The sequence below is a fragment of the Eulemur rufifrons genome, chromosome 14 (genome assembly GCF_041146395.1).
Source record: "Eulemur rufifrons isolate Redbay chromosome 14, OSU_ERuf_1, whole genome shotgun sequence".
In the NCBI taxonomy this organism is placed as follows: Eukaryota; Metazoa; Chordata; class Mammalia; order Primates; family Lemuridae; genus Eulemur; species Eulemur rufifrons.
The window spans coordinates 1,279,853-1,412,822 of record NC_090996.1 but is presented as its reverse complement, the minus strand read 5'-3'; the positions used below and the strand labels follow the sequence as shown (position 1 = coordinate 1,412,822).

The following is a 132,970-nucleotide window of genomic DNA, read 5'->3' as shown; positions in this document are numbered from 1 at the left end:
TGTGCGCAGCAGCCCCCGCACCCACCTGTGATGGGTGGTTTCTTATACTGGGCACTTTTCAGGTGTTCCTCTACCAGCTTGGGTGTGACACAGATCACATGCTGGCCTTTCCAGTACTTGACCATGTTGAGGGACTGTAGAGTACTGATGATGTCATTCTGGGTGATACTGGTCATCTGGCTGTAAAAAGATTTAGGCAGATGCTGGAGAGAATTCCCTTGTAGGGTCTGGCTGGGACAGCAAAAGGGGACAAGGAGACAAGATCATGGCCATCTAAGGACAGCCCTTTCCTTGAGGGTTCCAGGATGCCTCCCTCTCAAGGTCTTTGATGGACAGCTTGCTCTGGACATGGACGGGGAGGAGGGCCCTCACCTAAGGTCCTTGATGGACAGCGTGCCCCGGAAGTCTCGCAGGATCTCCAGCAGGACCCACGACCAATAGCTGCGGTAGCTGAGCTTGCCCAGGTCAGACAGCGGCTTCTCTGGGGAGCCTACTGTGCTCTCTAGCTTGGAGAGCTCATAACCTGGCAGTGGTAGAAAGAGGCTCTCAGGACCCAGCCCACCCTGGTACCCCTGCCACCACAGGTGTCCCCTTCCCAGACAGGCCGGGAGCCACTCACTGAAAGCAATGAGAAACTTTCCGTAGCCACGGCGCTGGTAGGGGGGCAGGGTGAGGATGCAGGCCACGTTGTTTCCGTCTGGGGACTCCTTCTCCTATGGGGGGTGGCTGCTCAGGACCTCTGGGGAGGCTCAGCCCCTATTCCAGTACCCTCCCTACCCTCCCCAACCTGAGCTTCTGACCCAGCACCTTAGAAAAGTAGCCGACAATGTGGGCCCCTTGCCTGTCCACCTCAGTCAAAATGTAAAAGACGAAGGGCTCCACGTCAAAGTACAAGGTCTTGTGGTCCAGGAAGAGCTTGGCCAGCAGACACAGGTTCTGACAGTAAATCTGAGGGGCAAAGGAGGTGGGAACAGGCTCAGGGAGCAAGTACAGCCCCTGCAACTCCCGCACCCGGCCCGGGCATGAGCTGCGACCCTGCTCTGTGTGAGTACCAGGCTCTGAAGAGCAGCCAGTGCCAGGCCAGTAGGAAGAGGGCTCCTCACCAGGCCAGTCGTATTTAGGACGGGAAGAAGTCCATTTCCGATAGGCAGGGAAACGGAAAATCAGAGAGCCTGTAGCACCCTGGGAGGTAACGGCAGAGCAGGACTGGTCATGGCGACCACTGCTGGGTGCTAAATACGAGCCAGATGCTGTCCCAGATCATCTGTTCAATCTTCACAGACACTGACTCGTAAGTTTCAGCCCAGGAACCGGAGGCTCTGAGGAGCTAAGTGGCCCCAGGCCCCAAGGCTGGTGAGTGCCAGGCAGGAATTCTAACTGGTACATGAGTTCTGTCTTCTTCAAAGCTGTGTCCCCCAGCACCTGGCACAAGGTGACACACGAAGCTGAGTGCTTGGTAAAGGTCTGTCCGCCGGCTTGGCCACACTCCTCTGCTGGGCCTCACCAGTCTCCCGGCTGCAGACACAGAGACCCACCCAGACCAGCACCAGGAGACAATGAAACCCTGAGTTTGGCTTCATGACAGATTAAGGGGCTCTCTGGTTTCTGACACCCTTTGACATCCACTCTTTCATTTGACCTGGCAATCGTGTCAGCCCAGCACTGGCAGTTCTGTTTCACTCAGGAGGAAACTGAAGCTCTGGGAGAGGAAGCGCTTGCCTGAGGCCGCCAGCTGACAGAGGGTAGAGGCTAGGAAACAGCCCACATCTCCAGCAGGAGCCCTTTCTGCAGCTCCCCCTGCCCACGCTCAGGAAGGCAGAGCAGCAGGCAAGGGCTGGGCTGAGTGAGTGTTCACCAAGTGCAAGGCTAACTGAGCACCCCCAGCAGGTCACCAATAATAACAAAGGCCCATGTTTACTCAGCGCCTACTAGATGCCAGCTAAGTACCTGGCATTTGCGATCTCATTTGCTCCACTAACAACCCGATTAGGTAAATATTATGACTCCTGTCATATGGACAAGGAAACAGGAATGAACAACATTAAGTAATTTGTCTGTGGTCAGCGGGGAAGTGACAGGGCAACTGGAAGCCAGGAGCCACTGTCAGGCCTGCCCTTGTCTTACATGATATTGCCCTTCCACAGAGGGACACTTGCTGAGACCTTCCCGGACTGACCAAGCAAAGGTCAAGTTCTCCACAGTGGCAAAGCAGGCCCCAAAGGCCCCACCCTGCCTCACTGAAGTCATTCTGCCAGGAACAAGGAACTCAGCCCTCCTAAGCCACAGAGCTCTCCGCAGGAAATCTCACACAAAGCAGTCCCCTCCCAGGCAAAAACAAACACCTTTCCTTGAAACCGAAGGAGAAAGCTCTTTTAAGAGCAGCCTCAGGCAAGACAATCTCCACTGTGGGTTCCAGAACTACCCAAGTTTGAACTGACCCCATCAGAAGAAAAGTTCTCAGGGACAGAATGGAAACTGGCCTGGGGCTGACACCGCAGAGCAATGGGCTTACCATGTACTGACCACAGGCCAAGTGCCAGGCTCCGCAAGACCTCACAGGCCTTTTCCTCACAGAGGCTCACCCTAAGGCTGGCCTTACCCTTCCAGGAGGTACCCAGCACTCCCCCACCCCTGCCCACAGCCCTCTGGCCACCAGCTCACCTTGTGGTCTTTGCCATCCACTTCGTACACAGAGATGTTGCTCTTGCGATAAATCTCCTTCCCAGGGGGCTGCCGCCACTGACACTGGCCCTGGGGGGTGTAGTGTGGGGGGACAGAGGATTGAGACCCAGAGGTTCTCTGCCTGGTGCCTCCCCACCCCACCATGGTGTGGCTTAAAGCAAGTCTCTGCCTCTGTTTCCCTTACTCAACATTTCAACCTACACTGAGTAATCTCCCAGCAATCTTAGGAGAGAGATCCTATTTTGCCACGGTACAGAGAGGCTGAGCAACTTGCTCAATTATCACACAGCAAGATGGTTTCAGGTCTACGTCGGCCTAGCCCTAGAAGACATTCCTCCACGACAATGGCTTTCCTGAACAGCGTATGTCTGCCTCAGATTACACGCTTTGGGAAACAGCCCACTGTGGTAGAGAGGAGAGCACTCCATTCCCGGCAGCCCCCGTGTGCCAATTCTTCCCATCTGTCCACGCCTTCAGGTCCCACTGCTCAGGGGCTCTGTTTGCTTCCTCTCTTGCACTGAGGAGCCTGGCACTGGGGTGGCCTGGGCAAACATGTGATAAAGGGCAAGGGACCTGAGGAGGTGGTAAGGGCAGAGATTACTGTCCCTATTCCAGAGAAGAGGAAACTGAGGTCTGGAGAGCGGCAGCAAGTTGGCCAAGGTCACCCTGCCAGCAATGACAAAGCCAGGCCTGGAATCCAGGTCTCTCGACCCTTGGACAGCTCTTCCTTGCACTCAGCTCCTCTGGACCTGTCTCTCTTCCCTGGTGCTGCTGGCTCCACTGCCCTCAGCCTTGACGCCTGCCTCTCCCACCAGGCCCAGCCCACTCACCAAATGGAAGCGGTAGCTCTTCTCATATTTCATGTACTTGAGACAGTACTCGCAGAGCCAGAGCTTGGGCTGTTTCCCGTAGTCTTCAGGGAACGGTGAGAAGTACCAGGCATCAATTTCGTAGTTCCCGATGTGGATTTTGTCCACATACTTCACTTTGGTGATCTGCAGGTAGCGGGGAGTGGGGACAGCGCACGGTTGAGTGCGGGGAAAGAAGGAAGGAAGGGGGAGGGAGCACCTCCAGTCAGACCCCTGACCCTGCTTACCGCCTCATGTTCCTTCTCCAAGGCAGCTGTTGTGGGATCCATCTCCGCATAAGTCTGGGAAAGATGTGGACAGGGGTGAATAGAAGTGATCAGGCCATCCGTCCCCTGTCCCAGAACCCACAATGCTTCCCTGCTGTCTCCCAGACCTCATCCCCTGAATGACAATAACCACATAAATAGCTAACTTCTTTTACTTGCTTCTGAAGCTGGCTGATCCAAGCTCCTCTCCCAGCTGCCCACCCATCCGTATACCCCAGACATCCTGATGCCCAAATCTGGACCTTTTGCCAGATGAACAGGGCTAGGATCAGGTTCCAGTCCTTGGATTGATAAAAGCTTCAGCTGTACAATGGGGCAAGCCAGCTCTCCCAAAGTTGTTGTGAGACTCAGATGAAATAATGGATCTTGTCTTCCAGGCCCATTAACTCCCCAATGTACCTGGGTATTTCCTGAACACCAGACCCAGGTAGCTACCTGCCCATGGGACTGCTCCCAGAGGTCCCTCCCACAGGAACATCAGACTCTAGATGACCAGAACATCTCAACGTTCCTCCCTACAAACCTCTGTTCCTCCTCCTGGGTACCCCATCTCACTAGGAACATCACCCTTGGTCTAACTGCCCAAGATCCATAGCTGGGCCTGCCCTTAAGACTCCTCCCTCTCTCTCAGCCTGGCATTCAATCAGTGGCCAAGTCCTAATACAGTGGATGGCAACTCTACTTTCTTAACATCTCTGGAATTGGTCCTTCTCTGGAATTCTCCTCTCTCACTCCAAATAGTCACTGCCCCAGTCAGGTCTGGACAATTGACTTGGCCTCCTTAGATTCCCTGCCTCCAGGCTCGGCCTCCTCAAATTCACTCTGCTATCAACATCCCTTTTTTCCTGGCCTTTATGGCTTTGTACAAATAGTTCCTTCCACCTTGAGAATGCCCTTCCTTCTCTTACTGCCACCAGAAAATGTTTACTCAGCCTGGCACAGAGCACGAGTCAGGTGAGTCCACGACAGAGCACGGCTTTGTGAGCTATCATGTGTCTTTATTTTTGCTGTGCTCTTTCCTGTTCTTCAAGGCCCAACACTCTTCCCAGACCCTCCAGGAGGCCTATCTAGATTCTTCCTGTTCAGAAACACTCCTTCCTTCCCAAGTCAGGAGACAAGTGGTCAACAATTCCAACTATTCCCACCTGGTTTCCCCTATTTTCCAAGTCCGTAGAAAGCTGAGTCTAAAAGTCACGTCACACTCACAGCACATCCTGTTCCTAGGCCAGACTCTGTGGGAGGAACCAGGTACGGCCTGACAAGAGGAGGGACTCAAGGCCTGTGACCTACACCAGAGTAGACTGTGGCCTTGCCCTGTAGCTGAGAAGGGAGAAGCAGCCAGGCTTTGGCCTAGAACCCTGCTCCACAAAGCACTTTGCCTATGTGGCCTCATTTAACCCTTTCAGTAACCCTTACATAGAGTGTTCTTATTTCAATTTTACAGAATAGTGAATAACAAGGAGAGGTGAGGTCACTTGCCCTTGGGGAGCAGTGAGCTGCTGTTTATTTCAAGTGCCATGCACTCCACAGACATTATTTCATTTAGTCCTCACAATTAGTCTCTTAAACAAGAGTGCTCATCATCCCCATTGTACAAAAGAGGAAACTGAGGCACAAAGAGATGAAGTCACTTGCCCGAGGTCACATAACTGGTACTCAGCAGGGTTAGGCATGGGCCCCTGGTCTGTCCAATTCCGAGCCTAACTACTGCAAAGACAAGGGAAGAAAAGATTTTCCTCCTAACATAACTCATCAAAACATACTTTCTGGCTCTCACAAAATACAATCCTCTTCTGCAAATGCATTAAAGAACTACAAAAACACTACTTCTCTTCAATGTAACAATTTATTTAGAATTGAATATTAGACTCTGAAGAAATTTGCTGCTTGTTAACTGGCTAATTGTTTTATTATCTATTCTTTGATTTTATCACCAGTGGCCATTATCATCCACCCTGCTGACTGCCAGCTTAGAGTTCCCTCTTTGTTCAGTGCAAACTAGTCAGGGAACTAATAGAATCTTAGACTTGTGTTGTCCAATAGAGCAGCTACTTGTCACAGCTATTTACATTTAAATTAATTACAATTTAAAAATTTTTAGGCCGGGCGTGGTGGCTCACGCCTGTAATCCTAGCACTCTGGGAGGCCGAGGTGGGCGGATCGTTTGAGCTCAGGAGTTCGAGACCAGCCTGAGCAAGAGCGAGACCCCCACCTCTACTAAAAATAGAAAGAAATTATATGGACAGCTAAAAATATATATAGAAAAAAAAAAATTAGCCAGGCATGGTGGCACATGCCTGTAGTCCCAGCTACTCGGGAGGCTGAGACAGGAGGATCGCTTGAGCTCAGGAGTTTGAGGTTGCTGTGAGCTAGGCTGACGCCACGGCACTCACTCTAGCCTGGGCAACAGAGTGAGACTCTGTCTCAAAAAAAAAAAAAAAAAAAAAAAAAAAAAATTTTTAATTCTTAGTCACACTGAACACATTCCAAGTGCTCAACAGCCACCTGTGCTTAGTAGCTACGGTGCTGGATGGAACATCTACAGAACATTTCCATTATTACAGGAAGTTCAAGTGGACAGTGCTGCCTTAGAGCCTGAGTGGTTTTTCTAGTTTAGGGTATTTCAAATTTTTTTGATCATACCCACAGTACGAATTGCAGTTGGCACTGTAAACCAGTTGACATGTTTGTGTATGTACATACACGTATTTGTATGTGAAACAAAAGCTTCTCAAAACAATACTTACCCTTAATAAAGTGCAATGCACTCCAATATTTTCTATCTTATTCTATTTCTTTCTTCCACTTTTAAAATTTAAAAGCTGGTCACACCCACTGAACGGATGAGCTCAGAAGAATGAACGCAAAGGTTGAAATAAACAAAAGCCTGAATGCCTTGAGACCTGGATAAACCCTATTCTGGTTTGCACTCCCTGTTTTATATAACCAAGAAGCTGAGACTCGGAGTGGGAGGAAAAGTAACCCCCCAGGGGCAGCCTAGTTTGGCTAAAAGCATGCAGGTTTTGGAGATAAATGGTCTGAGTTTCTAGGATGTGTAAAAATCATGGTTAAAATTATGTACAACTATTATATATCAATTTTTTTAAAAACTGGAAAACAAAAACAAAGCCAAAATCATAAAGGCTCAGGCCCTGAAGTAGGACAATCAGTTGGTAGATCTAACTCCCGACTCGGTTTCTAAACCTATCTGTACCTCCTCTGTACACCGAGCACAGTAACGCCTGCTGTGGAACGTCAGTGAGATCATGTATTAAAACACTTAACCTAATACTTTGGATCACAGGCAAATAAATGTTTGGCATCATTATTCTAATTCCAGCCCACCCTTTTACTAGCTGTGTGACCTTGGGTGTGTTACTTAACCTCCCTGAGCTTGCTTCCTCATCTACAAAAAGAAATAATTATTCCTGTGCCACTCAACTGTTAGGGAGCATTTGATGAGCTTATATATATGTACAGTACTTAGCACAGTGCTTGGCAATAGCAAGTGCCCAATATCTTTCAATCTCTTCCTTCCCCTTATACTTCAAGTCATTTTGTCAATTGATACAGCCAATAGGAGACAAAAGAGGCTACCAGTGCAGGAGGCCCGAGTTCCAGTCCCGGCTGTGCCATCTGCTCACTACGAGAATATCCAAGCCCTCACCCTCTCTGAGCCTTAGTTCTCTTACCTGTGAAAAGTAAATGAGAGGAAGTGGGTAAAGTCCCTGACACACTATGGGAACTTAAAAATTGGAGTTCCTGTGGTTTGGGCAGTGGGGCCCGAGAGGCCCAAGGGAGATGGCAGAGGCAGCTGGGCCTCCTGGGCCCTGGGGAAAGGAAGGGATGCGGACCTTCTGCACGTGGTTGATCTCATCATGCTTGCGTTTTTGGTTGCGTGTGATCTTGCGCTCAGGCTGCTCAGCCAGCTCGCTCAGGTACTTCTCTGAGTTCTTCTGCACAGCATCCTTCACTGTCTTGGTCAGCGCCAGTCGGTTCTTGTCTACCCACTCGTCCAGTCGCCGGTTAACTGTGAGGATGGGCCGTGAGGGTACTGCCCTGCCACCTCTCTCCCCCCAACCCAGGCCCAAATGCACCAAGCCACTCACAGCCCACATAGTGTACGTAGAACTCCTCTCGGCCCTCCTGGTCATTCACTCGAGACTGTATCACTTCAGCAGAATCTGTGAAGGCAAAAGGATCGGATCATCAGAAAGGAAGGTAAGGCTGGAATTATAGGAATCCTGCACACTGAGGAGCAGTTTCCAGATTCCAGGGCCACACCTAAGCTAACCTCACCTGTTCACATCTGTCACTCTACTCAATCACTGCCACAACCCTGTGAGGTAGACCAGGTTGGGGCTGTTATTCCTATTTTATGGCTGAGAAAAAACTGAGCCTTACCCAGGGTCACAGATTTAAAAAGTGGTAAGACCAAATATTTAGCTGAGTTTAGGTTTGGCTCCAAATTCAATGCTCATTTTACTACATACACTCAGTCATTCGTATGTTCAGAGGTCAGGAGAGCTAGCTCTGAATTAAGACAGCTTGAGTTTATATATAGTTCTAGCTCCCCACTTCCTAGCTATATGTAATTGATCAAGTTATTTTGACTTTCTGAGCCTCAGTCCCTTCCTGTGTAAAATAAGAATAGTGCCTATCTCAGAGAGTGAGTTAATGCCTCCAAAATTTTTAGCACGGTGCCTGACAATTAGTAGATCATTCAATAAATGAGTAAGGCAACCACTGCGTGTCTGGCCCTATGCAATGTTGTTGCTAAGTACAGAGGACAGCAATGAATCACAAGAAGTCTTGCCCTCCAGAAGTTCCCAGTATGATAGAGGAAGACACAGAAAATTACAACATAATGTTACAAAACCTATGGCTGAAGTATGAAAAAAATGTTGCAGAAACACACATAAGGGAACAAATCACTTTGCCTGAAGGGGCTCAAGAATGGCATCACAGAGGATATGAAGTTGAAAGGGTAAGTAAGAGCTAGCCAGGTGATCAAGGAGAAGGGAAGAAAACACATTTCCAGCAGAGGTCACAGGTAGTAAAAAAGGCACGTGGTCTTTACGGTGTTCGGTGGTCTGGCAATAGCCTTTGCTAAGGGGTGGCTAGGAACTAGAGTGGTCACAAAAATGAATACCATTCTAAGGAATCTGGGGTTTATTCTGAGGATGAGGGAAGGCAATGGAATGTAAAGGAAGGCGAAACTTGTGTTCTGGCAGGTCCTCTCTGCTGGTGGCCACAGGGGACCAATGGAAGAGGAAAGCGCAAAAGAGACAAGTTGGGAGGCAGGGTTACCAAGAAAATGAAATGAAGCCTAAGACTGGACAAGGAAGTGGAATGGGAGCTCTGTAAACGTTTAGAATTCGAGGATCGCCTGACTGGTGGGATGGTAGACGGGGCCTGGCATAACCAGAGGGCAATAGCCGCGCTTAACTCGGCAGGTCTACAGCGCCGGCAACTCCGCGTTCTTTCCTCAAGCCCCGCCCCCCATGGCTCCCAGCCCCCAGCTATGGACCTCGTGGAGAACCTGCCCACCCGGCCCCGCCCCCTGGCCTTGGGCCCCGCCCTCACGCCAGGTGCTGTCCGGCCGCCGGCACAGGTACGTTTCTCCGATCTCCACTGTGACTTCCGGCTCGCCGCGCGCCGGGGTTGGCGGAGAGACGCGGCCCGGGGACGGGGCGGTCCCCTCGACCGCCGCATTCTCCCCGGGCCCGGGCTCGCCCTCCCCCGCGACCCCTGTAGTCGCCGCCGCTACCGCCGCCGCAGACCCCTGGGCCGCCATCGCGGTGGTGGAAGTGACGCCGGAGTCTGGCGCCACGCAGCGCTTTCAGCTCCGGGTCAGCAGCGCGGGGGGCGGGAGCCTCGGGCTGGGGGTGGGGTGGGGTCTGTGACGTGGCGGGAGCTTATTGGCTTGTGCGGCCGTCTCCCAGCGCCGCCTCGACGGGGAGATTTACAGTGGCGAAGACCTGGAGTCCCTGGTTTTCCGTGTGGAAACGTGGCTGGACCCCGGGGTTGAAGACAGGAGACAGACTTTACTGATGTGGTGACTCTGCTCAATGTTTGTAAAGGCCCTGATGCCTGAGGAAGCCTAGATGTGCTTGTTTTCAGGGGCTCCGCCCCCACTTGAACGGGGCGCAGCCAGAGCGGCCTCCCTGGTTGCCTGACGTCAGGATTGTGAGCCTGGAACTAACACCCCCCCACCCCACCCCCGCGCTGCTCCCTCGCGCCAGTCTAACACCGGTCACCCCGGTTTCGAAGGCTGAAGAAACTGCTTCCCTTGTTCAGGGTTGGAAAAAGATACAGTTGGGGTGGGGAAAGAAGAACGGGTGTGTCCAGGGGCAGCCAGTAAATCATCTTCACAGAATAAAGACTTTCTAAGGGAAGCAGCAGGCCCCCAAAACCACACGTCTCCTGAACAGAAAATTAGCCAAAGGCAGTGGATACAGTGAAGAGCAACTTGACAGTGAGTGAGGAATCTTGAGTTCTGACCCTCCTCTGGGCAATATGTACAAGTTTGTGGCTTCTCTGAGAGCAAAGTTTAATATATAAATATCTCTGTATGTGGCTAAACCATATACAATTGGCCCTCCGTATCCACGGGTTCCACATTTGCAGATTTATCCAACCGGAGAATGAAAATACAATATTCTCTGGATGTAGAACCCACGGATACAAAGGGCTGGCTTTTCATATCCGCTGTTCTGCAGGGCCGACTGCAGGACCTGAGTATCTATGGAAGGCCGTGGAACCAAGACCCCACAGTTAATAAAAGGGACAACTGTATATCTATGTAAATGGCTAAGCCATGTATAACTATATCAACCATATAACTATATAAAGGTTAAACTATCTTATCTATATACAAATGTGTTGCAAAGTGTGAGACAGGGTAGGTACTCAATCTTGTTTGATTTATATTAATAATTTGGTTACTGGGCTTAGAAACAATTCTAAGAGAGGGTGGAATGCTCAGTGCCTGAGGATGGGGCTCAGAGGTTACAGGTCAAGAAGTACCTGAGAGTTAGGAATCCATGGGAGATGGCAGTGGGAAGTGCTGTAAATTTGGCTTTGAGGAATTGAAGGAGGTTGCAGGCGGGGGGAGAAGGGACAGACAGTGAATGCCAGGTGTCTGGCAACATAAGAAATAAAAGTCAAACAAAACAAAAATTAAAATTCTAATTCTAATGCCTTCTCCCATTCCAACCACCTTTATCTTCAAGACTGTTATTGCAGCTACCCAGGGTGCTGGTGCCTCACTTTTTTTTTTTTTTTTTTTTTGAGACAGTCTTGCTTTCTTGCCCAGGCTAGAGTGCCGTGGCGTCACCCTAGCTCACAGCAACCACAAACTCCTGGGCTCAAGTGATCTTCCTGCCTCAGCCGCCAGAGTAGCTGGGACTACAGGCATGTGCCACCATGCCCGGCTAATTTTTTCTATCCTTAGTAGAGATGGGGTCTCGCTCTTGCTCAGGTTGGTCTTGAACTTCTGAGCTCAAGCGATCCTCCTGCCTCCGCCTCCCAGACTGCTAGGATTACAGGTGTGAGCCACCCCACCTGGCCTGGTGCCTCACTTTTGATTTCACTTGACATCTTCAAATAATGATGAGGTCCTTTCTAGTTAAGGATTAGCCTAGGGCTTATATATCCCTGATCAGGGTCACCACATCAGCCTCCTCACTATTCTCCCTTTAATCCACTGGCCACCAAGGATGCTTCCAATGTGCAAATCTTCCAGTTCCTCCTAGCACGATGTAGGTGCTCCACCCAGATCTCCAGGATTTCTTTTTGTTGTTTCTGTGTGCCAGATTACCTTTGATGTGCTTTCAAAGGCCAGCCCCAGAGGCTCTTTGAAGAACTGCCTTCAGGCTAAAAGAGCTGTTTTGCCTTCCCGACACTTTACCAATGATTGTCACATGGAGGAATTAATCAGTGACTGTGGAGTTTACCTCTCTAGCCTCCAACTCTGAGGCATAATTGACTGGTTCTGGATTTCTGCCTGAGATCCTTCCTTGGGTTCCTCTTCTTCCTTTTCCTACGCCCTTCTGGGAGCATGTTGTTAACAAATCACATGGACACAAATCCTCTCAGAGTCTGCTTCTAGAGAATCCATCCTCAAGCATCCCTTCTTAGCTTAAAACCCATCGGTGGATCCCTACTGACTCAGGATAAAGCCCACCCTTCAAGGTCCTTACCCTCTGACTGCTGCCCACCTCTCCAGCCTCACTTCCCTGCCCTGCAGCCAGCAGGATTTTCAGCCTGCCAAGCCATTGTGGTTTCCCACCACCTGTCATTTGGCCTCTAGAAGGGGTGGGGAACCTGCAGCCTCAAGGCCACATGTGGCCCTCCAGATCCCCAAGTACGGCCCCTTGACCGAATCCAAACTTCACGGAACAAATGATTTGTTCCGTGAAATTTGGATTCAGTGAAAGGCCACATGCAAGAATCCAGAAGGCCACATGTGGCCCAAATGCGGAAGGTTCCACACCGATGACAGGCCTTTCTTCTTCCCTGGCAAGGTAGATAGGGTGTTCCCACCTAAGACTTTATCTGGAGTCCTGCTTCTCACAGGAAGTTCTGCTTCAAGTCTAACCTTGAGCCTACCTGCTATCTGGAGCCCTTTCCTTTCGCCCAAGTCCCTGGCCCTCCCTACCTGGACCCCACCTTTCTCTGTGGTGGGGCACCCAGTCCCTGCTGGGGCCTGCCAGGACACAACCTTACATGTTCTTTTCCTCGGCGGCAGCAGCAGATACAGTATTTTTAACCTTACTGAGGTGGCTCAGGGGGTTGCCCAGTCTGGTGACTTTTCCCTCTAGAAACTGTGACTGCCAGGAAGCCAAGCATCAGAACTGAGGCCTGCAGCTGGGTCAACTTGACCTTTGAATATTGTCTGGGACCCAGAAACATTTGTTAGATGAATGAAAGGCCTTTGCATAAGCTGCCAAAGTCACTCCTACTCCCACCAAATCAAACATACAAAAGACTTAGGACTAATTCTACTCCTGGTCTGCCAGGCTGTTGGGACAGTTAAGAGACTGGGACATGAACCATTTAAACCCAGGGACCAGGGACCTGAATGGGGACAGAAACAAAAGCTTATCTGCCCTCTCCACACACAGGGCCCAAGAGGGCATTCAAAATGTGAACTTTAATAACAAACAACAGGTCAAAGTGGGGGTTCCCCAGGAACGAGAATGGCAGAGCTGGTGCTGGAGGCCTCAGGGGTCCCCACTCCCTCCCCTCCAAGGCCTGGAGGCAAGGAGGCAATGGACCCTATTGAGGAGGAGCAGTGCCCAGCTCCATGTAAGTCCGTCTGGGGCCCTGAGACCCAAGGTGCAGCAGCGTGTGGAGCAGACTGTACCCTGCCTGACCCGGAAGGTCCTGGCAGGGAGTATGGCCCAGACTGGGCAGGCGAGCAGGCCAAGGGCCATGGGGTCAGATTCGGAAGCTTTCCTCCCGACCATCAATGTGGCGGAGCCGTAGGTAGACGTCTGTGCCAATGCCCTGCAGGGACTGCAGCTGCAGGGAGCCACCGAGGTACTCCGCGTAGGCCCGTGATGTGGGCAACCCGAAGCCAAAGCTGGGAGTGGGTAGAGGGACAGGACAGGGGGCTTCAGAGGCTTGAGTATCCTAGGGCTCCCCACCCCTCCATCCTGGCCAGGTGGGGCCTCACCCGTGCATGGGTCCTGACTGGCCACCACTGTGCATGTCCAGGTGGCCGAAGAGGGGGCTGATCCGGGGGTCCTGGGTGCTGGCTTCGGCTGTAGTGAAGTGGTAGTCCATGACCCGATCCAGGTCTTTGTGAGCAATTCCTCCACCTCGATCTGAAATCCTGGCAGGATGTCAACAACATGGGCTTGCTAAGCTTTGATCGGGGGCTCACTACCTTCCAGGCAGACAGTTCTAAGTCTGCCTTCCTGTCCCTTCCATTCAAAGGTAGAATGTGGTCCACCTAGACCCTTGGGCTTTGTTTGTATAAGCCACATTTCTCCATCTCCACCTCTGCCTTGGGGGGCAGGGAGACTATACCTTCTCACGGGATTTGATATTTATTCTTGGCCCAGATCTTAGACTGGTTACTTCTGTTTCCCAACTCCAGGCCCCTCAGGTGCTGGCAGAGGCAGGGCCCTGGGGCCTGCAAGTAGCCCCAGATCCATTAATACCCAGCTTCTGGCAATCTCAGAAAATCCTGTTTGACCAGGAACCTAGCCCCAGAGTGGGGCAGGTACTGGCTTAGGGGTCCTACAGGAAGTCAGAAACAGCACCAAGAACCCCCATCCACCCCAGTCCAACTCCCACTCTGGGCAAACCTGATGATGAGATCAATATCATTGTTGGCTATAGTGATGACCACATCTGGGACGTTGTAGGGAGTGTCTAGGTGACTTTCCATTGTGGCTCTGTGTGGAGAGAAAGACCAGTAGGTGGTGGCACACCAGTCCCTGTCTTCCCCCCACCCAGCATGTCCAGCCGGCCCACCTCATGGCATTCTTGAGCAGCTCAGGCAGGATGTAGTCCAGCGGCATCGGGATGAAAGGGAAGCGGGCAGCCACGTGGCCGTTGATGCGGACACGGGGGGCATTGCCGTACTTGTGCTCACACAGGCGTCTGCGGATAGGAGCGAGAGTTCAGACAGGTGCCCCTAGACCAGTGGTTCTCAATTGGAGGCGATTATGCCCCAATAAGGAACATTTGGCTATGTACAGAAGATATTTTTGCTGGTCACAACTAGAGGTATGATAGGCAACAAATGAATAGAAGCCAGAGATCTTGCTAAACATCCTAACATGCGTGGGACAGCACCCCCCCCCCCCCCCCCCCCCCCCCCCCCCCCCCGCTACAAAGAATTATCTGGCTCAACATGTCAGTAATGTCAAGGTTGAGAAACCCTGCCCCAGGCAAGGGCTCAGATTCAAGCTGTCCCTGCCCCTAGACATCTGCCCCCTTGGCCATTCTAGCCTCACCTGGCAAAGTCCACCCACTTTTCAATAATCTTCTTTGGTGAGAGACGAGTGCAGATGATGCCAACAAAGTCGGGCTGGCAGAAGAAAGAAGCTCAGGACTAGTAACACCTTCACCCCCACCTCAGCCACCAAATGCTTGCAACTTCTGAACTGCCCGAAGGCAGCAGCCCCAAAGCCTCTGCCCCCGGCCCTTGGCCCAGATCCCCAGCTCAGTCTCTCTGTCCCACTTACTATTCTCAAGTGGGTCTCAGGCCCCAAAGCCTACCTTGTCCTCATGCAACGCCAGATGATGGGTGGCCAACATGCGGATCCCAAGCCTGGAAGTCAGCGTCTTGTCCAAGAAGTATCGGACGAGCTTTTCATCCTGTAAAGAGTGGGGCTTCAGAACCCTGTCCCCCTTCCCAGCCCCCTCAACAAGCCTGGCCCCCTCCTCCGCTGACCGGACCTCTATGTGCTTTCGGCTCTCACGCAGACCCTCAGCTAAGAGGGTCACCACATCCTTGTGGTCATCCAGCAGCTGTCGCACCAGCTGGCAGTATTGGGCCTCTTCTGCCTGGTCCTTGATCTGCAAGTCACAGAGTCATGAGCACAGGTGGCCCAACACTAACCTCCTCAGCCCCTCACCCTGCTCTGGCCCAGCCCTCACCGGAGGGAAGTCTGTCAGCTTCTGGAAGGCACGGATGTACAGCTCATGCTGCAAGGAAGAGGAGTGGGAATTCATGGGGCTGCCACCAGCACTGGGTGAAAAACAGCCACCCTTGACTACCCGCCTAAACCAATTCATGTGGTTCAAAGCCCCACTGTGCCGTTTCCAGCCTCCACGAATACGCAGCCTTAGTCTCTGAAGGTTTAGGGCTGAATCCTATATGGCCCTGATACCTTTAGGCAAGCCAGACTCCACCACTGTGGGCCCCAGACTTCCCACTTGCCCCTTGGGAAGTGAGCACACTGATCTAAGGTCCTTTCTACCTTACCACATGCAGTATGGTAGGGTTGCAGCCAATGATGAAAGGAAGGCAGCGGAAGCCCTTGATTCGGTGAGCGATCCTTACCGGTAGCTCTTGCTGCAGGTACCGGGCACTTTTCTAGAAGAAAAGGAGGGAATGCAGGGCCGGGACCTGAGTGGCTGGCCCAAAGCTCCAGGAGCCAAGAGGAAAATAGAGGGCTGGAACCTTACCAGGAGGTGGCTCCCGTCCTGAGAGCGGCCGGAATAGAGCATCATGGTTGGAGTGAGGCGAACTGAGGGCTAGAGAGGCAGACGGGCCTTGAGCACTGGACCTCCAACACCCCACGGCAGCTCCACCCTTTCCCTGGATACCCACTCCAGCTCCTGACCCTGGGCTCGCTGCCCTAGCTGTATACCTTCTCCGCTGCCACATCGATGGCCGACTGGTTGTAAAAGGAGGTGACAGTCTTGGAGCGCTCCCGTGCCATCTCCACGTGGTGTGTATCAGTGGCTGATGTTGAGCGGGCCCGGAACGAGAGTGCAGGCCCCAGGAGGGGCCAGAGCGGAGGCCCGCCCCCCCGGGGGCCACTCCCCAGCACCGATGCCAGTATCATTGTCCTGCTCCTTTGTCGGACTGGGCGGCCTCTAGGGCTGAGAACTCAAGGGACGGAGATGACCCCAGAACGTGGAACGGGAGTGTGGGTGGGCAGGGGCTCTTCTCTGACTTCAGGGGCGAGGGCCCGTCCAGGATGCTGACAAGCTCAGCCCCCGGAGAGCAGCTCCCATCTACCGGGGCGGGAAGGGAGAGTTGTAAGGATCCAAATCCAGATGACCCGCACCACCTCTCCAGGTGGGCACCGGTATCCACAGACCTGGGCAATCTCTGCCCTCCCCTTCAACCACCTTCCCAAACACACACGGGCCAAGCCTGGACAACCTTGCTTTCTGGAGCCTCTATTCTTCAACCTGAGGCACTCTCTGGTGGCGTTGGGGAGGAGGAGGCCCTCGGACCCATACAGCCCGAAGACCTCGCCCCAGCTCCCTCTGGTCCTGGGCACCCTCGTTCAGGGGGCGGGGCTGACCCCTACCCAGGGCCTTCAGACCCAGGGCCCCGGGAGCCTGGCTAGCAAACGTACGACACACAGCACTGTGCCCCCCAGGGCTGGCTACATCGAAGTTGTGGCCCGAGTCTCCGAGTTCCCTCTGGGGAGGGCGGGGGTTACTTGGTTCGGCCCGGATCCCCGCATATGGTATGCCAGCCCCCGCCTGTGCGCGCTCCCAAGCAATGGTGTGGGCTGCGGACGTGCGCTGCGGAGCCTCCGCGGGCAGGGTTCGCGCGGGTTGCTCCACTTACCTCGGGGCCAGAGTCAGGTCCCGGGTCCGAGCAGAACGGCCCAAACAGCCGAGCGCCCGGGCTAACCGAGCCGCCTGCGCCCTCTGCCGTCGTGACGTCACGCGGGCTGCGGGCGCCCGGTGCCTCCTGGGAGTTGTAGTTTGGCACTGAGTACTCGCAACCCCGGCGCCCGTCCCTCCCAGCTATGACCCCCAGGTAAATAGCGCTGCTCCCTCCACAGGGCTCCCGAAGTCATCTGTAGTGTCTCCGGGCCTCTATCTCCTGCACTATATAACATGGGCTCCCTGGGAGCAAAACGTAGAGGGTGGGAAGACCCTTAGATGTAAAGCGCGCAGTTCATAGCCCTACCTGATTCTTTAAGATTCTGACCTTCTCCTTCCAGCCCTTGGTTCATTTATGGGAAACCAAACTGCTTGGTTTAAACCCCAGCTCAGCCCCTTAATACCTGGGGCAAGTTACTTAACGGTTCAGTGCTTTAATTTCTGTATTGGTAAAATGAGGATGCATCAATCGTGGAGTTGTGTGGATTACATGAATTTATATATGAAAAGTGCCTAGAACAGTGCCAGGCATAGAATTAGCACTATATAATTGTTAGGCATTATCATTATAATTATTCATTCATGCGTATGATGAATGGATATCACATTGACTGGGTGACTTTTCTGCCCCAGAAGAGTTTGGGTGGTCAGTCAAATAGACCTTTCCCTGTCCTGGACAGGAAGACAGTTTCAGTGTGATCAGCTATGATGAGGGCCTCACAGGGAGCATCAGATAGGGACTGGGACATTGGTACAGGTGCATGAGTAGGACTTGGCCAGGTGAGGGAGCCAGGGTGGGAAGGGTGTGACAGGATAGAGGACAGCCTGGATGATGGAATCTAGGAAGGCGAGGTGCTAAAAGGGATGGCCAGGCTGGGCGCAGTGCCTCACGACTGTAATCCTAGCACTCTGGGAGGCCGAGGCGGGTGGATCCTTCGAGCTCAGGAGTTTGAGACCAGCCTGAGCAAGAGCCAGATCCCGTCTCTACTAAAAATAGAAAGAAATTAGCTGAGCAACTAAAAATATATAGAAAAAATTAGCCGGGTATGGTGGCGCATGCCTGTAGTCCCAGCTACTCGGGAGGCTGAAGCAGGAGAATTGCTTGAGCCCAGAAGTTTGAGGTTGCTGTGAGCTAGGCTGACGCCACGTCACTCTAGCCCAGGCAACAGAGTGAGACTCTGTCTCAAAAAAAAAAAAAAAAAAAGGGATGGCCAGCAGCTCATTGGAGGGTAAGAAGTGTGCATTTGTCCTGAGGTAGTTGGGAACTACTAAAGGGTTTTAACTCATGGGCTCTGATCCTTAGAACCCTCTGGCTGTAGTGATTGGGAGGGTGGGGATAGGTGAGACCAAAGGCAGAGAGACCTGTGAGAAGATAATTATCCAGGTAAGAGGTGATGGGAGAGACACTTTTTCAGTGTGTGTGTTTGTACTGATTGGATTTTTCTTTACTGCAGCTATATATTTTCTAAATATTTAAAAAAAAATTTTAATTTTTTAATTAAAAAAAGTGTTAAATGAAGCAGGTGACATCTTTGGCGGCTGTCTTTAAACTTGGGGGTGGCACTGCTCACCATGGCTGGACCGTCTGAGGACCTGGGGGAAGAGACCATGGGAAAGGGGCTCCCTGAGTCTCTGGGCCTCCTCTTTGCTCCTCACCCCCATACCGTTCCCACCCCTTCTTTGCAACATCCTGGCAATATCGTGGAGCCCAGCCAAGGAGGCCACTTGCCCCTGAGGCAGGCACGGCTGGACCCGGTGGAAGAAGGGAGAGGGAAGGGTGCTCCTGGTGGGGAGGACAGCTTGCGCAAAGCAGCAAAGGACTCGGAGTGCGCGTGTGCGCCAGAACTGGGCGTTCACGTGGCCGCAGCCTGGACAGGAGCCGCGGGAAGAGGCAGCTGTGGCCGCCACAGAGGCGGGAGGCGTCTGGCGAACCGCTCACCCCAGGTGACCCTGCGCACTTGGCTAGCGCTCGGCCCAAACTCGCTGCTGCCCCCGGCGGCGGAGGCTGGACGCGCACCTCACGAGCCCCCTGTCGGAATACTGTGTATGTGGGTGGGGCACTCTACTAATGGCTTTGCATGCGTTAATTTAATCTTTGTAACAGCCCTCTGAGGTAGGTAATATTATTTTCTTCATTTTACGGATGCAAGAACTGAGGCCTAGAAAGACTAAAAGACGTGTTGCCTCTTTTTTCTCTCTGCCCTCACCCTCCATATTCACTCTGCTCCAGCCGCACGGGCCTCCCTGTTCACTGAACATACCAGCACATTCCACTTCACGGCCTCTCAGTGGCTGTTCCCTCTGGCCGGAACACCCTTCTGCTAGATATCCACATAGCTCATGTCCTCATCTCCTTCAAGCTTTTGCTCCAATGTCAACTGAATGAAGCCCATCTTGTCCATCCTATTTAAAATTGCAATTGCTTCCATTCTCCTCACTCTGCTTTTTATTTTATCCATAGCACTTATCACCGATGACATGCTATCCACGTATATTACATATTTACTATATTAATTGCTCATTTCCCCCTCCTTTTCTACAGCGTAAGACAAAGCATATTTATCTGCTTTACTAAGTTATCCCAAGCCCCTAAACACAATCCCTGGCAAATGACAGGTGCCCAATAAACATTTGTTAAATAAATCAAGGAAACACAGGGATTTATTCTAGGAGCTATTGAAATGGGATGCCATTGAAAGGCACAGTTTTTGTCATAGTTTTTGTCACTACATCTTTATTTTTTAATTTTTGATTATTTATTTTTAAGATAGAGTCTCGCTCTGTCGCCCAGGCTAGAGTGCCGTGGCGTCAGCCTAGCTTACAGCAACCTCAATCTCCTGGGCTCAAGCGATCCTCCTGCCTCAGCCTCCCAGAGTGCTAGGATTACAGGTGTGAGCCACCGCACCTGGCCTATGTCTTTATTTTTTAAAGGATAACTCTGGTTTCTGTGTGGAGAATGGATTCTGGGGTGGAGTACAACTATATTTGGGAGACCAGCAAGGAGGATACTGCAATTTTCTAGGTGAGATGTGATGGTAGCTTGGATCAGGGTAGCGGTGTGCATAGATTACGGGGAGTGAGAGTGAGAGAATAGTCCAAGAGGGGTGGCTTGGGTGGATGGAGAGGCTATCTCTAAAATGGGAGACCGCAGAGGAAAAGCAAGTTTGGGGAAGATAAATGCTTCAGTTGGGGTGTGTTGCATCTGATAGGTCTGTAAGATATCCAGATGATGACATCCAGGACGTGGTTCTACTATACGGCTTTAGAGCCCAAGAGAGAGATCTGGGCTTAGGTCAGAGCTTGGAAGTCATGACCTGTGGGTAGGAAGGGAAGACATGGGAGGAGCTAATGTTGCCTCATGTGGTGGCACATTGTGTTTTCCAGATATGGCTCATCCCACATGAACTTCTTACAATATGACTTTGACACTTGTTGCGTCAGGAAGTTAAGGGAGTCTCCGTTCCTTCCCCTTGGAGCTGTGCTTACAGTGGAAGGGATGCTATTTGACTGCTGAGGCTAGATCATAGAAGATGATGTAGCTTCCACCTGGCTTCCTCGCGCACATGTGCTGAAGCTTCAGGCTGCCACGTGTGCAGTCTGACTGCCCTGTATTAATTATCTATTGCTGTGTAACAAATTACCCCCAAAACATAGCATCTTAAAAAATAAACATATATTATCTCACACAGTTTCTTTGGGTCAGGAATATCGGAGCAGCTTGATGGGTGGTTTTGCCTCAGGGTCTCTCATGAGGTGCAGTCAAGACGTTGGCCAACACTACAGTCCCCTGAAGGCTTGACTGCTGCTGGAGAATCCACCTCCCAGGTGGATCTCTCACATGCCCAGCAAGCCAATGCCGGTTGTTGGCAAGAGGCGTTAGCTCCCCACTGAGTAGACCTCTCCCTAGGGCTACTTGAGTCCCTTTCTAACATGGCAGCTGGTTTCCTGTAGAATGAGTATCTAAGAGAGAGCAAGATGGAAGCCACAGTATCTTTATGATTTAGTCTCAAAAGTTATATACTTTTGTAATTATCTTATTGGGTCAGTTCAGCCCCATTCAGTGTGGGAAGAGACTACACAATGTTATAAATACCAGGAAGTGGAAATCACTGAGGACCATTTGGGAAGCTTAACGCCAAGGCTGCCATGCTGTGAGGAAGCCCAAACTAGTTCATGCAGAGAGACTACATGGATAGGTCCTGAGACTACATGCAGAGAGAGAGAGATGCTCGGTTATCATTCAGCTGCTTCAGCCTCTCATTGTTACAGATTTAACAATTGCAGTTAGTCACCATCTGATTGCAATTGCATGGGCCAGAAGTGCCCAGCCAAATTCTTCCCAAATTCCTAACCCATAAAAACTACATGAGGAAATAAAATGATTGTTACTGTTTTAAGCCATAATATATATATGTATATTTTTGAGGCAGGATCTTGCTCTGTCTGTAAGGTTTTAAGACCGGAGTCCACGGGAGGGGCGGCGCAGCCGAAAGTCAAAGCACCCTCCTGGGTTTTGGCACCAAATGTAAGGTTTTTGGAGTGACCGGCACCAGAGAAAGAAAGACGAGCAGAGTTGAAAGGGATAAGTAAAGCGGCTTTATTGGGGCGCTCCCGGGTGGGGGTAACAGGTCCCAAGAGAGGGGCCTGGGCGAGCCTCATGGTCCCACGAGTGGAACCAGAGAAGCCGCCCCGCCCAGAAGTCTGGGTGGGCTTATATACGTTTTTAGGGGATGGGAGTTTTTCTGGAGGAAAGATTTTGGCGGGAAGAGTGAGGAATTTCTTTGTTTCAGCTTTAGGGCAGGTATGGAGGAGCAGGAGGGGCTTCTTTTTCCATTAGGGAGGGGAGCGGTGCCCGCCACCAGCCTTACACGGTCGCCCACACTGGAGCACAGTGGTGAGATCATAGTGAAGCCATAATTTTGTGTTGATTTGAGCAACAATAAATCTTCAATGATTCCCACCTCCTGGTATCCATACCATTGTGAAGTCTCTTCCCATACTGAATAGGGCAGAATTGACGTAATAGGATAATGCAAAATGACAGTGTGTGACTTCTGAGGCTAAGTCATAAAGATATTGTGACTTCCTTTTTTTTTTTTTTTTTTTTTTTTTTGTGACAGGGTCCCTGTTGCCCAGGCTAGAGTGCCATGATATCATCATAGCTCACAGCAACCTGAAACTCCTGGGCTTAAGCGATCCTCCTGCCTCAGCCTCCAGAGTAGCTGGGACTACAGGTGTGTGCCACCATGCCCTGCTAATTTTTTCTACTTTTAGTAGAGATCGGGTCTCGCTCTTGTTCAGGCTGTGACTTCCATCTTGCTCCCTCTTAGATCACTTCTTCAAGAAGCCAGCAATAGTAATATGAACTCCCCAGGAGACTACAGACAGAGATGAGAAACAGCCCAAAATCCTAGTCTCCTGTATTAGTTTCCAATTGCTGCTGTAACATACTACCACAAATTTAGTGGCTTAAAACACCAGAATTTTTTTTTTTTTTGCCACACAGTTTATTACAGAAAAGAAAGAAACTATACAAAGTGAAAGTAAAGAAGGAAGCTACCCAAAGTGAAAATACGTTCCAGAGAGAGGAAGAGGTTAGGCTCCACAAGTGGAGAAAGAGAAAACACCACAAGTTTATCTTACAGTTCTGTAGCTCAGAAGTCTGACAGGGTCTCACTGGGCTAAAATCAAGATGTAGATGGTTCCCTTCTTTTCACTCTAGGGAAGAATCTATTTCTTTGTCCTTTCCTGCTCCTAGAGGCCACCTGCATTTATTAGCTCAGGACTCCATTCCTCCATCTTCAAAGCCAGCAACATTGTAGCTCTCTGCGTCTCTTCTGTGCTCACATCTCCCTGACTCTCTTCTGTCACCCTCTTTTACTTCTTAAGGGCCCTTGTGATTACATGGGACCTAATCCAATATGATCTCCCTGTTTTAAAATCAGCAGAACAAAGTTTATTCCTTTGGCAACCTTGATTCCTTTTGGCATGTAACCTAACATAGTCACAGGTTCCAGGGATTAGGACATTTGGAGACCATTATTCTGTCTACAGTACTCTCTGGAAGAAAACAGTAGAACTGAGTAGGAACAGCCAGAGAGAAGGGAGGGCCGACAAGAGAGTGAAATATCACAGAAGCCAGAGGAAGAGAGATTTCCCAGGAGGGAGTGCAAAACAGTGACTGATAGTGTTGGGAGGTCAAGTAAGATAAGATCTGAAAAATAACCATTGGATTTAGTATCCTGGTGATATACCAGCCACTAGGTGTCAGGGGAGTGCTGGGGGCAGGAGCTATTTTATGGTGTGGGCAGCAAGGAGTAAGTAAGGAAGCAGAGGCTGAGAGTGTAAAATCTTTCCAAAAACTTGACTGTGAAGGGGAAGATGGGATAATAGAGGAATGGTGGAGGGAGCTGATGAAGGAACTTTTTTTTTTTTTTTTGAAACAAGGTTTCCCTCTGTCACCCAGGCTGGAGTGTAGTGGCAGGATTATAGCTCACTGCAGCCTCGAACTCTGACGAGGGAACTCTTGGTGAAGGGAGATTTGTTGCTGCTTCTGAGATGGGAAAGAGAAATTTCAATGCAGATGGCAAGGATGGAGAGGATGAAGGTGTAGAGGAGACAGGTCATCAGCAGGTGGGATGTCTGTGAAGGAAAGCGCTCAGCTGGCCCACAGGAGGCCTGGACAGGAGGGATGGCTGTTGAGTCGATCCAGGCTCGGGTTTTGCCAGGCGGGCACCGCATGGTAGAAACGTTGGGATACTGTCCAGGGTGTGGCCAAGGCAACAGCGCTGGAATTTAAGGGAGAGGAGGAAGAGGAAGACCAGCTGGCAGGAAGCGCTGGTGAGGCAGGAGGGAATGGCTGAGCAACCCGGGAGGACAGGAGGTTTTAACCTCAATGGTGTGTGAAATAATTTCAGAGATGCTTGGTCCCTGAATGGATCGCAGTGTTCCCTGGACCCCGGATCCGCTGGTCTCTAGGTCTTGGATGTTCCAAGGCTTAGCACTGAGCTTAGCCTATATAGAGTAAGCGTGAAATACTGCCACCCACATTAATACCATTTTTAAAACTCTGGAGACTCCATTTCCCTTGCGGCCTTGCAGCCGCGGCGACTACAACTCCCGTCACGTCCGGCGGCCGTCTTGCCGGCGATCGCCCACCTTCCCTTGACGCTGTACCAGTCCCAGCGCTCCTCGTTGTTTTCCTGGCTCGCCATCGCGCCTGTTGAGTCCTGGGACGACCAATTGGACCACGGAGTAGGAGACCCGGCCGACCAATCGCCCCAGCCACGGGGGCGGGGGTGCCGTGGCCATATCCTGTCCCGCCCCTGCTCCGTGGCTGGGGCTCTCCTCGCTGGCGCCTCGGGCGGGACCTGCAGATATGGGCACCACCTGGGGGAGCCCCGGCTGGGTGCGGCTCGCGCTCTGCCTGGCAGGCTTAGTGCTCTCTCTCTACGCGCTGCACGTGAAGGCGGCGCGCGCCCGGGACCCAGATTACCGCGCGCTCTGCGACGTGGGCACAGCCATCAGCTGTTCGCGCGTCTTCTCCTCCAGGTGCGCGCGGGAATGAAAGGCACGGGGCCTCGGGGACCAGATGTGCTTGGAGGCCAGGTTGCTAGATGATTCTAGAGTCTGAAATTGGGGTGCCCGGGGCACGGACACTTGGGGGCCGGGCTGCTCCAGGGGGTGTTGCGTATGAGCTGGGCAACTCGGAGATACTGGTGTTGCAGATAGGCGTGCAGGGAAGGGGGACAGATAGTGCTGGGGACTGGGGTTATTCTAGGGAATCGCAGGTGCATCCGATGCCAATGAATAACGGTGATTGGAAAAAAGAGGGAGGTAGGGTAGCACGCAGGGACCCGTGGTGGTCTTAGGATGGCACCTGAGGGCTGGTGATGGCTGTGCCTGGGGACAAGGTGTCTGGGCTTGGCTGTGCTTGAAGGCCAGGAGTTATCGGGGATGGAATACAGAGGAGAGTGGGTGGCTAGGGAGCTGGAGATCTGTGCGTCTCTAGGACAAAGAGAATCTCCTCTGGGTTCCCAGGCTCTAGAAACTCCGTAAAATGGGGTCAACCCAGCCTTGCCATCTTTAAGAATTATAGAAGGCCTAGGATGAAAGAGGGGTCTATGGAGAAGCCATGGCCAGGCTGAGACTGAGGACTGGGGACATTAGGGGCAGTGACACGGAAAGCTGACGTGGCCAGAGGTGCTAGGCACCAGGTCATCGACCCTTGGACTCGCAGGAGAGGGGAATGGGACTAGGGGAAGGCCAGGTGGCCTCCTGGAAGTCACCTTTCCAGGATTGGGTCCAGGGCACTAGGTTGACACTCCTAACCTGGGTCCCCTACCACAACCACCCCCAGGTGGGGCCGGGGCTTCGGGCTGATAGAGCACATGCTGGGACAGGACAGCGTCCTCAATCAATCCAACAGCATATATGGTTGCCTCTTCTACACACTACAGCTGTTGTTAGGTAAGTGGCCCCACCCCTTCATGACAGGCCTCTTCCCCCTTGGCCAGCCTAGCCCCACCCCATGCAGTCTTGGTGGCCCAGACAGCTGCCAGCCAGCTAGTTGCTTATCACTGACCATCCTGGGGGTGAAGAGACTAACAGCTTTTCAGTTGGTTTAGATACTGTCAGAGGCTGAAGGGCCCTTACAGACACCCTAGGTTCCCAGTTTTGTGGAAAAGACTCAGAAATTCCTTTTGAAGAGAATCCAAGGAGGACCTGTCTTTCATCTCATGTAGAGCTGAACAGGAAAATTCCCCATTCGGTCCCAGGGATCACTGAACGGACAGGGGAACCAAGGTCTTGGAGGGGCCTGGCGAAGCCTCTTGTTTCAGAGACTCCTCAGCAGCTCCTGCTGTCGGGGTGGCACCGTGAAGTCAGAGCAGTATTTCAGAGGTGGCCAGTCCCCGAAGCCCATGCCTTACCCTTTTCTGCCCTGCAGGTTGCCTACGGGGACGCTGGGCCTCCATCCTGCTGGTGTTGAGTTCCTTGGTGTCTCTGGCTGGTTCTGTCTACCTGGCCTGGATCCTGTTCTTCGTGCTTTATGATTTCTGCTTCGTTTGCATCACCACCTATGCCATCAATGTGGGCCTGATGTTGCTAAGTTTCCGGAGGGTCCAAAAACCCCAGGACAAGGTTAAGGGGCACTGAGCCCTCACCCCAAGCCAGGCTGACCTTGTCTGCTTTGCTTTGGCATGCAAGCCTTGCCCAAGGGGGACATACCTGGGTCCCTAGAAGGCCTTCTAGATACACCCCCCCCACCCTCCCCATTGCCATACCCAAACACAAGACAATGGACCAAGTGTGCCACGCTCTCACTCTTTCTTCCACCCAGTGCCTCTAGTTCTGTCCTCAAGGGCTGGTTTCCAAAGCTGCTGCCATTGCTCAGGGAGGGAAGATTCTGAGCAATAAAATTTCTTAAATAAATTGGCCAAGTCTGAACCATCTGTCTGCCAGGGATCCTGGTGTTGGGCCTCCCCAAGTGTTTGCCTTCTCTGGAACTGGGAAGGATGTGAGTCAGAGGGAGAGTTAGAAGGCCTGCTGGGAAGGGTGGTTTACGGTTAGTCCCATCTCTGGTGTAGAGCCAGCAAGGCTCAACACCCATGAGCCCCTACCCCCAGGAAATAGGCCGGTAGCTTGTTCCTGCTGCCCACAGGAGCCAGGCCCCCTTCCTCTCCTGGGAGGTCAAGCTGCCCTTATGGTTCTGTACATGCTTGCTGGGAAGTTCTTCCTACAGTTTAACTTTAACCCTTCCAGCTGCTTTACCTGCCATCCCAAGCCAGCCTTGGCAGCTCTGGAGGACCAGGGCCAGGTTGTATTTTGTTTTTTTTTTCTTTTCCTAACATGTACTGAGCATTTGCCCACATGCCAAGCACTGTTTAAGAACCTGTGTCAGGCTGGGTTTGGTGGCTCACGCTGTAATCCTACTATTCTGGGAGGGTGAGGCAGGAAGATCGCTTGAGCTCAGGAGTTCAAGACCAGCCTGAGCAAGAGCAAAACCTCATCTCTACTAAAAATAGAAAGATTAGTCGGGCGTTGCGCACGCCTATAGTCCCAGCTACTGGGGAGGCTGAGGCAGGAGGATGGCTTGAGCCCAGAAGTTTGAGGTTTCAGTGAGCTATGATGACTCCACTACACTCCAGCCTGGCGAGAGAGTGAGACCCTATCTCCAAAAAGAAAAAAGAAAACGTGTGTTAACTCATTTAGTCCTTATAGCCATTATAAGGTAAGTATCTTGATGAGGAAACTCAGTTACAGAGAGGCTAAGCAAATTGCCCAAGATCACACAGCTGGGTGCCAGGGCTCAGGAAGCTCTCAGGATGTGAATCCACTTGGGCCCTCTGGCTCCAGCTACTATGCTCTAACCCTACCCACAGCTGCCTCGTGCTGGGGTCAGGGTTCGTGAACAGTCTGGGTTGGCCTGAGTTTGGAGTCAGGAAGAGAAGAAGGAAGCACCCTGAGTTTTCTTCCCACCTGACTGAAGGGCTTCCAACACCTGCAAGAAAGGTGGGCACCACGGTAACTGTTTCTCGGGAAGGCAGCAGGCCCAGAGAGGCCCTGGGGCTTGCCAAGGCTCCACCCCTCAATGCCCAGCCTTGCACACACTGCCTCTGGCACGGACACGAGGAGAAGGCAGGTGAAACCCACTTGGCCCTGGCCTGGGACAATGGCAGGGAGCCGAAATGAGTGGTGGGAACAGTTCCAGGATGATGGTTCCAGGCTGGGAGTGAGTTTGCTGTATGCCAGGCTGTCTCTAAGCATTTTTACATTCGCAGCAACTCTTTTTCCAGGCGAGGCACAGATAGGTTAACTCTCCAACGTCACTCAGTAAGTAGGGGAACTCTGGCTCCATGGCTGAAGCCCAGAGACAGGTAGAGCCCACTTCAGGGTCACGTAGCCACAGCCCCAGAGCTAGGAGCTGCTGGCTCCCTGCCAGCCCAGGAAGGCAATGACACCTGACTCCTGGCCAACTGGAGGTGGAGCAGAGGTGGAGCCAGGAGACCCAGGTGGCCTCTCAGAACCAGAGCACGGGCGGCCGAGTGCAGCAGCATGAAACCGAGCTGGGGACCAGGGCTGCTCATCCTGGGAGCGGTGGTCCTCACAGAGGGTAAGCCACCTGTGCGAGGGAGGAGAGAGTGCTATGACGAGGGTGTAGGGGCCACCCCCTGCCCCAGCAGCCCCGCAGCGGGGAGCCTGCCTGCGGGGCACCAGTCTGCCTGTGGCGACGAGGTATATGGGGCCACCTGTGTCAAAACGGGTGGGATTGTCTCGGGCTGGGTCACCGTTTGTGTGTGTGCAGGGACCATCCACAGCTGCCTGTGTGCGTCCCCTGGGCCCTGTCTGACTGCTTACAGAACAACCTCAGGCAAATTCTGGGGCCCCTGGCCTCAGTCTCCCTTTCTTTACCTCCGTCCTGTCTCGGCTGTCCTGGCCCAGATGTTTCACAGGTGTATTTGTGTGTGTCCGTGAAGGGGACAAGGCAGAGCAGGGACCTTTGGGAGGACCTCTGGCGGTTTCTGGGAAGGTGCGGGAATTTGAGTCCTTAGAACAGGGGTGAGGTCTCAATTTCTTGGGGCCCTCCCCGACTTAGACGTGACGCAGGCCTCTAATCCTTCCTTTTAGGCCTCCACGGCTTAGGCGACAATTAAGCTAATGCTCTGCACACACACAGGCTGTCCCCCTGACTCACGGCGGGGGCAGGAGTTGGGGACTCTAAAGCCTGGAGGAGGATTGGCCTGGGCCCAAGCTGAACCCCAAGCCCTGCTCCTCAGACCCAGGAGTGCTGAGCACAGCTGAGGGAGGAGAACTAATTACTGAGTGTATGCTGAATAGGTTCCAATAAAAGCTGTTTCTTGGCCTCACATAAATATTTTCATTCTGGGAGGGGCTGGTGAGGTAGCCATCGAGTCATGGTCAAAGACCCGGGGCCCACCCCACCACCTACCCCGTCCGTGGAGCCTGGGCCAGGCAGGTGAGCCTCCCCCGGCTCGCACTGTGTCTTTCTCTTCCCAGGTCTTCAAGCAGCTCAGCGTGGTAAGCTGTGGGGCCGTGGGCCCTGGGCCTTACTGGGTCTGGGGTGGGCCTGGGTGAGGTCAGGAGAGGGGTCTCTGCTGTCAGCGTGACCCCCTCCTCTCCACAGCCTGTGGGCAGCGTGGCCCTGGCCCCCCCGACCCTCAGGAGGGCGACACGGTACCTGGCGAGTGGCCCTGGCAGGCCAGCGTGAGGAGGCAGGGAGTCCACGTCTGCAGCGGCTCCCTGGTGGCAGACACCTGGGTCCTCACTGCCGCCCACTGCTTTGAGGAGTGAGTCGTGGTTGGGGACAGGCACGGTCTCTGGCTTTGGGGGTGGACGATTTGTCTCCAGGCCCCACAAGACTGGCCCTGTCCCTAGAATAACAATAAAGTACCGTCTATGGAGAATCATAGTATCAAGTTAATCTTAACAAAAACCTTTCACAGCAGAAGCTTCACAACTGAGAAAACTGAGATTGAGAGGAGGGAAGGACCCGTCTTCGCCCTGTGCTATCTCCCGTGGTGTCACTGTCCCCCCTTGCACTCAACAGCCCGGGCCTTGTCCTCCCCCTTCCAGGGCGGCCGCAACAGAACTGAACTCCTGGTCAGTCGTCCTGGGTTCCGTGCGGCGAGAGGAGCTGGGCCCAGGGGCTGAGGAGGTGGGAGTGGCGGCCCTGCAGCTGCCCAGGGCCTATAACCACTACAGCCAGGGCTCGGACCTGGCCCTGCTGCGGCTGGCCCAGCCCGCAACCCACACACCCCTCTGCCTGCCCCAGCCCGTCCATCGCTTCCCCTTTGGGACCTCTTGCTGGGCCACTGGTTGGGGCCAGGATACCAGTGACGGTAAGTGCTGTCCCAGACTGAAGCCCAGAGAAGCATTCTGCTTGCCCAAGGTCACACAGTGTCAGCTCCCAGCTGTCCCAGCTCCTTTGCCTCCCAGAGCCCAGACTCTGTCCCCAGCCCCTTCTCTCCTACCAGCTCCTGGGACCCTGCGGAATCTGCGCCTGCACCTAATCAGCCGCGCCACTTGTAACTGTCTCTACAACCGCCTGCACCAACGGCTGCTGGCCAGCCCGGCCCGGCCCGGGATGCTGTGTGGGGGTGCCCAGCCTGGGGTGCAGGGGCCCTGTCAGGTCTGACAGTTGGAAAGGGGAAGGGAGTAGGAGGGGAGGGGCCCAGCCTTGGGCTGGGGGCTCGACCCACAGCGAAGGGCGGAAGGGCTGCGTCAGAGGGTAGTCTGCGCGAGGCTGGGATTCAGGTGTCCGTCCCTGGCTCTGCTGCCCGGCTCCAGGGAGATTCCGGGGGCCCTGTGCTGTGCCGAGAGCCTGATGGACGCTGGGTTCAGGCTGGGATCATCAGCTTCGCATCAAGCTGTGCCCAGGAGGACACTCCCGTGCTGCTGACCGACATGGCTGCTCACAGCTCCTGGCTGCAGGCTCGAGCTCAGGGCGCAGCCTTCCTGGTCCAGAACCCAGAGACCCCGGAGACAAGTGATGAGGACAGCTGTGTAGGTATGAGCAGGCGGTGCTGGGAGTGGGACATGTGGGTGGAAGCCACAGTGAAATAAACATCAGTTCAGAATAGAGAAGTGCTACAGGGTGTCCACACGCTGCCAAGGGCTAATGAGGACGTGATTAAGGCCCCTTTCAGCCCCTGGGATGGGAACAGTCCCATTAGGGCTGAGAGACATAGATGCTTTGGAACTTCACCGGTTTGGAGTTAAGGTAAGAGCAATCTCTGAAACCTGACTGAAGGATCTGGGGGAAGCTGCAAGCTTCCAGGCAGGGACCCGGCGGCGAGACAGGGCAGGGCTCCCAATCAGAATTATGGCATTAAGTGACTGACATGCAAATCCAATGCAAAGTAAATTCTGAGACGGAAGTCATATCTTGATGGTAAGAGAAGCACTAATGAGCCAGGAATACTGGAGCCAGTCCCAGCCTGGAGGGCACAGACGGGTGGGGCCAGGGAGTTGTGAGCAGGACCATTCCATGAGGCTGGGATGGGGTCCCGTGAGACCATCTGGGTTAAAAGCTCAGGCTCTGGCTTTTTGAATCCCAAGCCTGCTCCTTGCCTGTGGTTACAGAGCTAGAAAGTCACTTAATCTCTCTGGAACTTTGGTCACCTTCAGTAATGAGGGTAAAAAATTTAAGGGTATTGGGAGGATTGAATAGAAAGTAGGAAGTGTTTACTTACCACAGGGCCTGGCACACGGTGAGCACTTAATAAGGAGTCAGATGATGTAATGCATCTGTTTCAGCCTGTGGCTCTTTGAGGAGAGAAGGTCCCCAAGCAGGGGCTCCTTCCCCGTGGCCCTGGGATGCCAGGCTGAAGCACCAGGGGAAGCTGGCCTGTGGCGGAGCCCTGGTGTCAGAGGAGGTGGTGCTGACTGCTGCCCACTGCTTCATCGGGTGAGCCATGTTTCCCTCTCCTTTGTGCCCCCTGCCCGATGGCAGCTTTGTCACCCAGTGCTGTCGATGCTGCCTCTACACAGGCGCCAGACGCCAGAGGAGTGGAGTGTGGGGTTGGGGACCAGACCAGAGGAGTGGGGCCTGAAGCAACTCATCCTACATGGCGCCTATACTCACCCAGAGGGGGGCTATGATGTGGCCCTCCTGCTACTGGCCCAGCCAGTGACACTGGGCCCCGATCTGCGGCCCCTCTGCCTGCCCTACGCTGACCACCACCTGCCTGATGGGGAACGCGGCTGGGTCCTAGGGCTGGCCCGCCAAGGAGCAGGTATGCAGGACCAGGGCCACTGGGACCTGTCCATCCAGCCTAAGGGCTGCTGGGGCAGTTGGGTCTTTTCCCTTGCCCGACAGGAATCGGCTCCCCCCAGACAGTGCCCGTAACCCTGCTGGGGCCTAGGGCCTGTAGCCGGCTACACACAGCTCCTGGGGGTGACGGTAGCCCCATTCTGCCTGGGATGGTGTGTTCCAGTGCAGTGGGCGAGCTGCCCCAATGTGAGGTGAGCTCCAGTCCCCCAAACCTTACCCAGCAGACCCCTGGCATCTCCTCACCCTCTAGTTCAAGAAGAGACCTTCTAAGCCAGGTGCGGTGGCTCCTGCCTGTAATACCAGTGACTTGGGGGTGGGGCTGAGGTGGGAAAATCACTTGAGTCCAGGAGTATGACTAGCTTGGGCAATATAGCAAGACCCCATTTCTAAGAAGTATTTTCTTTTAATTAGCTGGGCATGGAGGTGCACACCTGTAGTCCTAGCTACATGGTAGGATGAGGCAGGGGGATCACTTCAGCCCACAATTTCAAAATTGCAGTGAGCTATAATCATGCCACTGTACTCCAGCCTGGGCAACAGAGCAAGACCCCATCTCTAAAAAAACAGAAAGAGACAAAGACACCTTCTGCCAGGATTGGCCTCCAGCCCTGCCTCTCACCTGAAACCAGGCATCCTGCTAACTGGTCCCCAGACAGCCAGAGCTTCAGCCCTTAGTCCCCTCTGCTGCACCCCACAGCTGCCTAGGAGGAAGTGGGAAGTCACCCAGTGTCACTTGACCCTGACAGGGCCTGTCCGGGGCACCACTGGTACATGAGGTGAGGGGCACATGGTTCCTGGCTGGGCTACACAGCTTTGGAGATGCCTGCCAGGGCCCTGCCAGGCCCGCGGTCTTCACAGCACTCCCGGCCTATGCGGACTGGGTCGGCAGTCTGGACTGGCAGGTCTACTTCGCCGAGGAGCCAGAGCCCGAGGCCGAGGCTGGAAGCTGCCTGGCCAACATGAGTATGTGGCCCTGGGGTCTCCCTGCCAGACCTTTCCTCTCCAGACCCTTCTCTCAGTCTGGGGAAAGCACTGTTCTGGGTACCTCTGGCTGCCCTGGGTGGGGTTCCAATCCTGGTTTTTGTCACTGTGTGACTTGGAGCAGGCCTCTTACCTCTTTGAGCCTCAGCACTCTCTCCCATCTGTCATGGGGGCCAAGATGGATCCTACTCCTTCGAGGGAGGGAGGGAGCAAAGTTGAGGATGAAACCAACCCCACTGCTTCTTCCCCTCTCCCCAACAGGCCAACCAGCCAGGTGCTGACAGAGAACTCCGAGAACACAGCCAGGCAGTTCCTGCCTCGCCGCCCCTGTGCCTCCCCATCCCCGACCCATGCGTGGCTCCAGGCACAGGGGCAGACCCCAAAGCCCAGGTGGCTGTGGGAAGAAACCCGCCCAGAACCAGATGCCCCCACTCCCCACCCTGCAGGACAGGGATGCCGCCTGTGACGCTCCCACACCAGCCCTGCTGTTCCATGCAGGCATCCCAGCTCCCCCTGCCCTTCCTCCTCTCGGATACAATCACGCCAGGCACAAGTTTTGAAAATTTCTTTTTTTGGGGGGAGCAATTTTCCTTTTTTTAAAACTTAAATAAATTGTTACAAAATAGACTTTAAAAAATAAGTTACAAATTGTAGCAAAAGTCTCCCTGTCCACAGGCAACGTTCCCACCCATGGTGCTCTGAATCTGCCTCTCCCTGGTGTTGGAATCTGGCTGGTGAGGGTGGCCGAGCATCTTGGCAGAGGCCGGCACCAGGAAGAGCATGGTGACAAAGGCTGGGGGAAGAAGGTCCTTCAAGGACAGGGACACGAGGAATGCCCCACCCCCTTTGTGGGAAAGAAGCCAGAGTTGGGTCCTCTTCACACAAGGAGAGGAGAGGAGATGGGGATGCCCAAACTACTCCTGAGCGAAACGGGGAGACCAAGCCCCTCCCTGCCTGCACCCCCTCCCTAATATTCTGATCTTTGGAGACTTGAAGTTCAGAGGGAGAAGCTGAGGTCTGCAGGCCACTGGGGCGAAGGGTCCAGGAGAGGGGTCGTGGGGGTGGGTGGATGGGGCAAGGACAAGGCCCCTTTGCCCGCCGCTGGTGCCACTGGGGCTCCTGGGGAGAGAGAGAGGTGGTCACTGACTGAGGGGCAGACCCCGCCACCAGCCCTGTGGGCCACTCCCCCCTGCCCACGCGTGGCCCCAGAGGCCTGTTGGAGAACCTGGGAATCCTAGGACTCCCGGTTATTTTCCCAGCCGTGGCTACCTGGCTCCTCAATCATTTCCCTTGAGGTCACAAGAAATCTTTTATCATGAAAGCCATCCCTTAGCTCTCAGGGGACTCTCACCCACCATCCCCTCCTTCCCTGACAAGTGCTGGTCAAGGGCCCACCGACTCAGGTACACCCACCCCTGGGGGCTGCTAGATGGAATGGGTCCTCTCCAGAGGATGCAGAGAGAGCAAGCCCCGGGCTTGCGGAAGGCGCAGGGTGCCCCACTCCTCCACAGCCGCGGGAGGACCTGCAACAGGGCAGGGTGGAGGCCGCTCCGCAGATCCCTCTGATAGGAGATGTCAGATAGGGGCTAATGACTGTTGTTGCTCAGCTGGGCCTGGGCTTCAAAGAAACAATTATCTGTGACTCAGTCCTCCAGGTAAAGGTGCACAGCGGGGGTGAAGGCGGGAAGGGTGGTTTAGTTGGATCCAAAAAAAAAAACAAAACATGCAGCAGAGGGAGGAGAAGAAAGGGGTTGAATAAAGAGAAGGAGAAGAGACGTGCGTGGGCAATACTGACGGGAAAGGAACAGAGGTCTTGTTTTCAAGAGAGGAGGAGGGACAGAGACAAAATGTAGGCAGAGGGACAGGGAGTTGGGTGCCAACCAGTGACCCAGTTTCTGTGGCCCAGTCAGCATGAAGCCACAAAGGCCGTGCCCCATTCCCCATTCTCTGGCTCCCTGCCTGCCCTAGGAAAGAACAGAACCTAGACCAAGTCAAAGGCTCCATCTTTTTCTGGAAATCATTACTTTACTGGCTGAAGCAGAAGAGTTTCCAGATGTGGTAGCCAGATGGTACCCACCTACCTCCCCCCAAACAGCAAGACCATTCCTCTTTGGCTACAGCAAAGCTGAGGAGCCCTAACAGCTGCCCCTCCCGCTGACCACCCCCCACCCCGGCACTGCCCCAACCCACCATGCTGTCTGACCTGAGGTGCAGATCTCGGCTGCTGCAAAGGCGGCATCCTCACACTAGTTTTGTCACTCCATATGCAAGCCCCCGGCCGCCTCGAGATCCACGACTCTCTCCTCGCACTCCGTGCTCCCCCACCCACCTTGGGGCCTGATTTCACCCTCCACTGTGTGCCCACCTCCTTTTAGGACCCTTCAGTCCTTTGCCAGAGCCCGCTCATGCCCCCGTACCAGAGCTGGCCACTGTCCATTCTTCCTGGTGCTGCTGCTGGTGCTGCAGGAAGCTGATTCGGCGGCGGAAGTGGCGGGGACAGTGGGGGCAGGGGAAAGGCCCCTCCCGGGGTGCATGGACCCGCCCATGGCCCTCCAGCCGGGCGGCTGTCCGGAAGGCCTTGCCACAGATACTGCAGCGGTGGCGCTTGGGGTCCGTGTGGGTCCTGCCATGGTTCTTAAGAGAGAGCAGGTTGGGTAGAAGTTTGGGGCACAGGGAGCAGGGATACAGTCCCGTGGTGTGGGCCTTCTGGTGGTTCAGCAGGCTGCCAGCATGGCGGTAGGAACGCCCGCACTGGGCACAGCGGAAGGGCCGCTCCTTGTCTTCAGCCACTGTGGACTTTGCTCCTTGTCCTCCACTAGCTTTCTCAGCATTCTCTCCTGAGGGTCTGGGGGTTTCTGATGGGGGCTCCTGGGCTTTCCCTTGACCAGTGAGACTCATCTTGCCCTCCACAGTCCCAGCTTTGGGACCTCTGGCCTCCTCTGTCTGGGCTGGCACCTGACTGTGGTCCCCAGCATGAGTCTGCAGGTGGCTGGCCAGTTCATGGTGGGACTGAAAGGCCTTGCCACAGTCAGGGCAGGCAAAGGTCTGGGCATCTATGTGGTTGTGGCTAGGGCTCTTAGTGGCCACAGGATTCAAGAACTCCTTGGAGCAGGGCAGGCAATAGTGTCGGGCTGTCTTGTTGGTATTTTGGTGGTTCAAGGGGCTACCGGCCTGGCAATAGGTCTTGCCACACTGGCTGCAGGAAGAGGGGTGGCTCTCTGGCTGAAGCTGAGAGCTGTTGTCTCCATTGTCCCAGCTATCCATGTGACTCAGACTAGGTCCATTGGACTGGCTGTCACCAAGGTGGCAAGGACTCCGGGGGACACTGTCCTCTGACTCATCTGGCTTGGTCAGTACCTGACCCTGAGAAACGCAACCTCCTTCATGATTCACCAGTCCCCTGTCTCCTTGCCACCCATCTGCCTTCCCCATGCCCCAGGACAGTGGCTCTGTGGCTTCTGAATCTGCTGCCCTGACGGGGCTCTGACTGTGCTCCCCTGGCCTCACGGCTCTGTCCTCCAGCTGGGGTACTGACTCAACTCCACCTGATCGGCCCCCTAGAACCTGGTCATTGGCCAGGTTCCCCTCACTGCCCTCTGTGCCATTTGGGCCCCCTAGACCACTGGCCAGCTCCCGTTCTGTCTTCTCCTCATGCTCTCGCAGGTGCCGCTCTAAAGATCCCCGGCTAGGAAAGCCGTGGCCACAGAGGGCACAGCGCACAGCCGACCGCCGGGACCGTCCAGCCCGCCGCCGCCGGCTCTCCGAGTGTAGCCTTTGGTGGTCTTTCAGTGCCATTCGGTTGGAGTAGGTCTTGGGGCAGGTGGGGCAGCTGTACTGGCCTGTCTCATGGCTGCGCCGGTGGTTCAGGAGGCTGCCAGCGTGGCGGTAGGTCCGTCCGCACTGCCCACACCGAAAGGGCCGATCCTCCCGAGTCAGCTTTCGGGTACCCCCACGCCGTTCAATGTGCACCCGCTGGTGGCTGGCCAGCTGTTTCCGAAGGCGGAAGGCCTTCCCACACTCACTGCAGCGGAAACGGCGGGGATCTGCGTGAATGCGCCGGTGGTTCTTGAGGGACATGAGGTTTGAGAAGCCTTTGGAGCAGGCCTGGCAGCCGAAGTGGCCAGTCTGGTGGCTCTGCCGGTGGTTGATGAGGCTGCCAGCATGCTTGTAGGACCGGCCACACACCTCGCAGCTGAAGGGTCGCTCAGAGCTGGCCTCAGTCTGGCAGCCCTTCTCTGCGGTTTCTAGCCTCGGTTCTGTCTCCTCCCCTTTCACAGTGGTCTCCTCCCATGCCTCTTCTTTCACTCCTGCCACCTCCTCCAGGGGCTCCAATTTAAGTTCTTCCTGCAGCTTGTCTACTTCTGCCAGCCCTGGCCCCTCCTCTGCTACGTTCTGGGGCTCGCTGATGCCTCCTGCCTCTGCAATGGGCCCCACCTGGGGCTCTGAGCCTTTGCAGCGAGGGTGGTTCCGTAGGTGATTACGGTAGGCAGCCAGGTTGGGGTAGCAGCGGGAGCAGACGGGGCAGATGAATTCTCCAGTCTGGTGGATCTTACGGTGGTTCACCAGGCTGCCCCCATGGCGGTAAGTCTTGCCACACTGGTTGCAGCGGAAGGGGCGGGGCTGAGCCTCCAGCAAACTTTCACCACCCTGCACGCAGAGGCTGTCGACCACTGTGGCACCTACTCCCTCTTCAGACTTCGTGTCTCCATCCTCTCCAGAGACAGAGGTCACTGTGCCCTTCAAGACACCACCTGCAACCATCTCTGTGGCATCACCTGACGCTTCCAAGGGGCTGGGAGCCTTGTCTGTGCTAGTCCCAGAACTTTGACTCTGGTGGTGACGCTCCAGGCTCCCTAGGTCATCATAGGTCTGACCACAGCAGCCACAGATGTGCCCATAACCTGCTCCATCCAGCGCCTCCACCTCCCGCTGCAGCTGATTCAGCAGCTCTGCTTCCGAGAGCTGCAGTGGTGGGCTCTCGGTAGAGGCTGCCTCTGCTGCTCCTTCCTCTTCCCCCTCCTCCTCTGAGCCCTCAGTCATGCCAGAGGAGTTGTGAGCCTGGCGCCGGTGAAGCCTATAGCCCGCCCGCCCAGGGAAGATCATGCCACAGAGGCAGCAGAGGAAAGGCTGTGCTGAGGCTGCCTCCCCAGGCCCATGGTTCTGGAAGTGGCTGCGTAGGGCAGGCAGAGAGTCAAACTCCTTTGGGCAGAGGGAGCACTGATAGATGCCTGGTGGGTGGCAGGGCCTGTGGCTCAGCAGGCCAGTGGCATGGGGGAAAGAATGCCCACAGTCAGAACATGTGTGAGCATCCTCAGCCTGCCAGCCGGCAACAGCTTCCGCAGAGCGGGAAGAGGGATGGGGCTGGCCAGTGAGTGGTTTCTGGTCTTTGTCCACCCCAGTGAGGCCATCGCAGAAGCGAGTCCCGTTGCTTCCTTCATCGCCTGGAATATCCAAGTTGTCAAGGAAACAGGCCTCCTTCCTTTCCAGTCCTTCCTCAGTGCCTCCGTTCTTCTTATCACCCTGGAAACAGGACTCATCCCTCTCAAGCCCACACTGGTCCCCTTTAGATTCAGCCTGCAAACAGTCCCTACGACTTTCCCCTTCGGCCCCACAAGGACTTTCCCCTGAAGGGTCTCGGGGAGAGTCCAGACTCTCATCGTCTTCCAACTCGTGGGCCCAGTTCTTCCCCGACGGGAGTTTGCCTTCTCCCCCTGCACCAGCGCTGCCGGCCCGCTTCCAGTGCTGCTTGCTCCGCCGCCGACTGTGGCGTCGCAAATGGTTCTTCATGGCAGCCATGGTGTGGAAGTGCTTGGCACAGGCCCCACAACTGAAGTCCCCTGTCTGGTGGGTCTGCCTGTGGTTGATAAGGCTACCAGAGTGGCGATAGCTCTTTCCACAGTCTCGGCAGGCAAATGCCCGAGAAGGCAACACCTTGGTATCTGTCCTGCTATTTTCCCCTTCCTCATGGGTCAGCCCATGATGCTCAAGGCTCTCGGCGTCTTCAAATAGCATCCCACAGATGCTACATATCTGTGGTGCTCTCCTATCTGCTACTGGGGGGATGTGAGTGGTCTCCTCTTCATGTTTGCACACATGCTCCTGATCTGTGTGTGGGGCTGCCTCTGCTCCCACTGGGTCAGGTGGGAGTTCCACCTTGAGGTGGCTGGGAGGACCCTCAGTTCCTGGATCTGCACTTCGGCGAGCAGCTTTGCAATGTACCCGCACATGGTTGCGCAGGGCCATAAGGTTGGGGTACTTGCGGGGACAGAGTGAGCACTGGTACTCCCCTGTCCGATGGCTGTGGCGATGGTTCACCAGGCTCCCTCGGTGGCGGTAAGCCCGACCACACTCATTGCACTTATAGGGCCGATGGTCCAGCATGGCGGTGGGGACCTCTTTCTCTTTGTGGGCAGTGTCAGCCAGCAGCAGGGAAGCTGGTGGCACTGATGGCTGACCATCTTCCCCAACTCCTTGCCGGGGTCTGTGGTGAGCCCGCACGTGGTTTTTGAGGGCAGCCGCATTGAACAGCTGCTTAGCACAGATCGAACAGGGATAGACACCTGTCTGGTGGCTCTTTCGATGGTTGATGAGACTTCCAGCATGGCGGTAAGTACGCCCACAGTCCCCACAGCGGAAAGGCCGGTATTCCTCCAGGCCACTGTCCTCTAGCTCCCCAGAAGTGCTGAGTTCCCCGGAGCCATTCAGCACCTGTGTACTACGGAGTTGGTCTGGGCTGCTCTCTTCTCTGTGCCCATTGGCGGTGGGAATCCCTTTCTCTTCCCACGGTGGCTCCTGCTTTTCACCCTCATGGGAGTGCTGGTGTTCCAGCAACTCCCGGGGGAGCCGGAAAGCACGAGGGCAGTGGGGACAGTGGTAAGGCCGATATTGGGCATGGAGTCGTGAGTGGTTCTTCAGAGCCATGAGGTTAGAGAACTCCTTGAAGCAGATGGCGCAAGGGTAGACACCCAGGGTGTGGCTCTGGCGATGGTTGGTGAGGCTCCCAGCATGCTTGTAGGTCTTGCCACACTGACTGCACTTGTACCGCCGCTCGTCCTCAGCAGGAGGGGACTGAGTGGGCTCTTGGCCTCCTGTGAAGTTCACTACTGATTCAGCCAAATACTGTTCTAAATTGCTAAGAAGGCTGCTGGCTGGGGTGGGGAGAGGTGGGGCTCTGGCAGAGTTGGTGGCAGGCCCCCAGCCCTCTGCACCCTCCCCAGGATCTGGCTGGCTTTCCCAGCCTTCTCTTTGTCCAGTGGGTGGATCTTCCCAAGTACCCGAAGCTGCCCTGGGGTCAGGTCCAGACTCACAGTCAGGTGTCTCTTCAGTATGTTTTGTCTGGTTTTCCCAGCCTTCCCCAGGGCCAAGCCTCTGGCCCCAAGAGTCATTAGGCACCGTCTCACCCTGGAGGCATGGAGTGGCTTCTTTGTGGCGTGGGGGTCTGCGCCTGCGGCGGCCCTCAGGAGCATGAGTCCTCATGTGGCTCTTGAGAGCCATGGGATTGGTGAAGTCCTTGCCACAAGTGGTACAGGGGAAAAGGCCAGTCTCGTGGGTCCGGCGGTGGTTGACTAGGCTCCCTGGGTGACGGTAGCCCCGCCCACACTGTTGACAGCGGTAAGGCCGAGGGACGCTGTCAGCCTCCTCACTGTCCTGGTTGGGAGACGGATGGAGCAGTTCTCGGTGCCTTGACAGTTCCGGGAGGCTAGGAAAGTGGCGCTGACAGTCGGAGCAGCTGAGTGAGAGGGGCGTGTCCTCCATGGGGCAACGTGGCAGAAACCTGAAAGTTCAGGAGGTGCAGACAGGTGGCAGCAGCATCTTCTTCTGGTGTAGGGGCTAAGGCCTAGGAAGAGGGGGCAGTGGTCAAAAGGAAGACCCGAATTAACCTTGCCTCTTGGCTCTATGAGCAACAAGTTCATCTGAGGCTACTGGGAGGTTCCGCAAGCATCAATGTCCACGGGACCTGCTTTCTACTAGATCTAACCGGGAGGCACCATCATTTAAGGCCTCCCTGCGCATAAGCTCCCCCAAATGAGACCTACTTAGGCTTAAGCCATCTTTAGAAGTATAGCTAAGGAAACCAAGGGATGGAACCTACTTCTTTTTATTTTTAAAAAATTTTTAATGCCCGTCCTAGTTTGTCCTAAAAAACCTACTTCTGATCACAGATCATGTATTATCGTGTTCCTCAGACCAGTTCCAGAAAGTATTACTGTCCCTAACCCTGTGCTCTCTGTAATTCTGAAACAAAATTTCCTGTGACATCTTAAAAGGAAACCAGAACCTTTTTTAGACCTTTCAACAAGACAAGTCCAATCCTTCCTCCTTCACCCTTCAGCTAAAGAGAGTAGCCTAGAAGCACTGAAAAAGCAGATACTTTCTCCAGTTGACAACTGAGGACCTGAGAGGAGAGTTAGAGGTCCCCTTCAGGGAACGGGCTAGCTTGTTCCCCTGCCTGCCCTAGTCTTTTCAGCATCACAAGGCCTCCTTTCCAAAAGACTCTCTTGACCACTTCCTTTACCTACTTCCTCCGAACCCAAACTATCTTTCATCTTGGAAATCCCATCCCATTTCAAGGTGGACTTTCACTTCATTGCCTACCTTTTTTTCTCCCATGGCTTCTTAGCTTACCCTCATCACCCTTTCTCATTTTTTCTTCTGCCTCTTCTCTTAATACTGATGATGATGACAGGGACTCATGCTGAGTATTACCATGTGCAGGCACTGTGCTAAGTAAACTATATTCTTTGTGTCACTTGATCCTCACAGTACACTGCAATGCCTGTTACCGCAGTTTACACATAAGCAAACCCACTGAGGCAGTCTTCATTTCCAAGCCCTTGCTCTCCATAGCAGCCCCTCGTGCCACCGGCATCACCTTGTCCTTCTGCAACTCTTGACTCTTCATGCCCATGGGACCCCAACACAATTGCTATCCCCGACTCTAAACCTCCTCACTGAACCTACCCCTCCGAACTCGCATCTCACAAAGAGTCCCCGCCCATAATCAACCACCAATGAAGTCCTCCGACCTCACTTATCTCCTCTGCCAATTTCCTCTGAGGACCCCCTACCTCTCACCGGCTGCCCTTTCTGTTCCCGCCGCGGGCGCGTCCGTTGGGGACCCTGAACCAGAGCGCGCCTGCGCACTGGGACGCTTACCCTAACTGCAGCCGCGCGCCCCAAGGGGTGGCTGTGGGGGGGCTCTCGCGCTCCCACACCGGCACACTCTGCCAGGGTTCCCGGGAGGCGGGAGGGGAGGAAAAGACGGAAAGGCGAAGGGGAAGGAGGAAAGAGTTAGAGGGAAGAGGGCGCAGCTGGCACGAGCCAGGAGTCTACCCCCAGCTCCGCGGACACTACACTTCCTATTGTTACTAGGAAACAGGAAGTGTCCTTGGTGCAAAAGCTTCCCCGCGAAACTTCCGCCTTGGGAACACTTCCTGTCCCGCCTCCAAGCAGTCTTTCAACAGAGACACACTTCCGGCTCTGGGTTCTAGCTCGGCACGACTCTGGCTCCGCCCACGTAGGTCACAGAGGTGAGCTTTTATGCACTACCTTAGCCACACTTCCGGCAAGGGCTGCTAAAAATCATTTCGGTGCACATTGAATAAGCGCATAAGGAAGAAAGTATTCTGCAGCCCTGGCCACAGTATTTTGCTGACACTTTTCGGGGGACTCCCTGACTCTTCCCAAGACAGATGGGGGAAGCTTCATTAAATCCACTCCTCGCTATTAAAGGAAATGTTGTGGAATATAAGCGGATTTAGGTACCATGGAGCTTGAGCATGGCCTTGCTGTCCTCCCACCTTCTAGTTCTTGGAGACACTTCCGGTGGCCTGTCCCAGGCTAGGAATAGCCCGGTGTATACCATCAACCTGCCTGGCGTCTCCTCTCCTTAGCACCCCCAGAGACCTCTTGCAAGATATTTCTCCGCCACCATAGGTTGGAGGTTTCCCCGTAAATTTTTCCTTCCTCCCTAGCCGGGAAAGCTCCTTTCACTTCCGCTCGCCGGCCCGCCGGCCCCGCCTCCCTCCCACCCCCCCCCCCCCCCCCGCTGGGTCCTAGCGCCGGCCCCTCTCTAGCAGTGTCCCGGGCTCCGTCAGAGCGAGAAGCCGCCGCTGACACCACGGAGCCAGCCCAAGTCAGCTCAGGTAGGAAACGCCTGCAGGAAGCCGCGGGAGCCCCGGATGGCCCCCGCGCGGACGCGAGCCAAGTTAGCCTCAGTTTCTCTGTGGGCGCCTAGGGCAGACTGGGTTGGCCAGGCGCGAGCAGCGCGGGCGGGGCGGGTGGTGAGCCGCCCCAGGCGGGCTCCGGGCCCAGCAGGTCCTAGAACCCGCCGGTTGTCTCCGCTGGCCGGCTGCTGCGGACGCCTAGGCTCGGCCAGCGCGGCTGCAGACCTTGCGTGGTGCGGGCCCTAGGGTCCTAGAGCCCGCCATGTTGCGAGCTTTTGTCCCAGCTGCGCGGCCTGCCTAGCAAGGTCCCTGGCGCCTGTGGCCCCCCTCCCTGGCCGAGGCCCTGGCCACCCCTCCCGCGGTCCTAAAGAACGCCATCTTGCAAGCCTTTGTCCCACCTTCGGCCCTCCGTCCATTCATTGTTCATTCCCTCATTCTTCCTTCATTCCTTCTTGCTAGGTTTTCCGAGGCTACGTTTTCCGAGGGCTTATAACCAGACTAGTCAGCCTAGCGTCCTGCCCTGCAGGGGCTGCCTGCCTAACGGGGGTGCCGACATAACAGACGGTTGCAGGAAGAGAGGAGGAGTTGCAGGGAGCAAGGAGCGCAGGATTTCTGCAGCCGGCCCTTCATCAGCGTCTCTCGTAGGCCCTAACGCCCTTCAAACTCCCACATGCTTTAGGTGCCCCATTATACGGACGAGGTAACTGAGGCCCAGAGCGCCGTATGGCCCTTACCTCTACCGCCCATTAAGTACTCCTGAGGGCACTGGGGAAAGAGGGTATCTGAAGGATGTAAAAGAGTTTTCCCATGGGATGAGGCAATCAAGGGCTCCTAAGGAAGAGGAAATTGAATCACATATAGGGGTGGGAAGTGACTGGAGCTTGGATCGCTGTTGGGAGGGAGACACTGCTGCTCTAGCTGAGTCTGGAAAGTAGGTTGGGATCAGGTTGTGAACTGACCAGGTTGGAAGCCTAGGAGATAATTAGCACTCACCTCTGCACAGTTCTGTCAACCACCAGATTTGTCATGGCCTATGAGGCTTGTGTGGTGACTACTTGTTTAGAGATGGGGAGACTGAGATGACTTCTTTTTCACCTCATCCGTGCCCCAGGGTCCTACCCTAAGCTTTTTGGGAATTGAATCTCTGCATCCCTGGTGAGACAGCAGAACTTTATCCCCCTCTTAAGCCAATACTGAAGCAAAGACAGAGTTCCATCACAAGAGTGAGCCCACTGTAGGACATTGGAGCAACAGCTGGACCTTATGAACTTGGAAAAGCAGAAAATTTCAGTTAATAGTTATTGGCCAGGCATGGTAGCTCACACCTGTAATCCCAGCACTTTGGGAGGCTGAGTAGGAAGGATTGCTTGAGTCTGGGAGTTCAAGGCCAACCTGGGCAACATAGTGAGACCCCATCTCTGTAAAAAAGATGAAAAATTAGCCGGGAGTGGTGGTGCACACCTGTAGTCCCAACTACATGGGGAGGCTGAGGCAGGAGGATCACTTGAGGAACTCAGGAGTTTGAGGTTGCTGTGAACTATGGTCAGGCTATTGCATTCCAGCTTGGGCAACAGAGAGAGACCTTGTCTCTGAAAAAAAGATAGTTATTGATGGACATTCTCACAGACTCCTACCATGGGGAAGGCAGAGGCTATAGACCTGGGTTCCAGTTGCATCTGAGGTGATTCCTTCCATTTGTTTTGGGTCACCAAACAGGGTTTTGGGTGTGGAGGATGCAGATAGTCAAAGTTTCCTGGCTCTTTGCCAGAATGGACTCTGGTGCTGGAGACAAAGAATCAACTACCAAACCATAAGACGTGTAAGTGCTAGCAAAGCAGTAGTCAGGGAACAGAGTGCAGAAATTTGGGAGTCTGACCACCTGGCTTTGAATACTAGCTGTGACCATGACTAGATTCTTTGCGGTGTCACTTCTTATAAGAACACTAATCCTATTGGGCCAGGGCCTTACTCTTATTGCCTCATTCAATCTTAATTACTTGCATAAAGGCCTTATCTCCAAATATAGTCAGAGTCGGGATTAGGGTTTTAATGAATTTGGGGTGGGGGAAACACATTCAGTCCATAACAAAGTTCTAGGCAGCTATGAGATTAGCTGGAGTAGCTTGAGTAACATGCATAAAATGCTTAGAATGACACCTGCCCATGGCAAGCTTGCAAGGACTTTTATCCAGATGACACCGTGAAGGAAATTAAAGAGGAGGGGATAGAGAGTGATTGGCCGGGGTTAAAGATAGTATTAAGAGAGGCGGTCAAGGCTGGGCGTGGTGGCTCACGCTTATAATCCTAGCACTCTGGGAGGCCAAGGCGGGAGGATTGCTTGAGCTCAGGAGTTCAAGACCAGCCTGAGCAAGAGCGAGACCCTGTCTCTTCTAAAAAAGAAAAAAAAGAAAGAAATTAGCCAATCAACTAAAAATAGAAAAAATTAGCCGGCCATGGTGGCATGTGCCTGTAGCCCCAGCTACCAGGGAGGCTGAGGCAGGAGGATTGCTTGAGCCCAGGAGTTTGAGGTTGCTGTAAGCTAGGCTGACGCCACGGCACTCTAGCCCAGGCAAGATGGTAAGACTCTGTCTCAAAAAAAAAAAAAAAAAATAGAGGCGGTCAAGAAAACCCTCTTTGAGGAGGTGACAGGGAGCTGAGACACAGATAGAATCCAAGAGACAGCTACACAAAGATCCTAGGAGAATAGTTCTGCCAGAGGGAACCGCTAGTCCAAAGGCCCGGAAGCAGGAAAGAATTTGGCTGTTCAAGGAGAAAAAAGAGGGCCAGTGTGGGTGGAGACTAGTGAGCCACTGGGATAGGAGTGGGAGGTGAGGTAGGCAGGAGTTCAACGGTTCAGGGCCTTGCTGGCCATGGAAAAGATACTGGTCTTTCTCCTGGGAGCAGTGGGAAGTCTCATGATTTGGCTAATAAACCATGAGTGAATGAAGGCTGTAGAGAAAGGGTGTAGCCCAGGAGCCTGAAGACTTGCGTTTGAGTCCTATGTGTACTTGTGCAAGTTTTTTCCCTTGTGGGCCTTAATCTCAGCAACTGAAAAAGAGGTATAGTAAAAATTAAAAATGCCTCTCTCCTAGGAGCTTGTGAAGATCTAAGGATGTGTGTTTGGTTCCTAAGTGTTGGTTAGAATGATCCAGAGAGTGTGTTTAAAGTCCAGATTCCTGAGTCCTACCTAAAGCTCCCTGAATGATTATTCTGATGCAGGGAGTTCACAGAACTAAACATCACTTTAGGGAGTGGTGGGTGGAAGAGGCCTTATAAACGGTGAAGTGAGGAGTTAATGGTGGGATTTTTGACAGAGGCCTAGCCTACCTGGCCCTCTGTCCATGGAGCTGGGCATCTGCTGAGACCAACCTGGCACTCCCTTACCTTTTCCCTTGCGAAGTGCCTTAGGAGAAGGGATTTAACCCTCCAGCTACCTGGCATCTGGTTCACAGGTAGGAAGACTGAGGCCCAGAGCTGGGAAGGAGCAGTATAGAGGCCAGAGCTCAGAACTGGTGGGCCAAGCACTCTGAGAGGGAAACAGAGACACAAAGGGTGCTGGCTCTTGTCTCAAGGCAGTTCTGCAGGGATGAGAGAAGATACAACCTGAGCTCAGGGTTCTTGTCACTGTGGGACAGCAGACAAGTCTGAGAGGTCCCCAGACCACTGAACAAGGGCCCAACAACTGAAGGCAAGTTAAACACCTGGATTTAAGTGCCAGCTGCATGACTGGGTCACTATGTGACCATGGACAAGTCACTTAGCTCTTGGAACCTCAATTTATTCATCTGTAAAATGGGGACATAATCCTTATCTCGGGAAGATACAAGAGAATTAAATAAAGTAGCACACTCAGCAAAGTATCTGGCTCTGAGAAGACTGAATAATTAAGGGCAGTAATTATTCTTCTCTCATTTAATCCTCATCTAACTCTGTGAGGTAAGTACTATTATTACCTCCATTTTTTAGATGAGAAAACTGAGGTTCTAAGACATGTAGTAAATTGCACACGATCACATCAGGTGGGAAGTGATGGAAGCAAGATTCAAAGCCAGGCAGTTTGACTTCAGAGGCTGTGCACTTGACCACAATGCTATACCATTGTTCTGGACCTCAGTCCCCTTGTCTATGAAAAGGGAATAACAGAGCTTTTCTCATGGTGTTGCCATGAAGGGTAAATGAGTTAATACATGTAAAGAATTTAGGGTACTTGCCAAATAGGGATTTGGCAAGTGCTCATTAAATGTGAACTATCGTTTTTATTAAAGTGAAACTTTATCAGGCAAACTCTCCAGAGATGGTCTGAAAGGGAGCTAGTGAGTGCTTCATCCAGAGATAGGGAGGGAGCCCCTTGAAACTGTAGGAGGAATTCAACTCATCGGGAAGGTTAGAACTCAAGCCCTTTAACTCGCATTCAAGCCCCAGGATTTAGAGGGGAAAGTGAAATAACCAAGCTGAGGGTAGAATTGAATTGTGTGGCATTGGGGCCCAAACCCAAAGGGGAGATGCAGAAAGAGCTTCCTGGGGGAAGTAGGCCTTAAATGAAGGATTGGTAGGATTTGGAACAACCAGAAGGACCTGGGAACTTGCATGGTGTGATAGAAGCCATGGAAATTTCTTGAGCAGGGGAGAAGAAGCATCACATAGATGTTTTTTTGTTTTGTTTTTTTTCTGAGACAGAGTCTCACTCTGGTGCCCGGGCTAGAGTGCCGTGGTGTCAGCCTAGCTCACAGCAACCTCAAACTCCTGGGCTCAAGCAATCTTCCTGCCTCAGCCTCCCAAGTAGCTGGAACTACAGACATGCACCACCATGCCTGGCTAATTTTTGCTACATATTTTTAGTTGTCCAGCTAATTTCTTTCTATTTTTTCAGTAGAGACGGGGTCTCACTCTTGCTCAGGCTGGTCTTGAACTCCTGAGCTCAAACAATCTGCCCACCTCGGCCTCCCAGAGTGCTAGGATTACAGGCATGAGCCACCGCGCCCAGCCAGCATCACATAGTTCTTTAGAGCAGTGGTCCCCAACCTTTCTGGCACCAGGGACCAGTTTCATGAAAGAAAATTTTTCCACGGATGCAGGTAGGCGGAGGGGTGGGGAGGATGGTTTCAGGATGATTCAAGCACATTACATTTATTGTGCAGTCAAGCCTCTCTGCTAATGATAATCTGTATTTGCAGCCACTTCCCAGCGCTAGCATCACCGCCTCAGCTCCACCTCAGATCTTCAGGCATTAGATACTCATAAGGAGCGCGCACCCTAGATCCCTTACATGTGCAATTTACACATTTTACGGTAGGGTTCCCACTCCTATGAGAATCTGACCCCTCCCATCTGACAGGAGGCGGAGCTTATGCAGTGATGCCAGTGATGGGAGCAGCTGTAAATACAAACAAAGCTTCACTGGCTTGCCATCACTCACCTCCTGCTGTGCGGCCTGGTTCCTAACAGGCTACGGACTGGTACCGGTCTGCGGCCAAGGGTTGGGGACCACAGCTTTAGAGAGAAGACTCTGGCTGCATGGGGGAGTGCGGGGACTGGGGAGGGACAGTGTGTAGGACTGAGGCAGCAGAAGTGTGCTGACTGTAAGGGTACAGCCCTTTCCACTCATCCCAGGGGCTCCTGTGTCCTCCCTGGGTTAGCCAGGTAAGCTGCTTCTACGGCTTTCCTGGAGTAAGGGGCCTTGAGCCTCTATCTGTATTTCCCCCAGCACCCTCCTGGCTCAGCTCAGCTCCATCTTCCTCCTTAACCCCATCGTCATAACTTAGAAGCCACCAACCCCTGAGGTGTACAGATGAGGAGACAGGCCTGTGCACATGTACTGATTTCACTGAGGTTTCCTAGCAAGTTATCCACAGGGCTGGAAGTAGAACCTAGGCCTCCTAGCTTCTGTGCACACCTGGCTCCCCCAACTCCCCTAGCAGCAGCTGCCCCACACTCCTTAAGTGGATCTGCCATAATCCTCTTCTCTTCATCCCCCAGGGAGGATGAGCTGGTGTTAAGACTAATGCAGCCATTAATCCTATTTGCTCCCAGCCATGATCCCCAGGAACAGATGGGTGGAGGATGTCTGGGTTCTGGATCAGAAAGTAGGGACCCAGCTACAGCTGGGTTAGATCAGATACATTGATTATGACTCAGAAAGAGGCTTCTGGCTGCTAGCAGTGGCTCAGGCTGCCTTGACAGAGAGTGAGCTCCCGATTAGCAGAGTTATGGGAATAGGAGCCCAACAGGGATTCCAGAACACAGGGTGGACCAGGAGTCCTGTCTAGGGTGGAGTGCCTTACAGCTGTGTAAGGCCAGGATTCTGTGTAAGCAGTTGCTGTCTCAGAGCTCACCAACCAGAGAGGAAAAACAGAATGTACGTGCTGGGGACCTGTCACTTCCAGACAGTGCCAACTACCACATTTAGCCCATTGGCTCCACCCTCTTCTGGTCCCAAGTCTGTCTTCCCTGGGCACTTGTTGACTTTTTCAGGCCAGGCCCACATCTGGGTACCCTCTGCATCTGCAGACCCTTCGTCCTGGCACAGTCCTTGGACACTGAGCTGAAGAAGGAAGATGGTGAGACAGATGGAATCTGGGCCTTCTGGGAATGCCACAGGGTTTGGAAAAGTTCAGAGGTTGAGGGGGGAAGTCCAGGTGGACCTTTTGTGACCCTAGCCTCTTCTCTTAGTGCCTCTGAGGTCACCTGGTCCAACTCTTTGTCAAGGAGCAGATCAGAGAGCAAACGTGAATGCAGGTGTCAGCCGGGAATGCGTGGCAGGAAGGATGTGGGGGTTCTGTGGTTCAGGCTGAGCAGCCCTAAGTGGGAAATGCAGATATCATACCTTCTGGGGCCTTAAGAGAGTTTTCATGAGGAGAGAGGGAGGCCTTGAAGAGTTGCAAAGGGATATGGCTTTGGTCTAACTTTGCTTCGCTTGCAGAGAAGCCCCGCCCACCAAGGCCATGGAGGTGGAGGCTGCGGAGGCCCGGTCCCCAGCCCCCGGCTATAAGCGCTCCGGCCGCCGCTATAAGTGCCTGTCATGTACCAAGACATTTCCAAATGCGCCCAGGGCAGCGCGCCATGCTGCCACACACGGGCCTGCAGACTGCGCAGAGGAGGTGGCTGAGGTGAAGCCAAAGCCGGAGACAGAACCCAAGGCAGAGGAAGCCAGTGGGGACAAGGTGTCAGGTTCAGCCACTAAGCCTCGGCCCTACGCGTGCCCGCTGTGCCCCAAGGCCTACAAGACGGCACCCGAGCTGCGCAGCCACGGGCGCAGCCACACGGGTGAAAAGCCCTTCCCCTGTCCTGAGTGCGGCCGCCATTTCATGCAGCCGGTGTGCCTGCGCGTGCACTTGGCCTCACACGCTGGCGAGCTGCCCTTCCGCTGCTCGCACTGCCCCAAGGCCTACGGCGCGCTCTCCAAGCTCAAGATCCACCAGCGTGGCCACACAGGCGAGCGGCCCTATGCCTGCGCCGACTGCGGCAAGAGCTTCGCTGACCCCTCGGTGTTCCGCAAGCACCGGCGCACACACGCGGGCCTGCGGCCTTACAGCTGCGAGCGCTGCGGCAAGGCCTACGCTGAGCTCAAGGACCTGCGCAACCACGAGCGGTGAGGGCACCTTCCTGGCGCGGGGGCAACGGCGGCTGCTGTAACCAATGGGCATGGGGTTGAGTCTCAAGGAGCGGAATGGCCCACGGGAAGGGGTGGGGCCGCTGGGGCGGAGGCCTGGGCGTGCAGTTGAAGTTGGTGCCCTGGGTGGATGGGGCGGCGCAGACCGGCTTGGGATGGAGCTCTGAGGACCCGGTGCGGCCAGATCGGCCCAGGTTCCTGGCTTTGAGGTTGAATAGAGGGTCCTTGGTGAAGCCAGGAGATGTTCCCAGCCTGAAGGTTTCTTACTCTGGGGTGCAACCCTGTGGCTCTTAAGGGATTGGGCCTAGGCCCCAGGGATGTTCGGGGGACCCCTAAATTACATCCCAGGCAGGCAACGGGGGGCAGGTTATGGGTCTGTCACCTTCATGCCCGGTCTAACGCCCCCACAGGTCCCACACGGGTGAGCGGCCCTTCCTCTGCTCCGAGTGTGGGAAGAGCTTCTCCCGCTCGTCCTCACTCACGTGCCACCAGCGCATCCACGCGGCGCAGAAGCCCTATCGCTGCCCGGCCTGCGGCAAGGGCTTCACGCAGCTCAGCTCCTACCAGAGCCACGAGCGCACTCACTCCGGCGAGAAGCCCTTCCTGTGCCCGCGCTGCGGCCGCATGTTCTCCGACCCGTCGAGCTTCCGGCGCCATCAGCGGGCGCACGAGGGCGTGAAGCCCTACCGCTGCGAGAAGTGCGGCAAGGACTTCCGGCAGCCGGCAGACCTGGCCATGCACCGGCGCGTGCACACCGGCGACCGGCCGTTCAAGTGCCTCCAGTGTGACAAGACGTTTGTGGCGTCTTGGGACCTCAAGCGGCACGCGCTGGTGCACTCGGGCCAGCGGCCTTTCCGCTGCGAGGAGTGCGGGCGGGCCTTCGCCGAGCGTGCTAGTCTCACGAAGCACAGCCGGGTGCACTCGGGTGAGCGCCCCTTCCACTGCAACGCCTGTGGGAAATCCTTCGTGGTATCGTCAAGCCTGAGGAAGCACGAGCGGACCCATCGAAGCAGTGAGGCCGCAGGGGCTCCCCCACAACAGGAGCTGGTAGTGGGGTTGGCGCTGCCTGTGGGTGTGGCGGGCGAGGGCTCAGCCGCGGCAGCAGGGGCTGGGCTGGGGGAGACTCCCGCCGGGCTGCTGGGGCTGCCCCCGGAGTCTGGGGGTGTGATGGCTACACAGTGGCAAGTAGTGGGCATGACAGTGGAGCACGTGGAGTGCCAGGAGGCTGGTATCGGGGAGGCTGCTGGTGCCCTGGGAGGGACAGGCGAGGTGGGGGGCGAGGAGGTTGACGAGAAGCCCCCACAGTTTGTGTGCCGCGAGTGCAAGGAGACCTTCTCCACACTGACGCTGCTGCGGCGGCATGAGCGCTCCCACCCGGAGCTCCGGCCCTTTCCCTGCACCCAGTGCGGAAAGAGCTTCTCAGACCGCGCTGGGCTGCGCAAGCACAGCCGTACCCACAGCTCAGTGCGCCCCTACAGCTGCTCCCACTGTCCCAAGGCTTTCTTGAGTGCCAGCGACTTGCGCAAGCATGAACGCACCCACCCTGTGCCCATCGGGACCCCCACGCCCCTGGAGCCCCTCGTGGCTTTGCTAGGAATGCCTGAAGAGGGGCCGGCCTGAAGCCCATGGCCCCCAGTCCACCGCACTTCCAGGAGCCCAGCACCCAGGGGGCGCCTCCTGAGCCTGCTTTTGCCCCAGCTCACTCTTGAGACTCCAGATCCTCGGCCCCGGGCAACTAGCTCACTTGCTGCCCAGCTGAGAGCTGTGGACGGTGGACTCTGGCGGCAGCTGTGAGAGACGTGATGCTCTCTGAGCAGCGCTCATTAAAGCTTTCACTTTGGCACCAGCTTGTCTCTGTGTTCTGGCTGGCGGGGGTGGGCATCAGATAAGGCTCAGTGGAGACCCCTGCATGGGCATCTTAGAAACTGGAAGGGCCTTTGGATACATTGTTTTCCAAAGTATGTTTGGGGAGGTTTTGTGACAGAGGGTTCCATGGCCAGGTAAGGACAGGAAATTCCCTGTGCACTTCTTGGAGATTCTTGATCAAAAATGTGTTGCAGGTTTTTACAAGTCCTGCAACGTACAAATCTATTTAGCTTTGTTTAGCTCGTACTTATTTGACCATGGAAACCTTTTATTGAGTAGTTCTGCTTCTTTATTTTATTTTATTTTATTTTTTGACAGGGTCTTGCTGTGTTGCCCCACTAGAATGCAGTGGCCTCGTTAAGCTCACAGCAACCTCAAACTGCAGGGCTCAAGCAATCCTCCTGCCTCAGCCTCCTGAGTAGCTGGGACTACAGGCATGAACCACAATGCCCAGCTAACTTTTCTATTTTGTGTAGAGACAGGGGTCTTGCTTGCCCAGGCTGGTCTTGAACTCCTAACCTCAAGCAATCCTCCCACCTCAGCCTCCCAAAGTGTTAGGATTACAGGCGTGAGCCACCTGTACTACTTCTATCTTTTTATAGATAATGAGCTGAGGCTAAAATTAGTATCTCAGCCAGGCATGGTGGTGCAAACTGGGAGGAACACTTGAGCTCAAGATTTTGACGTTGCAGTGAGTTATGACCAGGCCACTGCACTCCAGCCTAGGCAACACTGAGACTCTGTCTTTAAAAAAAAAAAAACAGTAGTACCTTTCCTGTATGCTGCAATAACAAATTTGAAAATATACTTGCGGCCAGGCGTGGTGGCTCACGCCTGTAATCCTAGCGCTCTGGGAGGCTGAGGTGGGTGGATCACTGGAAGTCAGGAGTTCGATACCAGCCTGAGCAAGAGCGAGACCCCGTCTCCACTAAAAATAGAAAGGAATTAGCGGGCCAACTAAAAATATATAGAAAAAGTTAGCCAGGCATGGTGGCACGTGCCTGTAGTCCCAGCTACTCGGGAGGCTGAGGCAGTAAGATCACTTGAGCCCAGGACTTTGAGGTTGCTGTGAGCTAGCTGACGGCTCGGCACTGTAGTCCGGGCAACTGAGTGAGACTCCGTCTCAAAAAAAAAAAAAAAGAAAGAAAGAAAAGAAAATATACTTGGACAAAAAAGGATTCCCATTCACAACAAGACCCATACGAGTGAACCTCACAAGAAATGATCAAAACCTACATGAAGAAAATGTTACCTCTGGCCTGAAGGCTATGAGAATAAGACCCAAGTAAATGGAGACATATACCATGCACCTCAATGGAAAGGCTCATTTGTAAAAGATGTGGATTCTCCGCAGTTTAATCCTTAAATTCATTGTCTTCCCAAAGGATTATTTAATGAGCTTGGAAATTCAAAGTTTGTATGCAATACAATTTTTTTAAAACAGTAAAGGAGTTGTGTTTGACATACTAGATAATCAAACACCAAAGCACTGGGGGGAAAAATTTACTTACTGGCACAAGTGAATCAATTGGTGGGGTGAGAGAGAGGGGTCAAAAACAGCCCTGAATATTTCTATGAATTAAGCTTACGATAAAGGCAATTGTTGAAATTGGTGGAAAAAGGGTAAATAACTTTCGAGTTGTATCCATACTCTGGAAGCTTATACAACTTTTTAAGTAATTTTTCAAAGACCAAAAATGAGGCCCCACATTTAGTGTAAATTGGTACAGCCTCTTGAGAAGGTAATTTGATTATACTTATCAAAAAGTTAAATGCACATACCCTTTGACCCACAGTATACCTCAGAATCTATACCATAGATTTCTTTTTTCACTTTTGTAGCAAAATTGAAGCTAAAGGTTCAGTGCAGCAAACTTTGTGATAACATTTGGCGGAGTGGCTGGGCGTGGTGGCTCACACCTGTAATCCTAGCACTTTGGGAGGCCGAGGTGGGAGGATCTCGGGAGCCCAGGAGTTCAAGACCAGCTTGAGCAACATAGCAAGACACTGTCTCTACAAAAAATTTAAAAATTAGTTGGGCATGGTGGTGTGTGCCTGTAGTCCCAGCTACTCGGGAGCTTGGGGCAGGAGGATCGCTTGAGCCCAGGAATTTGAGATTGCTGTGATCTCTGGTGACACCACTGCACTCTTCACCTAGGCAACAGAGTGAGACCCAGTCTCAACAGCAACAACAAAAAACAAAACAAACAAACAACAAACAAAGCAACATTTAGGGGAATGCCCTGAATGTCCATTAGCAGAGGACTAATTAAATAAGGCTAGTCATTGTGAAATATCCTATGCAGCCATTTTTAAAAAGTGAGGCCTATCAGTCTATGTTGTTGAAAAATATCCAAAAAATACATCAAGTGAAAACAGTGCAAAGCTGTGTGGTTAGTATACTCTCCTTTGGGCCAAATTACACATAAGTGCTCAAATTCTCATAGAATATTTCTGAGATACTCAAGAACTGATTGTGGGTTATAAATTCCAGCCACTAGAACCTTCCCCACTTATAAGCTGAAACAAAGCCAAAGGCCACAGAACCTCCTTTTGTGTTCTGATCTCAAGACTTGGGGGCTACCAAGTTGGGAGCATCAGGGAGTGACCAGTGGGCAGCCCGTCTCCAGGCTCATGTGCCAGTCATGGGGGACATTGCAGTGGTCGTCATAGCCCAGGACTGGTACACCAGGTGGTCAGCACCAAGAGCGGAAATAGGCTTCCCCTTGATGGCAGGGGCCTCAGCGCTGTCATGCCCAGGCCCTCAGACACGAGCTTTAGAAGGGTTCTTCACTCCTTGACTCCTAGCAGAACAAGGGCCACATGGCAACAGCAGGGGCTAGGGGGTTGCGGCTGCAGACAGAGGGCATCAGTTTGGCCAAGGACACTTACTGCTCATCCCTCTCCCCAGAGCAGGACAAGCACTGACTCACTCCAGGCCAACCCCCAGGTTGGGACCAAAGTCTGATGTGGTCTAGGAAAGAAACAGACCAGACGGGAGGATTGGAAGTAGGGGGACTTTGGTTACTACTGACATGTACCGTGACCTTGAACAAGATTGTTTATTTTGGGAATGGGGGAGGCTCTTTTAAAAATGGGCACAAAAATACCATATATGCTAAGCAACAGATACCCCTGGGTCTCTACCTACAACTAAGGAAAAAGTAGGTCCCATGGATGTTCAGAAGGGATCCACAACCCTTTCTGGGACCAGAGAACCCATCCTTTGGTCTCCCTTCTCTGATACCTCAGGCATCCCATGCCCCACCCAGTTTTTGCCCCCTGAGGACCCATACAGTCTGACTTTTTAGAAAGTTATTTTAACAGTTTTATTAAGATATAGTTCACATACCATACAATTAACACATTTGAAATGTAAAATTGAGTGTTTTTTAGTATATTCACAGGGTATGCAACTATCACAATCTAATTCTAGAATATTTTCATCCCCCTAAAAGAAACTCCATACCCATTAGCTGTCACTCCCTAGTCCCCATCTGCCAAAACCCCCCAGCCCTAATCAGTCACTGATCTACTTTCTGTCTCTATAGATTTGCCTATTCTGGGCATTTCATGTAAATGGAATCATAAAACATTTGGTCTTTTGTGACTAGTTTCTTTCATTTAGCATTATGTTTTCAAGGTTCATTTACTGTGTAGCTTGTATCAGTACTTCCTTTCTTTTATTGTCAAATCATATTCCATTGTGTGGATATACCACATATTTATCCATTCATCAGTCGATGGACATCTGGGTTGTTTCCATTTCTTGGCTATTCTAAATAATGCTATGAACATTCATGGACAGATTTTTGTGTGGACATGTTTTCAGTTCTCTTGAGTATAAATGAAGGAGTAGAATTGCTGGGTCAAATGGTAACTCCATGTTTAACCATTTAAAGAACTGTCTGGCTCTTTTCCAAACTGCCTGCACCATTTTACATTCTCGTCAACAGGGTATGAGTGTTTCAGTTTCTCCATATCTTCACCAACACTTCTTATCTGTCTTTCTTATAGCCATCCTAGTGGGTGTGAAGTTTGTAGTTTTAGTTTGCATTTCCCTGATGGCAAATGATGTTGAGCATCTTTTCATGTGTGTATTGGCCACATTGTGGAGAAATGTCTATTCAAGTCCTTTACCCATTTTTAAATTGGGTTGTCTTTTTGCTGTTGACTGGTAAGAGTTCTTTATATATTCTACATATAAGTTCCTTATGATTTGCAAAAATTCTATCTCATTGTGTGGATTGTCTTTTCACTTTCTTGAGGGTGCTGTTTGAAGCACAAAAGTGTTTAATTTTGATTATGTCCAATTTATCTATTTTTTCTTTTGTTGCTTGTGCTTTGGGTGCCATATCTAAGAAACCATTTCCTAATCTAAGATTGTGAAGATTTATGTCTATGTTTTCATCTAAGAGTTTTATAGCTAAAAGTCTGATATTTATAAATTTTATAACTTAGTTATAAATTTATAAAAGCTTTATAAACTATAAACCTTTTATAGCTGAAAGCTCTTACATTTAGGCGTTGATCCATTTGGAGTTAATTTTTGTATATGGTTTGAGGTGGGGATCCAACTTCATTCTTTAGCATGTGGATACCCAGTTATCCCAGCAGCATTTGTTGAAAAGACTATTCTTTCTCCATTGAATTGTCCTGACACCCTTGTTGAAAATAAACTGACTGTAAACATGAGGGTTTATTTCTGGACTCTCAATTTTATTCCATGGATATATTTCTATTATGCCAGTACTACACTGTCTTTTTTTTTTTTTTTTTTTTTTTTTTTTGAGACAGAATCTAACTCTCTCACCCAAGTAGAGTGCACTGGTGTCATGATAGCTCACTGCAACCTCAAACTCCTGGGCTCAGTTGATCCTCATGCCTCAGCCTCTGAGTAGCTGGGAGTACAGACCTGCACCAGGATGCCCGGCTAATTTTTCTATTTTTAGTAGAGATGGGATCTCGCTTTTGCTCAGGCTGGTCTCGAACTCCTAACCTCAAGTTGTCCTCCCACCTCGCCCTCCCAGAGTGCCAGGATTATAGGCAGGAGCCACTGTACCCTGCCTGTACCACACTGTTCTAATTATTACTGTAGCTTTCTAGTAAGTTGTTTTGTTTTGTTTGTTTTTTTTGAGACAGAGTCTTGCTTAGTTGCCCGGGCTAGAGTGAGTGCCATGGCGTCAGCCTAGCTCACAGTAACCTCAAACTCCTGGGCTTAAGCGATCCTACTGCCTCAGCCTCCCGGGTAGCTGGGACTACAGGCATGCGCCACCATGCCCGGCTAATTTTTTCGTATATATATTTTATATATATACGATATATATATATAAAATATATATATATCGTATATATATATATGGCCAGATAATTTCTTTCTATTTTTAGTAGAGACGGGGGGTCTTGATCTTGCTCAGGCTGGTCTCGAACTCCTGACCTTGAGGGATCCACCCGCCTCGGCCTCCCAGAGTGCTAGGATTACAGGCGTGAGCCACCGCGCCCGGCCTGTAGTAAGTTTTAAAATCAGGACCCATAAGTCATTCCACTTGTTCTTCTATTTCAAGATTATTTTAGTTTTTCTGGATCCCTTGCATTTCCATATGGATTTTAGGATCAGCTTGTCAATTTTTGCCTCCCCCCTGCCAAAAAAGCTAGCTAGGATTTTGATGGAAATTGCATTGAATCAATTGATCAATTTGAATAGTGCCATCTTTATTATATTAAATTTTTTGACCTAGGGACATGGGATATTTTTTCATTTATTTAGATATTTAATTTCTTTCAAAAAAGTTTTATAGTTCTCAGTGTGTAAACTTTACACTTCTTTTGTTAAATTTATATCTAAGTATTTTACTCCTTTTGTTGCTATTATAAATGCATTGTTTTCTTTATTTCAGTTTGGATTTTTCATTGCTAGTGATGAGAAATACAATATATTTTAGTACATTATTCTTGTATTCTATGACTTTGCTGAACTTATTTATTAGCTCTAATAGTTTTATATGTATAAATTTCTGGGATTTTCTATATACAAGATCATATTATCTGTAAATAAGAGAGTTTAATTCTTCCTTTCCAATCTGGTTGCCTTTTATGTCTTTTTCTTATCTAATTTCCCAGGCTAGAACTTTCAGCACAATGTTAAGTAGAGGAGGTGGAAGCAGATATCCTCGTTTTGTTCCTGATCGCAGGGGGAAAGCAGTCAATCTTTCAGCATTAAGTATGACGCCAGCTGAGGGTTTTCCATAGATAGATACCCTTTGATAACTAGCAAGCTGAGGAAGTTTCCTTTTACTCCTAGTTTTTGAAGTTTTTGTTTGTTTGTTTTTGTTTTTGAAACAGAGTCTCCCTCTGTCACCCTGGGTAGAGTGCAGTGTCATCATAGCTCACAGCAACCTCAAACTCCTGAGCTCAAGCGATCCTCTTGCTCAGCCTCCCGAGTGGCTGGGACTGCAGGCACACACCACCACGCCTGGCTAATTTTTCTATTTTTAGTAGAGACCGAGTTTCGCTCTTGCTCAGGCTGGTCACGAACTCCTGAGCTCAAGCAGTCCTCCCGCCTCGGCCTCCCAGAGTGCTAGGATTACAGGCGTGAGCCACCGCGCCTGGCCTGAAGTGTGTTTTTTTTTTTTCATTATTATAATACAAAGGTGTTGGATTTTGTCAAATGTATTATCTGTGTTTATTGAGATGATCATATGGCTTTTGTTCTTTATTATTCTATTAATATTCTGTATTACATTAATTGGTTTTGGATGTTAAACCAATCTTGCATTTCTGGGGTAAATCTCACCTAGGCATGCTGTATAATCCTTTTTATATATCGCTGGGCTTCATTTGCTAGTATGTTGTTGAGGACTTTTGCATCTATATTCATAAGACTATTGATCTGTAATTTTCTTTTCTTGTGATGTCTTTGTCCGTTTTTTTTTATCTGGGTAATGTCCAGACAGTCTGACTTCTGGCCTCACATTTTTTCTGCCCCAACTTCCCTTCCCTTTACAATTCCCTACCAGGCTGTCCTAGGTAGTGAATGGATCTGGGAAATGCAAAACCACAGGCTCTGCTACCAGGGCAAGCACTGGTGGTGTCAACCCTAAGTCTGTACTGCGGACTGTGGTCATCATGCCCTCCCCAGGCAAATGAGGCCCCTCCCCTGGAGCCTGCCTAGTTCCTACCCCAGCCTGACCTCATCTCCTACCTACTCCCTCCACACAGCAGGCTCCAGCCATGATGGCCTCAGGGCCTTGGCACTTGCTGTTCTCTGGGGATGGGATGGAACCCATTGTCCTAGATTTGTTCATGATGCTCTTTCTCTTCATTCAAATCTCAGTTCAAATGTCACTATATGAGGTTTCTATTGCTGCATAGTAAATTACCACAAATTTATCAGCTTAAAACAACACCCATTTATTATCTCATACATAGTTCTGTAGGTCAGAAGTTCAGGCAGACTCGGCTCAGTACTCTTTTAGGGTCTCACAAGGCTAAGTCAAGGTGCTGGCCAACCTGGGCTCTTATCTGGAGAATCTGGTATAGAATTCGCTTCCAGGCTGATCCACGTTATTAACAGAATTCAGCTCCATTTGACGATAGGACGGAGGTGCCTGTTTCTTTGCTTGCTGTCAGCCAGAGGCGTTCTGAGCTTCTAGAGGACATCTACTTTCCTTGGCTGGGGAGCCTCCATCAAGCCCTTTTCCTGCTTCAAATTTCTCTGACTTCTCATTCTGTCTTCTGTTGTAACTAGAGAAACTTCTCCGCTTTTAAGAGCTCGTGTGATTACACTGGGCCTGCCTGAATAATCCAAGATAATCTTCCTACTTTAACCTTCATTAACTTTAATTAGTAACCTTAATTATATCTGCAAAGTCCCTTTTGCCTTGTAAGGTAATATATTCATAGGGGTTAGAGCATGGAATATTCAGGGCTGTTATTTTGCCTACCACAGTTCACCCTCTAGCCCCAAAGATTCACATCTGGCCAGGTACGGTGGTTCACGCCTGTAATCCTAGCACTTTGGGAGGCTGAGGTGAGAGAATCACTTGAGCCCAGGAGTAAAAGGCTGTATTGGGCTATGATGATGCCACGGCACTCTACCCCAGGCAACAGAGTGAGACCTGTCTCAAAAACAATAAAAACCAAAAATATCGTCTCATTACAGCATCAAGTCAAAGCCCCCAACGTCTCATCATATCAAAAGTCTCAAATCTTATCATCTAAATCATGTGATGCAAATGAGGCTCTGGGAATAATCCATCCTGAAGCACAATTCTTCCCCTTCTGTGGACCTGTGCAACTAAAGAAACAAGTCACATGCTCCCAACATGCAGTGGTGGGATAGGCATAGGATAATACTTATAGACATTCTGGTTCAAAAGGGGGAAAATGGAAGAAAAAAAGGAGTCACAAATCCAAATCAATTTCAAAATCCAGCTAGGAAAATTCCTTTAGGTTTCCAGGCCTGGAAATAATCCTCTATGGCTGTGGTCCCCAACACCTGGGCTATGGCCCGTTATTGTCCCTGGTGCCAAAAAGATTGGAGACTGCTGCTCTATCGCTCTTTTCTGCCCTCTTGACTCTCAGTTTTGCCCCTTGGATTAGTCAACTTTCCTAAGAAGTCATTCCCTAACTACCTATTAGAAACAGCCATCTCCAATACCCTACGGTTTTTTGTTAAATCACATCACTTAATTTTTTGATAATACATGTTACAGTTTCAGAGTAGCTTAGCTATTTACTTGTCCTCTCCACTGAATATAAACTCCATGAAAGCAGAGGCCTAGTCTGTATTTTCACCTCTGTTTCTCCGGCACCTGCCATAATGCTTGGCACATAGGTCTTGCTCAATTTTTTATGAATAAATGAATGAGTTAAATGTGGAATGGGGTGATGTGGTAGGCTGAATAATGCCCCTTCCCCAATATATCCACATCCTAATCCCTGGAATCTGTGAAGTTTACCTTATATGGGAAAAGATATCACCTTTTATGGAAAAAGGGACTTTGAAAATGTGATTAAGGATCTTGGCCAGGTGTGGTGGCTTACACCTCATACTCCCAGCACTTTGGGAGGCTGAGGAGCGAGGATTGCTTGAGGCCAGGAGTTTGAGACCAACCTGGGCCACGTAGTGAGAAAAATAAATAAATAAATAAATAAGAAAAATTAGCCAGATATGGTGGTGCGCACCTGTAGTCCCAGCTACTGGGGAGGCTGAGGCAGGAAGATCGCTTGAGCCTAGGAGTTCAAGGCTGCAGTGAGCTACAGTCATGCCACTACACCCCAGCCTGGGCAACAGAGTGAGACCCTGTCATTCACTCATTTTTATTGATTTATTTATTTTTTTTGAGACAGAGTCTCACTCTGTTGCCCAGGCTAGAGTGAGTGCCGTGGCGTCAGCCTAGCTTACAGCAACCTCAAACTCCTGAGCTCAAGGGATCCTCCTGTCTCAGCCTCCCGAGTAGCTGGGACTACAGGCATGCGCCACCATGCCCGGCTAATCACTCATTTTTAAATAAATAATCTTGAGATGGGGAGCTTATCTCATTTTATTTGGGTGGGGCCTATGTAATCGCAAGGGTCCTCAGATGAAGAACACAGGAAGAGTAAGAGTCAGAGAAGGTAGTGTGATGACAGAAGCTGAGATTGGGTTGATGTGCTTTTTCCAATGGAGGATGGGGCCACCAGCCAAGAAATACAAGCTGCCATTAGAAGCCAAAAAGGTAAAAAAAAAAAAAAAAAAAGGATTTTCCATCACAGCCGCCAACAAGAAACAGCCCTGCTGACACCATGACTTTAGCTCAAGAAAACTGATTTTGGATTCCTGACCTCCAGAACTGTAAAAGAATAAATGTGTGCAGTTTTAAGTCACTAAGTTCATAGTAACTTGTATCAGCAATAGGAAACTAATGTAGTTGGGATGAGATGTAGCTGGGATGAGTTCATGCTTCTACTGTGTGGCTGCAGCTGCTGGTGGCCTCGCAGTATTCATCCCCCTCCACCAGAGTAACCAAACTCTCATCTGGGCAAAAAGCTACTCAGTGTAAAGAGTGTGTTTCGCAACAACACTCAGCTGGATGTGGCCACATGGTTACGTTCTGACTAATGGGATTTAAGCAGAAATGATTTGTACAACTTCTGAATCATGCAATTTAGGGGAAAGGACAAGCCATCCCCTTTACTTTTCTGCCTTCACAAGGGCCAGGCTGTGGAAGTGGTGGTGAATCATCCTGGACCTCATGGTGAGGGCGATGCCCTAGGGATGGAGCAGCAACAAGATAAAAAGAACCTGGCTCCTGATGACTTCGTGGAGAGACCCAGCATACTAACTCAGAATTTTATGTAAGAGAGAAATAAGCTCCTATCTCATTTAAACCACAGTTAATTTGGGTCTCTGTTATATGCAGCTGTACCCATACACAAACTAATACAGAATTTTCACTCACTACCCATTACATTGAGGTTGCTTGCAAGTGTGGACATTAAGGCCAGTTTGGGCTTTGGGTTTTTTTTTTCCCCCATTTGGACAGCTCCTTTGTAAGGTGCCAATGTGGTCTTAGGATATGTGAGGCTGATATTTACTAGGCACCAAGTTGATGCTAGAAGGTATGGGGCCCCATCTCCCGGGATGTTTTTCTAGTTCCCATGAGCAGCTGCCAGTAGTTGCCAAGAGCAAGCAAAAATCAAGAAGGCTTGCTGGATAGGACCTGAGGGTAAGCATCACTGAACAGGAGTAAAAGTCTCAGACCCCATAAGCTCACCATAGCTCATTATGGTATGCCAATTGTCAGATTGATAGGAAAGAGAACACTGATTAGATGAGCCTCCGAGATACACAGGGAGATTTCATCAATCAGATAGGATCAAGTTATGCTGCAGTAACAACCTAAAACTCTCAGAGGCTCACAACAACAAATGTTTATTTATCACTCACATTCCATGTCCTCTATGGGACAGCTGTGGCTCTGTTCTATGCCATTCTTATTCCTGAATCCACTCTGGTCTCTCTCTGTCACCCAGGCTGGAGTGCAGTGCCACAATCACAGCTCACTACAACCTCAAATTTCTGGGCTCAAACAATCCTCCTGCCTCAGTCTCCTGAATAGTTGGGACTACAGGCACACACCACCACACCTGGCTAATTTTTTTTTTTGAGACAGAGTTTTGTTCTGTTACCCAGGCTAGGGTGCCGTGGCATCAGCCTAGCTCACAGCAACCTCAGACTCCTGGGCTTAAGTGATCCTCCTGCCTCAGCCTCCCAGGTCGCTGGGACTACAGGCATGCACCACCATGCCCGGCTAATTTTTTCTATGTATATATTTTTTAGTTGGCCATATAATTTCTTTCTATTTTTAGTAGAGACGGGGTCTCGCTCTTACTCAGGCTGGTCTCGAACTCCTGACCTCGAGCGATCCACCTGCCTCGGCTTCCCAGAGTGCTAGGATTACAGGCATGAGCCACTGCGCCTGGCCAAATTTTTAAAACCCTTTTTTTTTTTTTTTTTTTTTGGAGGACTCAAAACCTTTTTTTTTTTTTTGGATCACTCAAGTGATCCTCCTGCCTCAGTCTCCCAAAGTGCTGGGATTACAAGCATGAGCCACCACCCACAGCCCAACCTGGAACTTTCAATCTCCAGACATAGAAGACAGCAGAGGTGGCAGATCCCACGATGGCTCTTAAAACTTCTGCTTGGAAGTGGCACATGTCATCTCCACTCAAATTCCACTGGCTAATGCAAGCCACGTAGCCAAACCTGATATTAGTGGACTGGGGATATAGAATCTTTCCATTTGTGCGAGCCCTGTATGGAGGGCCGATGAATTATTTTGAACAATTATAGGCCGGGCGCGGTGGCTCACGCCTGTAATCCTAGCACTCTGGGAGGCCGAGGTGGGCGGATTGTTTGAGCTCGGGAGTTCAAGACCAGCCTGAGCAAGAGCGAGACCCCACCTCTACTAAAAATAGAAAGAAATTATATGGACAGCTAAAAATATATATAGAAAAAATTAGCCGGGCACGGTGACGCATGCCTGTAGTCCCAGCTACTCGGGAGGCTGAGACAGGAGGATCGCTTGAGCTCAGGAGTTTGAGGTTGCTGTGAGCTAGGCTGACACCACGGCACTCACTCTAGCCTGGGCAACAGAGTGAGACTCTGTCTCAAAAAAAAAAAAAAAAAAAAAAAAAACAATTATAAAATCTCCCCCAGTCTGCCTTTTTTTTTTTTTAGACAGAGTCTCTCTTTGTTGTCCGGGCTAGAGTGAGTGTCGTGGTGTCAGCCTAGCTCACAGCAACCTCAAACTCCTGGGCTCAAGCAATTCTACTTGCCTCAGCCTCCCAAGTAGCTGGGACTACAGGCATGAGCCACTATGCCCAGCTAATTTTTTCTATATATATTTTTAGTTGGCCAGATAATTTCCTTCTATTTTTAGTAGAGACGGGGTCTCACTATTCCTCAGGCTGGTCTCGAACTCCTGACCTCTAGCGATCCACCCACCTCGGCCTCCCAGAGTGCCAGGATTACAGGCGTGAGCCACTGTGCCTGGCCCAGTCTGCCCTTTTCATCATAGATATTGCCTTTGTGTTTCTTCCACCTAAAAAAAAAAAATGTATCCCCTTCCCAAGGGAGACCACCCAAATGATCCATCTAATCGTAGCATCAGCCTCAAGTCCAGGATCTCTAGTAGTCTCTGCATAAGGTCCAGATCCGGCTTCTCTTGATCCAGAGACATATGAACAGAGAGAGAAAGAGTGAGAAAACAGGAGAAGGAAGAAAGAAGGAAAAAGGAAGAAGGAGGAAAAGAAGAAAAATAATGAGAAGAGAAGAGAGGAGAGAGGGAGGGAGGAGAGCGGAAGAAAGGGAAGGGAGAGGGGGAAAGGGAGAGAGGGGGAGAGGGGGAAAGGGAGAGAGGGGGAGAGGGGAGGGGAGAGGGGGAAAGGGAGAGAGGGGGAGAGGGGAGGGGAGAGGGGGAGAGGGGTAGGGGAGAGACAGGGAGAGGGAGAATGACAGGGAGAGAGAGTGGCTATCTTTGCCCCACTCCCCAACACACACATTCAGCATACAAAGTAGAAGCAGGACAGGAAAACAGTAGTGCACACTTCCATTCAGAAGCAAGAAAGGGAGACATGCCGCAGTCTCTGGTCCCTAGCAATTCTAAAATCCTGCTGTGTGGACGCTGAGGAGGACCCCCACCTTTCCCCAGGAGTGGGGCTGCTTCCTGAGAATGGCTCCCTAGTTCGTTGTCCTTGGCTCAGCCCTTCGGGTGGACTATCCTTTTCCGTGTATTCTCCTTGGCCACATTTGAGAGAACACTGGAGGTTATGCTTTGGTGAGGTAGAGTAGCTTTCTCAGTCCCCTTCTTGCCCACAGAAATTTGGGGACTCGGAGGCCGTATTAGTCTTAAACACTCACAGTCAAAATCCAAGCTGGTGGCTTTTGGCCAGGGGTGGGAGTGGGAGAGCAGTGCATTTCTCTTTAAAACATAGCTTTTTGACTATTTTATTCCAGTCATTTCCATGGGTCAACAGTCACACCCATAATTCTTTTCAGATATGCCTCTCTTTAGACTTAATTGTAGGCAGACTGAGCCTTCTAACTCACTCTTCATCTCTTCTCTCTGAATCATCTTGACTAACTGAAAGGATTTTTTTGGGAACCACTTTGATCATTTTAGAACAAAAGGCACAACAGCCACACACTTGATATGGCCCTTGCCACAAAGATGAGTTTTAATCAGACTTTGTTGCTTAAGAGCCTCCTCAATTGTACCTTTTACTGTTTAAAAATAGTTGATCACTTGCCTGGAGTTTCTATATTCTCTTCCATTTCTGCTTAAAAACTGACCAATTATTTTTTGAGTCATCTCTTTCTTCTAATAACTTGTCAAAATGCACCATTAGCAGCCAAGTCATGCTACTAATGTTCTCTTTCCCCGGTTTTTTCGCCTAGAGGCTCATTTGGTTATTAGTAGAGTCAGTTCTTCCCAGCTTACAGCTTAACCAAATGCTTCCCCGCTGCATAACACAAGTCGCCATCTTTCCAACTGCCAAGGACAGTCTCCTCCCCAGCCACGGTCCTGCTCAAAGCCCAGGCTACACAGTTGAGATTTCTTTCCTATTGTAGCAGCAGCCCACTTCTGGGTACTAATTCTGTAACAGTTTGTTTAAAGTAATTATGATGTGGTAACAACCAACCTCCATGTATCAATGGCTCCCGGCAAGAGAGATTTATTTCTTACATCATGTATCATTTGACAGGTGGGCGATAGCCTAGCCTCATGTCATTTTCATTCTGGGTTCCAGGCTGAAAGAGAAGTCTAGATCTGGAAATTGCCAGGCTCGTGGCAGAGGGAAAAGGAAAGGGAAATTGTCAATCTACTAGATGGTGCTTAAACCTTCTATATGAAAGTGGTATTTTATATATCTTCTCATATTCTGTTGGCCAAAGCAAGTCCCGTAGCCAAGCCTTTTGTGGCAGGGCATGCGTGCGGGCGGGGCAGAGCAGGGCGGTCCCTCTCGGCAACAGTAATACAGCACAGACGTCAGTCCCTGAGCTCGCCCCCTCCTCCCTGCACCGCACACACACGCGCCACTGCGGTGCTGGGTTCCAGTAAGGCCGGCTGCCCTTGGGAAGGGGCACACGCCGGGGAGCCTGTGAAACCTCCAGAGCATGAGTCCACTTGTCCGCTTGCCTACCAGGTCTGCTGCAAATGTGTTACTCACCTGTTCAAAAATCTTCCATGGGTGCCCATAGCCCTCAGGAAAAATTCCAACTATTGAGCCTGGCACCCGAGGCCCCACCTGGCCATCTAACCGCCTCTTCCAGGAGGTTCTAGACAGCTTCCCGGGTGAGACAGGTGAGCTGCCATGCAGGGGTGGCACTGCCCTGCGGGGCCAAGAAGGCACGCATTGCACATGGACGCCCAGCTGCACAGTCGATTCCGAAAGTCCGTCAGATCCCGGTAGGCGCCCGGGAGGCGGCGACTTCACGGTGGAGGCAGCCGGCAGGACGGGATTCTGCCGGAGAGGCGCGCTGCAGGGTACGAGACAGACAGCCAGGGAGACCCAGACACCCTGAGTCCACGTCAGTCTCGTTCTGGGGCAGGATCCGCCTGGTCCTGCAGCTCCCCCATCGGGCGGACAACTAGATTGTGAGCATGTGGAACTCTTTCCTGTAAGGTCCCTCCGCACGCGCACGGCGTCTTGGCGGTCTGATCACGCCCCTGGAGTCCTGTCATCCAACCACTTTTGGGTGCGTCTGCGACTCGCTGAGGCCCCGCCCACATCAGCTCCCCAGACCTAAGTGCTGTTTGAGGCAGGACGCCCTACAGACCAATCCCGTTGCTCTTCAGAGACAACATGTAGGCCCTTGGCCAATCGTTTTCCAAGTGCCACCAAGCCCCTCCCCATACACTGCTGGCTGAGCTGCGGGCGCTCCAGGCTGCCGTCCAGCCTCGGATGGGGCAGAGCAGACGGTGACCGGGCCCCGCCCTCCTGCCCCGCCTCTAGCCCAGGTCTAGGGGCCCATCTAGCGTGCACCCCAGATATCCAGTCCAGCCCTTCCTCGACTCGTGTCACCCCAGCCCCCACGCGTGTGCGGCACGGGGCAGCAGGGCGGGCTGGGCAGCCAGGAGCAGCCATGGTGGCGGCAAAAGCAGGATCAGCGAGGGCCTGTGGGACCGAAAGTGGGACGGGGCTGGGCGGCCGGAACGTGGCTCCCAGACCGTGGGGTCGGAGCCAGGCACTACCCCACTCCAACCAGGCTTCACATCCAGGAGCTGGGTTACCGTCTGAAATCAAGTGTCAGGGGACTCAAGCCACATCCCGCTCCAGAAACGCAGCATCAGGACTAGGAACGCTTAGAAATTTAGTCAAGTCTTGGAGCTCAGGTGCCTTATAGAAAAAAACAGGGGTTGGTTCCTCTGGTGCCTCCTTCAGCCAGATAAGCCCTTGGAAACCAGGCGTGCGGATCCGGGTCCCTGGCTCACTATCGGGACTCTCATATATAATAGGCAATGGCTTTATTCTAGTCTCAGGGCCTGGCCTGCTGCTCCTTCCCACAACTGGCTTCTCCTCACTTAGCATTCCACTCAAATAAATGTCACCCTTTCTGAGACCAGACCTTCTCTATCCACTGTATCCAAAGTGACAGCCTCCAATGACTTTCTCATGGTGCCCCTTCCACTAGGCCTCAGGAATGCCCACTGATGCCCCCTCCCACACCACCTAACCCGTGTCCCGGCCTGGCCTGGTCAGCCTCATTTCTTCAGGGATAGGTACGCACAGTGGTCTTTCTCCAGCGGCAGAACTGAGCCGAGAGCCAGATGTGGGCATTGCCCCTCCCCCCATCCTGTGGGAGAGAAGGGCAGAGCCAACCTGCTGTGGGCACACACCTAGGGCAGTCTGACCCGAGCCGGCCTGGGCTGGGCCTGGCCCCAGGGATGGCCAGGAGGGGGGACGCCGGATACTGGAGGCCCCGGGCCAGCCCTTCCAGGAAAACACAGGCACAGGGGTGTCCAACTCTTTTTTCTTTTTAATTTTTTACAAAACCACATGTCCCAGCCAAACAGGATGCTGCAGGCCCTCCCCTAGACATTATGGCCTGAAGGGGGAGGCCCCCATGAATGAGCAGCTGCCAACCCCAGAAGAACCGTCTGCCCCTCTGCACAGGGGCCAGTGTGAGAAGGGGGTCTGGCTGGAGGCTCTGTCCTGCCCCCCACAGCTGCTGGGAGAGAAGGCCAGGCCCTGGGTCCCTGGTGCTCCCAGTGCCTACAAGGGAAGGAGGGAGAAGAGGGTCTGAGGGGAGGAGGAAAGACTGGGGTCAGGGATGGGGCACCCAGGGCAGACCCATAGTATCTCACCAAGAATGTGTGACATTATCCAACCAGTGTGCTGATGGCAATGATGACCGCCAGGATGACGATAGTGACGGACACGCAGATGGCAATCATGACTTTCTTCTGTGGGAGAGGAGGGGTCAGGGAAAATCCCTCAGGGCCACCCCGGGCTGGGGCCAGACCAGGAGGCTCACCTTCCTCGCCTTCTTCTGGTTCTCCAGGGCCATCTTGACGTGTTCCTGCCCGCGCTCCACGTAGTCCGCTGAGCTCAGGATGTTCTTCTCAATCCGGTTGATCATCTCCCCCTACAGATGACAGGGTGGTTTGCGGAGGTAGGGATGCCCGGGGGGTCAGGGGGTCCAGCAGCAGCTTTGCCCACCCAGCCCCAAACGACTGAAGGACACTACAGGCAGGGGAAAAAACCACTGTGCTAACAGAGACAGAGGTAGGACCAGCTCTGACGCAAGTTCAGACTCCCGAGGATGGCTTCCAGCCCCATCCTCTCACGTAGTCCCTTCTGGCCCTGTTCCATTGCCCCATACATCTCTATTTGCAGTGGGGGCTTGGAGCTATGTGCCTCAGATGGCTCATACCTTCCACAGACGTTCAACTTCTGTCCCCTCACAAATCTGTGTGAATGTACCCATTCTTCTAGGCCTGTCTCCCAGCTGCTGTGAAGCCCTCCCGCTCCCTGCCTCCTCCTGGCACCACCAGCCTTCAGGTCCTGGTATTCCTACTGAATGACATCCCTTCCCTGTAACTCTCAGCTGCAAAAGGGCACTGCATTTAGTACAATTGAGGACAGCTCCTCCAGGCAGGGCTAGAAACTCATCTTAACCCAAAAACCACCCCCACCCCAACCCTGTATGGATTTTAGGAGACAGGCTCCCTAAGGGGCATCTTTGACTGGTGCTCTTCAAGGTTTAAGGGTGGATTCTGTTGGTGGAGGAGGAGCCAGGGTTAGGGCATACCTGGCGCAGGCTCAAGGTGGGAGACGGGGGGATGCTGTGTATAAAGGAGTGGCCATCTGGGTAGCTGTGGAGGGGGGCACGATTCTGGGGGTACAGCTAAGGATGGAAGTAAGGCTGATAGTCATGGCTGGTGGTTCCGACTGAGCATAGCCTCAAGTCTGGCAGCTGCCTGGGGCGCCCACCTGCATCTCCACCTCAGTGGCCAGGAAAGTGAAGATCTCATGAAGCTCACGGATACTGCGTTCAAGCTGCTGGATCTCACTGTGCCTGGCCGAGATCTCATTTAGGGCTTGTCGAGTCACCTGCGTGTCCTTCAGTATCTGGGGGGTGGACAGGAGTGGGGGGACAGTTTACAGGGAGACCAGCAGCAGGTCAGAAGTTCCCTGTGAGCTTCTGGGGCAGCTCTCTGGCCTACAACCTGACGAATGACTTCAGGAATGCTAGTTAATTCCCTTCTGGGCCTCAGGATGCCCTTAATCAGACAGGGTCGGGCCTCAGAGAGGATGGGAGGCACAGCAGAGGGAGGCTGGCTGTGACCACTCACATTGGACACAAACACTTCGCTCTGCCCGCTGTCCAGCATCTGCTCCAGCTCCTCGTCAGACACCATTCCAGCATTGGCTGTGAAGGGAAAGGCCAGGCTCAGAGCGGGTCGGAGTTACCTGAGCCCGAGGGCTGGGCGCCACCACTCACTGATCTTCAGCTGCCTCCGGATCCGCTCCACGTTCTTCTCCCGGTACTCGGACTGCATGGAGTTGCACTTGTTGATGAGCTCCACGAATTGCTGGGACAGGACCCCATGCTGAAGATGAAGAATGCAGGCTGGGCACACCGGGGGGCATCCCTGCCCCATCTGGGCCTTGGCATGCCCACGGGACGGTGAGCAAATGGCATGAGCTGTTATGAGGCTCTTGCTGCCATAACCACCTTTTGATGACCTTGACAGGCTCCCCCATTTCTCTCAGAGTAAAAGCCAAAGCCCTTACCAGGGTCCACCTGGCCTCATGATCTGCTCTTTCCCCCATCAGCTCTCTGCCCTTACCTCCTCCTCCTGACCACTCTTCCTGCCCTTCCTCCTTCCTTCCATCCACAGGGGTCTCCTCACTCCTCGGGACAGAGCCCACACTCCCATCTGGCCTCTGCATTCACTGCTCCTGCCTAGAGCCCTCACTCCCCACAAACACCTGTAAGTCTTTTGTTCAACTGTCACCTTCTGAATGAAGCTTTCTCCACCTAATTTAACTTGCAACGCTACCGTCTCCCAGCACTCTTAATCCTTCTTCCCCTGTTTTTTCTTTAATACTAGTTGCATTCTAAAATAATTTACTTATGTATTATGGTGATTGTTTCCCCCACCAGCATGTAAGTTCCGTGAGGATATGGATCTTTGGTTAACTGCTGTATCCTGAACAGCTCCCCAAGGCACACAGTAGGCATCCAAAATGCATTTGCTGCATTCCGGCTGATGCCAACCTTGCTGCTTAGACTAAAAATGTGCTCAATGCTAGCGATCAGCATTTTGCCCAGATGTAACAGGCCCTCCTGGGCCCTCGACCTGGATATCTGCTCTGGGGTTATTGCCCTGCCTCATCCCTTCTCCTGATGCCTTAAATGTGCTCATTTCTTGCAGTTACTTCTTCAAAGATATATCTGCTCTCCTGGACTCAGCTGTATGCATTCAAGATGCCCAAACTGCTCCACCCCCTCGCCGGTGTCTTTGCTGAGCTCTGGGCCAACCCTGACCTCCAGGAACCCCAAACCATTCCTCACTGGGCTCCCAGAGGGGCCTGTCAGCTCACCTCAAACTTCCTTACTAAGATGTCACCCCAGGGAAGTTCCTTGTCAGTGTCGTCCTCTTCCTGACTTTTTTTTTTTTTTTCTTTTCCTTTTTGTGACAGAGTCTCACTCTGTTGCCTGGGCTAGAGTGTCATGGCATTAGCCTAGCTCACAGCAACCTCAAACTCCTGGGTTCAAGTAATTCTCCGGCCTCAGCCTCCTGAGCAGCTGGGACTACAGGCATACACCACCGCATCCAGCTAATTTTTTCTATTTTTAGTTGCCTGGCTAATTTTTTTTTCTTTCTATTTTTAGTAGAGACAGGGTCTCGCTCTTGCTCAGGCTGGTCTCAAACTCCCGAGGTCAAGCAATCCTCCCGCCCCAGCTCCCAGAGTGCTAGGATTACAGGCATGAGCCACTGCACCCAGCCTCTTCCTGACTTCTTCAATTCTGCCTGTGGGGCTGAGAATGTCCCTGTCACATAGGCAGGAAACCTGCCAGTCATTTCTGACCTCTCCCTCTCCTTCCCTGGGCAGAGCCATTAACCCACCAAGTCCTACGTGAGTAATGTCATTGTCCCCTATTCAGCCCTAACTCCCCATCTCAGCTCCTGGAAAGCATGTCTCCCACAGCCAAGCCTAGGTCATATCTGGGGACCAGCATCTCACTGAACAGGGGGAAAGAAAGCAGTATGCTGTAATGGATTGAGCGTCAAGAGACCTGATTTCTTGACCCTGAGTGAGTTCTTTTTCTCTCTGAGCCTCAGTTTCCCCATTTGGAACATCATCAGGTTGGACTTGGTTTCTAAGGGCCCCTCCTTCATTCATCTGCCATCTAATGATTTACGAAACACTTGCTGAAATTTCCTACTTCTGGAAAAAACAAACCCACCTGGGTTTTTCTCATTCTCGTGTTGATGGAGTTATAATTCTCATCAGCTTCCTCCTTCTGGGGCTCTATGGCTGTGGGAAGACACAAAAGTATGGGGAGGGGGTGTTGACCTATGACTTCTGAAACTTATTTGGGGACCAGGACACAGGGATAGAGCCATACCCCAGGCACACAATAGGGGGATGCTTGTCTCCATAGGAGTAAAGGAAATGTAATTTATCATAAAATGACTAATTCTGAGCCTCTGACAGGAGAAAATTTATTTTTCTTTGCATTACATTATGGGTTCCCACAGGTATGCAGAGGTCTCCTAAGAAAACCCTCATCTGCCTGCCCAAAGAATGCACAGTGGGCAGCAAGAACTGCAGAAGTGGTTTCGTTGTAAATAAAGGAACTTGAGAGGCAGTCATGTGCTATGGAAAGTACAATGTACTGGAAGCCAGGAGACAGAGATGATTCTAGATCCAGGCCGGCTGTATGACCTGGATATATCACTGGCCACATACTCCCCAGATATACCAGGAACAGGGCAGAATCAGAGGGAAGGCTCTGTCTAAAGTTCCAGGAGCTCACCCTTCAGCTGCATGCGAATCTCCCTCCCCAACTGTTTGATCTCTTCGCGCAGGTTCTGCAGGTCCTGTTTCATGCCTGAATAAGAAAACGCCATGACTCCCCAAAAGAAGACCCTACCTCAACAAACCACCCTGGGCACCACCTGCATGGAACTACAACCCCCACAATCCCTCTGGCCGAGCATGCGTTCTGCTCCCGGCGTTTCACTCACTCTCCTCGGGAAGGGGTGTGGCCAGGATGGTGACCTGCTGCTTCTCCAACTCCTGGACTTTATTTTCCAGCTTGACAATTGTCTGCCGAATTGTCCGGACCTGGGGAGGGTGACCGAGAGGACTGAAAGAGATACGGAATACTCCAGACCGCGCTGCTCCTTGGCTCCTCCTGCTCCCTCGTGAATCCAGTCCAAGACCCCAGCCTCTTACCTTCTGGAAGAACTCATCGTCCGGGCTCCCCAGCCGTGCCGTGCCTGGGTGCACCACCAGCGCGACCCGCTCCTTGTCCTCTTCGTCCGAGCTGTCATTCCCCTGCCACGGACAGAGTCATTGACACCACTTCCTTGCTGCAGCTTTCGTCCGCAGCACCCACAGGCTTCCGGGACTTTCCTTGCTGGCCATCAGCCACCCCTCCCTGACCCGAAGACCAAGAGTCCTGCTTTCCAGTCCGTCCACCGGTCCCCAGCCCTGCTGCCCAGACTTCTCACCTGCCTCAGCTCGTGGGTCCTGTCCCGCATGGCGGCCTGAGCTCCCTTTTCCCGGCGCCTGAGCCCCGAGGGCCTCAAGGTTCTAAGTTTGGAATTCCCGTAGCCCACTGACACTCTGACACCCCCCTCCCTCACCCTGCGGACCCCAACACCTCCACGAGCCACCAGTGGCTCCGTCCCTTGCACCGCCCAGTCAATGAGAAGGAGCAGACCACCGGGACCCCCCCCAAGGTTCCACAGGTTGGAATTCCCTTTTCTTCCCCCCGCCCGCTCCCGTAGCCTCAGCCCCGCCCCTCTAGGATGATTAGGAGCATGCGCACGGGGGCGCGTCTCTTCCCCGCCGGAGGGAGAGGCGGAGGTTGAGAGTCGGAAGCTGTTGAGCCCCGACCGGAAGCGAAGCTGCCTGGACGTGAGAACCCGCCCACTTTACCGGAACAGTCGCACTTCGAACAACGGAAATCTGGTTGCCAAAAGGGGTTGGAATGCGTCATTTGTACGTAATCTGAGAGACCCGCATCTCACATCACCCCATGGTGTTCCCCCCCCCCGCATCACGTGACCGGCCCGGTTCCAGCCTCGCGGACCGCAGAATGTGATGCTTTGTCACGTGTCCTGGCTCTGCCAACGCCGTCTCTAGGACACCCTTCTCCTCACGACGTCCCCAGCACTCTGGCGTCCGAGCTACGCCCCCACAGCCCCCAGAAGGTGGGGAGGGCAGCGCCGACCACCCCGAGACCTTTTGAGGCAGGACCCTTGCTGAAATCGCCTTTATTTCTTTTGAGTCCAGGGGTGTGGGCAGACTAACGACTTAGAATTTAGGGCTGTCAGCATCATGGGACCTTGAAAGTCAGGAAATAAGATCAGAGTCTTAAGCGTCGGAGAATTGCAGAATTTTGCAGGCAGGGAATCTGGGGGTGGGAAGTGACCTCACCCAAACCAGGAATCTCTTCTTCCACATACTCCTGGCACAGCCTCTGACAGGTGGGTGGCTGGCGCGCTCCTTGTGTACCGCAGTCCCGCTGCACTCATCACCTTCGGAGCACCGAGACCATTTAAGGGCAGCTGAGGCTGAGGAAAGTGTCTGTATTATGTTAAGCAGGTTGCTTCCCTTTCACTTACAGCCCCCAACCCCTACGTTTCATCTGAGTCAGGGCATGACTTTGTTCTTAACTGAATCCCCACCACTTAATTCAGTACCCAACACATAATGGGCCTTCTATAAATATTTGTGAACAAGGACAGCATTTTAGCTTTTTATACATCTGAAGATGAAGCTTATGGTTCCCTGGACTTCTGTAGGCTTCAGGCTCTCTCGCTGTGACACTTCCCTAACCCTGGCCCTCTAGACATTCATTCATTTAACAGATACTTATTGGACGCATATTATGGGCCAGACACTGTTCTAGGGGATGGAGCTATATGAGAAATCTCTGCACTTGTGGAATTTACATTCTATAGAAGTTCCCACCATCACTCAGTGAGTCTCAGCATACCCAGGAATGAATATTAGGTCTCCAGGATCTCAAGGCTCTTTCCAGGAAGCTTATGAGAAGGTTCAAGCAAGGAAAGGAATGGTCCCTCTCTGGTATGCCCTGGTCAGGAAACCTAAATCCCCGTGACTGGGTTGCTATTGACTTCTGGAAAGTCACTTCTTGTCTCTGGGCCTTGATCTCCAGTCAGTACAATGGGTAACAGTAGGAAGACGGGGAGATCATCTTTATGGGTGTTCCCTGCTCTAAAATTCAATGATTCCACTTCCATTTCCTTATAGGCAAAAATAAAGAAAATAAAAAAATAAAATCCAATGATTATGAGGTTGGAAATTCAAGTGCTGTCCTGAGTGTGAGTGATCTTAAATAATTCATTGTTCCTCTGGGACTCAATTTCTCCTTTTGACAACGTGATCAGGTAATTTCTGCCTTGCCTAAGGTAGGAATTGAACAATATCGGGTGGAGTTAGGAAGGACGTGGAAGGGTCTTGTAAACTATTGAGGGTTCCCCCCCTCTCGGGGGTTTTACTGTGGGCTCCAGCTCTCTCTGGGCCCACCAGTTCCATGTGCCTCTCTTTGGTTCTTAGCCTCTTGATGACTTGGCTTCTTGTCCCCAAGCTGCAACCTGGAGTTGTTAGTGCCGTTAAACTTCTCAGGATTATGATATTCAGTGTTTCATTTGTGGTTTCCAGGTGGGATCACAGGGCTTTGGAATGGTGACTTAAGGTCACAGGAGGCTGCCCTCAAATCTTTGTGGTGGTGTGTGGAGGGGACAGGGGACTGGCTGTAAGGATGGAGCTCTCCAGAGCTGAACCGTTTGTTCCTCCCAGGCCCTCTGAGCAGCCTTTGGTCCTGGGTATGTAAGTGTTGCAGGGATGGATATTCCTTTCAGTCTGTGTAGGTGCTGGGGGTTGTATATTCCTTAACACTACACTATGATCCAAGAAAAATACCAGCTAGGAGTGGCTCCCCATGTTCTACCCACCCTTGGGGACTTGAAGCCACCTGATGATGCCTTGCTTTGGATTATCTTGGGGGAGGAGGGAGTAGACTGCCTGCCCCACTGAACCCTCTCCCATCACAAGGTCTCCCTCCCATGCCTGCTGGGTTGGGGCTGACTGCTGGAGACATTGTTGGTCCTACCCTGCTCTACCTATTGGTCCTACCTGGTCCTGAGGTTTAGCAACCTGTCCTGTCCCCTCTACCTGCAGGTCCAGGCCTATGACCATTGGAGCCAGATGGCCTGGGCTAGAATCCCAGCTTATTAACCTACTAACTCTATGAAGCAAGTTACTTAACCTCTCTATGCCTCAGTTCCCATTTGAAAAAATGGTAATAATAGAAATATCAAACTCATAGGTTACTGTAAGAATTAAATGAGATGATATATGTAAAGTGAATAGAAAAGTGCCAGGTATGGAAGAGTGCTGTATATGTGTCTGCTGCCATTATATAATGGTGGTCATGATTGTTACTCTAAGTATTTCAGCAGCTGGTGTCTCTACCAGGGATTCCACTCTGCTGCTTATCCAGGGTCTTCCTTCCCCCTTCCATCTCCTGAGCCCCACTGTGCACAAGGTCCTAGGCTAGTGGCCTTGCCAACACATGCACATCTCTCATGCCTCCACTTGGAACTAACATGCCATATATTTTGCTTATTTATTTACATATTGTCTGTCATCACCACTCTCCGCCACCACTAGAATGTAAGTTCCACGAGGACCGTGATTTTCACCTGCCTTATTCACTGCTACGTCCCCAGCACTTACTATAGTGCCTGGCACATGGAAGCTGGTCGATAAATATTCATGAGTGAATGAATTTATTTCTTTTTCATTTAATACGTATATAGCACTTATATGTGCCAGGCACTAATATAAGCACTTTAAAAATATTAACTCATTTAATCCTCATAACAATTCTATGAGATTTGTACTATTACTGTCCTCGTTTTACAGAGGAAGGAACTGAGGCACAGAGGAGTTAAGTAACTTGCCCAAGGTTACACACCTAGTAAATGACATAGCCAGGATTTGAACCCAGATAATGGAGCTCCAGAGTCTGTACTCTTAACCCCTACACTATGATCCAAGGAAAATACCAGCTAGGGGTGGCTCCCCAGTTCCACCTACCACTGGGGACATCATTGCCAGCTATTGATGCCTTGGTTTGGATTATCTAGGGGGAGGAGGGTGCAGACTGCCTATCTGACTGAACCTTCTCCCCTCCTGTGTCACAGGGTCTCTCTCCCACACATGCTGGGCTGGGGCTGACTGTTGGAGAGGCTGTTGGTCCTCCTCCTCCTCCCTGTTTGCTTTGTCCCCAGGAGCCAAGATATCCACATATATCTCACCTAAGGGCCTCAGTTCACCCTACAGACATCTCCAAGGCTGTTTCTGTGCCAAGCCCCAAGAGCCATGGAGATGCAGCCACCATAGGTCTCTCCCCCAGAGCATGTTTTAGGCCTGAACTTGACCACTCCCTAGAGATGCATCTGAGCTCCTCTCCTCTTCAAACTGTGTACATAGTCTTGTGGCTTTAACTGACATCCAGATGCTGGCCTCCAAATGGATATCTCCAGTCCAAAATGTTCTCCTGAACTCCAGATCCCTGAATCCACTTGCCTCCTGGATATCCCCTCTTGGAGGTCCGGAGGCATTTTAAGCTCAGCGTGTCCCAAACAGGATGCATCACCTGCTCCTGAGAACCTCCTAAATCAGCTTCTCTTCCTCCTGCGTTTCCTCTCCATGTGGGTGACACTGAGTCACCCATGCCATAATTTTGGCCTCGAACTTTATTATAAAGGTGATGGATCATATAATTTGTCTGGATAAATTTCATTAAAATACTAGAAAAAATATACAGGCAAAATCCTTTATAACTCTTGGAGTGAGGAGGACTTTTCCAACTCCAACTCAGAATTCAGAAGCTACAAAGAAAAGATTAATACATTTGTCTATACACAAAAATCCTGCATAGCCAAAAACATCAGTAAAATCATAAATAACATCAAAAGAAAACAAACTGGGAAAAAATATTTGCAATTCTTATGCAAAGAGCTAATCTCCCTACTATTTAAAGAGCTCCCATATATTGATAAGAAAGATGAACAGTTCAATAAAAAATAGCTGAAGAACACGACCATTCACAAAAAAATACACAGTGAGTAAATAGAATCATAAATAGAATTTTAGCTCACCATATTTGCATATGTATGAAGTGATACATACATCCAATGTTATTCACTGGGTATTGTTTGCAATAATCATAAACTTGTTCATCACCAGGTACAAAGCTGTCAAAAAGAGCGAGGAACCTCACTACATATAAATGTGAAATGTTCATTAGTTAAATATCAAGGTGCAGGCCAGGTGCAGTGGCTCACACCTGTAATCCCTGCACTTTGGGAGGCCAAGGCTGGAGGATCACTTGAGGCCAGGAGTTTGAGACTGACCTGGCTACAGAGTGAGACCCTGTCTCTACAAAATATAAAGAAATTAGCTGGGCATGGTGGCTTGAGCCTATAGTCCCAGCTAGTTGGGAGGCTGAGGAAGGAGGATTGCTTGAGCCCTGGTATTAAAGGTTGTGGTAAACTGTGATCATGCCACTGCACTCTAGCCTGAGCAACAGAGTGAGACCCTGTCTCTAAAAAATATACATGTGTGTATATTGAGGTGCAGATTAAGTGTATCATGTTTATTGTTGTATGTGAAAAAATACATCTATGTGTCTGTGTGTGTGTGTTTGTGTGTATTTGCTGTGTATCCTCATAAAGTAATTCTGGAAAGTTATATAAGAAACTAATAAAAGTGGTTCCCTAGGCATGGTTCATGGCAACAAGGTAGTTAGTACAGTTGTTGGAGTAAGAATTTCACTGTACATCTTTATATTATTTAGATTTTTATGCTACATGAAAATACTACCAATTAAAAATTATATTAAAGAAAGAATGGTAAAAGGGAACCATTGAGTAATTTTAAGCCAAGGAATATGTCAGCTTGGGCTGGTATAACAAAATATCATACACCGGGTGGATTAAACAATAGACATTTCTCAGCGTTCTGAAGGCTGAGAAGTCTATGTCCATACGTCCCTGAAGGCGCCTGATCTAGTCTGAAGGCTGAGAAGTCTAAGACCAAGGTGCCAGCAGATTGAGTTCATGGAGAGGGCTCATTTCCTTGTTTGCAGACAGCTGCCTTCCTGCCTTCTCATTGTGTACAGAGAGGGTGCTCTGGTGTCTCTTCCTCTTTTTATAATGGCACTAATGTCATCGTTCCTATAACCCTCCACCCCCGTGATCTCATCTAAGCCCAGTTACCTCCTAAAGGCCACATGTCCTAATACCATCACTTTGGGCTTAGAGCTTCAGCGTATAAATTCTGGCGGGACACATTCAGTCCATAACAGAATACTGTGATCAAACTTTCATTTTACAAAGATCCCACTGGTAGGCACGTGGACCACCACAGACAGCTGTGCCAGTGTGCACTACACGAAGCACCACACCAGAGGGGCACACAGTCTGAATCTGAATATTTATCACAACGGTTAGCTGGCAGATGGAGGTAGAGTGTCCTGAGGTAGAACACCCTTTTCTAATTTGCACAAAGGTGCGGTAAGGGCTGGCAGTAGCCCTGGCTCTGTGAAGGTTGATTGGGAATCACTCAGGCCAAAAATAAAGAGACCTACACTGAGGCCTGAGCTGGGGGTGGAACGTGCGTTAAAGAGATGGAGTCTGTCGGACTCCGATGCAGACTGGAAGGGGCGATGGGGGAGTAGGAGGGTCCTAGATCACTCCTGTTCTCTGGGCCTGGCTACATGTGGAGTAAGTTTGCTGGAGTAAGAGAGATATCTTAAAATATATTACCTTTATAAATCATAGCAACAGACTATTAGGAAATGTAAAAATATCACTTATGGACATCGATAGTACCCAAGAATACATCTTTTAAAAATATGTTAATGTCCTTTATGAGAGAAAAATTTTAAACTTTATTGAAAGACTTTAAAGAAGTTCTAAATTAATGGATCCATGTACCATATAATGGATAGGAAAACTCAATATTGCAAGGACATTGGTTTTCCTAAATTATACCTGCAAAGGCAGTGCCGTGATCCAGTTTCAGCTGCACGATGTTGACTCTGGTTTTGGTAGAGAAAGGGCTGGAAGGAGCCCCCTGGGGAACAAAGACCAGTTGACCAGGAGAAGCTTTTGATAGTCTGGGATTTCTGTCTGGATTGGATCCCTGCTTCTGCCGTAAGCAAGTTACTTAAACTCTTTGTACTTCAGTTCCTTATCTATACATGGAGATAATAGTAGCAATAACCTCAGATGGTTATTGTGACTAGTAAATGATTTAATGCATATAAAACACTTAACACAGAGCTTGGTACCTGATAAATACTGTATAAGAATTAGCTATTGCCATCACTGTTATTAAAGTTATTAACTTTATATTCGCCTTACAGGTTCATGACGGGCGGTGGAAGTAGTGAGGAGAGGGATGTGTGAGCAGGTTCCAGGGGACTAACGAGTGAAACATGAAAACTGGACGTGAGGGGTGGAGGAGCAGGAAGGGACGCACACACAGGGATAACAGTGCTCTTTCACATCTGCCTGAATTAAGATTCTCAGGTTACAAATGGCCTCCATGCTCATTTTCTCATTACATCCTCACACCATGCCTGAGGGGTGGATACTGGAGCCATTTTACAGATTGGGAAACTAGGTCTTAGAAAAGTTAGGTAACTGGCTCACGAGGACCGGATTAACATTTGCTTTGCTCACCATTGTATCTCCCATCCAAGTACTAACCGGGGCCGACCCTGCTTAGCTTCTGAGATCAGATGAGATCAGGCGCGTTCAGGGTGCTATGGCTGTAGACCCACCACTGTGTCTCTATCTAGCACCAGAGCATGTTCTGGCACCAAGAGCAGGGCCTCGGTAAATACTTCCTGGTTAATGGCTGGATAGGTCAAATGAATGTTCATTCTTTTGTTCCTGAGTCCAGCAGGTGCGACAGGTCCTGTGCCAGGTGCCATAGGGAGGCAGAGATTAATCACATGGGGTCCTCAAACATGAGGAACTCGGAGCCCAGCAAGTTGATAAGCTATGTATAAATTTCTCCCCTTGAAGCACTGACTCTTCCTTAAGGGCAGATGCTCTGGGAAGTAACCCAAACCCACCACAAATATAAACCGCAGGTGTATCACTGAGCTTTGGGGGGATGTTTGTTACATAGCATAACCTAGCCTAGTCTACCTAATACATTGTAGTTCGCAAACTTGACTGACCATAAGAATTGCCAGAGGTTATCGCAAAAAACCCAGGTTCCTGGGCCCCAGCCCAGACCTACTGAATCAGAATTTCCAAGAGAGAGGCCCGGTACTCTGTGTATTAAGTAGGCTTTCTCTCCAGCTTCAGGAGTCAAGGAAGATTCCAGAAGCTACACTTTGAAGGAAGAGTAGGAGTTGGTCTTGGGGATATGAGAGGGAATGGTGTTCCAGGGGCACGAACAACACGAGGAGAGGCAAGGAGGTGGGAAACTGCAGAAAATAATTTGGGATGGAATAAGAGGGAGCACGAGGGATGGTGACATGTGCTAAGGTGGAAAGCAAGGAAGTCGGGGCTTTGTCTCACGAGCAGTGGGGAGCCAGGGGAGTTTTCTGAGCCCTGGCTGGCCTGGTTATATTGATGCTTTAGAAAGTCCACTAGGGCCAGGCATGGTGGCTTGCGCCTGTAGTCCCAGCTACTCAGGGGGCTGAGGCAGAAGGGTCACTTAAGCCCAAGAGTTTGAGGCTGCTACGGTGAGCTGTAATAGGGCCACTGCTCTCCAGCCTGGGTGACAGAGCAGGATCCCATCTCTTAAAAAAAAGAGAGAGAGAGACAGAGAGAAAGTCTGCTGCATAAGAAGCCGGTACACAATCCAGGGAAGCCACCTGGCAGGATTACTGGGTAGGTTTCAGTGATCGTGGATGTGATGAGCACAAAATCACCGAGCAAGGAGAGGAGTTAGCATTGTCATCACACCACGCGTGCCTGTGTCTGTCTTAAGAACTGCAGGCAGATTTGAGCTGTGCACCTTTCCCTCATTCATTTATGTAACAAATACTTACTGAACACCTTCTATGTGTCAGGGGCCATCGTGCCACTGGAGAACCAGCAATGAGCAAAACAGACAAAAGCTTCTGCCTTCGTGGAGCTTATTTTCTTTGTCTTAATGCTTGGTAAAGATGTGAGAGAATATGCCAGTCATTCATTCGCTCAGATTTTTAGTGAGTATCTACTTTGTGCCTGACCTGTGTTGGTTACTGGGGAGAAGCAGCCATGAGTCAGGCCCAGTCTGGGCTAGTAGAGAAACAGACTCAGCCCGCACCTAGTGAGGATGTCTGTCTGGACTCCCAAGAGAGGCTTGAACTTGGCCTTGAAGGAAAAGAAGTCTGACTATCAGCCGGGCGCAGTGGCTCATGTCTGTAATCCTAGCACTCTGGGAGGCCGAGGCGGGCGGATTGTTTGAGCTCAGGAGTTCAAGACCAGCCTGAGCAAGAGCGAGACCCCATCTCTACTAAAAATAGAAAGAAATTATATGGACAGCTAAAAATATATATAGAAAAAATTAGCCGGGCATGGTGGTGCATGCCTGTAGTCCCAGCTACTCGGGAGGCTGAGGCAGAAGGACCACTTGAGCCCAGGAGTTTGAGGTTGCTGTGAGCTAGGCTGACACCACGGCACTCTAGCCTGTGCAACAGAGTGAGACCCTGTCTCAAAAAAAAAAAAAAAAAAGAAGTCTGACTATGAGAGAAGGGACTACACAGTACTCTGGATAGAGGAAACATGCAGTGAAGCACTCAGAGGGGTTTGGAGCCTGTGATTCCTTGGTGTGGTGAAGGCCCGGGGTTCCTGGAACAGGAGGGAAGTGGCAGGAGAGCAGAGGAGATGAGGGTGGGTTCAAAGGCCAGAGCAGACTTTTGAGTATAATCCGGGAAGCCACGGGGGATGTTGGAAGTGTTGGTGCAGGGGGTTGACATTATCTCATTTGTTTTGGGGACAATCACACCAGAGGCTGGGGAGCAAGATGGACATGACGGAAAGGGGCTTCCAGGCGGAAGACCAGGGGCGGGGGGTGGGGGGGAGGAGGGCTGTTCTCATGGTCCAGGTGAAAGACAACATTGTGGCCTTACAAGAATGGGCTTTGCAATCAAAAGATGCAAACAAGAACCCCATCCTTGCCCTTTATTAACCTTGTGAACTTGGATATATTATTTAACCATTTGAAGTCTCAGTGTCCTGATCTGTATGCTTGGGATAATGAGGTTGGGAGGTTTATGGGAGCTACCAGCATCGTGAGTGGGACGTGGTGGATGCTCAGAACATGGTGGCATTGTTGTGATGGGGGAGGAAGTCAGGGACAGCTTTCCATCTGCTTTGAGTGGCTGGGTAAATGGAGATGCCATCTCTGGCGGAGAACACAGGAAGGAGCCCTTTGGGGACGGCGAGGCCACTGTATCTGAGGCTCTCATATCAAAGCCTTGGCCTCGCTCACTACAGTTATGGATCTACTCATGTCTCTGACGACATCTTTTGTCTGTGTATTCTTGGTGCCCAGCTCAGTGCTAAGGCACATAGTAGGTGCTGCCTGTGGGGAGAGGATCTGGCTTGCAGGGATAGATGTGGTACTGAGGCAGGGAGGTGCAGAAAGGTGAGGTAAAGAGAGAAGAGAGCCTGGGATGGAGCCCAGGAGACCGTGAGGTCCAGGGCTTATGGCAGAAAGGAAGGGCCAGAGGAAGGCTGGGGGACAACATCCAGAGGTTGGGGGCAGCAGGAGACAGAGGCAGGAGGAGGTAGGCAGAGAGCCAAGGAGGGGTGGGTTTCAAGAAGAGAGAGGTCATCAGGGTCAAATGCTGCTAAAAGGTCATGGGTGATAAGGCCTGATGGATTTGCTGTCAAGGGGGTCACTGGGTACTTGGCAAAATCAGAGTCAAGGCCTGTCCTGTTGGGGGCCAAAGCCCCACTGATGGGGGCGATGAGTGGATGTGATGTTAAGATGTGGAGGTGGGGAGAGAGGAGATGGGCATCAAGCGGGGCATGCAGGGTAACTTGGGCCCTCAGGGGTACCAAACTGGTCCTCCCAATAAGGATGAATTTCATTTTTAACAGAGCCATCTAAAGGTGGGTCAGGAGGCCTTGGGAGGTAGTGAGCACCCTGTCCCTGGAGGTAGACAAGCAGAGCTCTGAGGCCCAGCACTGCGGGGGTGGGAAACGCTCACACGTAGAGGGGGAAAGCTGTGTCCTCGGCAAGTGCTTGGCAGATTCCTTGCATCAGAAAGGCCACACAGAGGGTCAGTCTCGCTATAGCCAGCGTCCACGGAGGCTCCTCCAGGGGCACACACAGAGGTGGCCGTGTGCAGGCTCACACAGAGACACACAGACAGAAATGTAAACTCTGTATCTCCTAGGTAAAGGGATCCACATCCCCTCTTCCCAGGTTATTCCCTCAGTTCGTTCCCTTACCCCCCTCTCTGCCGTGCCACGCACCCTGCAGGCCACCCCGCACCTCGGTGCCTGCCCCCGCACCTCCTCTGTCTCTCTCCGCAGCTCTCTGCTTCTCCAGCTCTGCCCTCCCCCACCCGCCTCTGGGCCTCTCGAGTCCCCCTCCCCGTGTGTCCCCCTCCCCGGACTACAACCCCCAGGCGCCCCCAGCCCCGGGCTGCGCATGCCCCCTGCTCCCTGCCCCCTCGCGGCTCCCCCCTCCCTCCTCGCTCCTCACCTCCCTCCGCCCCCCTCCCCCGCGCTTCGGCTCCCGCATCCCTCCATCCAACCCTGTGCCGCAGCCGCATCGCCACCGCAGCCCAGGCAGAGCCGAGCCGGCCCCGGCCCCTGTCCCTGCCGGCCCTCGGCCCACCGGCCCGGCCCCGCCCCCGCCCGCAGGGCCCCCGCAGCTGCTCCGGCGCCCCCCAGCCCCGGCGCCCCCAGACCCCAGCCTCCGGCACCGAGGCGGGAGACCGGGAGCAGCAACAGAGGCAGGAGGACGAGGAGGAGGAGGAGGAGGAGCCGTCGCAGGATGAAGGATCGGACTCAGGAGCTGCGGAGTGTGAGCTTGGGGGTGGGGAAAATGGGGGGGCGGGACCCCAATATTGGGGGAGCGCGTGGGTATGGAGTGGGGGAGGTGCTGGGACGTGGGGGCGAAGGATGAGATCGGAGGTTGGCAGCCGGGGCACCCAGTGTCTCCAGGCACCTGATGTCTCCCGTGAACCTGCATTTTGGGGACGGTGGCTGGAAGGGGTTGGAGGCCATTGAGACACAAGGGGGCAGGAGAGGTCTCAGGGGCCTCCGACACCTCACATTCACAGGAGAGCCCTGGGGTCTAATCTGAGGATGGAGGAGTGAATGTCAGGCGAGGATGGGAGGGTAATGTCCCCCCACCCCCGGGCAGGTTTGCCAGATTAGAAGGATGGGGGCGGTTACTGGGCCAGGCTGAGAGTCTACAGGACCCAGATTTGGGGGATGCTGTGGGAAAGGACACAGGTTGGGACTGAGATGCCAACATCTGGCAGTGAATGAAGTGTGTGTGCACGCGCATGTCGCTCCCGTGGGGAGGGGGCCCCGCTCAGAGACAGGGAGGGAAGGGTGGCCTCAGGGGACAGCCAGAAGGCCAGGGCCTGAGCCAGGGTGACCCCAGAGGTGGGAGATGGGGATGCAGAGAAGAGGGGAGGGGGTTCCTTGCCCAGGGCCATGGAACTGGGTTGTGTGACATGGGCTGAGCTCTGCTGGGGGCAACTGGGGCATCCTGAGCTGTCAGGGGCCGATGTGGGCCCAGGTCTGCAGGCCTGAAGAAGCCCGACTCCCAGAGTCCGGCCAGGCAGGTAGTTGTTTTGGGGAGACGGAGGAGGCTGCAGTGGAGGCTGCTGTTCGCAGGGGCTGGGAGCGGGGCTGATGAGAATGGTTTCCCGAGCAGGGAGGTTGCTGAGGCATTTGGAGAAATGACCTGGGCCCGAGGAGGCAGAGCTGACAGTCGCAGTGTGCTTGTGGCCTGTGGTGCTGTGTTGATAACAGCACTGGCCCTCTCAGTGCATCGTGATGCACTGGGTCTTTACCGGAAGGCAGTTGGTTGTTACCCCAGGGTTTATTAACCCATTCGACAGATGGAGAAACTGAGGTTCAGATATGGGAAGGGACTTGCCCAAGGTCACCAACCAAGCAAGTGGGTGGAGGGTCAGACCAGAATCTAGGCCTCCCATCTGCCAAGTCAACATGGGTCTCTGCTTTTCTGGCCTTTGCAACGGAAGTCTCGGTACGGGGGGTAAAGAGCCCTGTCTTTGGAAAGCCTCCCTGCTCTGGGAGTGGGGAGCCAGACAGACAGACAGGGGAAGTGACTGCTGGCTCTGGGGACAGACAAGTTGGCAAGTGGTAAGAAAGGAGGAGCTGGTGGTTGAGGGAGGGAATTTTGAACGTTTATTTCTTCATTAAACTTTTACTGAATGTATGCTCAGGCGTGAGGAAAATGACAATAATAATGACCAACATCGTTCTAAGTGTTTATACATATTAACTCATTTTGATCCTCACAGCAACCTATGAGGCTGATAGTAGCATTATCTCATTTCACAGATAAGGAAACTGAGGCTCAGAGAGGTTAAGTAATTTGCCCCAATCACAGAGCTAGTAAAAGGCAGGAATCAGACCCAGGCCTCAGCAGCTGTGCTCTCAGCCGCCTTCTCTCACAGTGGTTTACAGAGCAGGTTTCCACCCGAAATCTCTCGTCAGAGCCTTACCAGCTTCCTGCGAGGCAGAGGCCTGAGGGCCACCTCATTTTATAGTTGGGGACACTGAAGCCCGGAGTGGCTGAATAACTTCCCAGAGGGCACGCAGCTAGCACGGGAGGAGTGCCGTGGTGCCAAGGCCATTCGATGACTCTGAAATCCAGGGAAAGGGGACGGGGGCTGGCATGAGGCGGTGGGGTGTGGGCTAATCAAAGGGAGGAGGGAGAGGCTAAGGCAGGGATGGAGGGGGCAGGGGAGGGGGGCCCTGATCTGACTGAGTCAGGAGGCCCCTGCCCAGAGGTGAGGAATCCCATCGACTGCCAGGGGCTGCCAGCTGGGGGCTGCCAGGTCGGGAAGGCTGGAGGTGGCGTGGAGGGCTGACGGGGGCTGGGTGAATGCTGATGGCTTTGATGTTAGTCACAACTCAGGGAAACTGGAGATTTGGGAGGGGGCGGCCGCCAGATGCAGGGAGCGTAAGGGTCTCCCTGCCAGAATTGAGAGCGAGGAGGCTGGGAAACAGGAGAGACTGGGCAGGCTGTGCGGGGCCTGGGCACAGGGTCTCCGAGACGCTGAGAGGATGAGGCGGGAGGGGTGTTCGCCTGGTGCCCTGATTGTCCTTCCAACAGTACCTTAGAGCTCCCAAGGGGCTCTCCAGTCTGTTTATCACATAGTGGTTGAGGGCACAGATGGGAGCCAGGCTGTTTGGGTTCAAATCCTAATTTCCCTCCTTCCCGTGTGACCTTGGGCAAGGTTGCTTAACCTCTCTAGTCCTCAGTTTCTTCATGTGTGAATTGGGAGTAATAATAGTGTCTGTTTCCCAGGGCTTCCTGAGGATTAAAAGTAGTCAGGGGCCAGGCACAGCAACTCTAGAGGCCGAGGGGGGAGGATCACTTGAGGCCAGGAGTTCAAGACCAGCCTGGACAACATAACAAGACTCTATCTCTATAAAAAAATTTTTAAAAATTAGCCAGGTGTGATGGCACACACCTGTAGTCCCAGCTACTCAGGAAGCTGAGGTGAGAGGATCACTTGAGCCCAGGACTTTGAGGCTACAGTGAGCTATGATGATGCCACTGCACTCCAGCTCCTGGGCGACAGAGCAGGATTCTGTCCCTAAAAAAAAAAGTGGTTAATATGGGAAAAGCACCTAGGAGGCGGCCTAGGGCACAGCAATGCTCTGTGCTCGCTATTCCACAGATAACTTGCTTATTTATCTTGAACGTCATAACATAGGCCCCCTGAAATGGGCAGGACGTGACCCCTGGTTTGTTTTGGGATAAACTGAGGGCCAGAGGAAAAAAACTGATTTGTCCAAGGTCACATAGCTCTTAATGGCAGAGCTGGGGTCCAACTGCTTGTGTCCAGTTCGCCCAAGCACCTTTGGTTGGGAACGGGGAGGTGCTGGGCTGGACGTGTAGGCTGTCGTGGGGAGCTAATCCGCTACACAGGTGTCCCTGGGTGCAAGGGGGGGGCCACGAGGAGTGGAAGGCCGCAGGAATGGGGTAACGGGAGACTGGGAAGAGAGGCGAGAGGAGGCAGATGGAGGAAGGGAGGCCTGCAGTGGGGGCGGCCTGGATTTGAGGCTGGACAGGACTGAGGCTGCCAAAGGACAAGTCACGTGCCCTGAAGGCAGCAGCTGAGGCCTGTGTGTGGCCCTCAGGTGTGGGGCAGGCACAGTAGGTGCATTAGAAATGCAGGCCTGAAATCACAGCATGACAGATTGGCCCAGTGTTCGAGAGAGGTTAGGCAGAGACCGAGAGAACCCCCGGTGACGGACTGACACCCTCCAGCTGCACGGGGCTTCTTTCTGCCGTGCAAACGCATCACACTTATCCCTGCTCGAGGGCCTGCGTGCTCATTCCCTCTGCCCGGAATGCTGTTCCCTCTACCCAGAACACTTCCTCTGCCTAGAATACTGTTCCCTGTGCCCAGAATGCTGTTCCCTCTACCCAGAACACTTCCTCTGCGCCCAGAATGCTGTTCCCTGTGCCCAGAATGCTGTTCCCTGTGCCCAGAATGCTATTCCCTATGCCCAGAATGCTGTTCCCTGTGCCCAGAATGCTGTTCCCTGTGCCCAGAATGCTGCTCCCTCTGCCTAGACTCCGTTCCCTCTGCCTTGAATTTTGTCTCCTCCACACGGTGGCACAGTTGGCTCCTTAGGACTCAGCTCAAATGTCACCTCCCCAGAAAGGCCCTCCCTGACCGTCTGTATAAATGAAGCCTTCCCCCATACCCTTTCTCTCTGTCGCATCTTCCTGTTTCTCTCCTTCCTGCTATTTAGCACAATCTGAAATTACCTTGTTCGTCTCTATTGTCTGTCTCCCCCGCTGGAATGTCGGCTCCCTGGAGGCAGGCCCTTCTCGCCTGTCTTGTCACTGTGTCCCCAGCAGCGCCCAGGAGCGCACTGGCACAGATCATACATGTTTGTTGGATGAATGAATGACTCAGCGAGGCAGCGGGAGGGCGAGGACGGGAGCAGGTGGGTAAGGCGGGGCAGACGGAGGAGCGAGGGCTAGGTGAGAGGGCTGGGCTGGACGGTGGGCGGAGGGGGGAGGCCCAGGCCAGGGAGACAGATGGACAGAGCCGGGCGGGGGAGGGGCAGGGAGGGGCTGCTGCCTGCAGATCAAACGCGTGCACCCCGAGGAGCATGGGTGAGCACACGTGTCAGTGCAGATGGGCACGGCACGCATGTGGGTTTTACACACATGCACACACACCCGCTCTCTGTGACTTTTCTATCACCCAGTTGAGTCTCTTCCTGCCTCTGTGTTTTGTCACCATCTCACCATCTGTCTCTTTGGTCACTGACTTGCTGGCTCACATTGTCCCTCTCCTTCCATTTATGTGTCTGTCCTTGTTGTCTCTCCTCATCGACACACACACAAGGTCCCTTAGTGTCTCTGATGTGGAGGCCTGGACTTTGGGGGGGTCCTGAGGAAGCGGACTGAAGCCGGAGGCTTGGATCTGATGCCCCCACCCCAAGGCCGTCCCAGAGGGTGCTGAGAGCTCGGCACTGTCTCATGTCATCTTCTTAAGCACCCCAGGAACTGGTGAGCAGTAAAGACCTGCGGGCCTGGGTTCAAATCCAGGCATCGTCACCCCATCAGCACCCCCACAGTGTATAATTGTGGACAAGTTAGCTGATCTCTCTGCACCTCAGTTTCCTCATCTGTCAAATGGGGATATGAATAGCATCTACCTCATGGAGTGGTTGTGAGGATTAAACAAGAAATGCATTGGTTGAAGGACCAGGACGGAAAAATATACAAAAGAATAACGAGAGAAGAAAGGCAAAGTACTTGCAGCAGGGCCCAACTCAGGGTAGTTAGTACACATGTGTCAGATGTGCATAAATTATTACCTTCCTTGTTTTGCGCATGCGGAAGCTGAAGCTTGAATTGTCCATCTGTAACTTGAGGTCACCAGAAAGTGGACTGTGGCACATTGGATTATCTTGTCCTGGGTCACCTCATCTGCCTACAGCTGCTTTCTTTTAGACTGCGTCCAGGAATGGAAGCTGCGCCCACTGGTAAACACGCACCCCTCAGAGCAGGGAGGGACCCTGGTGAGCACTCGCGCCGGCCTGCCCATGCCAGCCACCAGGGATTCTGGGGCCCAGAGAGGAGCTGAGATTTGCCTACGGTCACACAGCAAGTCAAACAGAGGCTGGGAGGCCTGACTTCCTGTCTGGGCTCTTCTGCAGCCCTGGACCCTCTCACTGATCTTGCTTCCTGGCCCCAGGAGGTCAGCAGTACTGGAGACACAGCAGAGCAGCCTCTTTGGAACCACATAGGAATAGAGGGACTGCCATCTGCCTGCAGGACAGCTGGGAAAGAGCCTGGAATGTAGCGCCAGACAGTCCCAGGTTCAGGTCCCACCTCTGGCCTCGTTTGCTGTGAAGACTTAGGCAGGTCAGGCAACCTCTCTGAGCCTGCTTCCTGCCTGTAACGTGGGAGCGGCCGGGAGTAATGGCCAGCCCTTGCCAAGCCTTACCTGTGCTGGCAGCACCGGGCATTCTTCCTGCCTTGTCTCTTTGCCCCCCTCTTTGCCACTACTTGGGGTGGACGCTGTTGCCATTCAGTGAATGCAGACACTGAGGCTCAGAGAGCAGAAGCCACATGGCCTTCTAGCTGCTGACCTGCGGCAAGTTCTTTTTTTTTTTTTTTGAGACAGAGTCTCACTCTGTTGCCCGGGCTAGAGTGAGTGCCGTGGCATCAGCCTAGCTCACAGCAACCTCAAACTTCTGGGCTCAAGCGATCCTCCTGCCTCAGCCTCCCGAGTAGCTGGGACTACAGGTGTGAGCCACCATGCCCGGCTAATTTTTTCTATATATGTTTTTAGCTGTACAGATCATTTCTTTCTATTTTTACTAGAGACGGGGTCTCGCTCTTGCTCAGGCTGGTCTCGAACTCCTGAGCTCAAACAATACGCCCGCCTCGGCCTCCCAGAGTGCTGGGATCACAGGCGTGAGCCACCGTGCCCGGCCTGTGGCAAGTTCTTTAGCCTCCCCATGCCTCCGTTTCCCCATCTATAAAAGGGGGCTGTAATAATACCTACCTCAGGACTGTTGTGAGAGTGAATTGGATAGACACGTGCAGAGCGCATAGAACAGTGCCCAGCACGCTGTAAATGCTGTTTAAATGTTTACCGTAATTATAATGATGTTGGCCAGTGGTCCCTACAGCGTTTTTATACTTTTTTTTTTTATATAGAGTCTCACTCTGCTTCCCAGGCTAGAGTGCCGTGGCGTCAGCCTAGCTCACAGCAACCTCCAACTCCTGGGCTCAAGCGATCCTCCTGCCCCAGCCTCCCGAGTAGCTGGGACGACAGGCATGCGCCACCATGCCCGGCTATTGTTTTCTATATATTTTTAGCTGTCCAGCTGATTTCTTTCTATTTTTAGTAGAGACGGGGTCTCACTCGTGCTCAGGCTGGTCTCGAACTCCTGAGCTCAGACGATCCGCCCGCCTCGGCCTCCCAGAGTGCTAGGATTACAGGCGTGAGCCCCCGCGCCCGGCCCTTACAGCCTCTCAATGAAGATTAAATAAAATAACACACATTTAAGACTTACGCAAAAGATACCATCAAACGATAGTATTCTGCTGGGTTTCCAGGCACAGAGCCTTACCCAGGTTGGGCCTTGGCGGGAGCTGGCCCGAGAGGGGAGGCACTGGTGGCCGAGCGTCACTGCAGGAGGCTGCTCAGCGTGGAGCCTCCGAGAGGGCTGTGGGCGAGGCGTGTCCTGGATGCACGCGGTTTCCTAGCCCTGTTCAGCCTGAGTGTTCTTGGGCAAGTCACTTTCCTTTTTCCCTCTGGCCTCCTGTTCCCTCATCTGTGAAATGGGACAACGCTATTTGCTTAGCTTTTCTGGCAGAGCTATGGTAATGAGGATCAAAAGGGATTATGGATGTAAAGCGTTTGCAAACTGTGGAGGATTATTAGCTCTCAGCTCTTTGTAATTATTGTATCACATAAACCACCACGTCCGGCGCTCTACCTTTCTGCCACTCTTGAGGGCAAGTAAACAGATTGCCCAGGATGCCCCGGGGCAGAATCTAAGGGAACTGGCCCTAGGTACAACAGGAGAGATAGAAATTAGACTTTAGGAAGGACTTCCTATAGTTAGCACGAGAAAGAGAGAACAGGAAAATTCCCAGGCACCCAGGCCAGTGAGAGGCCTGGGGACTTCTATGGGGCTGGCTGGGGCTGGTGAGTGGCTGAAGGCAGCCAAGGGGCAGAGGAAGCCTTCTAGCCCGTGGGGAAGGAGGCCTCACAGGGCAGCTGGTTTTTGAGGACAGAGAAGGTGGAGACGGATGGCCAGTGGGTCCTCAGAGGTGAGCACAGCATCCCAGAGCCTCTCGGGGCCAAGGTGTGTTTGGGGTGGTCCTCAAGCCAGGTGGAGGCTTGGGAAGCCAGCAGTCGTCTCAGGGTCCCCAACACCCACCTGTGCCACCCCACCTTCTGGGAGCAGCTGTGAGCCAAGACAGAGGAACCTCCCTTTCCAGGCAGATATTTGGAAATTAGACGCAAGTGCTGAACGTTTTCTGCTGCGATGCGGCCCCAGTGTCTGCGTGGAGAACCCCTGGGGTTCCATCTGGGCAGGGCTTCGGCGGGAGGCCAGGCGGCTTCGGGAGCGTGTGGCTGGAGGTCTCCTCTGGGCTGTGCGGGCTCTTCCCGGCGCTGCCAGGGTTCTGCTCATTCCGAGTTCTCTTGGCTGTCTAGACTGCGTCTGGGGCCCATCTGGCTCTGCCTAGGTTCGAGCTGACCTGTCCGGTCTCCGCCGGGCCCTGTCTGCGTTCTGCTCGGACCCTGCCTGCCCCTCTCTTTAGGTCCCAGCTGGCTGCGCCCCCAAGTAGATGCTCGCTGGGTCTGGTCTTGACTTCATGCAGGTTCCAGGGGTTAGAGTCTGTCTGAGCTCTTGCTAGATTCCTTCTGGAAATCAGGATGAACTCTGTTTAAGTTTCCATCGGGGCTGATTGGTGTTCCAGATGTCATCGAGCTTGATGGGCTCAGGGTTTGCCCTCGGCCCTCTGTCCCAGCAGAGAAGAGTGTGGAGTGAGGAGTGTGTGGCATTGGGGAGCCCTCCCTGCCGCCTCTCCTCCTGCCCACACGGGAGGCTCAGAGGCTGGGAGAACTGGCCCAGCGGGCCCTCCCGAGTGTCCCTGGGGGTGTGGCTGGAGGCCTGTGTGTCCACACGTGTCAGTGTGCCGCCTGCTGTGGGTCTGTGTGCGGGTGAACACCAGCTTGGCAGAGTATCTCCATGTGGGTGTCGGGGGCCTATTCCTGTGTGCCTTGCGTGTCAGCTCTTCTTTCTGTGTGTGTCACTGGTCTGTGTGTTGGTGGCGGTGCTGGCGTGGGTGGGTAAATCCCTTTGTGTCTCTGAGCCCTGCGGGGGGAGGGCTGAGCAGCTGCAGGTTGCAACTGGGAAATCCACGCAAGGGAGAGCGGGCGGGTGTGCAGGGAGGCGCAGGGAGGCAGCAGGGAACCCGGGGAGAGCACCTGCTGGGGGGCGAGCGGCGGGGCTGGGCAGGGAGTGCGGGAGGTCAGAGTGTGCTGTGTCTCTCATGCAGCCCTCCCTGGGCCTGACCCCGCCTGCTCAACTTGGCGCCTGCCCCTGGCAGGGAAGTGACCTTGCACAGGGGCCATGTCTGGTTGGGTGGGGCGGGAGGGGAAGAGAAAGGGAGTGAACTGAGATCTGAGCGGGAGTGCCAGGGGCATGGCAGGGAGGTTCAGGCTCCTGGGACTCCATTCCAGAACGCTTCTCAGAACCCAGAGCCAGTTCTTACACGGCTGACATTTAACTGGTTGTTAAAATATTGAAATACATCCATACGGGTTGGTCAATAGCAGCTGCATTGAATACCATCCCTGCCTGCCCAGGTTGACTCTGCACCCACATGGCCACACCCACCCCGAAAGAAAGAATGCCTTTTGCCAGTTCCCTCCAAGGGATCCTTTGGGCCATTGGATGCTTTTGGTGCCCTTGCCATCTCCCCTGCGTAGGAGCCCTCCCAAGACTCCTTCTCTGAGCCTAGGGCTGGGAGCATCCACGTATTCGTGGCAGGGAGAGGGCCAGAGAGTTAGCCAGCCCTGGGAGCCTGGGGAGGGACAGCTGACGGATTCAGTCTTCCTTTGCCTCCCAGGCGAAAGACAGTGATGATGAGGAGGAGGTGGTCCATGTGGATCGCGACCACTTCATGGATGAGTTCTTTGAACAGGTAATGAGCCTCCAACGGCCCCAGGCCCAGCACCCAGCCCCCAGCCCACAAATTCCTTTTCCCTCTCCCTCCTCCTTCTCTACTCCTGCCCCTCCTTGGCCTTTTGTCAACCCTCTGGGGCCGTTTCCCCTGGATTCTCCTGTCTGGCCCAACAACTTGGCTGGCTGTGGCCGGCTTTCTGCCTCAGGTGGAAGAGATCCGGGGCTGCATTGAGAAGCTGTCGGAAGACGTGGAGCAGGTGAAGAAACAGCATAGTGCCATCCTGGCTGCCCCCAACCCAGATGAGAGTGAGTGCTGCTGCGGCTGGCTGTGGGGTGGGGTGGGGCAGGAAAGGGCCTGGGGTCCCACTAGACTTCTCACCATCCCCCTCTCCCCCCCCCCCCCAGAGACCAAACAGGAGCTGGAGGACCTCACTGCGGACATCAAGAAGACGGCCAACAAGGTTCGGTCCAAGTTGAAAGGTGAGGACCGCAGTCCCTCCACTAGGGAGAAAAAGAACCCTGCCCTCCACTGGGCAAAACAGGCCTTTTCATAAGGAATGTCTGTCTACCAACTCCCAGGAGCCGGACTCCTACACAGTGAGGAAGCACGCAACCCCAGGTTTTCCCCCGATAAATGAGAAAGAGGACGGTTTCTGTCCAAACTGCAGCTGAGCTCTGCTGGTTCTATCAGCATGAAGGGCCACCAGGAAAATAGTCTTCCAAGTGGCTTTGGTTTCGTTAAGTCCTCATTTCTCCTGAGCAGGCACCCGGCATAGCACTGAGCACCCAGTAGGTGGGCTCAGCAAATGCTCTGAATTGGTATCCTTGGCCCAGGACAGATTGGACGGTATGGCTGACATCAGGGGCTGGCAGGCTTTCAAGAGGGACTTGCCAAATGCTCATGTATTCACTCTAATTTAAGGACTTGGGTGCTGGTAATAACCACCTTCTCCCAAAGCACTGTGGGTTGGGAACCTCCTTGCCTGCCGGTGCCAGGGGAATAACAGCGTTACTGTGATGCCGCTTTGCATGCCGACAGTAACTCAGCGTCAGAAAATGTTTTCCAAGTGCCTCCAGTGTCCCGGGCACATTGCTAGGCTTTGGGGAGAGGAGAGATATCAGACGCCTAGCCCAAGAGCACTGATCTTGGTCGAGGGACAAGAGGACAGGAACTCCATGCTCTCCTGGACTCAAGGGGAGGCCACATGTAAACCTCTGATGCTGATTGTGAAAACAAGCCCTTTGTACTCAGGAGAGTATGCTGGAATGGAAAATGCCCTTAACGGGGAGCACGTTAAGTGCAGATTTAGGCAGAAGGAGTCCATCCTCCACCATCAGCTCACTCTGGACTAATCCCCTACCTTCAGCTTTCTCATCAGTACAGTAAGAAAAATGGAAGCAATTTCAAAACTGGTTTTTTTAGGGGAAGGGGCAGCAAAATCTTTTTTGTTCCAAATGAAATCTTGTAAGGAACCCCAATATATAAAACATACACAAGTCAGGTTGCTCTGGCTGAACTGGAGCTGAGGGGCCTGGCTTCTCCTTCATCCCCTGCATCAGCCCCTGAGGTTCCTTCTCAGAAACAAGGTTCCTGCTGGCACATAGTTTAAAAACCTCTGGACTCAATGGTTTCTTTGGACCCTGAGCAATAACCTTGAACACGCTCTATGGGATCCTGAGGAAGACTCTGTGGATTAGGGGTTCAGGGATAGACCAAGAAAGAAGGTAGGAAAAGTGGCAGTGGTTTGGAGGAGCTGACCTTCCGTACCTCCAGAAAAGGAGAGAAGATTCTCTTCATCCTCTTCCAGCTGGTGGCTGGAGCTTGTGTCATGAGCTCAGGTTTTGTGTGCGACCTTGAGTGAGTTGTTGCCCCATTTGAACCTCAGTTTCTAGTCTGAAACATGGGCTGACGTCACCAAACTTCCAAAATTGTTGTAAAAAGTCGAGATCCTGCACAAGACCCCTCCCTCCCAACTTGGCCCCAACCCCAGGTCTGACAGGAGGGCCCCAATCTGGGCCAGCCGATTCCGGGATGCCTGGGTGTGTGTTCCTGTGCTTTCCCCGCAGTGGCTGGGCCACAGCTGTTGCTCAGTCACTGTGCTGGCAGGGGAGCCTTGGGGTGCCATCCAGGCCCATACCTCCCCCGCTGCCAGCAGAACAGAGAAGCGATGTTCTCAGGAATGGCCAGGAGGCCCTGCAAGGTCTGAGAGGGCCTGGTGACTCATCCCTGCTGCATATTCTGGTCGTACTGAAAGAGATCTGACCATGGCTCTGTTATAGAAAATCTGAATGATAGTGTCAGGAGTGCATGATCCAGAAGCAGGAATCCCAATTAATCTGTGCACTTTTCCAGAACATCCTTTAGAAGTGGGAATTCCCGAGACAGGGATCACCTTGCAAGGCAGGGGAAGGGCTGTTTTCTCTGTTGGAACATTCACCTGCTGGCCCTAGAATGTTCCAAGGAAAAGGCGGTCACTAGAACCTGACCCCCCTGGAAGTGCCGGCCTTCCACCAGAAACATGGCAGGGTGGGTTCTTGCTCCCCGTCCAGAGGCTGCAGGAAGTGGAGAGTTCCCCACATACAGGGGCCCCCCCAGGGGACTGGGGTCACAGCCCCCCATGGGGTTGGGCAGGAGTTACAGCTGGTGGGACTTTCTAAGACCCAATTCTTCCACCAGAACAAATAGCCCGCTTCTGTGCGGTGACCGTCCGACCCTCAGCCTCCCCTCCTATCTGCCTTTGGGACCCCCTCAAATGTCTGTCTGTCTGCTGATTTGCTGGCCTCCTGCCCCCTCGCCCTGGGGCTCTACTGCCCGCACTCGCCGTGGGCACGATGCCTCTTCCCAGGCCTGGGGCCAGCCGTGGGGTGTTGGCCCTTCAAACGCCCGAACCCCGCCACACCTGCCTCGGTCTCCCGCCCGTCACTGCCCTCTCTCCCGCAGCAATCGAGCAAAGCATTGAGCAGGAGGAGGGTCTGAACCGCTCCTCCGCCGACCTGCGCATCCGCAAGACCCAGGTGGGAGGCGGCGGCCCGGCGCGGGTGGCGCCCGGTGGGGGTGGGACCAAAAACCGGCGCCGGGGGAGCCCGGGCTGGAGCCGGGCGGGATAGGGGTAGGGGTGGGGGTGGGGATGGGGGTGGGGGCGGGGTGGGGGCGGGGGTGGGGGTGGGGGTGGGGGTGGGGGTGGGGGTGGGGGCGGGTGGGCCGAGCCGAGCACAGAGGCCGAGCGGGGCCGGGCCGCGTCTTAGTGCCCCGACCGACCGCGTCGCCGGCTGGTTCCCGCGTGGGATGGGGGGACGGGCGGGCAGGGGACTGTGAACCTCTGGGGTTGGGATCGCCGCCCGGGCTGAAGAAGGGGGTGTAAACTAACCGAGCCCATCCTCCCCACCCCACCTGCACCTGCCTCCGCTGTCGGACTCCCTGATGTGTGTCTGTCCTCCCACCCCCACCCAGCACTCCACACTCTCCCGGAAGTTCGTGGAGGTAATGACCGAATATAACGCGACCCAGTCCAAGTACCGGGACCGCTGCAAGGACCGGATCCAGCGGCAGCTGGAGATCAGTGCGTGCGCCCCAGCCCCGCAGCTCCCGCCGCCCAAGCCCCGCCAGGCCCTTCCTCTCTGCGGAGGGGGCGCCTGGCCCAGGCCGGGGGAGGGTGGGCTCTCGGGTCCCGCCCCACCCCGCCACCCCGGGCCCCCAGGCTGGCCTGGACCCTGAGCAGGGAGCCCTTTCTCCCCACAGCTGGAAGGACCACAACCAACGAAGAGCTGGAGGACATGCTGGAGAGCGGGAAGCTGGCCATCTTCACAGATGATGTGAGCCCCGGGTGGGGCGGGCTCCGTTTCTGGAAAGCGTTTGCTCTCCTCCCTAAGCTCAGGTTGAACCGAGGTCCTAAGTCCACCCTGGAATAAAAGCAGCAGGAAGCCTGGTCCGGGAACTAGGGGGTTCCATGGGAGCAGAGCAGAAACGCCCGGTAACAATGCGAGGAGGAGCCTGCCGGCCCTAAGCGCTTGTCATGTTTACATTTCCCCACTGACTCATGCCATCCTCACCACACCCCAAAGGGAACCCGGTTTCACAGATGTGGAAAACTGGCCTGGGAAGAGGCACTCGCTTGCCCAAGGCCTCAGAGCCAGGATTGGGACGCTCGGTCTGGCTTCCGAGTCCGAACTCTCCAGCACTAAGATGCGCCACGGGCTCCCCTGCTGAAGCAGGTCCTTTTGCCATGGGATTAATTTGCCTACATTTTTAAGATTTTTTTAAAAAACAAATATTAGTGTGGCTTACATTTTGCACACTGCCCTTTCCTTGTCATGTTCTGTGTGAAAGGACGGGCTTTCCCCAAGTGCGGCTCTTCTTTCTTTCGGTGGACTTTTGCCCGGGCCTGCCCAGTCCTGTCACTGTTTCTGCTTCTGGTGGCAGATGGCTCTGGTTAAGGGTCTCGACCAGCTTTAAAATATGGTCTGTGATTGTCTAACAGTCTTCAGCAAGTTGTTACTTGGATCATTGGTCTTTGTTGAATTAGCTTTGTGCAAATTGACTGCGGGCCAGTTGGCCTGGACCCCACCCACCACTCGGCCACCCAAAGAGCCCTGCCCAGGCCGTCTGTCTGTTGAGAGTGGAGCGAAGCCTGAAGAGTGGCTCTGTGGGGGCCACTTCTGCAGACAAGAGCTGACCCCTGCCACTGACGCACAATCGTTAACAGTGCAGGGTGGTCAAGACCTTGGCTGAGGGCTGCACGAGCCACAGATGGGCTCTGAGGTGGTAGTTGAGGGCGGTTAATGCTGGAGTCAGGGAAGGCTTCCTGGGGAGATGTCACTGAGCGGCACTTGAGAGACAGGGAGTTCCTGGACATGGGGAGTGAGGGGCACTCTAGGCAAAGAGCAGACTGAACAAAGACAGGGAGAGTGGACACTGGCCAAACAGCCATTCGATGACTTTGGCTCTTATAGGATGAACAGGAGGTGAGGGCAGAGAGGGAGCCTGGGCCTTGACTACTAAAAAGAAGCTGTGTAGCTTGGGGTAGTGGGGAGCCCTGGCAGGCTTAAGAGCAGAGGAGTGGCTTGATGTGGTCAACAGAGTGGTTTGGGAAATGAGTGGCCAGGTGTTTGTGGGGAGGAGGTGTATCTGACTGGTTGGAGTCTCGCCCCCACCGACTGCCTCTCTTGAGGGATGTGGCGCGTGTCTTTGTGATGCCACCGCACTCACGTGGGCGCCCAGCGAGCACTCCACCTTCTCACCTGGGCCTTCTCTGCTCGCCACTCTCTCCTCTGCCGTGCCCTCTTCCACCGCCCTGTCTGCCGTGGCCGTCTCTCTGCCCTGCGCTCCCCTAGTGTGTGTGACGGAGGAAGCCCCGGGGCAAGGCGGTGGGTGGACAAGTTTTATTTCTTGTCATTTTACAGACTTCTCTTTAGTGCTTACCACGCGCCCAGCACTGTTCTGATCAACGTACACATAGTAACTCGCCCAATTTTCACAACAACCCTAGGAGGTGGGCATTGTTATCGCCCATGTTTTCTGGGTGGGGAAACCGAGGCCAAGAGAGGCCAAGGCTGCAGCTGGCAGATGACACTGGGATTCGAACACAGACACGCGGGCTGCAGAGTTGAAGCTCTTGTGGGGGTGAAGGGTGATCGCTGTTCTCGTCCCGTCGCCCTAGATCAAAATGGACTCACAGATGACGAAGCAGGCACTGAACGAGATCGAGACGAGGCACAACGAGATCATCAAACTGGAAACCAGCATCCGTGAGCTGCACGACATGTTTGTGGACATGGCCATGCTTGTGGAAAGCCAGGTACCGGCTCTGCTGCGCCACCCCGGGCACCTCCCTCGGCCCGGATGTTTCCTCTCCTGGCCCAACCCCCATCCCTCCCTGTGTGCATCTTTGCGTGCAGGGTGAGATGATTGACCGCATTGAGTACAACGTGGAACATTCCGTGGACTATGTGGAGCGAGCCGTGTCCGACACCAAGAAAGCTGTGAAATATCAGAGCAAGGCGCGGAGGGTGAGCAGGGCAGGCGGCCTGGGGGCGGCTGGGCTGGGAGCCTGCAGGGGGGCTGGCCGAGGCCAGTGGCGAAATTGGGTGCGGGTTCTTATCTCTGGCTCTGACTTCTTCCTTTTTCTGTTTTCTCTCCCTCCTTTTCCTCACACCCTCCTCCCCGTCTTTCCCCCTGTTCTGTTTGTCGGTTTCTCTCTCACTCTTCATCCCTGTTTCTCTCTGTCCTCCTTCTGTCTGCAGAAGAAAATCATGATCATCATTTGCTGTGTGGTGCTGGGGGTGGTCTTGGCGTCATCCATTGGGGGGACGCTGGGCTTGTAGGCCCCCCTCTCTCTCCCAGAGCCCTCCTCCACCACATCGGGAGCAATACCCCCACCGCCCCTCTCACCCCAGCCCTGCTCCAGCTCACCCCACCCCAGACCCAGGCAGCCCCACCCCTCCCTCACCCCACGGCAGACCCTGGAGTCCCTGGACCTCACCCTGCCATGGACCACCCCCTGTCCCGCACGTAGATAGCAGCAGGCGTGATTACACATGCACACCAACATGCATGCCGCCGGCACATGCTCGAGACGTGTGGACACCCCAGCGTGTGTGTACGTGTGTAGATGTGTGTAGATGCACCAGATCACCCCCTCACCCCCCACCTCAAGTCTGTGTGTGGTCTGAGCTTCCCCCTTCACCTGGGTTGTTGTGTAGACTGTGGCCGAGTACAACACGGCAGCCCGCCGAGCCCCTCCCTGTCTTCTGTACGTGTGTGTACGTGTGAGACCACAGGTCTGTGGACACCCAATTTGTGTACATGGGATTTTGTGTTTTGAATGTTTGAACCTAATTCAACAGCAGTTTCTCCGCGGATGGCCCCTCCCCTGTGGCTCCCACTAATGGGGCAGGTTGCGTGTGCGGACGTCTCAGAGGATCCAGGTAGGCCCGGCACACACAGGCCACGGCAGACACTCCCGTGATGTAGGACAAACTCTCCTGGCTTAGTTACCCCCGTGTCGCAGGGCGGGGGTGAGCGTGTGTGTGTGTGTGTGTGTGTGTGTATCTCCAGGATGTGCCCAAAGTGTTGATGGGACTTCGCAGACGGAGCCCTCCACACTCTGGACTGGACACCGGTTTTGAGTGGACACAGAAATTTGTACTTCTGTGCTACCTAGATCGTGGCTGCGGAGTGTGTGCGCGCGTGCGTCTGGGGGCTTCTACATGGTGTGTTTGTGCCCCCTGTCTTACACGTATGCGTTTATTTCAGGACATGTGCCCCATCTGGGTTTGCTGATCCAGGTTTATTTGCCCCTCCCCGCCCTCCCCAGAGCTGCTGGCCGATACCCGTGTGGCCGCAGGCCCCACGGCGGCTGGAGCTTGCTGCCTGGCCTCGGGGCGCTGTGCTCACATGCGCAGACCCTTGTCTTTCTCCGTCTCTGCCCAAGGACAGGCCTGCGCCCGTGAAAGCTGCAACACTGCAGGGTGCTGACACACGCCAAGGCCGAGGAGGTCCCGTGAAGGGGGCCCCGCCCAGGCACACACACGCACACTGTGCATGCTCACATTGTCGGGGGCCTGGACAGGCCCCCCGTTAGCACAGGAGCGCCTCCTGGAGGGGCTGTTTGCAGGGATGTCACTGATGAGGCGAGATGTCAGGGGCTGCCCCAGACAGACTGAAAACCAGGGCATGGCTGCTCCCTCGCACACTCACCCCAGACCTGGGGAAGGTCGATGTCGGTCCCCACTGCCCCACCGGGTGCTCTGAGCTCTGCCTCACGGAACCTGGGTTTGGGAACTGTTTACTTTGGACGTACTGGAATGGTCAGTGTGGCAGTGGCCACTCAGGGTAGGGAGGTCCCGGGGCCCATCCCCTGGACACCTCTTCTGCTGAAACGTCAGTAATGGTTGCTCCCCGCTCCAGCGGGGGTTGAAGGTGGCATATGGGCTCAGGTTCCTGATGGTGAGGAAGGGGCTAGCGCCTCCCTTGTTGTGTAACAACGTGGGCACGGGTTGCGGGTTGTGTGTTTGGTGGCAGGCAGGAGGTACGTGGAAGAAATGACAATGTTAGAAGCCCCCTCCATGGCCCACAACATGTAGGTTGAACACATAAGTACTTGAATGTGCCCTGCCCTGGGGTGGGCCATGCATGTGCTCAGGTGAAGGGTCCTGCATCATGTGGTGTGTGTGTGTGTGTGTGTGTGTGTGGCCATGCAGATGTGACCTCCCCGAACATAACACCCCTCCCCCCCACCCCAGCCCAGACAGCCAGCCAGCCTCTCCCCTGCCTGGCTGTGTGGGCCCTGCCCACCTAGTCTGTGTGTGTGTCAGTGTGGCCACATGTATGTAAGCCCCAGGTCGGCTGTCCTGAGGTGGAGAGTCTGCCTGTCCATCCCCAGAATGCCCTGCTGCAGGACAGGAAGTCTGCCCTGGAGTCTGGCCGCAGCCCTGCTGCTCCAACCTCAGGCTTCTTTGGAGACATCAGAGTAGGGCCCAGCGCCCAACCCCCTTCTTCCTTCCTGCCGCCCCGACAGGACCCCCTTTCAGCCCAGCTGTTTCCGGAAGTCTCACAGCCTTGGGGCCCCGAGAGAAGGGTGGAGCCGTGGCTGGAGTGCTGTTCCTGCCTCCTCGCGTGGCCCACAGCTGTCCATCCCTGGGCCTCAGGTGGACCCAGGGGTCCCCGAGGGTCTGCTGTGCCCCGGCTTTCTACAAGTCCCACACGTTGTACGATGTGTTTGCGTGTTGGCCGCTGCCTGTGTGTGTCCTGGAGTGTTGTCTGGAGGCTGGTGTCTTTTGCATGCTCTCGGACAAATGTGTGCTGCCCACCCTCCACGCACCTACAGTCATCAAGCCCAAGTGTGCCCCGTGGGTGGTCCGGGCCTGGCCAGGGCTCAACGCTTCCCCTCCCTTTCTCCCCTCCCTGCCTCTCAGCAAGCACACTGCGTGTCCACCCTGTGTGCCCGTGGGTCGATGCACACTCCTGCCACGCCTCGAGCGTGTACACATGATGTGTTCTATGCATTCACCCTGCCCCCCCAGCCTGCCCCGCAGAGGACAAGATGGGTGGCCCCCGGCTCCCTTCTCCCCCACTCACCCCCTGCCCGCTGTGCAGCCGTGTGCGTTGGCGTGTGTTTCTGTGTCGCTGGCGTGTCACGTGATGTAGCCGTGTTTGCTGACATGAGCCCCTGCCCCCTTCTCTGTTTCTCCGTTGGTTTCTAGAGCTCTCTCCCCCAACTCCCCAGAGGGGACAGGACTTCTGGGGCCTGGCTGGGGGCCCAGAGCCAGGCCCCCCTCCTGTTAGCCCTCAGAGCCCCATTTCTCTTTATTGGTGACCAAGTTGCAAATGGATAAAACACAGGAAAATTCTGCCCCCCCCAGCCCTGCATGTCCTGTCCCCAGAGCCCCCCCACCCCCACCCCGGGCCGGGTCGGGCCCCGTGGGACGGGAGAAATAGCAACCAATCCAACAGCGGGCGTGCCGCGTGCTCACTTTCTTCTGTCCCACACGGGACGGGCGCCGTGGGGAGGGGGAGATGCATGGTGGGGGCGGGCGGGAGAGCTGGACGGACACGTGGACACAGGCTTGGATGAGGATTTTAATGCAGGGCTCAGCAGGGACAGCGTTACTAGGGTGTCCTCAGCACAGCACTAACACCACCGCAGGAACTGGATTTGGGTGAGGAAGGGAAAACACACTGATTTCCTCTGTTTTCACAGAAAAAATTGAAAGATAAATGCCTAAAGTTGAAGCATTTTTTAAAATAATGGGACTATAACCCCCTAGGGAGGGACGAGGTGGTGGGAGCAGCCAGAGAGGCCTCTTCACTCTGAACCCAGCAGGAAGCCTAGAGAACCTCTGCCTGCCTCCTGCTCAGAAGGCCGGAAGTGGGGAGGGAAACAGAACATCAGGGAATCGGACTCTGCCAACCAGCATCGGACCTGGGCTCCTGTCCCCAACCCTGCCCTAGACCTTGGAGGCGTCAGGACACAACACAGTGTCCTAAGGCCTGTGGATTTTAAGTGTGGGGGCTCCAGCACAGCGAGTCCGCCCGGCGCCCTGCCGCCCGCTCCCAGCCAGGGCTCGAGGGCTCAGGGCCTGGGCGGATGCGCCACGACGGGCCCTGGGGCCCCACCACCGCCATCACCGGGCTGAGCTCTCCAGGGCCTGCACCCAGCGAATGGTGCGGGTCCGGCTGTCCTCCCACGAGAACAGGGGCTCATAGCCAAAATGGCGCTGAGCCTTGTTGGTGCTGACGGTGAAGGTGGTGTTGGCCACCGCCAGCGTGTAGGGGTTCAGCAGGGGTGCGTAGAGCAGCAGTGGACGCAGCAGCCACTGCAGCAGGGCATTGAGGGTGGCCAGGAGCACCAGCAGCCAGTAAGGCAACAGCGGGCGGGCGCCTACCAGCCGCAGTCCGCAGGGGCCCAGGAACTCCATGTTGAAGTCCTCGTAGCTCTTGTAGGGTGATTTATCGTAGCAGAAGTACACCTGGCCTCCCATTAATGCTGCCCGCGGCTCCAGCTCCCGGGCCACCAGCACATGCATCCAGGCCACATTGCCTGTGGTGGGGGAAGTGACGTGGACATGCCCCTGAGCGCCCTCGAGACCGTGTAGGTGCTGCTCTCCTGGGCCCGCCCAGGCACAAGCCTCTGTTATGTGGATGCTGCCCACATCCTCACGACAGCCTGGAAAAGGCTGCTTTCCCCCAGCCCTTGTAGCCATTTGCTCTCCTGGGCCAGCCTATATAGATGCCACTCCTTCTGGTGTTGTATAGACGCTGCCCCTCTCCTCTTCTGGGGAACTGCTGTTCCCATAGCTACAATCCTCTCTTTAGCCTGCGACACACTTTATGTCCCAACTTGCGTGGATAGATACTGTTTCTTCTGCTGCCCATGTAGACAACAACCACATGATCATAGTATACTTTGGCGATTTTTTTCTGCCCCTCCCAGAGCCATGTGGGTCCCGCCCACTCCCAGAGCAGGTCCTCCTGCCCTGTCCTGGCCTCCCACTGCCTAGCCCAGTCCTCACCCACATAGACCCGGCCGTGCTCCACAGAGGTTGGGATGGCCCGAAAGAGTCGACCCCCCAGGCGCAGGCCCTGGTGGTAGAAGTCCCTCATGATCTGGTGGCCTTCACCGTAGATGCCCGTGGGACGCAGGGCACATGTCACTAGGGACAATCCCCCACGGACCTGGTGGCAAAAGGCAGGCACTGCTAAGACCTAGGGCTCAGTGGCTTGCCTTTGCCCCAGCCCTCCCCAGGCTGAAGACAGAGGGAGGGTGTCCAGGCCTCCCTGGCTCACCTTCCTCCCATTGGCCTCCAGGACCAGCCGCTCAGCCAGGGCCTTGCTGCGAGGATAGGGGTGCTTGTGTGCTGCTTCATACGGGGTGTCCTCATTGCCCCTAGGAGGGGGAGAGGGAAGCCTCAGTGCTGAGGGGAAGTGGGCCCTTAAAGCACTGCGGGGACCTTGGCTCACCTGTAGAAGGGGTGGCCCTTGATGTTAGGCCCCACGACCTCCATGCTGCTCGTGTACACCAGGAACTGTGTCCCAGTCTGCACACAAGCCTCGATCACGTTCTGCGTGCCTGGTGGAGGAGAGGGACATAGGCAAGCTGGGACTTCCCTCCTCTCTCCGTCTTTCCCTTTCCATCCCAGCTCCAGGGAAAACCATAACAGGGCGGGTGAAGGTGGGCAAGGGCCATTGGCAGGACTGTTTGTCACAGGAGAATCACAGGAGGTCAAGGCCAAAGGGGTGAGGGTGTTCCATGCATGATTAGAACAGACGGTGAGCACCTACCCTGCACATTGACCTCGTGGATGGTCTTGGGGCTGGCCCTCCCAAACACGTCCACCAGCCCTGCTATGTGGATGACCACATGGGCTCCAGCCATAGCTGCTGCCACTTCATGGGCCTGGGTCACATCCCCCTGGATGCCAGTCACCTGCACAGGCCCTGGTGGGGCATGGAAGCGGCCACAGCAGTGTCAGCTCCGGCCATCAGCCTGAGGCTGCATTCAGCCTGTGCCTTTGGGAGCCTCACGTTCCCAGTGTGACTCACCCATCCCACCCACGAGGACTGGGGAACAGAAACAGGCATCATCCTTTCCACCACAGGGGTGGGGATCCTGCCTTGGGAGGGACTGGGGAAGACTCCATACCCGCCTCCCCCCACAATCACCTGTCTTCAGTTCCTCCAGCCAGGGACCCAGGTGCAGGTCAAAGATTCGCAGCTCACGGAGCCGGGGCTCCTGCTGCAGCAGCATTCGCACCACATGCTCCCCCAGGAAGCCACAGCCACCTGTGACCAGGTATACCAGCTTCTGGGCCTGTGCAGAGTTGGCCATGCCCAGCTGGGGGGAGAGAGCCTGGCTCACCTGGGTTGCCTGCTGCCATCTGCCCAGCCACCTGTTACTCCCGCAGGGCGTACGGGAGCACGGTGATGAAAGGGGGCAGGGGCAGAGCTGGTCCTGGAGGCAGCAGCTGCGGGTGCAGCAGCCAGGCCACCCGCCACCTGACCCTGCCAACCGCTGAGTTACTCACACAGGTGAGGGCTTGGGGTGCAGGAAGGGGTCAGGGCTTGAGGTGGTTGGGGAGAAGTCTTGGGGCAAAAAAGCAGGGAGGGGAGCCAGGGGGTGGGGAGGAAGGGCTTGGGAAGACGGGAAGGGCTGGGACTGAGGGAAGGGCCGCCTGGGCCCTGGCGGCACCTCTGCCTACCTGCAGCCACTATCCCAGGGTGCCCGGACAGGACAGCCACAGGAGGGGCTGTCTGCTTGTCTCCTGGCCTAGCTGGCCAACGCACCTTCCCCTTCCGCCCTTTCCTCCTCCTCCTCCCTCCTGGCCCATTCCAGGAAAAGCCCAGCCTCCACCCCTGGCCCCCCACGCTGGCCACGGGGCGCCCCCTGGTGGCCACTCTGTGCTCCACAGGCATCTGGCACAGCCAAGGACTTGGGGAGAAGAGGCCAGAACCTGCGGGGTGGGCCCTGAGGGTTTGGGGGCTGCAGGATGGAGCCGGCAGGGTGACCTCATCCCCACTGCGTGACCTCAGTCCTTCCCTCCTGCCGGATTTCCCAGGAGGCCAGAGGCCCAGCAGCAGCTGTGGTTCTGGGAAGGGAAGGGAGGCCTGACCTTGACGCGGCTCTGGCTGGCACTGGTGGGGAATTTCTGGCATTGCTGTCACTGTAGCCCGTCAGGTGGTCCGAAGCAATGGCGCTGGGTCTGAAGGTCCAGGCTCTTGCCTGAAGGCCCCTCTACCACCCCAAACTTCCGGCCACCCACTTTTCCCTCTCTTCATCTTGCCCCACCCTGTGTCCTCAACCCGCATCCCACCCTGCCCTTCCCCAAAGATACTGACCAACTTTTGTACAATAAAGTTTAATCACAATTATAAAAATGTGGCATTGGGTTTGCGCTATGAACATATATACAATCCAGCCCAGCAGAGAGAGCCCACCCCCCACCATCCTGGCCTGGCTAGAGCCTCCAGACACCAGGGTGGGAGAGTGGCCCACAGGGGCTGGCAGGAACAGAAGATGAGGCAGGGATCCAGGCACGGAGTCCCCAGGACTGGGGGCGCAGGGCCCCCCCCAGGGGAAGAACATGGCCACTGCCCCTAGAGACCCCTAAACTGGGGAGGGGTGCACGCAGGGCACAAGAGGAATTCCCCATTAACACAAAGCAAGAGGGCTGTGTAGCCCCCCAAGAACAGGATCTGTACAGGCCGGCACCCCAGGTTTCCACAGGAAACAGCTGCTGGCAGCTACAAAACATTTACAGCTTCTTCTCCGCAAAGAAAAAAAATTAGAGGGCGGTGGGTAAGGGGACAGGGGAGGCAGAAGCTGCCTCAAGGGGCTGAGGCTCCCTGGCTGGGCTTGAGGCCCCCCAGCCCCACACCTGGACACGGGGGCAGTGGGCCCTGCTGAGCCCACTAAGGCTGGGGGGTGCGGGGAGCTCAGGGCACCGAGGGGGAATAAATAGGAGTGTGGGCGCCAGTCCTGCCCCACCTCAGTTAAGGGAGCCGCGGCAGCTCTCGGTGCCGCACAGACACGGGATTTTGTTGTCCTCCAGCGGGAACTTGTAGTCGTAGGTGATCTCCTCATCCACGCCGATGGGCTGCTTGGAGTAGATCACAATCTTCTTCTGTGACTCTATGGTGATCACCTTGGCATAGCAGTTGGGCTGCAGGAGGGAGGGCAGCGTGAGCGGTGGCCCCGCCCCCGGCCCCCGCCCCCGCCCCGCCCCCGGCCCCCGCCCCCGCCCCCTGGGCTGGATCCCAGCGCACCGTGCAGCAGTGGTTGATGAACCTTGCCAGGTTGCCACACTTGGTAGCATCGATGATGGTGTCGTGGTCCACTCGGAACAGGTAGCTGCTGCCGATGCCTTCCTGTACATAGCGCTTCTCCCGCATGTCGGCCACCATCTGGCAGATGAGATGCGACCGTCACAGCCCTGCCCTGAGCCCACTTCCTGCCAGACCAGGCCTGTCCCCAAGCCCCTCTGGGCAGCCTGCCCTGTCACCCCAGAGGCCAGACCTAGCAGGCCTGGACCTGCAGTTCTGCCTCTGGCTGCCACTAGCCCAAGGCACGGACTCCTCCCTGACTTTGCTTCCTGGGGCTCTCCCCCTCTGGCCACCCCCAGGAGGACTCCAGTGACACTGGCACTGGTGCACCAGGCAAGAGAAGAGCCACTGGCTCCTCCGAGAGCGTCTGCCTGGTTTCAGTGGGGGCCCCAGACTGCTGTGGGGCTGGGGCAGTTCCTGAGATGACAGTGGCCCTTTCGTGGACTGAACCCACCCATCTCTTCTCCTAGGACCCTCTCTCCAAATTAGGCACCCGTTGGCTGCCACTGGCCAATGTAAATGGCAGGTTGTCGGTGTCAGGGCCCATATCCCTGTGTGAAAAGGAGCAATGCCTATTTCCCCCAAAACGGGACAATGAGCCCTCTACGCTCTCTCCTTGGGTGATGTCATTCCCTTCCAGAGCTTCAACCGCCAGCTAAATGGTGGGGACTCCTCCCAAACTTCCACTTCCAGCCAAAATCCACCTCAGTGGAGCTGCTGGGCGTCACCCCCAGATGTCCCAGGGGCACTGCAACCTCACATGTCTAGATTAGAACTCTTCTTGCCCACATGTGTTCCTCCTCCTCGCTCCCATCGCACTGGGGGCCCCGCCATACCCCAACGGCTAACGGCAGCGCCCTGAAGGGCCTCACCTCCTCCTGGCCCTGCGTCTCCAGAGCCAACTCACTGCCCGGCCCTGCCAACGACCTACCCTCACAGACTCCTCTGTCACCTCTATGGTCACTGCCGAGTCCAGGCCACCCTCACCTTGGCCTGGATCTCTGCAATAGCTCCTACACTGGCATCAGCCGAGATTAGTTCTTCACACCGCGCGCAGCCAGGGGGTGCTTCTAACTCTCAAGTCCTCTTCTGCTGAAGCTTCCCCCTTTCCTCTCCTCCCACCACAGGCTCGAACTTGATTCCTAAGCTCCCAAGCTCCATGCAGTCCCCCATGTCCCCAGCTGCACACTGCTGCCACTGGCCTTAGTTTTCTAACCAGCCATCCTCACCTCCTTGTCCTCCAGGGACTACACGACCTCCAGGCTTCTGCACGTGCTCCTGGTCCCACAACCAGGAGCACACTTCCCCTCACCTGGCCCTGTGAGCTCATCACCTTTCAGCTTTTCCCTAACGGTCACCATCCCCAGGGGGCCTCAGGTCCCCTCACATGTGCTCCCACCGGCCCTGCCCTCACAAGCTCCCCTTTGACACCAACCACTATCCTTTGTCGTTGCTATGTGCGCAGTGCCCGCCTCCCCCCTCCCCGCATCCTTAAGGGGAGAGCCGGCATCAGGCTCGTCTCCGGCGGGGTCACTGCCATCTGCTCACTAGCTCTGGGAGGAGGTGGTTTCCCTGGCCAAGCCTCGGAGCTGGGAGGGCACGTGAGGCTTCATCCAGAGGCCAAACGGTGCGCAGGTGAGCATCCTACGCCGCTGCCGGATCGGAGGCCAGACTGGGGCCGGTGCGGAGCCTCACCTGGCGGATGTTCTGACCCACGTACTCGATGACCATCTCGTCAGCTGCAATGGGTTCCATGGCAAACAGACCCCACTCGTGGATCCGGCTCCGGCCAAACCGGAGCTTCTTCTTCCGGAACTGGGGGACAGAAGGGACTGTACTGCTGGATGTCTCCCACGACCCTGCTCCTCACGGTTCCTGCAGACCTCCCAGGACAGAGGTGTTCTGGCCACTCGCCCCCACCTCTACCCCCCGGGGACCACACAATCCTACGCGGCAGCTCCCCTTGCTCCAGCCTTTTCGCTGAGCCTCCCACCCTTCCCAAGTCCCACCCCTCACCTTGAGCTGGTTCAGCTTCAGCAGATCACTATCCATGATGGCAGAGGTACCGATGGCACTCAGTAGCCGCCGCTGCTCGGACCGGCGCTCGGAAAGCACACGGTTAGTCCCCTGAAAGAAGAAGGAGAAAGAAGAGGTGGGTGTCAGAAGTTCGGGAAGAGGCTGCAGTGGGCCAGGCATCAGGGCAGGGCCCTACCTGAGTGTCCCCTCCTTCCAGCTGCCGGGCCGAGACAGGGCACACATCCAGGTACTTGTCCTTCTCCTTCTTGCTGATGGGGTAGTAGCCTTCGCTGCGGGCTGAGCCTGTCTGGTGCTCTCGGGGCCCGTCCTGGGGCCGCCGCTTGCGTTTCGGAGTGCTCAGGTTGGTGAGTGCAGGGCGTTAAGGAAGAGAACAGGGTCTTCACCGGCCAGATCCCTGGGCCCTGCTCCTCTCCGTCCACCCCAGGCCCAGCCCCAGGAAAGGGCGGCCGGCCTTTGCTGGTGAGCATGCTCAGCATGCAAAAGACAGGAGTGAAGTCCCAGAAAAGCTCTGGGAGGCAGAAAAGGGCATGAGGCAAAGAGAGAAGATGGCTCAGAGCCAGAGGAGATGCCCCGGCTGAGTGTGGCACAGAAAGCTGAACAGACAGGGAGGGAGACAGACAAACAGCAAGAGGGACCCAAGGACACTGCCTGGCTGCGTGGCCCCAGGGAAGGCCACCCCTGACCCCTGGGCCCGGGCAGGTGGCCCCTGTGGCTCAGGATATTCGTGTGATGGACCCAGTGGGTGTCGTTGAGCCAGTCGGCCCCGCTCGTCTGCTGCAGCAGCCGCTCGTATGTGAGCCGCAGGTAGGTCATGTCTTCCAAGTCCAGGCCCGAGTTCCAAATGTCATACAGGATGGTCATCTGCTCAAACTCGCTGCGGGGCTCGTAGCTGGGGGGCGGTGGGGGCGGGGGTGGGGGTGGAGGCCGCCGGCGCCGGGTGTGGGAGCGGAGGGTGCGCCGCCGACCAGCCCCCTCCCCATCGCTGCTGCTGCTGCTGCTGCTCTCAGAGGACTCGGACTCCTCCTCTTCCTCTTCCTCCTCATCCTCCTCTTGCTGCTGCAGTTGCTGCTGCTGCTTTGGCTCCTCCGCCTCAGCCACCACCACCTCAGGGGCCTCCAGGACCTCGTCTGCTGGGGAGCTGAAGAGAGCTGCAGGGGCAGGGACCGGCTCCGGGGGCCGAGGGGCTGGTGTGGAGGGCGTGGGCTTGATGGCCAGGGCATAGTTGTGCTCCAGGAGGATGTGGCAGAGCTGGGGGCTGGGGCGGTCCGCCTCGTCCGAGGTCTCTGTGGCCTCTGAGTCGTCAACAGTAGGCAGGGCAGCCAGCCCACGGCGAGCTGGGGTCAGGGCCAGGTCGGCCAGTACCGCCAGGTCCACTTCTGTCCCTAGCTCAGCCTCTTCCTCCTCGGTGGAGCGGCCTCGGCCTCCAGCGCGACTCCGACCTCCTCGGGGCACCTCCTCAGGCCAGCTCTTGACCAAGGACGCGTGGTCCAGAGGCAGGTTGCGAATGGTCCGCTCCACGGCCCGGGGGACTTTGCGACAGACTGGGCCAGGAGACTTGGTCTGTGGCGGGGCAGCTGGGGGAGGCTCTGGGGCTGGCACCTCCTCCACAGCAGAGAAGGAGACGGTTTTCCGGCGTTTCTTGGGTGGGGGCAGGAGAGGAATAGGAGAAGAGGGGCGCTCATCGGGGCGGGGGGTAGGGGCTGGGGGCCCAGCTGGTGGCTCTGCGGGAGGCTGGGGCACACTGGGAGGTGGCTCCTCAGCGGGACCTGGGGAAGGAAGCACACAGGGAAGGGATGGTCAGCATCGAGGCCCGACATCATCAGACAGACGCGTTTACGGGCAGGAGACCCGAGGCTCTGCTGGGCTCTGGCCACGCCATTTCCACAGGCCATGTTCACTCTCTCCTCAGCTCCCGCCCAGGAAACGCGGAGAGACACAGACACTCCTGCCTCTCAGCGCCACGATGTCCTCAGCACTATGGGCTCCCTTGACAGGATGGGATTCCACACCTGCTCGTCCATCCAATGCGTGCTCAAACATGCACTGAGCACCAACTGTGTCAGACATGGGGAGCACACGCTGACCAGACACCGTCAATGTCCTCGCTGAGGTCCCAGTCCAGTGGGAGACAACAACATACAACAAATACACGGCCCACGCTGCGAAGAGTGGGGCTGGGGAGGTCTCCACGCACACCCCTGGATTCCAGCCTTTCTACCAAGACTGGCAGGGACAGACCGACATCCGATAACCACGCACGAGGACCATGACAATTTTTGCCACAATGAGGACTCAATTAGGCAGACTTCAACTAAAATATCCATTATTCAACTACAAACAATATTCAACTACAAACAATATTTAGTGAGATGAAAAAGATACGATGTAAGAAGCTGAATCTTTGGACTCAAGTATTTTATAAAACTGCCCTCCTCCTCACCCTGCTAAACAGAACTGGGGACTCGCCCTAGTGGGGAGGGCGTCAGGAGGTCGTCTCCCCTGAGAGGCGGAGGTTGAAGCTGAGCTGGGGGATATGCATCTTTGAGCAGGCAGTGCTGTGTCTCCCCAGCCCAACCCCTGGGACAGGGAGCACGTCCTCCCTCCTCGTCTCTGGGGGAGCCTACACGAGGCTTTTAGACCCAGCTCAACGCCATCTGGGAAACTGCCCGACCTCTTTAGATGTAGGTAACATCTTTCAGAAGCACAGGCTGGAGGCCCTCACCTGCCAGTCTTCATGTTGGCAGCGGCAGATTAACAGCTGGTATTTTGTGCCTAACACCAATCTAAGCCTTTTACACATAGTAACTCATTTAATTCTCACAAAAAGTCTAAGAGGTGGGTGCTACACTAACCCTATCGTACAGATAAGAAAACTGAGGCACAGAGAGACGACTAACCAACTGCTCAAGGTAACACAGCAAATGACAGAACAAGTCTGCACCCAGGCAGCCTGGCTGAGTCTGTGCTCTGGGGGGCCGTGGACTCGGCTTTCACATGCGGCTCTGACTCGCAGAGCTAAAGGGCGGCCAGCACCAGGCCAGACCCAAGCCTGCGTCCACTGCTTCAAGAGACGCCCCCAACCTGCATCCCGAGCAAAGCCCTCAGCCTGCTGTCTCCTAGGTTCTAGGCACTATTTGGGGTCTCAGCTAGCGGTATCCACACTCGGAAGCTAGTGAGGCCCCCAGATGCCCACCCCCGGCCCTCCAGTTTCATCTCTTCCCTGCTCCACCAAGTTGGGCAGCCTCCACCATTGACTCACCCTCCCAGGCCACCGTGTCCCCTGGAAGCCTGGCTGCTAAGGAGAACAGATTCCCCTCCCTGCTCAGACTCCCCTCTGCTCCCGTCCTAAAGGAAACCCGCCCACACCCTTCATCTAGTAGACAACCCTGGGGGTACCTGTCCCGTCAGTACAACTCCCACCTTTCTCCAAGAACTGCCCTCCTGGGACCCTCAGACTCACAGGGCCAAGGCCCTGCAGGCCAGTTTCTGAGACCTACCCGCTCTCCCCCAGGGCCATCAAGATTGACATCACTGCCAGGATCACCTGAGCCAAGCCAGCCCAACCAGAAACTTCCCTGAGAATGACGACCTAACTTAAGAGTGGGTCTGTCTGTGGCCAGTCCTGGGGGTGGGTGCGGGTGGACACCCTCTGCTGGGATGGAGAAGCAGAGGAAGCCCATTTGCAGGAGGAGAGAAGAATGAACCAGATTGGAAGACAGAAGGAAAGTGAGTCCAAAAGGCATTCTGGTCCCTGTCTTTGGGTTCTATCAGACAGGCCATACCCTGTAAACACATCCCCTTTTCTACTTAAACTGACTGAAACGGGTTCCTGTTACTAGAAACTCCATGAGCCTTCAGTAAGACCCCCTACCTGGAGCCACAACCTGTCCTCTGGGCTGCGCAGACCTCTGTCCTTGGCAGCTTGGACTTCCCGGTCACGGCCTCTCATTCGCTAAAAACACAGGGACCTGCCCTAATCTCTCTCTCCTCTCTCACCCCTGCCATCTACTCAGGGGGCTTCACCATCCTGCCTGTTCACCTGGACTCTCATATCTTCAGTGACCCCCTTTGCTCACCCTCCGCTCCCTCCAGCAACCACACACCTGACCCTGTCAACCCTCAGAACAGCTCCGCCTTGGAGATCCCCCACCTCACTGCCCACTGTCTTTTCAGCTCACCTCACTGCACTTCGCAACTTCCCATCCCTCCACCTCCCTCAAGCCCATCACCCCCTTCCTAAATCATTTTTTTTCTCTATCCTGCCCAGACCCGAGGCCTGAACTTTGTCCCCTCCTGTCACAGCACCTGCCACATCCCCAAGTCCTCACCACCACCTCCACTCTGAGGACACAACCAGCAGGCTTCTCCCCTCCTCACTCCCAGGCCTCAGCTCCAGCAGGGCCACCTCATCGCTGGCAGCTTTCATCCTCACTCCCCACGGCGCCTGCCATCGTCCCCCTCACACTCCTACTACACAGAGTGAAAAAAGAGCCCTCAGGGCACAGAACCTCACATCACCTGTGGACGTACCTGCATGAGGTCCAGAGCGCACGCCCCTCCTCTCCCCAGGACGGCCACTCTGGCAGGGACTGCCTTCCGCCCGTCTACCTGCTCCCCGCCCTCCAGCGCAGGAGCATGCCCAAGCTCACCTACTTAGAAAAGCTAACCCCGCAGCAACCCTGCATTCTCTTCTTGCTGCCTCTCCGATCCCAGCCGGGTAACCTGGAGCTTGTTCCTGCATCTTACTAAGCCTTGAATTCCTCATCTGCAAAATGGCAATAAGAGGGATGTGGTGAGGACTGAATGAAAACGTGGATTTTCAGTGCGCTGTGCCTACGCATGCCTAAGCCTACTGTGAGCCTGGCACACAGTGAGTGGTCAATAGTATATCAGCCACGATCCTGCAACTCCTTCTCTCTCAGCAAGGGCAGCCTACCCTTCCAGAAGACTATCTCGCTCATCTCCCCTCACTGTAACACACCATAACTTGGCTTCAGTCTGAACCACTCAACTGAAATTGATAAGGTCACCAGTGACCTCCCAACTGTCAAATCCAACGGACACTTTTCCTATCTCACCACCTTTCTTGTGGCCTGATGACACAAGACCACCCTCTCCTTTTCAAAACCTGAACGTCCCTTGGCATTCAAAACTCACCACTCCCTGCGTTCCTTCCCACCTCTCTGATCACCCCTTTCCAGCGTCCTCCAACTCCCCCTCGCCCACCCATCTCTCACAGGACTGGACGGCTCTGCCCTTCTCTCTCATCCCATGCATCTGCCTAGGGTCTAGAAGTGAATTCACACCTACACTTCTGCTACTCTCATTTTCCGCCTACTGTTTTTTCCAGACTTCCGATCTGTTGATCCAACTGCCAGTGTTTCTACCTGGAGGTCTCAGAGGCATCTCAAACTCAACCCCACCTAAATTCAACAGTTTTCTTCCTAATCCTGATTCTCCTTCCTAGGCTTCCTTTCTTGGTAGGCAGTTTAACCATTTTATTTCTTAAATTTCCCTCAACTCTTCATCCCTACTCCCAACCCACTCCCCGGCACCTTCATCACCACCATCCTGCTTGGTTCACGCCCTCCTGTCTTACCCACATCCCTTCAAAGCTCCCAATGTCACCCCATCTCCCTCATCTCTTCCAAATCTCTCCTCCTCCTGCCTCAATGGAATTCCTGAAATGCAAATATGGCCATGTCCCCCTCCTCCTTCCCGACCACTGAGAATGAAAGTGTACTAAGACGGATGCCCTCTGACCTGCCTGTGACTGCCCAGGCTCTTCTGCTACCCAGCGGGCCCAGGAGAGGCTGGACAGTCATCTGAGGCATGAGAACCTCGACTCCTCCTCTCATGGGGCCTGGACCTAAGCAGAGTGCACCAGCACTAGGTCTTCCTGCCGTCACCCCCTATCTCAGACCACAGATTCTCCATAATGTTCCAGTGAGAGACCCCTGGGAGGCCACGCACATCTCTGAAGCATATCTTAAAAACTCGCTTATTTAATTCCACTGTAGGACGCCCTAGTCCAAGCTAGCACCAGTTTGCCTTACTCACTGCAAAAGCCTCTTAATAGTCACCCTGCATCCACACTGATCTTTTTCCAAGTTTTCCCTGCACGGCACCTTTTCAAGGCACAAATCGAATCGTGTTGTTCCTCTGATGGCTTCCTGTTTAGATAAAGACCAAATTTCTAAAATGAAATTGCTACTCGTGCATGGCCCAGCCCTGGCCTACCTCTCCAGTTTCAGCCACCCTGCCCCCCTTCACTCTCAACCCTCTAACCCGGGAGGGTTAGCTTTCTTCCAGGTCTTCCAACCTGCTGTCTCCCCTGCCTTAGGGCCTTTGCACCTGCTAATCCCTCCCTCCTGCTGCTTCACCTGGATTCCAGCCCCTTCCCTCAGCAGGGAAGACCTTTCCCTGCCCGCAGATGTGCTCAGGTTCTGAGTGCCCTGTACTTTTCCTTCCTGTGCTCATCACAGATTTTCTATGTATTTATGACTCAACTAAACTGTCTCTCCCCGTAGACAGTAAGTTTCATGAGGGTGAGAACAGGGCATGCTAGGCAAACCGTCATATCTCTCGCACCTGTTTGGCTGTGATGAGTACTCAATAAACACCTACTGCTCAAACGAGCAGTTCCCTCAGCAGGATAAATGATATGTACGTGCTATAAAATAACTGAACATAACAATCCACAAAGGAAAAATATAACTAACTTCTGAGTTAACATTGCAGTTCTTGCTTGTTTTCTACCTATCTGCCCACTTAATCGCCTGCATGTATACCTACACATTAAGCAACGAGCATAGGAAAAATTAGCAGCAGAAATTTATTAAACAGGGGAATTTCTCCTTAACTTACTTGGGAGAAGACCATCCAGTTTTCCTTTAGCAGCCTAATACCCTGATCTGGCTCCCGTAAACCACCACAGCGGCGCAGTTTGGGTGTGTTAGGCCATAAACATCTCTGAGGGGGAGTGACAGGAGGTAGTAACTTTTTCTTTGTATGAACCACCCACCTGCGGGTCTTGCTGGAGACTTCTCCTGTTCGGGCAGGGGTGCGACCGGGGAGCCTGCAACCCTCTCTGGCTTGGGCTCTTCCACAGGCGCTGGCAGGGGCGCTGGGACCTCTCTGGGGGGTGGTGAGACTGAGGGAATGGCTGCTGGCTGCTCCTCTTCCTCTTCATCTTCAGAGGATGACTCGGATGAAGAAGAAGATGAGGAAGACGAGGAGGACGAGGAAGAGGAAGATGAAGAGCTGGAGGAACTGCTGCTCTCAGAGTCCGATGTGCTATCATTTTCACCATCTGAGTCAGCATACAGAGAACATTTGGAGGACAAATCGCTTTCCTCGTCCTCGCCTGGAAATCCAGAAGGGGCAATCAGGCGAGGCGGGCAGACCCTCACTTGGTCAAGCCGTGGGTCCATTCACTGACTCACTACTGTGGATGTCAGGCTCCGTGCTAGGTGCTGGCAAGTCCCAAATATCAAGGGGCTGGATGAGCAAACCACCTGTTCACTGTGTGACAAACATCAGCACAAGGGGCTGGGAACAAGGCGGAGGGGCCCTGGACTCTGCCTAAAGGGGCATGTCAGGGAAGCTCCCTGAGGACAAGCTGAAATCGGGAAGGACAAGGAGGAGTCCACCATGCGGACACGGGGACTAAGCAGGGATGTCAAAGGCAAGAGAAGACGGAGACCCGGACACTGGCAAGGAGTCTGCTCTGACTACCAAAACCTTTCCCAAAGTGGGTCTTATGGCCAGTCTGGACGAAGGACTGTGAAAAAGGATTCTGAGGCAAAATAAGCTTAAAAAACATTACATGCTCTATGCCTCTGAGAGATTGGTAACACACGGGAAAGGTCTAAGAAACCTGAGAAGTTCACAGTCTTTGAGGAACATAATTGGGCAGACTAGAAGGTGGTGGTGGCTGGGAAGTGGACTGGAGGATGGTGAGATGGAGCTGAACAGAGAAGCAGAGGCTACATTATAAATGGCCTATGGTGTCAGGCCGAGGAGTCACCCTGTGGAAAATAGGGAGCCAATGAAGACTTTATGGAGGGAGGTGACAGGGTCAGGTGTGCATTTGAGGAAAGATAATTCTATCAGCAGTTTAGAAAATGGATTGGGGCCGGGCGCGGTGGCTCATGCCTGTAATCCTAGCACTCTGGGAGGCCGAGGCAGGAGGACCGCTCGAGATCAGGAGTTCAAGACCAGCCTGAGCAAGAGCAAACCGCGTGTCTACTAAAACAGAAAGAAATTATCTGGACAACTAAAAACATACATAGAAAAAATTAGCCAGGCATGGTGGTGCATGCCTGTAGTCCCAGCTACTCGGGAGGCTGAGGCAGGAGGATTGCTTGAGCCCAGGAGTTTCAGGTTGCTGTGAGCTGGGCTGACGCCACGGCACTCTAGCCCAGGCTACAGAGTGAGACTCTGTCTCAAAAAAAAAAAAAAAAAAAAAAAGAAAGAAAATAGATTGGAATAGAGGGAGAAGGGTGGAAAAAGACACAGGGAGATCAGTCAGGACTGCTGTGAGAGTCTAAGTGAGAGACAGCAGAGCAGGAACAAAAGGGGGTGCTACGTTCACGCAGCATTCGGGAGGTGGAACTGCTGGGAACCGGTGACCAAGTGGATGGGGGGGGGGGACAGCCCTCGTTCTTAGCAGACACTCCTGCCCCTGCTCTACTGAAGATGGACCCTCAGATCACCGCTCCAGCCATCCTGGCCTCTGCTGCAACAGCGCCTCCTACAGGCGCTCCTTGATCACCACGCAGGAAACAGTAAATCTATCCCCCCAGGACGTGCACCCTATTATTCCCTATCCCATCAACCTATTTTATCTTCTTCAAAGCACAACTCTTTTTCTGAAGCAACACTGTACGTTCACTTGTTTGTCACGTCTCCTCCTCCCCCCACAGCCAGCTCTGCAGGGGCAGGAGCCATGTCTGTCTCGGTCACTGCTCCATCCCAAACACCTAGAACAGTGCCCGGCACAGAGATGGGGCTCAATATATACTCCGAACAAATGAATGAAAAGATGAAACCATGTACCCAAGACCTCAGTGAATGCGGGGAAGCAGACAGGTGTCCAACTGAAGGACAGAGGAGTGGCTGGTGATGGCAGCTGTGAGGAGGGAAAGGGGAGGCACAGCTTGGTGGCTGGGCCTTAAAGGAAGAGGAGTGCTCTGAGGTGGAAAGCAAAGGGACATCAAAGGGGCAGCAGCAGAATGCACAAATGGGCTCTGCTGGGCTGCCCTCCTCCAGCAGAAGGGGAGCTGGAGGGAGCATTTTGCATGCTGGGGTTACTGTTTCCAAAGAGCCAAGGGTTCCAAAGGACGCAGCTGAAACAGTTGCAAAAGTGCCCCCAACAGGAAAGTTACGTGGGCTCAGGAAAGGGCTAGCCAGGTGGCCAAATCCCTTCCTCCCCAAACCAGAACTCTATTCAACTATCTGTGCTCACCATCTGACGCCTCTGTCTCCTTCTTAGTGGTATCCACAGCTTCCTCTCGCTCTTCATCTTCCTCATCTTCCTCATCGTCCTCCTCATCCTTAAGAAAAGGGACAAATGGGGACTACCAGGAAAAGGACAACTGGTCCTCCACGAGGCAAAGCTGTCTGGGCTCCAGCCCAGAGACAAGCTGGCTGTGGGGACTGGGCCGCAGTTCCCCGGCCACTCACCTTCTCTGAGGAGGACTCCTGGGATGCCTCCTCCCCTTCGCTGTCCAGAGCAAAGGACTTGCGGTGCTTGCCCTGGGTCTTGCCTCGCTCTTCGTCTCTCTTTGGAGGCTTGGTCCCCGGGCGTCCTGGCTCCCCAGCCTCCTTCTCTCGCTCAGGGTCTAGGCCAGGCAAGTGGCAGTCAGGGCAATTTACTATCAACAATAAGTTACTGTCCCCGACCCCACGCAAGGAGCTTTACAAGACACCACTGCTGCTCACAGGCCTCATTTCATAAACAAGAAGCTGAAGCTCAGCAGAGAAACACAACACCTCACCCTTACCTAACATTTTATACAATGTTAAACACATCCCACCCCTTTTATCTTTCACATTTTCTGGTTCGGGTGGAAGAAGAACTGACTTATCATGCCTCGCCCAAGAAAAGAGTGCTAAGGCCAACGAGTCTCCGGGGAAGCAGATCTGACTCAATAACAAAGTTTCCCAGCCACGCAAGCTGTCAATCAACAGCTCAGACTTAGACAAAGTGCGAGGAAGGTTGTAGGAGAGCATGAACTTTGGGTGGTGAACTTGGGGAGATGACTTAACCTCGAAATCCTGTGATTCTGGGTACTGAAATTATTTCCACCTCACAGATAGAAAAACCAAGACTTAGAAAACTTCAAACAGCACGCTAGAGTAAGAACCACACCTAAAATGCAGGGATGACCCCATCTGATGCTCTCACGCCTCTCAGACTGCTTTATATTAACCCTGAACCAACATCTCCACTTGGCTTCTTTTCCTCAAGGCACCCTGGCCCCTCTGCTCTGCCTCTTGCTTTCTGTCAGAATCCACGCAGCCCATCCCCCTTCTCTTTCCACCTGTACCCCCACGCACCATCTTCATCTTCCTCAGCTGGAGTAGAGGGCCGGGGCCTCTTTTCCTCACTGGCCTCTGAAATCTCCGATGGCTCTTTCCGCTTTACCTAGATGGGATGGGGAAAAAACAGAGCCGGTTTAGAACTCAAACACTCGGGGTTCCTGACCACCCATACACCAAGGAAGGGGACCCCTTCCCCCTTTTCCCCACCCTGCTCGGCAAGACCACAGTTCTCGGTACCTTGAATGAAGGCAGCCGTAGGGCCCCTCGCAGCCCTGAGCCAAAGGCGAAAGCCTCGATGCCCGTGGTACCCCCACTCTTGGCCCAGTCCACGAGGGACAGCAGGCCAGGTTCTTTGAGCTTCGTCTTCTCTTTATCCTCCTCCTTGGCTTGCTGTTTGGCTGCATTCTGGAATGGCTGCAGGCAGTAGGGGGACTGAGCCCCAGAGCCCAGAACCCAGACATTCCCTGCTGCCTGAGAACTAGACCCCAGGAATACAGAAATGCATCTACTTGCTCCTCCATGGGACATATCTCTGTCACACCTATACCAGTCCCTGCACAGGCATTTTCTCAAAAGTCTACTCATTTATCCCACCAACCTTATGAAATAGCTACTATTATTCCCACTTCACAAATGGCAAAACGAAAAGACTGAAACCCAACGAGATTTAAGGGCCTTGTCTAACACAAGGAAGCCAGAGAACCAGGACAAAGCTCTTTGGCCTCTCAGGCCTATGCGTGTCTGCTGCTCAGTGCTGCAGGGCACCCCATGGGGACCCACACTCTCACTCCCCACCTGCCTCCATCATCTCTCCCCTCTGATCTGTGCAGCCTAGAGGAGCCCCAGGCTTCCCCAGCCCCAGGCACTAGCCTCACCTTGGCCTTCTCTTCCTTGCTCTCCCACCACTGGTCAAAGGCTCCAAAGGCCACATTCTCCACCATCTTGCGGTTAAGGTCTCGCTGCATGATGCTCTTCATCTCTTGCACTAGGGTGGCCAGCACGCGGCCCACGGTGCCTGCTGATGGTAGGGCCTTGCCCTCTGCCAGCTCTGCTTCCTCCCTGGGAGGCAGCCGGGCCTCTTCTCCCAAGACTGAGGAGGAGGGCAGGGGCTCGGCTGCCATGGGCAAAGGCAGGTGGTAGGCCTCCCGGGAGTATGCCCCTCGGCCTTCTTGCCCTTGCGTATACAGAGCATAGGGCAAGCCATAGGCTGTTTCTTGGGGTGGTGGGAATGGGAGGAAGGCCTCCCCAAAGGCCCCACCAGGGGGACCAGCCGAGGCAGCAGTCAATCCCTTGCCCTGCCGCAGCTGGTGGAGCCGAGTTAACATCTGGGTCTGCATCTGGAAGGACATGGGCATCCCTCCCCACTGAGCCCCGAGTCGATCCATGAGCTCCAGGGAGTTCACAAAGTCATAGATGTGGGGCGGGGGCGGCGGAGGTGGGGGGTACTCTGGGGGTGGTGGCCCATCAGGTCGGGGCGGGAGGAGGTAGGCAGTTTGGTGGGGAGGATAAGCAAGGGGAAGGGAAGCCAGGTAGGGTGGGGGAGGAGGAGGGGGAGGAGGAGGTGGAGGCTGCTGGGGGGGTGTTGGGGCCGGAGGCGGTGAGCCACCCCTGTCATCATCGGAGATCTCCATGTCCTCTCCAGAAGAGCATGGAGAAGCCTGTAGGGATGCAGAGAACAGTCACAGAAAGCTTCTGCCTGCTCCCTGGGCTTTTTCTTAAAGCCCAGTTTTCTCATCTGGTTCCCTTTCCTCTTCCCCAGGGCCCAACCCTGCCTCCCAGAGCGCAGGCAGCTCCTCTGGCTGACCCCGGGCTCACCTGGTTCTGTCCGTTGGCCTTCGGAGACTCCCGGGTAGCTCCTGGTTCCACACTCCCAGCAGGTGCCACATCCTCGAAATTAGCTGGGGCCGGAGGGGGTGTGCAGGGCCCATGACCTGACCCAGAAGGCACCTCGATCCCTGTATCTCTGGCCCCAGGGCCTGTACTGTTGTTCTCTTCCTCCTCCTCTGTGTCAGAGGCCAGGAAAGAAAACTTGGAGCGCTGCTCCTTCAGCAGCATTTCGATGCGGGAATCCAGGCTGCTGTGCTGAGCGAAGGGCACACTCTCATTGGTGGTCTCTGGGGCTGGGGAGCCGGAACGGGCAGGTGAGGGTGGGCGGGGAGAGGTCCGAGCTTCTTCTCTCTCAGGGCTGGGCCCTCCACCGCCCCCGCCTCCACCGGGTTCTGGAGGTTCTGGGGGTGGAGCCTCCGAGGCAGGAGGCCGGTAGTCCTGGTCGGCGGGCCGGCTGGGCTCAGGGGGCAAGTAGGAGGTGTAGGAAGGTGGGAAACGCTCGGCCGTGTTTTCGGCAAAAGGGGCACCAGGGGGCTCCTCTCGAGTTGCCCGGCGGGGTGGGTAAGAAGTATGGCGCTGGTAGCGATTCCAGCCTTCATAATATGTTGGGTAGTTTGGGTCAGAACCACGAAACTGAGAGGACGATGAGGAAGAGGACGATGAGGAGGACGAGGACAACGAGGAGGAAGAGGAGGAAGATGCGGAGGTGGCTGCAGTGGTGGCTGAGATGGCAGTAGAGGCAGTCGTGGAGGCTGAAGATGCAGAGAAATGGCGGCGGGAAAAGGAATCTTGGTAGCTGTTCTCTGACCGCCGGGGCTTGAAGGAGGTGGAAGTGGTGCTGGAGAAGAAGGGGAGCAGTTAGCTGGGCTCATCTCCATTTGACCAAACCTGAATGTCCTCAGCACAGCACCCAAAGCCCCTCCACACTGTCCCCAAGAAAGGAACTAAATGTTGGGTTCCTAGCTAGTGAATTCCCTGAGAACAACAATTCGGTGGCGGAATCCACAGAAAAACTAGGACAAATTATTTCCAACTCCCTCTTGGAGAGACTTTGGGCTGCTTCTTTCCAGGAGCAGCTCCCCGACTGACGGATGGGGAACCAGATGGTGTGTGCTCTGTACCTGCTGGAGTAGGCAGAGTCCTGAGAGTAGGGGGTGCTGCCCCGCGACGTGTAGGGGGTTCCTTGAGAGGACTGAGGGGTAAACTGGCCAAAGGAAGATGGGGTATCTTGTCGGCTGCTGGAGAAGCTTGTGTCCTGGGAGCAGGGGGTGCCATTGCCAGGGGTGCCCACCACAGCAGTGCCTGCCGGGTAGGCAGCCGTGTCAGAGGACGAGCGGCGGCGGGATTCAGTCTGGAGGGAGAGATTGGGGCGAGGAGAAAGGAAAAGAGATCAAGAACCATTAGAAAACCTGCCCTTCCCCAAACCAAGAATCCTACTTCCCTGTCTTTTGAAAGCATCTAGGCATTTTTCTTGACTCTTTCTGTACTTAGCAGTGAAGTCTGGAACCGCCCAAAGACGGGCACCCAGGCACCATGACCACATGGCCAGGGCTATGGCAGCCACAAGCCTCTCACCGTCTCAGTGGCTGCACCGGAGCCCTGGAACTTCTCACTCAGGGCCTTGCCCCCGGTGGGTACAGTCTGAGGGGTGTAGGAGCCATTGACAATTAGTTCATAGTACTTCATTCGTTGCTGTCCTGGAGGGAGGGAACCAATAGTCAGATGGAGAAAATAATTTCTTCCTCATTTCTTTCTTGGGCCTCAAGTTTCCTACAAATTCCTTGGAGTCTCAGGTCTTAGGATTTCAGTTCTCCAACCTCATCTCTATCTTTGGGAATGTCTACTGCATCTCTAACTCTTAACTACTACAAACAACAAAATTTACAACACTTCGCAATTTACAAAAACACTTCTATGTATTTTACCATGTTAGGTGATCACCAGGAGAAAGAGATATCAGTACCCTTATTCCAAGGGCTTAAAGAAAAGTGGCCTACACAAGACCGGTCTGTGGAAGGGCTGGAATTCAAACCCAGGTGGTCTGACGCCAGATCCACCCACGTTCTTGCCCCGTAAACGGAAGGGTGCAGAATGGCAGCCTGAGGACTAAACCCTGCCCACAGGCGTGTTTTACTCACCTCGCACAATAACAAAAAATCTCGGGGGGTGTAACACTTAAAAGCCATGAGATTTCACATGAATTATCTACATTTCTCGCTTTTCTTCTGAAAACCAAATTCAGGAATAGTAGTCCTCATTCCCACTTGCAAACTGGCTAACGTCCACTAGCCGCTGCCTCCTTCAGATGGCGCTGTAACCTGTAGTTCACCACAGCCCCCACTCCTCCCTACTGTTCCTTAACAAAGAAGCCCAGGCCGGGCGCGGTGGCTCACGCCTGTAATCCTAGCACTCTGGGAGGCCGAGGTGGGCGGATCGTTGGAGCTCAGGAGTTCGAGACCAGCCTGAGCAAGAGCGAGACCCCATCTCTACTAAAAATAGAAAGAAATTATATGGACAGCTAAAAATATATATAGAAAAAATTAGCCGGGCATGGTGGCGCATGCCTGTAGTCCCAGCTACTCAGGAGGCTGAGACAGGAGGATCGCTTGAGCCCGGGAGTTTGAGGTTGCTGTAAGCTAGGCTGACGCCACGGCACTCACTCTAGCCTGGGCAACAGAGTGAGACTCTGTCTCAAAAAAAAAAAAAAAAACAAAGAAGCCCAGACTGCTTCACTCGCCTTTACAGGTCCTTAATTTTCTATCTAAAATTTCAAAACCCAAAAAACTGAAAACCCAGTATTTCTGAGAACTTGGTCTCAAAACCTAACCTGAGCTGATTTACTATAGTCTTTATTCATTCTACCTAGCAAGACCCTTCATATGAGTTTTCATAGATACAGTTATATGCTAGATTATGGGGAATTCCCTAACCCTGCTAGAGATCTCACACACACACACACACAAAATCTGTGCACCGTAATGCCTCTCTAAAATTTGAAAAATTCTGATTTCAGAAATATAGCTCACCCCAACAATTTCAGATTAAGGAATTATGAACCTGGTCACCTGCCCCTCACCCCAACAAGCATTTGCATGTTCTCTGCTGGAGAACAACCTTGAGCAGCAGGCAGGGGAACCCTTACCTTTGATGTCAAGCTGGGCGTGGATGATATTGCCCATGACAGAGGTAAGGTGGAGGTTTTTGACCGTTTCCTTGGCACCCCGCGTGCTGGTGAAGAGCACACGGGCCAGGCCCAAGTGCTTGCGAGTACGGGGGTGAAGGAGGATCTCCACCTCCTCCACCTCACCATACTTTCGGCACATATCCTTCAGGAAGGTCTCCCGCACGTTGTCATTCAGCCTTGCGAAAGTCACTTCCTTCAGTGGGATTTGTCCGATATAGAATTCATCCAGCTGTGGAAAGGACAGGAGTTGGTCTGGGGTCTCAGTACTGACCACTGTTCCTTTGCCCTCTGAGAAACATGAGCAAGTTCCATGAGGTCAAGAGAGAGAGGTCTAGGAAACTGAGGGGCAAGAGAAGGAGGCTACAATAAGGGATACATCAGTCTTGAACTCTCTCTTCCTTGAATTCTTCTCACCACAGAGTAACAGCAATGACTGGGAATAGAAACATACAAACAGAGGAATAAACACACATGGAAAAGCCGAGCATGGTGGCTCACACCTGTAATCCTAGCACTCTGGGAGGCCGAGGCGGGAGGATGGCTTGAGCTCAGGAGTCAAGAGACCAGCCAGAGGAAGACCAAGACCCCATCTCTACTAAATATTAAAAAAATTAGCTGGGCATGGTGGCACATACCTATAGTCCCAGCTACTCAGGAGACTGAGGCAGGAGAATTGCTCTTGAGCCCAGGAGTTTGAGGTTGCAGTGAGCATGATGACGCCACTGCAGTCTGGCCCAGGAGACAAGAGTGAGACTCTGTCTCCAAAAAAAAAAAAAAAAGCCACACACAAAGAAGGAACTGGTTATGGGGAAATAATTCACTAGCTCAGCTTTTACTTGGTAACTACCATGGACTGGGTGCTGGAAATACAAAGATGGAAAAAAAGAGATTCCCATTCAGAAAAGTAAACAAGACAGACACATGCAATCATGTTGTGACACAGTGTACGCAGAGGTATAGACAGGGTGTTTGTGGGCCCAGAGAAGGAAACCTTTGCACAGAGTAGAATCAGGGAAGGATTCATAAACATGTTGTCATTCTAACTGGGCTTTTGAGATTAATAAGAGTTCACCAAAATGACAAGGAATTCTAGGACACGGAAGTATAAAACAACTTGGCGTTTTCTATAAACTTGCAGAGTGTATGGTATGGATGTAACACGTGGGAGTGGTGTCAAGGCAGAGGAAAAGGCTTGGCCAGATCAATAACCGCACGTACCAGTGCCCCAAAACATGGCCTCAGCAACAAAAGTAAAATAAAAGACCAGTAAAGTCAGAGAGACAAATGACAGCAGGGTGGAGCATGAAACAGAGGAGAGAATGGTGGCAAAGAAACCAGGTGAAATGAATACCAGGGTCTGCATTAAGAAAATGGTGATGGGAATAGGAAGATTAGGATAAAAAGGAAATAGGTGACAGACTACAGGAAAAAGAGAGAGAGAGGAGAATCACAGGATGACGAGGCTTCTAGCCTGTGCAGCTGAGTAGATAGTGTTGCCACTTATCAATAGGGGAAAAATGAAAGGAAGAGCAGGATTAAGGAGGCAAAGATAATTTATTCTACATCTCTTGAGTCTGAGATGTCTTCAGGGCCTACAAATGGAGCTGTCCCTCTACCAGGCAGGCATAGAAGTCCGGAGTTCAAGAGACTGAGGCTGGCTGGAAACAGATACTTGGAAATCATCAATATTTAGATCATGGGTGAAGCTATGTGTGAAAGAGATTATCCAAGGAAAGTGCACAAAGTAATAAAAAGGAGGAAGGCACCCTGTAAACAATTTATTTAGAAAGGAAGAATAAAGAATTAGTGAAAGAAACTAAGAACTATCCATTTTCTAGACCCAGTTCAAGGCCTGATGAGTATGTTGCTTAGGCTAAGAAACAAGAATTATCTGAGGAAACAAGATGGAGAGTAACATCCCCAAAAGAGAGGTGAGGAACAGAGGTCTCCAGGGAGGCAATGACCTTGTCACTCCCCTTAATTGTTGAGGAACTGTTGTGCTGTGCACTTTCTAGGAATACACAGTGACAGGTACATGCAGCTAACTGTGTCTTTACCTCATCTTTCAAGAAGTCAATACTCCTGCCACGAGGGATACACCTGGGGCACCTCACTTATACCAGTCTAGAAGAAAAGTGTACCTCTGTCCAGAACAACTCAGTCTCACAGCCTCAGAGGTTGTTAGACCTGGCTGTGACCCTTTCAATGGAAAACCCCTTTATCAGACTATAGTGCCAAGACGGATCCTTCACACCCTCCAGGAGCCACCACATCAGGAGACCAGCAGACACCTACCTTAAACTTAGGGACTGGGAGGGAAAAATCTCTGTTTTTGGACCTGACATGGCAACGGGGGTCTTGGAGGTCTTCGACTGGTATGTACTTTGAGTCCTAGGAAGGAAAGCAGAGACAGAAAGATAGCTCAGGGTGAAACCAGGTTGTTCAGTTCTAAGAAGCCCATTTGGAAACCCACATGCACAAGAGCTGGGGTCCACTGCCCATTTTCAAGAAGGCAGGCTACGGGTGTGGGAGTTCTAGGAGCAGAACAGAGTAACAGACAACAGAGGGGCCCGGGGTTCCCTAAATGTCAAGCAAAGGTTGGGACACTCACGTTGACACTGAAGTGGACTCCATCGTAGCGGTACACCTTCTGAGAAGGCCTGCGCAGTGCAGGGTCCAAGGCAGGATCCACGATGAGCTTGTAGTTCCGCCACTGGAAGCTCGGGGCCTTCTGCCCATCTCCCCCACCTTCCTGATCCATCTTCGCTCATTTACACTGTTAGGAAAAGAGGAGCAGGCAAGGGGGCTCAGGACTTAGGCCTGCCTCCCTTGCTGTCCCTCATTGGCTAGCCCAGATTCCAGGTTCTCTCATCACTCCAGTTTCCACATCTCACCGTGACCCGTGGCTCTCCAAAATTTTACCCCAAGTACTGTCTGTTTCACCACAACAACCCATTCTCCCTCCACCTCCCAACTCTCCCCTCAGGCCCCCAGGCCCATCTCGCGCCCCCTTACCTTCCCGCTTTCCCTAGCGCGCGCCCCACTTGGCCTCGGCGCAAGACCCCTCCCCCGCCCCCTGGTAGGCCCCGCCCCCTCCCGCCTCCTCACCGGCCAGCGGCCCGGGCCAAGCCCGGCTCTCGCTCCCACACACCCGCGCCCGTCCCCGCGCCCCGATCCTTCGGCCGAAAGGTGGCACCTCTTCGGGGCGTTGGAAACACCGCGAGACCCAGCCCGAGACCCGGCTTCGGCCCCGAATCCGGGCGGGGGGGGTGGGTGAACGCGCGCCGCTGCCCTCTCCTCCCGCCCCGGCGCGTTCTGCCCCCCCCATCTCCGCGCACGCGCGCCGCAGCCCCACTCACCCGCTCGTGGCGAGCGGCTCCCCCTCCCCCCACCCCGCGCGGCACCTCAGCGGGGCGAGGCGGCGGCGGCGGCAGCGCGAGACCCGGCCCCGCAGCGGTGGCGGCGGCGGCGCCCCCCCACCACCACCTCCCCGGCGCGCGCACCAAACACCACCGCCACCTGCGCGAGGCCTAGCAGGCACAGCGTCTGCATTCGCACTTTCGCCACGGGCGCCGCCGGGAGAACCACGGGGCCGAGGGTAACGGCCTCGCCTCGGCCGGCGCCCTGTAAGGCTCAAGAGTTGCGGCCCAGGGAGCCTGTAGATTGGCCGCATCCCCCGGAGAGTGGGCTTCACCACCACGATCCAGCTGCTTTGGCCTAGGGTTCGTGACGAATCGGCGGCGACGAAAGCTGCACCTAGTTCCTGAGGGAAAGGGGGCGGGGCGAAGGGGAGGAGGCCAGCCAGAGCTGGGGAGGTTTGAGTGGCACGTTGAGCAGACGCAGATTCGGCAGGCGGGCGGGGCGAATCGGTGGACAGGATGCGCGCTCCTTTGCCCCTCTTCCCTGCCCCTTCCTTGCGCAGCCAAAGGTGTAAGAGGCTGCAGATTCGCTAGTTCCTGGCCTCAGCCGTTGCCTCTCTTCATCCGCCTTGATGAAGTCAAGAAAATAACGCCCGGTTAGCCAAGCCCTGTTGGCAGAGTCGGCCACTTTTTCTGGATTTTTTTCTTAGTAGCACAACTCAGGGGACAGTCCACTTCTGACCCAGGGGAATAGCTACAGCCTAAAACTCCTCTTGGAATCCGATGAGAGTTTTCAGCCGAGTATGGTGGGGCCCGAGTAATTCTGAAGCGAGCTGGGCTGGCGAATCTGCGGATCCCTTTGTGGGCGGGGTCAAGGCGCTGTGCGCAGAGGGGCGTGGTCAGCGTACGGAGCCCGGAGATGTGGGGGCTCCTCCCGCAGGACCCACCGAAACCGGGGTGGGATGGGAGGGGCTCCCGGGAGGTGGAAAAATACTACCAGGAGTGGTGACTCAGGCAGTTTGCCCGGCCTAGCACATAGCGCAAGGAGCATTTTCTTCCTGTTATCCTCCTTGGGCCTCTAGCTGTTTAAGATGCCCATTTGACAGATGGGGAGACTGAGGCCTTTAGAAGGTGCTCCATTTTGCCGTACTCAGCCCACCATTAGAGGTTAAATCCAGGCCTGTCTCGAGGTTCTCTAACAAGCCTAGCGGGGCCTACAGGCCCTTTAAAGGAGTCCTGTAAAAAATAAACTGGGTCCCACAGGAATTGGAGTGGGCTGGTCTATTCTCCAGGCATCATGGTCCCAGTGCCTGCTCTCTTCAGCTGGGGGTCCCTGTGCTCATGGGATCCCGCCACACAAGGACAGCACCAGTCCAGGCCTGCATCTGGAACGTTGGGGCTGAGGTCACCCAAAGGCTGGGCACCCTTTTTATTCTGTATGGACGTAGGCACCCTGGTCTCGGGGCAGGTGGGGGGGGGGGAGGAAACAGCATTCCGACAGGCCCCTGAGCTGAGGATGGCCTAGGCTCCAGACAGTCCCTGGCTATATGACCTTGGACTTTTTTTTTTTTGAAACAGAGTCTCGCTCTGTTGCCCAGGGTAGAGTGCCGTGGCGTCAGCCTAGCTCACAGCAACCTCCAACTCCTGGGCTCAAGCGATCCTACTGCCTCAGCCTCCCGAGTAGCTGGGACTACAGGCATGCACCACCATGCCCGGCTAATTTTTTTTTCTATATATTTTTAGTTGTCCAGCTAATTTCTATTTTTAGTAGAGACAGGGTCTCGCTCTTGCTCAGGCTGGTCTAACCTTGGACTTAAGTTCCAGGTTCTTCCCCTAAAAATGGATGTTAATTTGTAGACATCAGAACAGGAGAGGCCTTTGGAGCCTGGTTATGCAAATTAACCATTTTAAGTAATGGGAAAAGGGGGGAGGGGGACTTGCCCAGGTCTCACATCATGAGAATAGAAGACGGGATTAAGACCCTTACAAATTTTGAAGGAAACGAGTCTGAAAAGTTAATTTACATGGAGGCATAGGTGATGTGATCAGATTCCTTTCTTTTGTCCTAGTTGAAAGGTACTCGTTACTTAAATCAAAGAGAAAGAGATTCCCATGTGATGGTAAAGATAATCCAAGTTTAGTTTCACTGACTAGCTGTGTGGCTTTGGGCAAGATCCTCAGCCTTCTTGGGCCTCATCTTCCTTATGTCTGAAATAGAAATGATAAAGACTTGTCTTTTGAGGTAGTCGTGAGAGTTAAATGAGATAACCTTTGAAAAGCCTCTAGTATGTAGTAGTCACACAAGAAAAACTTATACTGGAAGAGATACACCCTGAGCTCAAAGCTGTTGGCCTTAGAATAACTCTCCATATTCAGAAGCTCTTGGCCCTCGTTAGCACCTGATGGGGTCATACCTGGCACCCACTCCCCTCGCCCCCCAGGTGCACTTGCCTCTACCTGAC

General features: G+C 53.7%; 10 protein-coding genes across 22 annotated transcripts in view; 4 read left to right on the top strand and 6 right to left on the bottom strand.

Annotated features, from left to right (window-relative positions):
- KAT8 (lysine acetyltransferase 8) overlaps window positions 1-9,663 on the bottom strand; it is a 10,126-nt gene extending 463 nt beyond the window's left edge. For both annotated transcript variants that reach the window (XM_069486077.1, XM_069486076.1), the window contains exons 1-10: window positions 9,404-9,663; window positions 7,927-8,001; window positions 7,672-7,847; window positions 3,779-3,832; window positions 3,513-3,677; window positions 2,662-2,751; window positions 808-948; window positions 620-713; window positions 373-523; window positions 26-180 (exon numbers count right to left, since the gene is read on the bottom strand). In XM_069486077.1, the coding sequence (XP_069342178.1) occupies window positions 26-180; window positions 373-523; window positions 620-713; window positions 808-948; window positions 2,662-2,751; window positions 3,513-3,677; window positions 3,779-3,832; window positions 7,672-7,847; window positions 7,927-8,001; window positions 9,404-9,614 (1,312 nt within the window). In that variant the 5' untranslated portion in view covers window positions 9,615-9,663. The remainder of the gene's footprint in view (window positions 1-25; window positions 181-372; window positions 524-619; window positions 714-807; window positions 949-2,661; window positions 2,752-3,512; window positions 3,678-3,778; window positions 3,833-7,671; window positions 7,848-7,926; window positions 8,002-9,403) is intronic.
- A 3,075-nt stretch (window positions 9,664-12,738) lies between these two features.
- On the bottom strand, window positions 12,739-17,154 carry BCKDK (branched chain keto acid dehydrogenase kinase). The gene is made up of 12 exons (XM_069485625.1): window positions 17,091-17,154; window positions 16,153-16,522; window positions 15,968-16,036; window positions 15,765-15,875; window positions 15,437-15,484; window positions 15,236-15,355; window positions 15,056-15,154; window positions 14,791-14,864; window positions 14,306-14,434; window positions 14,137-14,226; window positions 13,500-13,658; window positions 12,739-13,406 (listed from the first exon to the last, which is right to left on the bottom strand). Exons 2-12 carry the CDS (start codon window positions 16,348-16,350, stop codon window positions 13,262-13,264), a joined length of 1,242 nt encoding a protein of 413 aa, XP_069341726.1. The 5' UTR covers window positions 16,351-16,522; window positions 17,091-17,154; the 3' UTR covers window positions 12,739-13,261.
- Window positions 17,155-24,304: 7,150 nt separating this feature from the next.
- VKORC1 (vitamin K epoxide reductase complex subunit 1) lies at window positions 24,305-26,565 on the top strand. Of its 2 annotated transcripts, XM_069486069.1 has the most exons (3): window positions 24,309-24,682; window positions 25,491-25,600; window positions 26,079-26,565. In XM_069486069.1, the coding sequence occupies exons 1-3, from the start codon at window positions 24,510-24,512 to the stop codon at window positions 26,285-26,287; spliced, it is 492 nt and encodes a 163-aa protein (XP_069342170.1). In that variant the 5' UTR covers window positions 24,309-24,509; the 3' UTR covers window positions 26,288-26,565. The 2 variants fall into 2 exon arrangements, with proteins under 2 accessions (XP_069342171.1, XP_069342170.1); XM_069486070.1 differs by lacking the exon at window positions 25,491-25,600 and having other exon boundaries at window positions 24,305-24,682.
- A 94-nt stretch (window positions 26,566-26,659) lies between these two features.
- PRSS53 (serine protease 53) lies at window positions 26,660-33,533 on the top strand. Of its 3 annotated transcripts, XM_069486068.1 has the most exons (11): window positions 26,660-28,244; window positions 29,150-29,170; window positions 29,277-29,439; window positions 29,726-29,991; window positions 30,127-30,281; window positions 30,440-30,659; window positions 31,409-31,559; window positions 31,643-31,887; window positions 31,971-32,116; window positions 32,672-32,888; window positions 33,168-33,533. In XM_069486068.1, exons 1-11 carry the CDS (start codon window positions 28,187-28,189, stop codon window positions 33,185-33,187), a joined length of 1,662 nt encoding a protein of 553 aa, XP_069342169.1. In that variant the 5' UTR covers window positions 26,660-28,186; the 3' UTR covers window positions 33,188-33,533. The 3 variants fall into 3 exon arrangements, with proteins under 3 accessions (XP_069342169.1, XP_069342167.1, XP_069342168.1); XM_069486066.1 differs by having other exon boundaries at window positions 29,726-30,281; window positions 33,168-33,518; XM_069486067.1 differs by lacking the exons at window positions 32,672-32,888; window positions 33,168-33,533 and adding an exon at window positions 32,454-32,663 and having other exon boundaries at window positions 29,726-30,281.
- Window positions 33,534-33,829: 296 nt separating this feature from the next.
- On the bottom strand, window positions 33,830-40,970 carry ZNF646 (zinc finger protein 646). The gene is made up of 2 exons (XM_069486064.1): window positions 35,324-40,970; window positions 33,830-34,025 (listed from the first exon to the last, which is right to left on the bottom strand). Exons 1-2 carry the CDS (start codon window positions 40,659-40,661, stop codon window positions 33,904-33,906), a joined length of 5,460 nt encoding a protein of 1,819 aa, XP_069342165.1. The 5' UTR covers window positions 40,662-40,970; the 3' UTR covers window positions 33,830-33,903.
- A 1,488-nt stretch (window positions 40,971-42,458) lies between these two features.
- Window positions 42,459-52,571, top strand: ZNF668 (zinc finger protein 668). Of its 3 annotated transcripts, none has more exons than XM_069485652.1 (3): window positions 42,459-43,051; window positions 49,992-50,660; window positions 51,092-52,571. In XM_069485652.1, exons 2-3 carry the CDS (start codon window positions 50,014-50,016, stop codon window positions 52,299-52,301), a joined length of 1,857 nt encoding a protein of 618 aa, XP_069341753.1. In that variant the 5' UTR covers window positions 42,459-43,051; window positions 49,992-50,013; the 3' UTR covers window positions 52,302-52,571. The 3 variants fall into 3 exon arrangements, with proteins under 3 accessions (XP_069341753.1, XP_069341752.1, XP_069341754.1); XM_069485651.1 differs by lacking the exon at window positions 42,459-43,051 and adding an exon at window positions 43,212-44,003; XM_069485653.1 differs by lacking the exon at window positions 42,459-43,051 and adding an exon at window positions 49,191-49,629.
- Window positions 52,572-69,054: 16,483 nt separating this feature from the next.
- STX4 (syntaxin 4) lies at window positions 69,055-75,293 on the bottom strand. 2 transcript variants are annotated; one of them, XM_069485627.1, is made up of 11 exons: window positions 74,288-75,293; window positions 74,010-74,111; window positions 73,799-73,920; window positions 73,588-73,662; window positions 73,015-73,085; window positions 71,041-71,149; window positions 70,892-70,968; window positions 70,530-70,667; window positions 69,571-69,681; window positions 69,401-69,499; window positions 69,055-69,308 (listed from the first exon to the last, which is right to left on the bottom strand). In XM_069485627.1, the coding sequence occupies exons 2-10, from the start codon at window positions 74,105-74,107 to the stop codon at window positions 69,416-69,418; spliced, it is 885 nt and encodes a 294-aa protein (XP_069341728.1). In that variant the 5' UTR covers window positions 74,108-74,111; window positions 74,288-75,293; the 3' UTR covers window positions 69,055-69,308; window positions 69,401-69,415. The 2 variants fall into 2 exon arrangements, with proteins under 2 accessions (XP_069341728.1, XP_069341727.1); XM_069485626.1 differs by having other exon boundaries at window positions 73,799-73,898.
- Window positions 75,294-85,838: 10,545 nt separating this feature from the next.
- On the top strand, window positions 85,839-103,811 carry STX1B (syntaxin 1B). Its single transcript, XM_069486088.1, has 10 exons — window positions 85,839-85,868; window positions 95,181-95,255; window positions 95,443-95,542; window positions 95,642-95,716; window positions 98,178-98,251; window positions 98,688-98,796; window positions 98,976-99,049; window positions 100,894-101,031; window positions 101,132-101,242; window positions 101,477-103,811. The coding sequence occupies exons 1-10, from the start codon at window positions 85,839-85,841 to the stop codon at window positions 101,555-101,557; spliced, it is 867 nt and encodes a 288-aa protein (XP_069342189.1). The 3' UTR covers window positions 101,558-103,811.
- Window positions 103,812-104,799: 988 nt separating this feature from the next.
- HSD3B7 (hydroxy-delta-5-steroid dehydrogenase, 3 beta- and steroid delta-isomerase 7) lies at window positions 104,800-108,030 on the bottom strand. 3 transcript variants are annotated; one of them, XM_069487239.1, is made up of 8 exons: window positions 107,933-108,030; window positions 107,593-107,735; window positions 107,397-107,516; window positions 107,016-107,171; window positions 106,695-106,803; window positions 106,521-106,620; window positions 106,247-106,409; window positions 104,800-105,774 (listed from the first exon to the last, which is right to left on the bottom strand). In XM_069487239.1, the coding sequence occupies exons 2-8, from the start codon at window positions 107,609-107,611 to the stop codon at window positions 105,359-105,361; spliced, it is 1,083 nt and encodes a 360-aa protein (XP_069343340.1). In that variant the 5' UTR covers window positions 107,612-107,735; window positions 107,933-108,030; the 3' UTR covers window positions 104,800-105,358. The 3 variants fall into 3 exon arrangements, with proteins under 3 accessions (XP_069343340.1, XP_069343339.1, XP_069343341.1); XM_069487238.1 differs by lacking the exon at window positions 107,593-107,735 and having other exon boundaries at window positions 107,397-107,568; window positions 107,933-108,029; XM_069487240.1 differs by lacking the exon at window positions 107,593-107,735 and having other exon boundaries at window positions 107,933-108,029.
- A 543-nt stretch (window positions 108,031-108,573) lies between these two features.
- SETD1A (SET domain containing 1A, histone lysine methyltransferase) lies at window positions 108,574-131,062 on the bottom strand. Of its 4 annotated transcripts, none has more exons than XM_069486028.1 (19): window positions 130,669-131,062; window positions 129,761-129,925; window positions 129,445-129,540; window positions 127,108-127,378; window positions 125,541-125,662; window positions 125,087-125,316; window positions 123,954-124,803; window positions 123,014-123,796; window positions 122,376-122,552; window positions 122,154-122,241; window positions 121,278-121,435; window positions 121,060-121,147; window positions 118,615-118,956; window positions 112,313-113,356; window positions 111,766-111,938; window positions 111,570-111,680; window positions 111,249-111,368; window positions 109,497-109,634; window positions 108,574-109,393 (listed from the first exon to the last, which is right to left on the bottom strand). In XM_069486028.1, exons 2-19 carry the CDS (start codon window positions 129,908-129,910, stop codon window positions 109,220-109,222), a joined length of 5,115 nt encoding a protein of 1,704 aa, XP_069342129.1. In that variant the 5' UTR covers window positions 129,911-129,925; window positions 130,669-131,062; the 3' UTR covers window positions 108,574-109,219. The 4 variants fall into 4 exon arrangements, with proteins under 4 accessions (XP_069342129.1, XP_069342130.1, XP_069342132.1 ...); XM_069486029.1 differs by having other exon boundaries at window positions 108,630-109,393; window positions 130,509-130,739; XM_069486031.1 differs by having other exon boundaries at window positions 108,630-109,393; window positions 118,615-118,902; window positions 130,509-130,739.
- Window positions 131,063-132,970: the final 1,908 nt, after the last annotated feature.

What these genes read in the sequence shown, in the direction of transcription:
- ZNF646 (XM_069486064.1), bottom strand. Translation starts at nt 40,661, where the DNA reads ATGGAGGACACGCCCCTCTCACTCAGCTGCTCCGACTGTCAGCGCCAC. An exon ending in ATGGACAGTGGCCAGCTCTG is followed by an intron (nt 34,026 to 35,323) that starts GTACGGGGGCAT and finishes CTCTCTCCCCAG; the next exon opens with GAGCCCCAGTGGCACCAGCG.
- STX4 (XM_069485626.1), bottom strand. Translation starts at nt 74,317, where the DNA reads ATGCGGGACAGGACCCACGAGCTGAGGCAG. An exon ending in GGACCCACGAGCTGAGGCAG is followed by an intron (nt 74,112 to 74,287) that starts GTGAGAAGTCTG and finishes TGTCCGTGGCAG; the next exon opens with GGGAATGACAGCTCGGACGA. An exon ending in GCGAAGTGTTTGTGTCCAAT is followed by an intron (nt 70,668 to 70,891) that starts GTGAGTGGTCAC and finishes TCCACCCCCCAG; the next exon opens with ATACTGAAGGACACGCAGGT.
- PRSS53 (XM_069486066.1), top strand. Translation starts at nt 28,187, where the DNA reads ATGAAACCGAGCTGGGGACCAGGGCTGCTCATCCTGGGAGCGGTGGTC. An exon ending in GCTGCCCACTGCTTCATCGG is followed by an intron (nt 31,560 to 31,642) that starts GTGAGCCATGTT and finishes GCCTCTACACAG; the next exon opens with GCGCCAGACGCCAGAGGAGT. An exon ending in GCTGGCCCGCCAAGGAGCAG is followed by an intron (nt 31,888 to 31,970) that starts GTATGCAGGACC and finishes CTTGCCCGACAG; the next exon opens with GAATCGGCTCCCCCCAGACA.
- HSD3B7 (XM_069487238.1), bottom strand. Translation starts at nt 107,562, where the DNA reads ATGGCCAACTCTGCACAGGCCCAGAAGCTGGTATACCTGGTCACAGGT. An exon ending in GCTGGAGGAACTGAAGACAG is followed by an intron (nt 107,172 to 107,396) that starts GTGATTGTGGGG and finishes ATGCCCCACCAG; the next exon opens with GGCCTGTGCAGGTGACTGGC. An exon ending in CCACGAGGTCAATGTGCAGG is followed by an intron (nt 106,804 to 107,015) that starts GTAGGTGCTCAC and finishes CTCCTCCACCAG; the next exon opens with GCACGCAGAACGTGATCGAG.
- BCKDK (XM_069485625.1), bottom strand. Translation starts at nt 16,350, where the DNA reads ATGATACTGGCATCGGTGCTGGGGAGTGGCCCCCGGGGGGGCGGGCCT. An exon ending in TGGCGTTGCATGAGGACAAG is followed by an intron (nt 14,865 to 15,055) that starts GTAGGCTTTGGG and finishes TTCTTCTGCCAG; the next exon opens with CCCGACTTTGTTGGCATCAT. An exon ending in CTGCTCAAGAATGCCATGAG is followed by an intron (nt 14,227 to 14,305) that starts GTGGGCCGGCTG and finishes CTCTCCACACAG; the next exon opens with AGCCACAATGGAAAGTCACC.
- SETD1A (XM_069486028.1), bottom strand. Translation starts at nt 129,910, where the DNA reads ATGGATCAGGAAGGTGGGGGAGATGGGCAGAAGGCCCCGAGCTTCCAG. An exon ending in AGGAGTCCTCCTCAGAGAAG is followed by an intron (nt 121,148 to 121,277) that starts GTGAGTGGCCGG and finishes CCTTTTCTTAAG; the next exon opens with GATGAGGAGGACGATGAGGA. An exon ending in GTCTCCAGCAAGACCCGCAG is followed by an intron (nt 113,357 to 118,614) that starts GTGGGTGGTTCA and finishes TTCCTTCCCCAG; the next exon opens with GTCCCGCTGAGGAGCCACCT.
- ZNF668 (XM_069485651.1), top strand. Translation starts at nt 43,885, where the DNA reads ATGAGGCAATCAAGGGCTCCTAAGGAAGAGGAAATTGAATCACATATA. An exon ending in GCTCTAGCTGAGTCTGGAAA is followed by an intron (nt 44,004 to 49,991) that starts GTAGGTTGGGAT and finishes CTTCGCTTGCAG; the next exon opens with AGAAGCCCCGCCCACCAAGG. An exon ending in GACCTGCGCAACCACGAGCG is followed by an intron (nt 50,661 to 51,091) that starts GTGAGGGCACCT and finishes ACGCCCCCACAG; the next exon opens with GTCCCACACGGGTGAGCGGC.
- VKORC1 (XM_069486069.1), top strand. Translation starts at nt 24,510, where the DNA reads ATGGGCACCACCTGGGGGAGCCCCGGCTGGGTGCGGCTCGCGCTCTGC. An exon ending in TCGCGCGTCTTCTCCTCCAG is followed by an intron (nt 24,683 to 25,490) that starts GTGCGCGCGGGA and finishes AACCACCCCCAG; the next exon opens with GTGGGGCCGGGGCTTCGGGC. An exon ending in CACACTACAGCTGTTGTTAG is followed by an intron (nt 25,601 to 26,078) that starts GTAAGTGGCCCC and finishes TCTGCCCTGCAG; the next exon opens with GTTGCCTACGGGGACGCTGG.
- STX1B (XM_069486088.1), top strand. Translation starts at nt 85,839, where the DNA reads ATGAAGGATCGGACTCAGGAGCTGCGGAGT. An exon ending in TGCGCATCCGCAAGACCCAG is followed by an intron (nt 98,252 to 98,687) that starts GTGGGAGGCGGC and finishes ACCCCCACCCAG; the next exon opens with CACTCCACACTCTCCCGGAA. An exon ending in TGGCCATCTTCACAGATGAT is followed by an intron (nt 99,050 to 100,893) that starts GTGAGCCCCGGG and finishes CCGTCGCCCTAG; the next exon opens with ATCAAAATGGACTCACAGAT.